Source organism: Carassius auratus, chromosome 12 (assembly GCF_003368295.1).
Source record: "Carassius auratus strain Wakin chromosome 12, ASM336829v1, whole genome shotgun sequence".
NCBI classification, from domain to species: domain Eukaryota; kingdom Metazoa; phylum Chordata; class Actinopteri; order Cypriniformes; family Cyprinidae; genus Carassius; species Carassius auratus.
In genome coordinates, this window is record NC_039254.1 from 8,238,841 (window position 1) to 8,372,323 (window position 133,483).

At 36.0% G+C, this 133,483-nt stretch overlaps 3 protein-coding genes and 1 long non-coding RNA gene across 8 annotated transcripts; 2 read left to right on the forward strand and 2 right to left on the reverse strand.

Moving 5' to 3' along the window:
- The first annotated feature begins 30,684 nt into the window (after positions 1-30,684).
- Positions 30,685-35,757, forward strand: LOC113111697 (uncharacterized). The gene is made up of 3 exons (XR_003293349.1): positions 30,685-30,710; positions 31,575-31,622; positions 33,848-35,757. It is a non-coding gene; the product is annotated as an uncharacterized LOC113111697 (long non-coding RNA).
- socs3b (suppressor of cytokine signaling 3b) lies at positions 35,483-39,057 on the reverse strand. Its single transcript, XM_026276704.1, has 2 exons — positions 38,853-39,057; positions 35,483-37,570 (listed from the first exon to the last, which is right to left on the reverse strand). Exon 2 carries the CDS (start codon positions 37,394-37,396, stop codon positions 36,737-36,739), a length of 660 nt encoding a protein of 219 aa, XP_026132489.1. The 5' UTR covers positions 37,397-37,570; positions 38,853-39,057; the 3' UTR covers positions 35,483-36,736.
- A 1,396-nt stretch (positions 39,058-40,453) lies between these two features.
- LOC113111698 (CDP-diacylglycerol--glycerol-3-phosphate 3-phosphatidyltransferase, mitochondrial-like) lies at positions 40,454-63,774 on the forward strand. The gene is made up of 11 exons (XM_026276705.1): positions 40,454-40,595; positions 43,217-43,418; positions 44,104-44,181; positions 44,677-44,773; positions 46,569-46,758; positions 47,013-47,191; positions 52,232-52,647; positions 55,217-55,292; positions 57,374-57,522; positions 59,782-59,946; positions 62,906-63,774. The coding sequence occupies exons 1-10, from the start codon at positions 40,480-40,482 to the stop codon at positions 59,899-59,901; spliced, it is 1,623 nt and encodes a 540-aa protein (XP_026132490.1). The 5' UTR covers positions 40,454-40,479; the 3' UTR covers positions 59,902-59,946; positions 62,906-63,774.
- A 558-nt stretch (positions 63,775-64,332) lies between these two features.
- Positions 64,333-121,694, reverse strand: LOC113111699 (cytohesin-1). 5 transcript variants are annotated; one of them, XM_026276708.1, is made up of 13 exons: positions 121,566-121,694; positions 81,396-81,478; positions 76,132-76,196; positions 74,964-75,030; positions 74,498-74,616; positions 71,817-71,897; positions 71,581-71,693; positions 70,616-70,764; positions 70,189-70,301; positions 68,043-68,121; positions 67,851-67,922; positions 66,323-66,477; positions 64,333-65,403 (listed from the first exon to the last, which is right to left on the reverse strand). In XM_026276708.1, the coding sequence occupies exons 1-13, from the start codon at positions 121,582-121,584 to the stop codon at positions 65,325-65,327; spliced, it is 1,194 nt and encodes a 397-aa protein (XP_026132493.1). In that variant the 5' UTR covers positions 121,585-121,694; the 3' UTR covers positions 64,333-65,324. The 5 variants fall into 5 exon arrangements, with proteins under 5 accessions (XP_026132493.1, XP_026132491.1, XP_026132492.1 ...); XM_026276706.1 differs by lacking the exon at positions 121,566-121,694 and adding an exon at positions 111,255-111,677 and having other exon boundaries at positions 68,043-68,119; positions 70,190-70,301; XM_026276707.1 differs by lacking the exon at positions 121,566-121,694 and adding an exon at positions 93,861-94,101.
- Between the last annotated feature and the right edge of the window lie 11,789 nt (positions 121,695-133,483).

Consider the following 133,483-nt stretch of genomic DNA (forward strand, 5'->3'; position numbering starts at 1 on the left):
TAGAATATGACATTTTCAGTTGTTTCACAGTTTTTTTTTAAATAATGTACACTTGTAATGTAATGTGGTGGTGAAAATACCAGCATTAAAACACGTTATTAAGGTGAACAGACTGCTGATGTGTTATTTCCAGTTTTCCATCAATTATGATCATTTGTAGTCAGCTGCAAATTACTGCATTCACTGTAATTTTTTAATTAAAATTACGTTTACGTGTTCATGTTTATATTTGTATTTATGTATATTTGTATATTTATATATATGTTAATATGAATATAGAAATGAAAGGTAGGGGTTTTTTTAGCAACTGGGATGCTGCCTCCTGGGAGTTGGTGCCCTACGCAAACTGCGTTCTCTTCCTATAGTGAGCGGCGGTACTGTCAGGAGAGATTGTGAAAGTGAGTCGAGCAGCTGTCTGTGTTTCCAGTAAGAGGCAGGAGGGTGGGGGCAGGTGAGGGCTGGGGTATGCCAGATGGCACCCGATTCTTACATTATATTCAAATGAGAGCATTTTACATCCATCTCATGCAATACATACTCTGGCTGTAGGGCATGACTTGGGGTGCAGCGGAGAGATCAGTGTGTGGCGAGAAAACTCCCATCATGATTTCTTGTGCATTGCCTGAGTTTTAATTAGTAAAAGTATTTTTGACGTGTGAGGAGATTGTTTGGAGAGTTCAAACCCTGTTATGCTCCACGGGCTGATAGGTTGTTGTTTGATGGCGGTATAAATGGATGCATCATATATCAGTGTCCACTTAAAAGTGCTAAATAAACATGCAAAGTAGAACTGTTTTTAGGCACAGCACGTTGTACCTTAATGTTTCAGCATGTGTCTTTTACTGCAGCTGCTGGATTAGTGCCCGTAAATGAGCTGCATATGATTTTTTTTTCTAGTGTCTCTGAAGAAACAGCTCCCTGTTGTGAGAGAAACCGTTGCAGTAAGAGGAGGGTTTACTGGAAGTCAGTTTGAAAGAGTTCCCTTCATTCTTCTATTTTTTTTTACCACACTAAGATTCTCCTGCTGATTGCATTGCATATTTCCCCGACCAAAACTATGCACGCACAGACTGTATGTTATTGTAAATGCTGCATATTTACTCTAGTGGGGTGGGTTGGAAAGATGTTTCTCAGAAAAACTCAAGCAAGTGTTTAGATCAGCAATCTGTGTATTTCATGCTTTTTATATTATGTACATGTTCTGGGGTTTCGTAGGCCATTTTCAGTTCAGTGCTGATAAGCCCTGTGCATGCTGGCATTAGCTTTGTGTAAATATTGAAATGGTTTCCTTTCAGGAGTAGAGGCCAGCTTATCTGAGTTCCTTCATAAGTGTCTGTCAGGGATAAAATGTGTTTTCAAATTAATTTTAATACTATTTTCAAATATTTTTAGGTTTTTCTCGCTTTTTTCATGTGACAAAAGTTTTTATAAATCAGTTGTTTTTTGTCATGTTATTTTTTTTTTAGCTAGTTTTTAGCTAGCAGATTTTATGAAAAGGTTTTTTATATGAATAATTCAATTGCAAGTTTTCTGTATAGCTTAGTTTTTTGTTTACTTCAGATCCTTTCTTTTCAGGTTATGAAATTGTTTTATATGTTACATTTCATCATATTTTTTTTTTTTTAATTTATAACAAGTGTTTTTGTATGAATGGTTTCATGGTTTCATTTTTTTGTGTACTATGAACATTTTATGAAAATATGTATGTGAATAGTTTCATTGTAGTTTTTTTCTGTGTAGTGTTGTTTGTTTGTTTCCGTTTACTTTGGATCTTTTATTTCAGGTTAAGAAAATGTTTTCATATGAATAATTTCTACTTAGTTTGATTTTAATAAGTTAATTTCTTTGTTTACTTTGCATATTTTCTTTCAGTTTACAACAAATGTTTTCATGTTAATTGTTTCATTGTAGTTTTTTGTTTATTTGGCCTATTTTCTTTTTTTTTCAGTTAAAAAAATGTTTTTGAATCAGTTTTCATATTATTTTTTAAAATTACAATAATAGCCCTCTTCTCCATTAATTATTTTAAATGCAGCTTATATTAAGTTGTTTAGGTTGTTCAAGCATACAGTCAGTTTGACAGTTTGACATGCATCTGTTATCATACATCACTAAAGCTAAAAAGGACAAAGCCAGATACTGTATAAAGCTCATAATTTACCACTTTGAATCTTAAATGAAGGTACTAGCCAAACATAGAGTGCAGGATTTAGCACAATCATCACAGTACTGTGACATCACAGGCCCTGGGATCTGTAGCTCTATTCTGGTGGTGTTTACAGCAACAGTACAGACAAAACACAAGCAGGACATGCTGGTCAAGAAGAAAACAAAAACCAGAAGATCTAATTCAGATTCCCCTTTGATTCAAAACCATTGTCCCTGCTCTTTTGTTTAGAGCTATTATGTCCTTAAGCGCTATGTATACACATTGTTTATATTTTTACTGGCCATGAAACTTTATTTTGTATATTTTTTTATTTAATAAATATATATATATATATATATATATATATATATATATATATATATATATATATATATATTTCTAAACTTATGCTGTAGGATATTTTGGGTGTTTTTTGTTCACTCTCTGTAAAGCACCTGTAAAAAGGCCCATTATAATAAAATAAGGAATTCCTACACTGTAAAAAATAAATTAAGAAAAAAAAAGTATATTTCATTAAATGAAACAAAATAAATATACCAAATTACTCAAATCAATTTTTAATCTTAACAATATACTTAAAGAGAAAAAGGACAAACAGAAAGCCACATGCTGAATCAAAGTACACAGCTGACTCCAAAATAAAGCAATCAAACATTTAACATAAACCCCAATGTACATAAATGATCACAGATATTTCAGGGAATGCCAGCTAAATTATAAAATTACATCTTTTTACCTTCCAAAAATTGAACATTTTATTGTAAAATTATTGGAAATGTCCAGTTAAATCTAATATAATTTTTCACCATACGTAGTGTAATGGATATTATTAACAGGTTTTTACAGTAGCATTTTATCATTTAAAATGACCACATTACACTAAATACTAAATACATACTAAATACATAGTGTATGTATTTTATTTTTATTATTTTCTACAAGTGATTAAAGGGAATATAGAACACTTTCTGATCATTTGTCAGATGTTTTTAATATATAATCCAAATGACTAAATGAATAGTGTCGCAAACTAGTCCAGGATTAACAATACACATAAGACTATATACCTTTCATGATGACATGCTTAAGCTTCCCACTTTACCAGTTCTACTCGTATTCACCCTGTATCATGTTACTACCAGTAACAGCAATGCAGCCACATACTGATTTTATAACGTTCACTACTTCTGTTCCTTCAAACTGTTCTTTTATTGTTTGTGTGTGTGTGTGTGTGTGTGTGTGTGTGTGTGTTTAAAATACCATTGCTTTCTTCCTGGTAGAATGTGAAATTCTACGGCAAGTTTTCCAGTAAAAGCTGGAAGGATCACATGTCACAGGCTGTTTTGATGAAACTGCATTGAAAGTCTCATGAGTACAGGTGACTCTAATTCAGAGCCATGCTTTAATTCATTATTGTTAATCTCGCTTTTATTGGCAGAACAATCAGAAGGGAAATGCTGTTCTTTGTAATTTTACTGGAATTGCGATTTGTATGTGTGTGTGTGTGTGTTTATGTGCAGGTGTGTTTGTTTGTACAGACTGAGAGAGAGATAAAGAGAGTGAAAGTGAGCCTGTCATTTGATCTGGTGTGGTACCGTACGTGATAAGGAAGCCTGACGTTACCACTGGAAATGAGTTTTCCATTTCCTCCCAGATCCTTCAGTCTCATCTGCATAATACTGATACGCCGATGTGATGTGACCGTAACAAAAACAGCTGCTGCATCCTGCTTCTGAGTGCAGGAACTCAGGATAACAAAACTGCAGCGACAGACAATAGGAGCGACATTCAAGAAGAATTGCCTGTCAGTCTGCTTTTGCTCTCAGCTGAGGTGGCACAGCTGCTGTGTGCGTCTGTGTGTGTGTGTGTGTGTGTGTGTGTATATGCAGTCCTATATGTCTTATAAATATGCCATTCCACTCTCAGCTGGACCGTTTTTCTGACATTAAATTGGATTAGCTGTGAATGGAGGGAGAGACAGAGAAATATTGACTCCTTCTCGGAAAGGAGAGAGAGGGCAACGCCTTTCCAATAACCATAAACCCTGGGGCTGAAAATAGACCATACAAATGTGTATATCACAAATGAGCTGCTGTTGTTTGCGGACGGTGGGTGGTGTACTTCCACTTTCTCTTTCAAGGGTGCAGTCTGTCTCTCTTAAGTCAACACACTCTTAGTAATGACCTCAATCAAAATAGAATGCGGTAAATGAGGTGTTGCTCTCATTGCTTGGCACCAGGGCAATGTTTGCAATGTGCACCTCCAATAAAGTTCACTCTTATCTTTGGGTTAGGGTCCATGTGGCCTGATGTCTTTTGTGATCTGTGGATGGTGTTATAGATTTCCTAATGAGTCAGATGTTGCATAGGCATGTGGTCAGAGGTCAGCCCTTCTTGTTAAACTCAACCATATGCAAGCACAAGCACAGTTATATGATAATATAATATGCACTATTACTCAAAAGTGTAATTTTTTTATGGATGGAATGAATAATTGTACACATTATGTTGATCAAAAGTGATAGTAAAGATGTTAATAATGTCATATTTCAGATAAATGCTGTTTATTTGAACTTTCTATGAATCAAATAAAAAAACAAACTTTTTTTTTAGGGGGGGGGGGTACTTTTCCACAAAAATATTAAGCAGCACAATCGTTTTCAACACTAATAATATAAATGTTTCTTGAGTGCCAAATCAGCATATTACAATGATTTCTAAAGGATCATGTGGCAAAAAAGACATAATAATTGCTGAAAATTCAACTTGAGCCATCACAGGAATAAATTACAATATAAAATATAACAGTGATTTTACATTCTAATAATATTTCACAATATTATTATTTTTTTAGGATGACTTGTTTAAAGATATCTACCTAAAACTTTTAAATGTTTATTATTATTATTATTATTATTATTATTATTATTATTATTATTATTATTATTATTATTATTATTAGATGTTTCTTGTTCTTTATTTATGTGCATACCTGCAGGGCAAATGGTTAAAATGAATTTGTTACATTATTCAGTGTTTTTCATATTAAAGCTGAAGTGTGTCATTTCTGTTTAACTAGTGCAACCAGTGAACAAACAATATGTGTAAACTCGCACAAATAATGCCTGTGTATTTTGGGAAGTTACACTAAAAATGGTGTATTTATAATTGACTTTTAATATTACATTTAAAAGGGTTATTTTTGTGATGATAAATATAACAAAACTTTTTTTCAGTGTCCTTCATAGTGTAGGTGTTTATGGGAATTCGTAAGTCTTTTAATATATTATGCTTAAAAAAATCCAAATGAAATCCTAAATCTAATTGCTGTTTGGGTAGTTTGACGCGCAAAGACTCTACTGTTTTTGGATATTTGCATTCAATAAAACTAAACACCTACATTAGTCTATAAACATTAAAGGCGTACCACCTCCCCTGTAAGTGACCAAGGATCAACTTTGTGACCTAACGTCCATCACAAACATCCTGAGTCTTGTGGTACCTTTGTTTTCAATTCCGTAGAGGAAGTCAAATCTCAAGAATTTTGGTAATGTTTAAAAAATGCCTTTGTTTTGCTCACTCTTTTACGGTTAGGACATTCTGTCGAGAAACTACGATAGTGGCCCGCCTACAGTCACGTGACTTCTTGGCTAATGTATCTTTGTTGCACATGAGTGCAGTTTTTTTTGCAACAAACCAGAGATTGTGGTGTAAAGCTGCTTCATATCCCAAAAGTGACTGTAATATTTTGAATTCCAAATGAAACTGCTTACGAATAATCTACATGGCATTTCGATTCCTGTCAAAAAGGCTTTGTAGTGTGTGCCAATGTGCCACATTTGCTGGCTAATTTTAACCTAAAAGGGACAATGTGATGGGATTATGATATTTCCTTAGTTTTCGCAAGCATGGCTTCTCAAGGCTGTGCCACAAAGTACATTTTACTTCCCCAGAGCTGGTCTGAAACTTAAGGCCGGCAATACAATGTTTGGCGCCTTTGAAACTCTCTCGAGTCTGAACAGCACTGCTAAAACAGGTTTTATGTATGGATGGATTACATAAACATTGACAATCCAGTAAAATTGGCAAAAGTATCTCTGACTTGGCATAATTTTTATTGCCTTATAAAGTTTGCAGACTACAATTTGCTAAGTGAGCCACATAGATTTTCCAGTTGCATGTTTTCTCGCAAAATAGCTTCCAGTGAATAAACATCCTCATCTTCCTCTTTTTTTTTTTTTTTGGTTCTATACATTTCATAATCAGGCTCTTTCTTATGAATTGGGAAGTGGATGAAGCATGCTTCTTTGAACTCTTGTATCTGCCTGTCCAAATTCTTTTCTCAATGCTTTCCATTCTACAAACCACAAACTTGCAAAATCCAAACATATTAAATGAAAAACAGGTGATTGTGCAAAATAGGTAGATTGCTTCAGTTGGTACAGGATGCACCACTATAAAAAAAATGTGGCGTAGATTGGTATTTATTCATATTAAAGTATAATAAAGTAATCTTGCGTGTCAAGTGTTTATGGTTCAACCACTATTGCACCATTATATTCGTCAGCTCGAGTACTGGATTTTTAAGAATCAGCTATGCGTGATTGATATTTAATGACAGAGAAATCACAAATGATATCTAGTCACTGCATAACTGATGTTTGATTTTTAAATTGCACAACAACTTAGTGGGTCTTCATGTTTGTGCAAGATGTGTTTTTCTAACTTTTATTCAGTGAGTTTGGTAACTCTGGATCAAGTATATATATATATATATATATATATATATATATATATATATATATATATATATATATATATATATATATATATATATATAAATTTAACAATATTTAAATATATATATTTTAAAAATAAACTCTTTATTCAGTGTGATATCTAATCATGCAGATCTCTTATTCAGGGGCTCTCTGCCCTATATTGCTCAGACTTTTAAAGAACTCTCCTTTATTCTCATTTTTCTCCGCTCGTGTGTTCTTTTACCAAGAAATCCATCTTTAAATATCCCTTTCTGACCCTATTCCTCTTGACCCTCCCCACTGTCTTTCTCCTTCTCCCTTCCCCCTTTTCTCTTTCTCCCCCTCTCTGGAAAGTCACATGGTTTCCCTGAAGTGGAGCACCATAAAGCGTGGAGCGCAGGGGGCTCACGGCCCTCATTTATTTTCATGCTCTGCTTGAGCAGTCCCCTCCTTGGTTGAGACAGTGTCATGAGACATTTTGTGTCTGCCTGAGGTAAAGTTGCCAGGTGCATTTATGCAGCACGTACCAAAACTTTCAGGGTACGTTCTGTATTGCACTGCATTCGGCATTTTTTGGAGGGTACTATTTTCTGAGGTGTGTGTGGCATGTAACTTATGCATCTGTGATATGCTGATAAGGAAGAGGGGTGTTAGTATTCAAATAGCATGCCGTTTTAGTGCCCTGTTTGTCCACAATTTGTCCACAACCGCAAGCAGCCTGTATGCTAGGAATCAAAATATGCTTTACAAAGGCAAATAAATGGAACATTCCAGGAATCTGCAGCAATCCTGCCATAGAATAGAGATTAAAACCAGTTTGTCTATTGTTCAGCCTATAAAGACTGTCATTATGCTATTTGCCATTTTACTCCTGCGAATTGCTTCTCAGAAAAATAGTTCTAGTTTCTCATGCTATTACAATGGAATCAAAGAATTGTGCCATTAAAATAATTATCTTTCCTTTGAACGCTGGAAACCTCAGAAACGTCATTTAAAGGAAGTATAAATGAACTGGAAAAATTCTGCGAAGGGAGAGTTGTGAAGGAAGGTTTCTGTGGCCCTCAGTATATCCTGCTGATAAGTATTGACAGGCCATAGGCTGTGGTTTTGTGATGAGGTATCATTTTACAAACACGGAAGTTGGGTTTTGGTTCAGCCGTTTACGAATCTTCTGTCCATATGCTCCTCAGATGCATTGAAACTAGCAAACCAACATGCTTGAGTGGCTCTTATAGGAATCCTTAAATATTCTGTATTGGGTGATGTTGTTATTCTATATTTATTTCTGTGTGACACTAATGGCTTTATCATATCATTTGGAAAGTACCAGACATATTAAGCATTATATTACAGACCCCCAAGCTGCAGATATTATGATAAGTCACAGGTGATTGTCTGGTATGTGTACAAGTACAGCTAAATCCTTCAAGCTCTTAAATTCCTGTTATTCTCCTAAGGGATTCAAGCCCTAGGCCAGGGGATTCCTGAGACGACTGATACAAAGTATCAGTCTAAACCAGTTCTGCAGAAACTTTGTTTAATAGATGATGGACCAAGAAGAATCTGTGACCAAAACAAATGTTAAAAAACAAGTCAGACAACTTTTGAAATCAAATGAGGCTGCTGCTGGGAAGCTGATTGCATTTGTTTGTTGAATGATACCATTGACTAGTTCAATGATTCACTAACAGGTTTGACTATTTCTAAAGTTAATGGCGATGCATGCTGTAATGGTAAAGCCGAGTATTAGACTGACAGTTATTTACTTTCCTGACAATTAAAAATTAGATAAATGTATCTTAAAAATTGCACATTTTTACTGATAATTAAGTAGTAATCGACCAATCATGATGTGCAAAAAGGCAGGTTCTATAGAGAGCAGACACAGCACTGCAACTGTATATAATTTCTGGAGACTGTAGAGAGAGAATATCAATAGAAGAACAAAGCCAAAACCTGAAAAAGGCAGTTATTAGCAGAAAGTTCAAGCTGCACTTTTTCAAACAGTGAAAGTCAATGGTGATCATGACTGTCAAACAAGATTTTAAGGGCAAGATTTTAAATGTAAACCTAAATATCAGTCTGTTCCTCTCTGTTTTTATGGCTTCTAAAGATTTAAAGAAATATAGTTCATCTAAAAGGTTTTGTGATTCTAGTTGCTGGTCCCTCTATCCACTTTCATTGCAGCATAAACATTCTTCATAACATCGCATTGGGGTTGCACAGAAGAAAGTTGGTTATGCAGGTTTGCAGTGACATGAAGCATGAAGGGGAGTACAGTAAATTATGACAATTCATTTAATATAAGCCTCAAGTATTTGCTTATATGAAGGCATGTATGCCCTAAAGCTGTAGTAGAAAATGCTTGAACCGGCAGACACTGTGCTTCTTTTAAAGTAATTCATAGTCTACTGTAATTGAATTCTGAAGAAAACAACATGTGGAGCTGTACAGTGACACTTTATTATGCAGTTACACTGCATTCCCCCTTTCCCCCTACCTTGGATTCCTTTAAACACATCCTCTCCAGCTCATAGTTGCACAAGCCAGTCAGATAACCCATCATTCATGTTACGACATGAGGCAACATTCACAATGCCATGTAATATCTGATGCTCTTGTACGAGAATTGCGGGATATCTGAAAGGACTTGTTGTTTTGGAGTTCTCCAGTTCTTTTGATTTGAAGCATGTTGCAAAGAGGCAGTCAGTCAGATGCAGATGCTCAGAGGAGGAATGTGGCTGAAAAGCCTCTGGTTCCTGGAATGCCCCTGGCTTTATCAGGCCATAATGGAATTACCTCAGATCGGGCCCACAAAGAGGGGTTACTGGAACTGCTGAGGGCCCTTTGTTTTGACAGCACTCACACGATTATGATATTCATGCTTGTGGTGGTTCGACATGTGTATACACAGTGCGTGTTGTTTTTTTCACATAGTTTGCATGTCACTAGCTCATTGCTTTGCTGTGAGCATCTGTTGTCTTTTGTGAAATTGATAGAACAATGGATTGGAGCCATTTACATATTTTTTTTTCTTCAAAATGAGATTTATAATTTGGACACAAAAACAGAAGCCGATTTCTAATTTGTTATTCACGGCCTGTTAATGCCAAAACTATTTGCAGAAACAATGCGTGCAACCTAGGAATCATCATTAGCAAGAGGATGTGAAAAGCTTCAAGATGGAACTGTCGTTTGTGTGCAAATGCTCACTTACTGGAAATATCACAGTGACCCAGTTGAAGGTGATGAGTGTAATTTTATTTTTCAGTGTTAAAATACTTTTTTTTTCTCCCGGTTGATTATGCAGTCAACTATAAATAAGCCATTTGTAGGCTGATTTCCCTGAAAACTGTAAACACTGTGGCTCTGTGGTGCTATTAAAACATTGCTCTGTTTGTTTGAGTGGCCCCACACAGCAACATCGGCTCAACCAATAGCATGAGTTTGAGATGGAAGTGGGGCCCTGAGAAACTTGTAACAAAAGGTTTGGAGGATCTTCATATTTTTTTTAATGTATACATATGCAATTCGTAATATTTTAGGAATTATACCTTCAGGTATGTATACAGTAGGTTTCTGCAGGCACTGCAGGACAGGGTTCAGTAAGTCAATATATATTTTTACCTGACACCAAATGGGCGCTAATGAACAAGTTGTGTTTTCCAAAAGAGGTAAACATAATAACAGTGTTGCTCAAACGCAGTCTGTTTTGTGCTGTAGAACTGTCATTATGAATCACAATATAGTTTTCCATATCACTAAATCTTTAGTTACTTTTTTAACAAATAAGTGTTTAAATAGCTGTGTTGGCAAACAGCAATTTGACTAATTTAATAAAAAAAAATGTAAAACCCTTTTGTCTTCTGAATATTACCTTTACATTTACATGAATTAATTTATTCGTTTTTTATCATTCCTTAAAAAAGCCAGAATTTCTTTAAAATAGTTGTGATGCATAATTCATCTACTAGGTGGGCTATTATATATATATATTTATATATATATATATATATATATATATATATATATATATATATATATATATATATATATATATATATATATATTTGCAGACAATTTCTTATTCAGTTATTTATGTAAGCAATTCACACTGAATAAGAAATCGTCTGCAAATTAACTTTAAATTAACTTTATTCTTTCAGCTTATGTTTTCACAAACCCTGTAAAATGTAAGATTTTACTTTACAAATACAGTATATATTTCATATATATATATATTTGAGCAATTCACTGTGGACTGCCATTCGGAAAGTTTTCCTAACTTTTACATTTGATGCTTTCAGGGAACTTCAAATATTTGGCTGTTATAAAACAGAGTGAGGAGAGATGTGCTCTTATCCACTGAAGTATTTGTAATGAGAAAAGTGTTTGCTAAAGTATACAGTGCAGGGAAGTCATGATTCTTGGCCAATTGTTTGGCATGATCCAGAATGGAGGCTTCCCTCGACCATCTCTCATTCTGAAAAGATCTTCACACACCTCAGTCAATGTGAGAGCAATGAGGATTGTATTTATATTGATTGCCTCTATTTCAAACTATGAACATCTTTGTTTAAGTCTGAAAAATGACCGAATAAACACTGACTATCAAGAATGTGTCATAGTAAACGCAGGGGGAAGTGGGAAATATTGCCATTGCTCACACAAGAGCTCGAGCCCAGATTCCACTGTTAGTCATCAGACAATAAAAAAAGAGACTCTTTCATACACTGAAGCTCTTCTGGTACTGCTCACGGCGCAACACGCTGAACTCTTTATTTACCAATATGTTGCCATGTGCTCTTTGCTTGGAAACAAAGAGAATGACAAAGAATACATTTCTATATTAGTTTAACATTGTGTCTGTCTAGTGTTACAGATTTCGTAAAAGCAGACATTATTCACCCACTCAACAATTCCCATATTTTAATGATGGCAGCATCTTTCATTTCCTCTTCAGAGCTTTGTTCCAGCTTGTGTTTATCAGCTCAGTAGCTGGTGTAACTTCTTAGACCACCTGAAACCAAAAATGGGGAAATATTATTAAAAAACATTCTTAGTCATGCTTCCATTAACATGAATTATGAGAGATATGGAAGATATGTGAAGGACTGGGAGAGATTTTGACAGTTCCTCTTTGCGATGATGAATTGATGATTTGTATACGAACATGTTTTGTTTCGGGCACATTTTGTGGTTGGAGGAAGGAGATCTAACTAATGGGGTGTATGCGTCTTTTCTCTCACTGACGGAAAATCATTTCTTCAATGAGCTTAACTTGTTTTGACATCTCCCAACATCACCCCTTTGTGGTAACTTCCACTCACGCACACACTACTACTTGATGTAACCACATATACTGAGAAAACTCACACCCCAGAGACCACCAACCATCAAACGACGGCTGATGGTTGAGGACAGCCACAAAATACCACAGATAAACAGTTCCTCAATCTCACTATGTTAAAGCCTTGTCTTTAGACTAAACAATAGAAAGTTTGGAGACAGCTTTGTTATATTCTTGGTCTGGTTTAATTTGTGGCTTTTAAGTGAAGAAAGTAAGCCTTCATAATCGAGAGACTTTTATTTTGTGCATTCTTAAAAATAAAGTTTCCAATTTCAAACCAAAAAGGGTTTTACAGACTTATGCCATTATGGAGAACCTTTGAAGTCCTATGAAGACTTTTAATTCTCTAGTATTTTGGAAAACCATTTATGTACTGGTAATTTAAAGCAGTGTTTTTAAACTGGTTTCTTTTTTACATGTATTAAAATGACCAGTAATTGCATAGGCCCAGCAGTATGTAAAACTTATTAATAAGACATTGGCTGAATAGAAAATTTACTGTTTTTCCTTAACGTCTCTTGAATTTCAATGGTTTAATGCTCTTGGCAGCCAATAATACACAATATTAAACACATTGTGGTTGACACAAACCATGTTTATCCTTAGAGAAAGTGAATACATATTTCATTTAGTCATGGTCATATTTTCAGTTTTTGTGTGTGTATGTGTGTGTTTGTGGTTTTTCAAGATGAGGGTGTGTGAACATGGTCACCTGTCTATATTGACATTTGTCCAATTCAACTAGCTGTCCACTAAGTGACTGATGAATTTGCACCAAAATATTGTAGAGTTTTATTAGAAGTGATATACATTTTTTTATATAAAATAATAATATTAATAAATTGCTGTCCTAATTGTACATGTTGTTTGTTGCATTGTGTATTTGCATTTAATATTTTACTTTTTTTTTACTTCTTTATTAATTAAGATTTTTTTATTCCAACAGAACCATATGGCCAGATCAAAATCCCTTTACGGAAAATAAATAAATAAAATAAAATAAAGGGTTATTCACCAAAGCTAAACCATTGAGGCAAAAAATTTTAAAGTTCAGGAACTGCATTCTCCTCTCATTTTGATCTAAAATATTGACACAGAACAATGTAACTGTCTTCACTGAAATATAAAATTTTCAACTGCTTCATTTCCTTTAAAAAAATCATTGAGTAATTTATTTCCAAATTTTTAACAATCCACAGGAAATGCATATAGCTTAGTCACTGAATCTTGCAACTGATTTTAGTAGTCAGTATCAGTCAGAATGAGATTCGGTTGCTGATATCTGCTTTTGAGGGACATTGATGGGGAAAACTGTGTGTGTGTTTGTGTCTGTGTGTGTCTGTGTGTGGGGGTGTGTTTTCAAAGGCTTTCCTGGATGTAACTGCTGTGTGATTAAAAAACAAAGCATATTTTGCCAGCTGAACCAACCCTTCACCCCCTGAGTAAACATGGAGTCTCATTCCGGACAGCAGTGAGCCAATCGTGCGGGTAGCCTTGACCCCAGACTCCATTTCAGCAGATTGCAGATGAAGCAATCACCACACATGACTGATGGCCAGTAATACAAATGACCACAGGAACAATTGTGTGTGTTACTGGACTGGAAATTGTGTGAATGAACAGTTGTTACGGTCTGCTCATGGCCGCAACAAATAAAGAAACCATCCACCAAAATAACAATCAAAGTGTATTACATAATTCTAGGGGGTTCACGTAATATACGTACAATAATAATAAATGGCAATTAAAAAGTCAGAGAACATGGCAAAATGAGGCAAACCAACACCAGATGGGGATGATGTCACTTCTCCACATGCCCCCTCATGCTGGTAACCGGAATACTTATATCTCCTGCTTCCTGCTTGAATCAGGGATTCTCATTTCTCCAGATACCTACAAGAGAACAAAAGAGATAGGAACAAACAAACAAATTAAAAATATATGAACACCCTTACACCATAACACAGTCCAGAAAGGACAAATTCAGAATCTTTTTCTTTAACATCACTTGAAAGCGTTAACGTCAAGAACATCTGAGCATCTGTACAAAGAGTAAACATGATCACACATTTACAGTTGCGAGAAAAAGTTTGTAAGCCCTATTGAATTAATTGCATATCTTCACTTAATACTCATAAAATGTGGCCTGGTCTAATACATAATTGTAGACAAACACAATCTGCTTGAACTAATAAAACACAGACGATTCAGATTTGTTTTATGATATTGACTAATTATTCACAGTGCAGGTTGTAAAAAGTAAGTAATGATGTCTCCGAAGGATCATTTGACTCAGGTGGTCTAAGTCAAAACCACATCTTAGTTTTCATTTGTTTTTAAAGCTTTAATTTTGTTTATTTCCAGATTTAAATAAAAACAATCCACAGCTATTATACGGCTTCTGAGTTGCAGACTTTATTTGCCATTAGGCTTTATGTACAATAGCAGTATCTCGTAACTTGACTGGGCTCTGGCCTGTTTACAGACCTTTGTCCCATAGCCGTATTGTATTTTAACTTGCTTTGCTTTATCTTTTTAAAAATGCTTCCTGTATAGTACAAATGACATATAATTAGTTTTCCTGTTTGCAGATTTAAATAGCATGGAGATGTGAATGTACTTTTTGACTAGTTTACCCATTTATGCACACAAACATGTTAGAAGTTGCAAGTTTTTATTCTTTAATCTCATGATTACGAGGGTTTTATTTCTATAGTTTACAGTGGTGGCCATTATAACACTAGTCCCTGGTTTCACAGACAAGGCTAGACTAAATGCATATATGAGCTGTCTCGTGTGAAAATATCTTGCATATCTTTTAAGATATGTCAGTGTCGTAGATCTGTCTCAAGATGCACACCTGTAAAGTTTTCTTCTAAGACATTTTCATAAAAGCTGCTTAATTATCTTAATTTAACTAGTCCTGGCTTAAGCTAAGCCCCATGTGAAACCGGGCCTAGTATTTTCACCAGTTAAAAAATGGTTTTAAGTCAGTTATGTGTATATTTTGCTGTAGTGTGTCAGTAGGAAATATCAGTTTACATTTCCAAACATTCATTTTGCCATCAACTGTAATATTCCAGTGAGACTTTTGTTTGCACAAGGAGTCTGACTGCTGCCAGACAGTACAGATCTACCTAAATGATTCTGAGTTTGTCTGTCATAGTGACTTTTTTTGAATTTGCATCTCAAAATTTAGTTTTTTACTCAGTATTGTGAGAGTTCAGTTTTTCTTGCATTTGTGGGTTGATATCTCACAATAAAAAAAAAGTCAGAATTGTGAGATAACTCCAAACTTAAAGAAAAATCTGCCTAAATTATTCCATGTTGGAAATAAGCTTCCAGAGGGTAAAGCTTGAGACAGAATGAGCGCTGATGATGGAAACGGGTGGCGTGAGAGGCCACATCTGTTCCTGAGGGTGACTCACTCTCGCTCGTCTGTCTCATGGCCTGTGTGAGCTGTCCTGGAAATCAAAAGTTCCTAAATCCATTAGAACTTAAGGAAGACGCCGGCATCCCCGACGTATTTCGTCCATTCTGGGTTCCTTCTTTATTTTGTTTTGCCTGTGTGTGCGTATTTATACTTACTGTAACTGTCAAAGGTTTAACATCTATTCTGTGAGTCTCAGTGGGTGGTCTGCTAAAATCTCCCACATTTACAGTAAGTTTCTGAGGTTTCTTTCTTTCTGGTGGTTTAGATATGATCTCCACAAACTAGCGTCTCTCAATGAAGCTTCAGTGAAGTCCAAAACTCCGTTTGGGACTTCTGGACCACATGTGTGAGAATGAGTCAGAGAAAACCTTTGCATTTGCCATTGTTAACATCATTACATTGCTAAAACCCCTCCTTCTCCCCCTTCTCTTTTTTCTCTTCAGTTAATCATTCAAAATCTCTCCTTTCCTGTACTTGTTGTGAGTCCTCAGCTCCACTCTGAACTGGGGTCAAAAAACTTGAAGCCAATCATCAAAAAAATGACGTACCATATTCTCCCCTGACTTACCGTTACTAATTTTAAAAACGCCTTGGAGGACCGAAGAGTGTACACTTAGTAACAATGGGCTGCCTTGATTTTTACTTAGAAACTTTATCATTTATGACTGAACATTCTATAATAATCTGTATTATTTCTTAATGTACTTGAACATGTATCCATTGTATCTCAGCATAAATTGCTGAAAAACAAGCGGAGTCCAAAAGTCTGACATCTCACTGGAAATACATTACGTTCACTTACAACTTTTCATTATAATGGAAATGACTGCATTTAGCTTTATTGCTAAATAAAATGAAAACTATCAATAATTTAAGACCTTTGGACTATAATATGTGCTTTGATATAATTGAAAGCTTTTGCCAAGCATTTTGATCTAACAGATTATTTTTATCGCCATTTGCTTGTGTTTTTGTGCCATCATCTCCATTAATTCTAACGACCTAAAGAGGAATTTAGAGTTTTGCTCTCAAAAATCTGATTTGAGCTTCTTAGAGCTCATAAATGTTGCAACATACATCTCAACATGCTGTAACACAGTAATTTTCCAGCAACTCGTTTTTCGGGGAAAAGTTGTGCCATGTGTGCTTTTGAAAGAAAATGTTAAGTAAACAAAGCGATTTGCTTGCTCATTTTTTTTGTACTGTGTGTTAAGAAATCTCAGCCTACATGAAATAGAACTCATTTGTCCGTGTGGCCCCAGCCCTGCCGTTGCCATGGAAACAGCTGTGTTGTTTTGGAGCGTTTGCATATGTTCCCGGATAAATGGACTCAGTGCTGTAAGATCAATGTTTTTAAAAGAATGGAGCAGCTGTTATTGGCTGCCCCCGCCGTGGCGTCACAGAGAAAATGCAGCTCTTCAGACCTACAGGCCTGTTACAGTCATCACTGCTCCTTGTGGAATTTGGCCTGTATTTTTATGCGGAGAGCATTATGCTTCATTTGCACGGTTTAGTGTCTCTAAACTTATGTGTGAGGAAAGCATAGAGAGTGCTGGCTTTCTGTGAAGGTGCTGAGATGTTTGACCTTCAAAGTCTCATTAAAATGGCGTGATTGTGGTGATGTGTTGGTGACTATTTTTGAGTATTGCAGCTACACCCTTTACTAACAGGTGCATAAAATCAAGCATGCAGCCATGCAATCTCCTTAGACAAACATTTAGAGTAGAATGAAGCCCTTTTTGTTCCAATGTGACAGCCTCATGCACAAAGTCCAGAAAGAAATGGTTTACCGAGTGTGGAGTGGAAAAATTGTACAGGCTTACATTGGCAAGCCAAAGTGCCTGCCCTGCTGAGTGTTTTCTGGAAATTATTATTATTGTTTGTATTATTAGGAAGAGGAATAATAATAATAATAATAATAATTGTTTTTATTTTTATGTAATAATAATAATAATAATAATAATAATAATTGTTGTTGTTATTATTTTTATGTAGCAATAATAATAATAGTATTAATAATACGTATTGTTGTTGTTGTTGTTATTATTGGTGTTTTTTTTACAGTGATGATATGTTTTTCAAAAGAAATATATTTTAACTGACTGTGTCATTATTAATAAACATCAAACATCAATTATTACTTCAAATGACAATAACAATAATTATTCTTTATTTTTATAGATTTAATATATATAATATGTTGTATATTTTTTTTATTAATTATGGTTATTTTATTATAATATTTTGATTATATTTGATCATCATAAGAATACATTTTATTAAATACATTTTAATTGACTGCATCAGCATTATTAAATATCTAGTGATGATGTTATTTATTATAGCAGTGATTGTTATGCATTTTCTTTATTTGATTTATTAAGCATTTGAGAATATTTTGGAGAATGTACTTAAGAAAGCAAACCACAGGGTAGTCACTTTGGATTTGTGCAACATAGCTGTTTAACTGACCTTCTGTTGTCACTTCAGGAGAAAAAGGAGTGTTCGAGTAAGTGTGCCACGGGTCTCCCTGGGGCCAGGATTTCACCATATTTCTGGTAATTCAGACCAGTCAGATGTTTCTTGTTGCCAGTGCACACACGCTCACAAAAGCACACAACTGCAGGATTTGCGGGATTCTGTTTGTCCCAACATGACACATCAGCATGAGGTTCACGTAGTGCTTTCCATGCTTTGGAAAACTGGCCCAGTTTACCAGATCAAGTCATTCACAATGAATTTAAGTCCCAGCTGATCTCATCCTGACCTCACACCCCACGGGGAATGATCAAAAACAGTTGTTACTTCATTAAATCAGCTCTAAAATACCTGGGGAAACGACCAGATGCAGAATACCAGGTCAATTTGGAGATCAGGGCTTCCAAGAACACATGACAAGAGTTTTATTTTGGTCTTGTTTATTGTGATTCAGTAGAATAAAATGGGAGGAAGGATGTGAAGCAAAACACAGATCGTGATGACAGCCAAGTGGGGAAGACAAGAATGATGGTAAACATTTAAAAGAGAGAGAGCTAATAAAAAATAAGTTTTCAGGATTTTTTTTTAGGATATTATTTACTAACTTTATGTGGAAAACAGAGGGTGTTAAAGATTAGATTAGTTAAATGTTTCTTAATTGTAAAGCTAAAGTAAAAATTGCGAGAATTTCTTAGACACTCACGCTAATGGTTCTGCAAATGTTGCTGTCTTAGACTACTCTGGATGCTTTAAAAAATCGAGTTCCAAAGCACAACAGAGTGATGTTGTTTGCACCTTACAGGGAAATATGTATGTTGATTAAAAAAGGAAGCCACTTAAAAGCACTTCTACTGTACATAGTAAACTGGGATTGAAGAAAGTATTTCAACATAAAAAAATTTTTTTTAACACATTTTAGCTTTAAATGTTTAGGGTAAATTAAAAATTGCTACAGAAGTTAGTGTTATCTCTGCCGGGGATGACTGACTGTGACTGACTAACATGAGAAACCAGATTTCCCTTGATCTTTTGTAAAAACCCTCAGAAAACAACTTGTTTGGTTCCGAGGTGCAAGTGAAGTCATCTGGATGCAGTGTTTGACTAAACACCGCCTACAGAGCAACACCTGGACATCCAGTAAGCCCCGCCCACTGGCATTTGACACTTGATTACACTGAATGCAAGAGTCACATCCTGTCAAAAGCAAATAGAAATTACAATTGTTTGCCGCTATCGATACCCCCTATTGAGGGGACATTGATACTTTCCTAAGCAAAAATGTTAGATAATCATAACAGTGGCTGATTACTGAGAAACCTTAAAGGACCTACCCTTAAAAACAGGCCGTTTTTGACAGAGGCATTTATTTATCAATCAGTGTTTTTGTAAACCTCTTAATGATTCGAATCATTAGTGATCATGTGATTTAGAGAGGTGGAACTACTATGGGGAAATTCTTGCATTCTTTTTTGCCAGACAATGACAATTCCATTTTTCTAGACTGTGATATCACGTAACTCTTCTATGTTATTGTTTTACATTTCCATTCTTTTTTTTGTGTTTTCTGTATCTTTCAAATATATTTACAATAAGTAGGTTTTCTGTTTTTGTGGCTGTGGTATTTTGGAATATTTTCAGGAAGGAAGATACTTTGTATAATGGCTGTTCCGTTTGCGTCAGTGTTACAGACGACGCACTAGCAGTGACTTTTCCAGGGGCGGCACACAAAAGGAGTGGAAATTGGGAAACTAGTAAGAGGACACACACTTCCTTGGTCCATTTGCTTTGATGTTGATTTCCTGAAAGGTTTCAACAGGATTGGTTTCACTTTGACATTTGTATAATGTATTATTTCATGAATATAGTCACAATTCAGTGGTGTTCAAAGATTCTGTCACACCCAGGTTAGATTCTGGTAAGTAAGCCATTCAAGTCTGAGTGAAATTACATGCTTGAATGCCCTATTATTAGTCTGATGCATCATAAACAGGCTGTGACTGCTCATTAATGAATTTCAGAAGACTACTAATGCGTTTTTGAAACGTCAGAATGTTCATTGAGGCTTAAGCTCAGTTTTATACTGCATATTATAGCAGTACAGTGCAGTGCAGCCTATTTCTGTTTTGCACAGTATACTAAACTCAGCAGAAAATACTGCTTTAATAGGCTTTTATGAACCAACATAAAATAATGGAGTAAATTTTTCTTCTTGTGGTTTGAAAAAGAATAAACATTTGTCAGGCTAGATGCTAGTTGCACAAGCAGTGACAAGCACACAAACACATTCTATTCAGTAAATCTGACTGAATCAAAATGATTTTAAGAGTTCATAGCTACATTTTGGAGTCTGAGTTCTGTTTCGCATAGATTTGTTTGTAAATACGATGCCCCTTCTTGTGGAAGTCAGATTTCACAATAATGAAGTTTGTAGTATTTCACAATGGCGAGCTGTAAACAGGCTGAAGGCTTCTACAGAAAAATCTGGATAATGTTTTTGGCCTTGAAGACTACCCAAACGTGACTTAGTGACCAAACCACTATGTTATTTTTCCAGAGAAATCAATCGAAGCTGAAAACAGAGCAGTAACTCATAAATAATGAAATGTGCTTTTTTTGTGGAATGAATGAGAAATTATTTAAATGAGTAAACTGCTTTTCCAGGCATCAAAATAGGAACAGAGTGTGCGTGTGTGTAACCAATAATGATGAACATTTGACAAAATATAATTTATGCTGACAGCATGGGAAGTTAAAGGGATAGTTCACCCAAAAATGAAAATTTGATGTTTATCTGCTTACCCCCCAGGGCATCCAAGATGGAGGTGACTTAGTTTCTTCAGTAGAATACAAATTAAGAACTTTAACACAACCCATTGCAGTCTGTCAGTCTTATGATGTAAGTGGATGGGAATCACGGCTAAAACATAAAATAAAAAATAAAAAAACATACACAAATAAAACCAAATTAAACCCTGCAGCTTGTGATGATACATTGATGTGTAAAGACACAAAAAGATGAATATATGCAAGAAACTGAACAGTATTTATATCGTTTTTTCCCTTTGATTCACACAATGTCCGAACTGTTAGAAGTCTCCTGAGCATGTTCTCAGCAGCCGGCGCTTGAGGCGTCTTCTTCTTCTTTTTGCTTTATGATGGATTGCAGACTTATAAGTGCATTTCCACCACCTATCTCTCAAATGAACCATTGACACTCAATCTCAATTAGGAGTGTCAATACATACCATACAGGTTAATTTACTCTAACCTGTTTTTACTATTCATTATAATAAGTTAGAGGGGATGAGTATGTTCTTGTATGGAATTGCTTGCACATGTATGTGAGAGATCAGCTTTATGCTTGTACTGTTAGTAATCTGGCAATGGAACTACATGTATTGATTTGACTGGATCGAATGAGGCACAGAGACTCTCCTACCATTAATGGGTCAGTGAAGCTGTTGTTTATGATGGCTGAAACAGATTATATTATTCTAAAATACTAACATGTCAATTTTTCTTAATTTAAGTTAATTTCCCATAAATCTGCAAGCACTTAAGTGTCCTGTTGCTGTATGTATGTGATTGTTATTAAACATGTTGTATGAAGTGTCATACAATTATTTAAAATGTCTTCAGTAACTAATGCTAAAAGTATTTACAATTTGTGTATTAATTTAAGCTATAATTGAAATTATATTAAATATATTATATTAAATGCATTATTCATTCAACTTATTTAGTTGATTCAACTGAATTACATTTAATTGGCAAATATTGCCCAAGAATGAAAAAATAATAATTCTTGTAGACCAATTTTATGTTGTTGTGTTGTTATGTTATGTTGTTTTCCCCCCTTTATTTATCACGACAAAATCTGTGCAAAAAAAATAATAAAAAAAAATGAGCATATGCTTTTGTTTTTTTATGTAGTACTGTACCAATGCCATATATATATATATATATATATATATATATATATATATATATATATATATATATATATATATATATATATATATATATATATATATATATATATGGCAAAAAATATATGTTATGTTTTGTTTTCCATGGAACTCTATTAAATTATTTGTAGAATTATTTTTAACAACAGTTAAAAATGACAATGCTGGTTAAAACACTATATCAATACTCCATTTGACTATATGATCAAGTATCTAAATGACTTAAAACTACTTGGAATATAGTGCATGAATCATACAAACAATATGTTTACTACTGTGTTTTGCTTTGAACTGACAGCCCATGGTTAATGGCTTTTTTGTTTTCATAGAAAAACATTATATGGGTTTGGAATGACATGAGTATGAGTAAATAATGACACAATTATAATTTTGGTGTAAACTCTCCCTTTAAGAACAGGTTAGTCAGGGACCAGTACAGCTTCCATAAAAACACATGATTGTTTGTGTATTAGCTTATTTAAAAAAACTACTTACCTTTGACAAGGATTAGGATTAAGTTTTACACATTTATTCCACATTTCTGAAATTTAGTGATTCTGTTTTAATATTTATTTTTTATTACCTTGAGTGAAAAAATAGACAACATTTTTGAACAATATTAGCCGCTAGAGCTGTCAAACACATTGTGATCGCATTTTCAGGAAATATGAGGATTAAAACAGGGTTGAAACCAAGTTTTTCTTTAAAACTTTAAATGTGGGCTGTGGTCACGAATGGTTTTGGTAAAGAGAAAGGAGAAACACCATATCAGGTATCAGTTCAAATCGAAAAGATCTACGCTGCCCTTGGAAAGGCACTGCGTGTGTTCCAGTAAGCTGACAGTCCATCACCGCAGGTCAAAAGGTGAGATGAAAGTGAAAACACAGCAGGGCAAACAGCCAAGTGATCTGACTGGCTCGGAATGAATGCTTTATTTTTGCACCTTTGTTTCTAACATTTCTCTCCCCATTCACATGAGTTTAATTCTTGTAAAAGTTAAATTTATTGTAACCTGTTCTCTGTGCAAAAACATTGCTCTTGGTACAATTGTGTGTGTGTCTGTGGAGCAGTTTATTTAAGTCAGCCTTAAGGTGTTACCTTCTCTTTCTCCAACACAGCAGACAGGAAACCTCTCTCATCTCTCTGGTTTCCTGTGCTTAGATCTTTCAAATGCTCTGCAATCTCTCTTCTCTCTCTATCTCTCTTGCTGTATATTGTCATTTTGATTGCTTGGCTTTGTTTGGCTGATTATTTTTTATTGTTCATGTTTACGATCCAAAACTCGTATTGTCATCCTTATGAAACAAAAATTTATTGCAGTATATTGGAAAATATCATGTAATATATTAGGCATATATTCTTATATATATTTATTTTTTCCAATATATTGCAATATATTAGAAAGCGGCAATCATTTGTATATTTTGCAATATATTATATAATATATGTATCATCAATATATTAATAAATGTATTCAAATATATAAAATATTAGAAAATAATATATTAGAATATATCACAATATATTTTAAGAAATATATTGGTAAATATATTTTCCTTTTGTAAGGGCAGTTAGGTTAGTTGTTCACCTCTTTGTTTGGATGATGATCACATCCTCTCACGTCTCTGGGGAGTCACCTCCTCACTCAAGATGAGTGTGAATATATATTTTATTTATGAAATATAATGGTTTATTTTTAAAGAAAAACGAGTTTTCAAATGAATGTGCTTTCTAGCATTAATATAATGCTACTATAGCAACAATTTAGTACAGTCCATTTCACAAAGTCGCATTTTAATTTTTACATCTGACACAAACTTTCCACGCAAGCAGTTCAACTAAGAATGCATCACTACTGAGTAAGCTAAAGATATGATGAAATAATTCTTTAAGTTTTAATAGAGGAGTAGATGGTCGTAGTAAGTTGATTATTTCACTGTTTTGTTATTGTTTGTTGCTGTTCAAGTTGTTCTAACTTAAAATAATGCATCTGTAAAATGGGTCGCAATGTCAGGGAATGGGTTGCAATAAGCTTGTGTTTCATTGTAAAGCAGACACGATTGTGTATTTTTGCTGGTTGTGGTAGTATCACTTGTCTGTATTTGTAGTAAAACTGTTGCATAAGACATATTATTTCCTAAATGTCAGATTTTCGAATTTGTTGCCTATAGGTTTTTGTTTAATTCAGTAGCTAATCTGCTATCTGTATTTGCTAAGTATCTTTTAATAGGGTCATTCACTCAGAACGCATTTCTCATTCCACTGCTGTACTTTTCCATTGTATTTCAAACTTGCTGTGGCCATCTTTGAATTTGTGTTTGAATGATGCACTCTCTTCTTAGGTCTTTATAGCAGCTAGTCACACATAACACATCATTCTAAAACACGGCGCTCAGTTTTAAAGAAATTCAGCTCCTAAAAACATGTCTCTAGACCTTGCGATAAAAAATAAAACAACCACCTGTCTCGCGACCAAAACAGTATCTGTATGAACCAAGTATTCTAATATTAGTGGGCAGGTTTGTTTGCGGTATGACAAACACGTGTATAGACCACTTTTACTTTGTGCAACGCCATCGGCCCCTTTCGTTACCTCAGCTACCCTCTCATCAGTGCTGTGCTGGTGCCGGCTCTGGTACAGTATAAATAGGCTACATCTATGGCTCAACCTGGCAGAGATGAGGGACGCCAACAAAGTTCACTTTCTTGACACCCCCATCTCGGCGACACTATCGAGGACTTTGCCCAGCAGTTCTTGGCAGTGCAGTGACAGATTGAAGCGATCCAGCACATCTTGCCCCGGGGTGATCCTCCAGCTGTCACCACTCTGCCGTAGGCCATGCCTCAACCTGCCAGTCACAGAGGGTGCCTTCCTGCAGCCTCTAGAGGTCCCATGCTGAGACCACATCAGCACAACTTGGCACCATTGCAGATACATTGATTGTTCTTTATGTGCCACTTGCACGGAGCTTGGGAGCGTGGCTTGGGCTGCCCAACCCGTACAGCTGGCTCATTCAGACAATCCAACTCAGCTACATGATTCAGTTGGCCAGATGACCCCCAAGGTTCAGCAGTGTCCACGAAACTTCAGTGGCAGACAAAGATGCTGCTGTCCTGCTCGAGGAGATTGCTGTCCTACTGGCAAAGGATGCAGATGAGCCTGCCCCTTCAGCTGAGATGGAGTCGGGGTTTTACAGCCCTTATTTCATCATGACCAAGAATGGCAGTGGTAACCTTCGGGCCCTTCACAAGTTACGATTCAAGATGCTAATGCAGAAGTGCATCATCAGATGCATCCAGCCCCAGGATTTTTTGCAGGGATTGACATGAAGGACGCTTACTTTCATGTCTTGATCCTTCCTCAACATAGGCTGTCCAGGCCCATTCATGAAAGCAGTTGTGTGATCACAGGGACCTGGTGCTTCGGCACTTCAGCCAGTTGGGACTTTGGGTCAACTGGGAAAAGAGCAAACTCTCCCCAGTGCAGAGAATCTCTTTCTCTGTGTGGAGTTAGACTTGTTGAGAATGTTGGTGCGTCTCACCAACAAGCATGCCCAGTCAGTGATGAACTGCCTGAGTTCCTTCAGAGGCAGGACAGTGGTAAGACTGACACACTTTCAGAGGCTCCTGTGGCATATGCCATCAACAGTCACACCACTCGGATTGCTTCATATGAGACCACTTTAGAACTGGTTACACTCCCAAAATCACGAGATGAACAATTTGCATGCCATGTCCTCCTCTGGAGTCAGATGCAGCACAAATCACTGCGCACCCTCCACATTCGGGGAGAGCTCAGTAGTGCAGCTGACACATTCTCATGACAGGTCACATTGACCAAAGAATGGCAACTCTATGCCCAGACAGCTGATTTAGAGTCGATTCGGGAAAGCCCATGTAGAACTGTTTGCTTTCCACGAGTCCTTCCATTGCCAGGTGCATTAGCTGGCCTCAGGCTCTACACAAGTATGCTTTTCCCCCAGTGAGCCTTTTCACACAAACACTGTGTAAGGTCAGGGAGCACAAAGAACAGTTCTTGCTGGTTGCACTTTACTGGCACACCCAGGTTTTCGGAACTCGGGCTCCTTGCGACAGCTCCTCCCTAGCACATTCCCCTGAGGAAGGACTTTCTTTCTCAGGAGCATGGCATGCAGCCATGCCTGGATTTTGGAACCTCCACGTGTGGCTCCTGAATGGGACGCAGCAGACTTAAGTAGTCTGCCACCGGCAGTAGTAGACACCATCACTAAGGCTAGAGCTCCCTCTATGAGGAAAGCCTATGCACTGAAGTGGAGTCTTATTGTGAACTGGTGTCCTTCTCACCGAGAAGAACTGGTGAGAAGTTCTTCTCGGTGAGAAGACCCCTGAAGATACACGGTTGGAGTAGTGCCTCACCGAGAAGACCCCTGAAGATACACGGTTGGAGTAGTGCCTTCTTTCCTGCAAGAAAGATTGGAGCATAGGCTGTCACCCTCCACCTTAAAAGTATATGTGGTTGCTATTGCAGCACATCATGATGCAGTGGATGGCCAGTCCATTGGAAAGAACAATCTCATAGTCAGGTGGTTGAGGGGTGCCAGAAGGTTGAATCTGCCTAAGCACCCTTGGTGCCCTCCTGGGATCTCTCTACCATCCTGGCTGGCCTTCAGAGGAATCCCTTTGAGCCGTTGGGTTTAGTTAAGCTTAAATTCCTGTTTGCTAAGATCTCACTTCCATCAAGAGGGGTCAGGGACCACCAAACATTTTGGTGAGTGAAGAGTGCCTTGTGTTTGGGCCAGTTCACTCTCATTCAGTGTTAATGCAGTGTTATAATTTTTTTTTAAACTTTACCCCTTCAGTTGCTGAGTGCATTATTTCAGATTGCTAGTTCGCATTTTGGTAGTCTATCCATCCACTGCAGCTGACATACTGAAACTAGATATGCGAACGTCCCTTATCTGATTGCAATCCAATGACAGGGATGCACATTTTGAAGGACAAGACAGTAGCCTATAGGATGTATTTTGAATGTCCGGTACTCCACAAATAACATTATAGTCCCGTCTCACCTTATTATAGAAGACGCAGCATAAATGTTCGTGTCTTCGACACAGATTTTTTTATTAATTAGTATTTTTCGTCCTCATCTTTGTTGACAAAATTAACACTGCTCTCACCTTGTCCTGAGACCCCGGCCTATATACATGCCCAAGGTTCCCGCCATGCCTTTCCGTGATCAGGTGGTGAACTTGAAAGCACTGACCAGAGGATGGCCTACTGGATAGTTGATGTCATTGCATTGGCGCACCAGTCCCAAAGCGAGGCCTGCCCCCTAGGGATAAGGGCTGGAGTGTCACTTCCTCCTATGCATTGGCGCATGGAGCATCTCTGGTAGACATCTTTAGAGCTGCGGGCTGGGCGACACTGAACACCTTCATAAGATTCTAAAGCCTCCATACTGAGCCGGTTTCTTCCAGTGTGTTGGGTAATAGGTAATTGGCAGGAAGGACCAGCCGGTGTCACGGTTGCTGCACCATTCCCCCTCACAAGCTCCTTTCTCTCTCAGTTGAGTTCCCTGGACGCCAAACCCTGGCTTAGCATCCTCCAGTCAGTCTCAGCGAAGCAGTCTGATGCCAGGCCCAGTATTGGTGTTAGCTTGCCCAGGTCTTCGGTCAGCCCCTATACTGGGCTAGGTGTCCATATGGCTTGATCCCCTGCAGGCGATCTCATATGTGTATGCTTCCCTCTAGGTGAACCCGTGTTTTCCTTTTGACTCCCATTCTGTCAGGCTCTGCTGGCAGTGGTTCCTCCCTACTCTCAGATAGGACCTTCCTCATAGTCCTATTCCATATGTAGTACTGCCCCGGTCAGTCCATATTAGTGTCTCCACATGATACCTCCCTACGGGTAGAATTAGCCTCTGTAGCACCCTTTCTCTGAGGGGCAGCTGTGGCCTACACAGACAGCAAGCAGATTCGGCACAGATCCACGCAGGCCAGATGTTAGCCGGTTCTGGGCCGAAACTACTTGCTGTCTAGGTAATGGTTAGAGAGTTGGATTTGTAAACCGAAGGTCGAAGGTTCGAGTATCGGTGCTGGCAGAAGTTGTAGGTGGGGGAGGGAGTTAATGAACAGTGCTCTCTTCCACCCTCAATACCCATGGCACTGAATGCCCAGTTGCTGGGTACTGGATATATAGCTGCCCACTTCTCTTGGTGTGTGTTCGCTTCTCACTGCTGTGTGTGTGCACTTGGATGGGTTAAATGCAGAGCACCAATTCCGAGTATGAATTACCATACTTGGCAAATGTCACGACTTTCACTTTCACTGAAAGGCTAGCTTCCCCATTGTTGCTGCCAAGCTGTAAACAACAAACAGGAAAGGCATGAAACACCTTCCATTAAGGTCGAAAATCCCTTCTCTTAAATTATTTGCTATGATAAGAACATGCTGATGCTTTTATCCAAAGCGACTTACAATTGCTATATATGTCAGAGGTCGCACACCTCTGGAGCAACTAGGGGTTAAGTGTCTTGATCATGGACACATTGGTGACTACATGTATATATATATATATATATATATATATATATATATATATATATATATATATATATATATATTTATAATGCGCATCCAAATTATTTCCAATCTTTAAAGTGTAAGTTGCATGCATTGTGCAGTGGTAAAATCCATGGACATTCTTCCATTTTCCATAAGAATGTGGTGACAGATTTTGTTTCTTTATGAACTACACTGATGGTCAATCAAACATGCACTAATATTGCATGACAATGAGATAATGCATTTTAAATATGAACGTTCAACAAGCAAAATTGTGTGGACGTTGACACAAACAAAGCAAAAATTGAGGGGATACAGAAGGAGAGGGTGTCGAAAGAAAGCAAGCAGTGAGGAGGGGTTGAAATGAGTTCTTACAGTAAAGGAACGTGTAAGTTTGTGCATGAGCTCCCGCTCTGCGCCTCCCCTTCCTGTCTAAATGTGTCCTCTCTCTCTCACTCACATTGCAAGAGCAGTAAAGAGTCAACTCAATTAAAGAGCCTCTTTCCTGGAAACTGGGCTCTGATGGCACAGGGAGGTATGAAGGGAATGGGAACCATGTGTGTTAGATGGGGAGGGGGATAGTTGGACTTTGTGTGCATGCGTGCATACAAGGAAGACAGCATTAAGAATAGCATTAAGAACAGGAGACAAATAGATGGAAATTAGGACATGGAAGGAGTGGGAATGACAAAACAAAAACACAACCTTACGGCCCTAGTGTCAGTTTGAAGTCAGGACAAAGGGAATCTCTGCCCTTTCTCTTGCTCACTGCACGGCGGCCCCTTCTCTTCCTCTCTCTCTTTCTCTCAGACATACTCAAGCAATTCCTCAAACCATTAGCTGTTTGACCACAAAGTCACTGTTGTAAATCTGTCCCACGAGGCCTCTTTTCATCCCATCCTGCATTCTGTGACCCCTCTCCCCCAGGGAACACAGGTCCAACCAACAGCCCACTTACTCAAGCATGCAGAGCAAACAGGGCCAACCAGTAGCACTTGCACAAAGTGGACTGTTCATGTTAAAGACACCTAATCTGGTTCAGTATCTTCTCTCAGACAGGAGAGAAAGTAATTTAGAAATTCAGCATCTGACTTTAATATACTGAATGTTTTATACAAGACACATTAATGTTTTCCTTCATCTTCTATGCCTGCCCAGTGGTATCACAATGCAAAAAATTTGTGCCTTGTGCCTCTGAAGAAAAACTATGTAATTTCTGCACCACTAGCAGCTCAAATAATAATTGCAAATAAATGCTTCCACAAAGTTTGATCCAAAGCCATGATCAAAAGCTAGAATCCGAGAAGTGATAAAATACATTTTTCAAGGCTGGTAAGAAATATTTATGGCCAGCTTTATAAAAATATATACGTCATAAAAATTAACATAAAATATTTTTTTGGGGAAAAATGTAGACTATAAAAAAATTTGAAGGTAAAAAAATAATAGTAAGTAAGAAATGGTTATTGCTATATATATATATATATATATATATATATATATATATATATATATATATATATATATATATATATATAGCACTAAATAGTAAGTAATAAAATGAAAATTAAATAATGTGTTTGGAATAACGGCGTTTAAAAAACGGCGTTAGGTAACGACGTTATTTTTTCAGTAACGGGGTAATCTAACTAATTACTTTTCCCGTCGTTACAACGCCGTTGATATTACTGGACGTTAAATGCGGTGCATTACTATGCACTGATTTAATAAACTATGCAATCCGAACGCACCCCTGGCTCACAGCGAGTGAGCAGGTGGGTTAATAACGAGATAAGCGATTTTGATTGGCTAAGGCAGAGTCATGTGTTTCATGGTAGCCAATCAGAGACAGTTTTTTTACACAGATGCCAGCACACGTGCCAGCGGCGCCAAACACACACACACACACACACACACACACACCTGCGACGCAACAGCTAAACAGAGATTCGCAGCTGCAGCAGAGATGGCGAGCCAGGAGCAATCCGATGAAAAGTTGGCATTTTCAAGGTGGAGATATAAGCAGTACTTCAAATTCATTGTGGTCAAAGGCAAGAACGTGCATGTAATGTGTGACACACGCATATACAAAGCTAGTGGCCAAAAACACTTTTCTTACAAAGATAATACTAGAAGTGCAGGATAAAGCTCTTGCTGTCTGTTGACGTGCAGTAAATACCTAAAGTTATGTACGAACACCTGTCTGTTCTATTTCAACTGACTTGTGAAAACTGCTAAAAAAAATAAATAAATAAAAATTATTATTTGACATATAGCAATTTTTTTTACAGTAACGCAAATAGTAACTTTCCCTGGTGACGAGTTACTTTTATTATAGAGTAATTCAGTTACTAACTCGGTTACTTTTTTGAACGAGTAGTGAGTAACTATAACTAATTACTTTTTTAAAGTAACGTTCCCAACAGTGTCACATTTTCAAAGCTAGTGAGAATTTTTATGGATGACATTATAAAAATATATCTGATTCAAATTTAGATATAAGAAGTGAATAAAGTATAATTTAAAATAAATAAAAACAATACAAATAAAATAATTTTAAGACTTTTAAGATCATCTTATACTGTTTACAGTTCCTAGCTTTTAACTTCACTCCATTTCAAATGCAAAATCTCAGCAGTCATTAATGAGCACTATTCTTTTATAGCACTCCTTTAAGCTAAGCTTTTAAAAACTCACTGTGTACACTTCAGTCTGTAGGCTCATGGCCTCCCAGACAACATTGTTTTAATGGTTCTTAAAAGTTCAATCACTGTCTGGACAACTAAGATTTTGGTATGGAGATTAAGGTTAGGTTCCTAATTTTTCTGTAGTATTTCTGCAGTGTATTCTAGCACAATATGTATTTTACTCTAGGGATGTAATAAAGTGCTTGGACTCCGAAACGATGAGGTTGCAGAAAGGGTGAGCAAATGTTTTTTTATTTTATTTTTTTACAATGTAAAATACTTGTCTCTACAAGTGTATCTTGAATATGTGTGTGCAAGTTTTAATTTTTTTAGTTTACATTGTGTGAAAAATATAAAAATGTATAATTTCTAGCATAGTAGACTACCATTCAGAAGTTTAAATGTTAGTTGTCTAGAATTCATCATAACTAGAAAGAATGCCAAAAGAAAAATAAAGCCAAATCCAGACATCTTAGGCAAATTAGACACCCAGGCAGGACATGTCTGGGAAAAGTGGATGTATAATCAACCTAACAGAGTTTTTGGAGAAAATACAGAAAGTAAATCACTAATAGATTTGCACTGACCCTGAACTGACTGCTCCAGCAATTATTGAGTTATTGTGTTGAGTTTTGAACTGTGCAGTATGTTTTTACCATAGTGTAACTTCTTATTTGTGTAAAGATCAAGAGCATTTTGATTCTCCATTTCATCACCTCTGTAAGTGATTTTGCCTCTTAAGTGTATTTAATTTTTAAAGATTTTATGATATATTTTTGTTTTATGAAAAAAATGTTGATTAAGAATATAATATGATGCAGTGTACAATCAGCTACTGTATACCATGCAATGAAGAAAATTTCACTGTGCACAGTTTAGTTTAATGTGCATGTATGAGAGAACATACTATATAAAAGTACTGTACATGCCAAGATCACCTATTGCCGATATTCAATGCTGATATTGTCATAGCAACCGGCCCACATCTGGCCCGCATCAAATCCATGCGGGCCAAATGTGGGCCAGATCTGGCCCGAAACTGCTTGCTGTCTGGGAAGTTAAGCATGCAAGTGCTAATTATACGGCAACAACAGAAGTACTTGAACACTTGACAATATTTTCTTAAGCGAAAAAAGGGAAAAAGGAGCAACAGATCAAGAAAAAAGGTCCACCTTATTTGTTTTTAGAAATTACCAGCAGTGTTTTGATGACAGCCAGAGCTTGTTAGTTTGCCATTTTGCTTTCAATAGGACAATTTCAGTGACATGTTAACATTATGTTTTCATTCTGCGTGATTATAGGCAGACATGATTACAGACTTTATAAAGATGTTGTGTTAAAGTGCGTTTCACAACATACATAGGCCTAGCCTATATGAACGCGCGGACACATTTGCAGAGTCTTCCCTGAGTCCCTGCCTCCCTGCAGCAGGCCAGGATGTATAAAAAATGGCCTCACATTCCTTTCCTGTTAAGTCAACCACAATATGGGACTGACACACGAGAGGATTGGACTATTTCCCAGCACACACAACCCCTCAGGAGTCCCATTACTTTCAGTCATTTAGTCAGACGCACACACAAACACACACATAATATGTCCGCGCTGCCTGGTTCACTGCATGGCTCATAACTTATCTGTTAATCGTAGTCATCAGCGTCCTCAGCAGGAGTATCAACATAGCCAGGCTTACCGTAAGTTCAGGGAAGTCGAAACATAAGCATATCTAGACACGCAGCAGGCGGTTCAGCGGAATATTGCTTCCCCAGGGTTACAGTAAGCGAAATCAGAAGTGAGCAGATAGAAGATCACAGAGATGACCTCAAATGAAGCTGGTACTGACAGCAGTCTTGAGTGTCAATTTTTTGCAATCAAGATTTATAAATCATCTTAAATGTGAATGTGTAAATAAGCTTTCCATTGGTATATGGTTTATTAAGATCGGACAATATTTGGTCGAGATACAACCATTTGAAAATCTGGATTCTGAGGGTGAAAAAATACGGAGAAAATCACCTTTAAATCTGTCCAAATGAATTCTTAGCAATGCATATTACTAATCAAAAATAAAAATTGTATGTATTTACTGTAGGAAATTTTAAAAACATCTACATGAAACATGATCTTTGCTTAATATCCTAATGATTTTTGGCATAAAAGAAAAATCTGTAATTTTGACTGATTCAATGTTTGTTTTTGTTTTTTTGATTTTTTGGGGGGATATTGCTGAAAATATACCCCAGCGACTTAAGACTGGTGTTGTGGTACAGGGTCACAAATATATTCACAAAGGCTGTGGAGAGCGCATGTTTAATGCTTAATATGCATAAAAAAATCTTGTTTTGGGAAGAGGTTGGTCAGGAACTTTGTGAACCGGGGGGCTTTGTGTTTTTCACGGGCGTTGGCTTTGACCAAATGGGGCATGGACTCACTGACTGCTGCTTTGTTTTGAAAACACAGGGGAGGGAGGAAGAGAAGGAGGAAGGCCTGAACGAGTGTGAAGAAAAGGCGGAGACTTCCCAAATACCGACCATAAAAATAACATAGCGGGAGATACCACTCAGAGTGGAGTTGTGAGAAGATCAGTAGTTCCTCGTGCGTGCATGTACATGTATTATAAATATTAACACATTTCTTGGAATCTAAACAGTCTGTGGGGTAAATCTATCTTTCTCTGGCCCTTTTGCAAAAACACACACATCATTGCTTATGCTTGGCTGTTTGGTATGAATGTGAGTGGAATTTACCCATAATGCTGAAGCAGGAACTAGTATAAACAAACAGACACATATATTATTAGGAAACTCTGATAAGAAGGGAAGTGTTTATCTCTGATAAAATACATTTTACTGTCAAAAATGAATACTCTGATTCTGTTCCAAACCTGTGTGAACTGTTTTTTGTCCACAGATTACTATTAAATTCAATAGGGTTCAGTCTTGTTTGGATGCCACTGACTTTATCGTTTGTGTTCTGCAGAAGAAAGTCACAGGTTTTGTTGTGACACGAGGGTGAATAATGCAAAAGCACAGATAAGTAATCCGAGTATGGTTATAAACATGCATTTATTTTCCATTCTGCAAGGAACTGATATTCTATTTGAATTTTAATGTGTAACTATTCAAATGAAAAATTAAGGAAGCTAAAGAGACTGGTCATTGAAAACTTTCCAGGATCTTCTTTAATACTAGTATATAGTCTGGATTTATTTTATAGTTCAGTTAACTTTCATTGTAATAGTTCTTCAAAATATCAGATAGGAATCCACTGATATAACCACACCTTTTCACATCAGCACTAATGATTTAAAAAATACTTTGATTGTCAAATAAAAACGTGGTTATCTTTTAATTGCACAAGCACTTTTGTACTTTTATGATTAAAAGTCTGCACTGTAAGTCAGAAATCTTATCGTGTCAAGCTCTATTGGGTACACTCAGGACGTTTATCAAGGCCTATTGATTTTTTTTCCACTTAGGCATTTAATGGTTTGTGAGTTACAACTTTTACTATGTGTTAATTACCCTCTAATATGAGGACGGAGATCTGATAAAAGCCTTTAGTTAAATAGAGAGAAAATTAATTAAGAGAGTGGCTAATCAATTAAATAAGTGGAAGCATACAAGAAATGCACAATCTGCAAAAAAAATTGTATTGTAACCTTAAACAGAGGGGCAATATTAATTAAAAAGAATATATTTAAAAAATAAAATGTAAATATAAGAGTTGAACATATGTGTTGTGTGCATTTTACTCCCTGATTTTTCCAGTGAGGAATGACCAGGATTAATCCATAAAGATTATGAAAAAGACTTTGATGAGGCAGATGTTTTAACTGATCAAAAGAGAAAGCATAGAGTGACATCCTGTACACATTACACACACCTCAAGATAAGCCTCAGACCTGTTTTTCTGAAAACAAGAGCAGTTGTGGCATCTTCATCTGTGTATGTGATTATATATATGACTGGAGGAAAATCTTGTCTGCAGTAAAGGCCACATTAAAAACCATGCATATTTGAATTACATGCAGCCTGAGGCCAGAGAGAATACCAATGGCTTTATACACACAAGAATGCGAGGCACATGTCTGGGTCCATTTTGTAAAAATAGTGCTCTTTAATATAAATTATGGAAATATCTTATAAATATAAATATGTGCAAAGTTTCTTGCTGCATTTTCTATGTTAATGCCTTTGTTTTCTGATCTTCAAGCTTGCACTGCGGTCATCAGACCAGACCTTAAGGTGAGACATCTTTATAAAAGACAGAGTAAAAAACATGCTGTCCTGTTGGTGGCCACACATGTAAACACCTTGATTTGACAAAATATGAACAACAAAAAAAAATGAAAAGAGTAAAAGAATCTACAAGTGAAACCATAAGCCCTTCCATAGACTCATAATACATTCATTGAATAGCAGACGTCAAGTCCTGCTAGTGAAACAAACACTGTGTCGTTGTTATTGAATGAGGATTTGAAGCACACAAAGTACGAATGCTTCTCCGTGTGATCAGAGAAGCACGGTCCTTCATGTCGAACACCACAGTAAATAAGTTACTAAAGATTTTTCATACTGTGCTTGTATTTGCTTCACAGTATATGAATGACAATTCATATATACGCTCATATCATTAACAATGTTCAGCCTGCCTTATCCTAGCACAAATGAAACCACTGTTTGCTTTGGCTCCGGTCACGAACAAAGTAACAACAGTCCACTGAGGGGCCGTCTTCTCCAGAGAGGGCTAAGAGAGGTCAAAGGCCTGCGGTAACAGATAGGATCAATACGTTCGCTCTAGTCCTTTTCCTTGACCCCGCACACAGTCACCGTAGCAGACAGTGTCGGTCGTGAGCGGTAAGTAGCCACCCCGTTTGCGCCCCCACGCCCACTTATGAGGCAATTACACTTGGCAAGAAGCAGTGGAAATGTGTACGTCATCGCAAATACCCAGCTCTTGCTCCTTCCTTCCAGGAGAAAGTCAAAAAAAATGTTGAGCTGGAGAAAACAGACATGAGAGAGTGTCTCCCGATCGATGATGAAGGCCTGGACCGTGGCCATAGCAGCACACTTAACTCCTGTACTGATCAACTAACGCTCATGTTTATCTTCAGCAGTCCAACTGGCCACAAAAAAAACGCGGAAGTCCTTTCGTGTCGACAGCTGCCGAGATGTCAGATCCACTCGAGTGGGAGAATGTATCTCGTGCTGTCCTTCAAAAGTTCACAATCCAGAGGTCGAAGGCACAGCTGGCCCGCAATACTGACAGACGCCGAGGTCAGGGGAGCGATAAACTCCACTTAAGCGCCTTATTCTTCTCTTCCCATCTGAAACCCAACAAGATTAGCTAGATAGGAGCGTCGTACTCCTGGAGGAACTCTTGGAGTGGATGAGGCAGCTGGTCCTGTTTGGTGGACATGTCTATATGACCGTTTAAAGTCTTTCGACATAGGTGCTGCAAGCTGGACATGCTAGATGCCAGTGGACGCAGTAGCTCCAAAGGGATCTTCTCACCACCAGAGTAGATGTAGTAGGCGCTTCCGTCGGCCGCACTTCCACCTTCTCCCACGGCTTGGACTTTCGATGAGGTCCCCGTCTCGGTCGATGGCATATAATGATGGATGAGTTTGAGGACACAATCGAAGCGTGGCACGGCCTGCTCGCTCCGGGGGTCAGTCTGCAGGAAGAAGGAGACGGAGTCGCACTGGATGCGCAGGTTTTTGGTGCCTGTGCTCGTTTTGACGCTGAGTGTGAAGAAGTGGTGGTGGTCAGAGCTATCACGCACCAAGAAGGTGCCCGGGGGTTCGGTGCTCAGCAGCGCACTGGCCTCTTTCCCGCTCACGGTGCTCCAGTAGAAGCCGCTCTCTTGCAATTTGCGCAAAGCCGCGATCACCATCTGATACTGTGCCCGAGAACTGAACGTTTTGTACCGGTGGGGGGGCAGGCGCACGCCGCCTTCAAAGGGGCTGCTGCTCATGGCGCTGTCAAACCTACTGTGCGTTACCATGGCTCTCTGCCCGCCCCCTGTACTGCCCGGCAACCACTGGTGCTCGGGGTCCAGGGCCGAAGGGCCGTCCCAGCCAGGGTGCTCATGCACCGGAGAGCACCAACACAACGCCCAGAGCTCTGGCACCTCTTCCACATCCAGACGAAATGACGCCTCGGTGGGTATGGAAGGCAGCTAAAAGAAAAGCCAAATAAAAAATGTCAGCATCAATCAAACAGTGAGAAGAACAGAAGCCAGTGCCAGCAGACTTACATCTGCTATGACATCACTTTTATTAGAGCCATTCATAGTTCTAATAACAGGATTGGTTGTTTCTCACATGTGCTCCTTATCATTAAAGCCCAACCCTTCCTCTCCAAAGAAACATCACATTATCGCATCAGTGATATAATCGTCCCATTTGGAGATAAACAAACTTCTACTTATTTAATTAGTGTCTGTTTTTTTTACTATGATTATTTTTCAAGTAATTCAGTAGTAGTGAAATCCTACTTTTCTACTAGTCACCGTTCCAATGCATCTGGTGTTTGCCAATGCTGATGGTACATTTCCCAGCTTTACTAGTACTATTGCTACTAGTCAACCTCCCAAAAATCCTGATAATGTTTTTTTTTTTTTTTTTTTTTTTTTAATTTAATGATATACACAGGAATCTGTAGTTTATATCAACTACTCCCATTTCACTAGTCTAGTACATAAGTCTATGTTGCTGGTACCTATTCCAGTTTTACTAATACTATAGCATCTAGTAAGACTATTGATAACACATGATTCAAGTTAGTGGATTCTATAGGAATCTGTGATTTAAATATCAACTTCCCACTAGCATGTTGTTCCATATTCTAGTTCTTAGTACTAATGGTAGATAAGCAAGCAATCCAATATCTTTTAGTTTTACAAGTCACTATTAGATTAGAAATGTGTATAAGTAAGATAGATGCGAAATAAAGTTAAAACTGCTTGCAGTGGATAAATTAACTAGTTGCTAATCGAAGCTTTATTTTTAGTCCAAGCTCAACCGTGTAAACCCGATATTGACTTCGATCGCTCTCTTGGGCTATTAGAAAACAGATTATGAATGAGGTCCTCCAGTTCGTTGTGAATAACCCAATTTCTCATTCATGACACACTGTCTCGGTCTCGTATTACACTGTAAATACCCCTTAACTCTCCTATCCTAACTGGAATAGAAATTCACCGATTTATTCTGGTTACTGAGGTCGTTAAATCCGACTCGATCGCATATATAACTAAAGCAGACTTCAAACTATTAAACTGTGCATTATCTCGCATTACAAAGCTGAACAACACAGTTTAATAGATATGGATACGATGTAGCACAGTAGGCTACATACGAGGCATGCATAACAGTCCGATATAATAATATATGCATACATTTCTAATAGATTCTTAATAATTCCAGTGCGTTAGAATAAAGCGCAAAACGTCGTTTTACCTTCAAAGCTTTATCCGACTCAATCTTGGGAGTTTTCTTAGAACATTGCTCCTTTTGTGATTTCCTTACAAGCGCTTATGCAAAATAGACCTTCTTTTAAAAGAATAAAGATCGGTTTCATGACAGTTTTTTAACAGTTGATCAGAGATCAGCTGTGTGAAAGTCTATCAGAGGTAGAGGTTCGTGCCATCGAGTTGAAGTACCGATATTTCTAAAGGCTCCACCCCTTGTGTTCCAGTAAAGCAACCACACACACACACACACACACACGCACGCACGTGGCGGATTGCCAATAAATAATCAACGTGACCCTTTTTTACGGGATTTCTTCCCCCTCCCTTCCCTGATCACACAAGGTGAAACGTTGCATTGCCCTTGCGGATATAAATGCGGTCGGTGTGTTATGACTGATGATTTCTGACCACACACATGTTGCATATTATTCAGTTTTATTGGTCTATTTTATTTATTCATTTATCGGTTCTGCAGAGTCCCGTGTGAGTGTCGTTTACAGTCAGACTCGTGAAGGGACGTTTTGCCAATTAAACGAATGTCATATTATTGGGACTTATCTTACATAGGGTTATTCGAAATAGAATGCAAGTCTATATGCTAAAGTTACGCAACAATTTTCTATGTAATAGTATAGTATAGTATAATATAGTATAGTATAGTATAGTCGCATTTATAAGGCTGACTCTGGGTTACTGGCTGGATTTGTTCCATACGCCATCTATAGGATAACAGCAGTAAACCACCTATATAAAAAAAGACAACTAGACATTAGGGATATTCTTGCATTAATAAATTAACCGATCAGAAGTGTATTGTATATATAATATAATGATGTAACATATAATATTAAAATCACACTGTCATAGTGCAGAGTGCATTAAATGAATACAGTTAGCTTCCAGCCATAAATATAAATATGATGTAATACATTATTGTACTGATTTAAATTATATAAGGGTGCAAGTGAGTATTTAACTGGAGGTTCGGAGGAAATATCCCAGATACTTAAAATGCATGCTAAAATTACTCATGTTATATAGTTCATAATATTAGGCCTATATCTACTTATGCATTTATTTCCTCTTACAGTCTAGCTGTCAGATAATAGCCTTCACTGTCGCGGAGATTGAAATGTGACTATCTGCAGCTAATATAATACTGAAATAAAATAAAGCTAAAAAATTATGAAAGTTTTAGGAAACACTGAATGTTAAAAAAAGCATTCCTAAAAACAATTAGAATGCATTCTAGTGGAAATGCAACATATTGTGCATTATTTTATGTTTTATAAAAAAAAAAAAAAATCAGTTCCAGGGATAAAAATAGATTTCTGACTCTGGTTTGTATGTACTAAGTTAGAATATAAATAGGAAAGGTGCAGTGTATAAGAGACAATGTGGTATTTTTATCACTGATGAAAACGTATAGAGAGATGAGAGACCAGCAAAAGCAGAATTATACCCTGTCATCGCTGCAGGCCCTCTTATTATACGTGTTTACACCATAGACTGTACAGGTTTAGACTAGAACAAGGGTCTGTGTCGCGTCGCGTGCAAGCCAAGGTAACGTTATGTGTTTAGATAAAGTTTTGACATTCAAAATGCAGTAAAACATGGCGGCGCCCATGACATGGAAAAGACTTGTGTTCTCTGGGTATACTCCTGCTCTCTCCTGGGTTTTTACGAGGACAACCTATCGCTTTTTCAGGACACATGAGCGGAGGAGAGGGTAAATGACAGCGGTCGTTTGCATTACACAAAGACAGTCGATAGAAATCGCGTAATATCAAAGTCAAGCGTGTTTGGCTAATGTTACCTTGTGGTTGTGTAAAGGAGAGATCATGAATTAAATTGTGGAGTTAGAAATGTCAGAGTGAGCTTGAGAATACGATTCGTAAACATTTGACCAGTAAAGTTGGTTGCTGCTTTTACTCTACTAACGTTACTATCCATTAGCGTATTTCCAGTAAACACCGTTATGTCTTTTCTCTTAAAGATATAGTTCACCCCAAAATGTTTTGAAAGTAAATGGTTACTTTTTATTATATTATTTTGTGTTCCACGGGGAAATTCAAGTCCTGCAAGTCTGAAACTGGATAAGGGTGATTAAATATAACATTGATATTGAAATAACCTTTGTTTTTGGGTTATCTAACCCTTCAATGAGCGCTTAAACTGCACGCTTGTTATTTGGATAGTAAGTCAACGAAATAAACCGAGACTACAGGCAGATTATCAGATATGGTTTGTCAGCACCTCATTTTATTAAAATAATCTTATTCAGGCATATATGATCTGACAGCTCAGCTGTACACCAAATTCTTGGACATTTGTTCCTGTTAACCATCATGTAACCAATATTGCATTCTTTTTCTTAAGGAAAAATGTGGCCCAAGTTGGCCTTTAGTTGATCAGATTTTCTTTCTGTTATCAGATGTGCATTGCAATGAAAGAGGTTCATTCAAGAAGACTTTAAAGCACTGGTTTACAAAGCAGCCATTCACTGCTTGCATTCTTCTGAAAATGTGGATTTAATCAAATCAATCTGATATAAGTGGAGGCCTTTTCCTGAAATTTCTACACTTGTATTGGTCGATATGATATCTGTAAAGGGCATGAAACATGGGTCTTGTTTTGATACATCTGAGAGACACAGATAGATAACTTGAATAGATTCGTAAACTCACCCACGACTGACCTTCGCATTGTTTTATGCTCAGTCTCCGCAGGGTCATGGCGCTCTCAGAGGCGCCTCTTTTCATTTTGTTTTCTCAGGAGTTATGTGAGATCTACTGTAGTGTTCGGCGAGACTCTGGGTTCTGTGAAGAAAAGCACTGTCTGGGCTGTAGAGAACTCAGTGTGACCTTGGTGTTTGGCAGTAGATCTGAGTGAAGGGTTGCCGTTTGAGACTTCATGCTGTGTCATACAGACCATATTACTGCCTTTGTCTTCAGAACACTGTTGCATTTGGAGCTGGACTTAGGGCCCTGTTCTGAATAGTTAGAAATCAAGTTTTGAGAATAAGAGTTGTTAAATCTTTTTTTTTTTTTCAGAATCAACTTTCAAATGTACTGGTTTATATTGCACTATATATATTATATTATATTGCGACTCTCTAACATTAGTTTTTGGTGTAATTACATGTGCTAATGAAATGCTGAAAAGTATTCATGTGTTAGTTATTATTCTGAAAACCAGGAAGCAACAATAAATATTTTGTTTTCCGATTTCACATCAGATTTTCACAAAAATAATTACCATTATACAATTTGTTTTTAAAAATGTAAGTGTTATAAGTGTTTTTTATTTCAAATTTTTTTTTTGGTCCAAACATTAAAGCAAAAAAGAGCACTAACAGAAATATTAGACTTTTAATTTGCAAAAATAATTGAAAGTACCCTGCTGTGCACCATTTGGGGTCTTTTAAAGAAAGATACATTCTGCAAAGTGACAAAGTTATAATGTTAAAAAAAAACCTGTCAATATCAAATCAAATGAGATTGTTTTGATCGTTCTACTTATCCAAAAAATCCTTAAATCATAAATTAAAAATCTTAAATCTTACATTACTTACATCTCACAAAATCTTACATTTGTAATAGTAAGAGAGATTTCTTGAATGCCAAATCAGCATACTGGAATGATTTCTGAAGGATCATGTGACACTGATGACTGGAATAATAGCTGCTGACAAATTCAGCTTTGTTATCACTGGAATAAACTGCTTTTTTAAAATATATTTAAATAGAAAACAGGGTAACACTTTAGAATAGGTAACACTTGTTAACTATTAACTACAACATTTCTCTCAATAAATTCTTAATTTGCTGCTTATTAATAGTTAGTAAGGTACGGTAGTTGTTAGGTTTAGGTATTGGGCAAGATTAGGGATGTAGAATAAGGTCAAGTAGAATAAGCCATTAATATTTTCTTAATTAGCACTAATACATGGCTAATATTCTGGTAATATGCATGCTAATAAGCAACTAATAGGTGTTGCCTTTTCTAAAGTGTTACCGAAAACAGTAATTTTAATAATATTTTACAATATAACTGCTTTTTTCTTTTTTGATTAAACAAATGCAGCCTTTCACACACAAAAAAAGACATAAAAAAACTAAAATAGTGTATATTATGTTTATTATATTATGTTGTTTTAGATCCAACTGGAAACAAATACCAAGCATCAGTTCAGTATTTTTTCAGCTACAAGATTTGACAATATTTACTAATACCTTAAAACAGAAACAATAGTTCATTGTGTACAGTGGAAGAGGTTTGCCAGTCTTGGATTCAGATTAAAGGTTTTCTCCGCCCATTAATTCTCTTTCACTTCCTGTCATAATGTAGGTCCGCTGTGCTGCTCTTGGCCCCTCTCCTGGCAGAGGCGGACTCAGCCCCCCTGGCCTCCTCCAGACCCCCAGGCTTCACCGGTGTCCAGGGCCTCCACTCTCGATTCCACTGGATGGCTGATCATGTACCTGCTTTCAGGGTCCCTGGGGGCCGCATACGCATCCTTCACTCGCCTAATGAGTTTTATCAGGCTATGAAGGTATGTGAGTGTGTGTGTGTGTGCATTTATCGGGTGAAAGCCAAGTGATTGCACCTTCAGAGAACTGAATTGCCAGTAAATATGACTATACGGTTGTAAAAAAGAAATCTCTGAAATCTTATTACTAACAGATATTGTCTAACACCAATTAGTGCATTTCTATTTATAGTCATATTTATATATACATATGTCATTATGTAAATATATTACATTGGTTGATACTTACGAGAAGAGGATGTTTTGTTTAATAAAACAGGTGGATCTGTGCCAAATGTCCATTCTAAACATCATAATTCATCTATTGTTGTTAGTTTTATGATTTTTATGAGTTTTTCCTGTAGTTAGATATTTAATAGGTTTATTGTATTGTGGTAAAAAATGATAAAATAATATTTGTCTCTTCTTTTTATTTAAAGTAGTTTAATCTTGCCATGAGAACAGCTTTAAATTTTCATGTTGCTTCTAAAAAAAATAATAATGTAAGACTAAAAATTTAATTTTGGTCAAATGCTTTTTTTTTTCTCTCTCAATTTCAGAAGGTTGTCTAGCTGTGTTTATGTAGAAAATTGTTTTATTGTCTTTTTTATCAGTTTGTTTTGTCATAATATAGCTTGTATAAAAAAATAAAAAAAAAGCTTTTCTCAGTGTTTCTCATTCAGTTTTTCTGTTCTTCTTGTTTGCCAAGGTTCGTATCAAGACAGCCAAGAGTCGTGTGGTGATGGCATCACTGTATCTGGGCACAGGACCACTAGAGCAAGACCTCGTATGTAACCTGTCTGCACACGTTTACTGTCGCTGACCAGCAAATAACACATAGCCCAAGAAGAAAAGGCTGTTTTTGTGCAGTAGACTGTGGCCTGATTAAGAATTTTACATAAGAGGAAGCTGCTCAGGGAAGTTTAACATATCTCATCTTCAATGTTTTTCCACTGTAAGATTAAGACATATTAACAGTAAGTAGCTCATGTCACAACCAAAGTCAGATATGCAAGCATATTCTGAAAAATGAACTCAGCAGAATTTAATTTTATCAACAGAATTTGATCTGGTGGTGTTGCTAAATCTCAATCTAAAAGCTGAATCACCATCTCAGTGTATCTACAGTGCATTTCCTTGTTCAAATCAACATGCAAAACCAGCCAGACAAGCCATAAGGTTCCTGCAGCAGAAATACATCAAAATGTAAAAAAAAAAATGGTGCAGAAACTTAGTTATTCATAGTATAGTGTATTTAGTGACTTTCTAATTTCTTTTGAAGGTGGATTGCATGGAAAAGGCATTAGAGTGCTCACAGGAAGATCATGCACCTGATCTCAAAGTGTCTTTTCTGCTGGATTATACCAGAGGCTCGAGAGGTCTGTTTTAGTCTTTTTTTTTTTTTTTTTTTTTTTTTTACACATTTCAAACACACATGCTCAGGCTTTGTTTGGACACCCAGCAGTGGGGATGTCCAACCCAAATCCTTGGAGTTTTTGTAGTTTGAACTATGAAAACATTTGATTTCATACACAGACATCTAAATCACAATAAGTGGTTTTCACTAGTTTGTTTATTTATGGTCGCACTGAAAAGAATGACTTAACTGATCAATTTCAGGCACACCATTTGTGTGTAAAATACAGTGATGCATCTCATGAATTATGAAGTCATTGCTACATGTATCAGATGGATCTGATTTCATTAATTAAAAGACAGTATAGACCATCAGTCCCAAAAATCTGATTTCAAAACCAGATTAGATTGTGTACTGTGTGAACAAGGCCTTCCATTATTACTTATACTTAAACCTACCTCTGTATTATTCTTTTACTTCCTTTGAACTGCATTTTGCACATAGCTTGATCTTTTCGATCACTTGCCTATGAAGCCATCAGAAGAAAATAATCCCTGCAGGAAATCCCCTGCTAATGTGTTTTTCCCTTTACGAACACTGACTAACATATGTACGCCATGTCTTTTGATATAATTGCATGGGTGTAATTTTGCAGGATTTCCAGTTTTAGTAATTGTAGGTTGGAGTTCAGACCTCCTCCCTGTTTTTTCCCCCCTTTTCTTTTACCTTGCAAACTACTTGACAGGAACTGTTAGTCATTCTGTTGCTGTACAACTCACACAGTGATGTTGTAAGAATTCATAATCTAATATTTCATGGTAACTGAAGCATCATATTGCAGCATAGATCTTCATTTTATTTGTTTAGGTTCTGCTTGATCTCCTTTTGACAAGGCGTTCAGAAAGAGAGAGGTGGTTTTTTGCACTGTAACTGTAACTGTTAGCAATGCGCACAATATCATCTTCTATGCAAATGAGCGGTGACGTTATGTGACGCCTACCAATATGAGTGCACCAAGGGGTCAAGATTTGGTTAGTGTTTGGTTGGTTAGCAGTGTCCCATTCTCAAAGCATATTTCTCCTTTGAAAGCCATAACAGTAGCTGTGTATTATTTTAAAATGTTTTTTAAAAGAATTATTTTAGGCTTTAATTTTGTTTTCAATGTAATAGATTTTAAAATGTAATTTATTCCTGTGACGGCAAAGCTAAACGTTCATCAGCCATTGCTCCAGTCTTCAGTGTCACATGATCCTTCAGGAATCCAAATATCCAAATTCTAATATTTTGATTTGCTGCTCAAGAAACATTTCTTATTATTGTTTGTGTTGAAAAAAAGTTGTGCTGCTTATTATTTTTAATGAATCAATGCTAATATTTTGGATTATTTGATTAGTAGGAAGTTAAAATTTATAATTTTTTATTTAATTTATAATTTTCATTAATCATTACACAAGTTTTGAGTGTCCAAATAGTAAAAAGTAATTGAAAAGTAATTGAAAAGTAATTGAAAAGGACTATTTTTACATCTTTTGTTTTTGGTATCAAAGCTATATAGCTTGCTATTGTTGCTTGTGAAGGAATTGGAAGGAAATATTTGTTCCAATTTTTTTAAATTTGTTTTACATATTTACTTCAATAAAGAAAATACAAAACTAAACCTTGCTATAACATGATATAATCTTATATAATATAATACTGCATTGTCATGACAGCAGCCTCCATTAACTTTTAGTGTGAATTTCCCTTTAACGCTTAATTAAGTGTATGCACTGACTCATTGCTTCTCATTTCCCCCTTTGTTGTGTTTGAATCTAAAGGTACGCACAATTCCCGCACAATGTTAATGTCACTGCTCCAGCGTTTTCCCGAGCAGATGAGAGTATCCCTGTACCACACACCTGACCTGCGGGGGCTGCTGCGTCTTCTGGTTCCCGAACGCTTCAATGAAACTATCGGGGTGCAGCACATCAAGGCATACATTTTTGACAACAGTCTCATCATTAGCGGGTGTGTACGAGTACATATGTCACAGCAAAAGCAGATACAACACGCTTGCAAACACATGTTATGGCTGCGTAACTAAAATATACTTGCTATGTGAATACCATAAATTCTCTCAAAATATTCCCATAGCTATTGCTCTTCATGGTTCTAGGTTGTTTTTAGACCATATGGAGCTCATGCAAACAGCCTCTGCTCAGTGGAGGAGGTGAATATTTGTTCGCCCACTCTTGAGTGTGATATGATCATATCTCATACAGGGCCAATCTGAGTGACTCCTACTTCACCAATCGTCAGGATCGCTATGTACTTCTGGAGGACTGCGGGGAGGTGGCTGATTTCTTTGCTGAACTCGTGGGAGCCGTGGGCGACGTGTCACTGCAGCTGCAGCCTGACAACAGTGTGCACATGATAGAGGGAATGGTGCATCCCTACAAAGGTAAGTGTTTTTTAAAGAGAGGGATCTGTTTAAACAGATGCCGCTTCCTTAAATATAAAAAGTGATGTAAGACAATGAGAGGGGATTTTAATAATAATTCATTATAGCATTCATTTGTATATGCTTTCTAAAGGAATTAAAGTTATGTGAGTTAAAAGCCCAAACACATTCATAAGATGCTAAACACAACTTCTGTAGCTTGGAGGCTGATTGTGAGTGATAGATTGTGGAGGATGCAGCTAACTACCATAATCTGGCCTACTTTAGTGAAACTTTATATCATTGTTCCACCACTACAAACCAAGAACTCAATTTGGCTTTAAAATCCTGAAAGTGCACTCAAACACAATGTCTAAAAATGTATCTATTAATTGTTTTATATATATATAACCTGATTCCAAAAAAGTTGGGACACTGTACAAATTATGAATAAAACAATGCAATGATGTGGAAGTTTCAAATTTCAATATTTTATTCAGAATACAACATAGATGACATATCAAATGTTTAACCTGAGAAAATTTATAATTTTAAGGGAAAAATAAGTTGATTTTAAATTTCATGGCATCAACACATCTCAAAAAAGTTAGGACAAGGCCATGTTTACCACTGTGTGGCATCCCCTCTTCAGTCTGTAAACGCCTGGGCACTGAGGAGACAAGTCGCTGATGTTTAGGAATAGGAATGTTGTCCCATTCTTGTCTAATACAGGCTTCTAGTTGCTCAACTTTCTTAGGTCTTCTTTGTCGCATGATCCTCTTTATGATGCGTCAAATGTTTTCTATGGGTGAGAGATCTCTATTCCAGTCTGGCCATTTCAGTACCCGGATCCTTCTTCTACACAGCCATGATGTTGTAATTGATGCAGTATGTGGTCTGGCATTGTCATGTTGGAAAATGCAAGGTCTTTCCTGAAAGAGACGACGTCTGGATGGGAGCATATGTTGTTCTAGAACTTGGATATACCTTTCAGCATTGATGGTGCCTTTCAAGCTACCGATGCCTCACACACTCATCCAATCCCATACCTTCAGAGATGCAGGCTTCTGAAATGAGCGCTGATAACAACTTGGGTTGTCTTTGTCCTCTTTAGTCTGGATGACATGGCGTCCCAGTTTCCCAAAAAGAACTTCAAATTTAGATTTGTCTGACCACAGAACAGTTTTCCACTTTGCCACAGTCCATTTTAAATGAGCCTTGGTCCAGAGAAAATGCCTGCGCTTCTGGATCATGTTTAGATATGGCTTCTTCTTTGACCTATAGAGTTTTAAACAGCAACGGCGAATGGCACGGTGGATTGTGTTCACCAACAATGTTTTCTGGAAGTATTCTTGAGCCCATGTTGTGATTTCCATTACAGTAGCATTACTGTTTGTGATGCAGTGCCATCTAAGGGCCGAAGATTACGGGCATCCAGAATGGTTTTCCGGCCTTGACCCTTACGCACAGAGATTGTTCCAGATTCTCTGAATCTTTGGATGATATTATGCACTGTAGATAATGATGATAACTTCAAACTCTTTGCAGTTTTTCTCTGAGAAAATCCTTTCTGATATTGCTCCACTATTTTTCGCCGCAGCATTGGGGGAATTGGTGAACCTCTGCCCATCTTGACTTCTGAGAAACACTGCCACTCTGAGAGGCTCTTTTTAAACCCAATCATTTTGCCAATTGACCTAATAAGTTGCAAATTGGTCCTCCAGCTGTTCCTTATATGTACATTTAACTTTTCCATCCTCCCATTGCTACCTGTCCCAACTTTTTTAGAATGTGTAGCACTCATGAAATCCAAAATGAGCCAATATTTGGCAAGACATTTAAAAATGTCTCACTTTCAACATTTGATATGTTATCTATATTCTATTGTGAATAATATATAAGTTTAGGAGATTTGTAAATTATTCCATTACTTTTTTACTCACAATTTATACAGTGTCCCAACTTTTTTGGAATCTATTTTATATATATATATATTTTAAGACAAACATCTTGTTATGTTATATATATATATATATATATATATATATATATATATATATATAAAATAAAAGAGGTAAATGCAAAAATGGCCCTGGCCCTGTTAACCAAATATGAAAAAAAAAAAGGTAATAATAAATAAATAAATTTTAAAATAGTTGCTGTGGACATGCACTGAAGATATAACAGTTTTTGTAATTAATGAAGGAATATTCATAGTATAAAATAGTTTCTGTTTTAATTTTTATTCATGCAAAGTGGCTCATTGCTACACTGTCACGTGTATCAGTTGGTTAAAATGGGCCATGTGGAATGAATATCTATTATTTATTCAGAGCAGCCACTGTCTTAAGTGCAAGTGATCAAACAACTTCATCAGCATTTTTTGGCCATAACGTATTCCTGATAAGAGAGATGATTGACACTTGTGGTTTCTACCCGCTCTGACAGACATGAATCAGAGGTAATGATGGTAAGTCACTCGTTTTCTTGTAACACCAGAATTGTGGTAACACATTGAGTAACAGGAAGCTCGGAGCCTACTTGCTAGCCTCAGGTCTCTGTGATGCTGAGCTTCAGCCATGACTCTGTGTGTCTTACACTCCCCAGGCTCAGCGAGTGAATGAGTGATTATGCTCATTCAGCTTCACTCCATATCCGTAACCCAGCGCCGTTTGATGACATAATTGTGGTAGAGCGGGGCCACAGTTTGTCACAGATCCCAGAAATAGTGCAATGATGTCACCTTACTGGTGGTAAGTGATCTGTGCTGAGAGGGTAGGAAAGGAGAGATGCAGGAGTATGATAGGTTCGGGAAGGAGCTATTTGGACCTTGATACAGTCTGTCAAGACAATGAGGTCGACGGGAAATGATGGACTGATAGCCAACAGTGAGAATAGTCATGTATGACGGTAAAAGGAGGACAATATCAGACGAAAAGCACATGCACTCGAGTCAGGGTGACATTTCTTTATGCAGCTCATCTGCGAATGTATATGTTCAAAGAAAAAACCTCATCTTCCAGTAAGAGTTACTAGAACGCTGGTCCATTGAGAAGCTTTTCCGCTGAGTCTGCAGTTCGGTCCTGCCCCTGTATCTCCAGTAATTGGATCCTACAGTTTGTCGGAAAGAGCCGCTAAACTTCGTGGCCCTGTTAACTGGATGTGTTTGGACCTGGAGGCTTGGGGTGGCTGGCTTTGCATCTGTGGGGAAAGCCCCTATCCTGCTTTAAAGGGCCGTTTATTTGTTCTCCGCTGTCCACGCATATTTGCAGAGGCTTTCACATTTTCTTGTTCTCTGCATTTAACAAACTGAATATTCCTGGTGGCCCTTGCTGCACATTTTCCGTGTTAACCAAATAAGCTAAGACACCATGGAGCAGCAGTCTTCTGTCATACATTACCAACATGCAGTGTTCTGCCCTGAAGCTAATTAATTATTTACAGATTATCTCTCTTGCTATGACTCACCGTGGCACATTATGTCTAGCAGAGGCGCCAGGGTTTGACAGAGCACCTTTCCAGACGGTCAGCAGTTATTGACCTGTGTCTCTGAGGTTTTGATCATGCATTTTCAGGATCTCGCATGAGAAAATACCTGATAGAATGGATTGGATTGGAGGGGAATGGATGGCATGTCATTTCGCTTGCTTACCTGTTCAAACAAGTGTAAACAACCTGTTTAGATCAGTTCTGTTTATCATTACTGTCAGGTATTTTACCTTGATTGACGCACAGCACCTTTTCAAAACCTAATAAGTTATGCTGCTATGCTAACTAAAATAGAACCTCTTAAAGGAATAGTTCACCCAAAAATGAAAATTGTCATCGTTTACTCACCCTCATGTCGTTCCAATCCTGTATACATTTCTTATGTTGAACACAAAAGAAGATATTTCGAAGAACCAAACTGTTTGCTGGTCCCCATTGACTTCTATAGTAAGGAAATAAATACTGTGATGTGAAGACCATAAAACCAGTAATTAGGGTCAGTTCTTTGAAATTGTGATTTATACATCATCTGAAAGCTGAATAAATAAGCAGATTTGATAGGATAGGACAATATTTGGCCGAGATACAACTAGTTGTATTTTAGTGCAAAAAAAAATCTAAATATTGAGAAAATGGCCTTTAAAGTTGTCCAAATGAAGTTCTTAGCAATGCATATTACTAATCAAAAATAAAGTTTTGATATATTCACGGTAGGAAATTGACAAAATATCTTCATCAAACATGACCTTTACTTAACATAATAATACTTTTTGGCATGAAAAAAATCAGTAATTTCGACCCCTATCATGTATTGTTGGCTATTGTTACAAATATACCTGTGCTACTAATGACTGGTTTTGTGGTCCAGGGTCACATTTGTAATTTTTATTTTAAATAATGTTTTGAATGTTCTGGTCATCAAACAAAAAATCCTGAAAAAATGTATCTGTTTCCACAGAAATATTAAATAGCTCGTCTGTTTTTAACATTGATAATAATAAATGTTTCCTGAGCACCAACTTGACGAATTAAAATAATTTCTAAAGGATCATGTGACAATGAGGTCTGGATTAAGGAGTATTGATTATTCAGCGTTGCCATCATTGGGATAAATTACGTCCTAAAATAGATAGTAATAGAAATGTTTATTTTAACTTCAACTAATGTTTCACAATATTACAGTTTTTACTGTATTTTTGATCAAATAAATGCAGCCTTTGTGAGCATAAAAAAACATTCAAATCTAACCTACCCCAAACTACGATAAGCTAAAATATGTACTGAGTTCACAGAAATGTCAGATAAAATAGTCCAATTTAACTTTATCAATCTATTTGTATCTGTATTTGTTTTAAGTGAAGGAAATATATTTATAATCATAATTTAGCTTTTAATGCTGTTTTGTATGCTTTTAGTCACTGATCTCAACACAGTGCATTATTGTGATCTGTGCAACTGAGCTTGAAATGCTGCCTATGTTGGCAGCTGAATAGTTTTTGGAACACAGTCTAAATGTGTCCAACATTTAAGCATTTCAAGTGTTCAAGATGTGCTCTTTCTGTGGTCTAACAGGTAACAGAGCCGACTTTTCTGTACTGGCACAGAGACGGATCAAGGAGGTGGTGAACACGGCCCGTGTGAGGCAGACCATGCTGGAGGCAGAATGCTCAGAGGTCCCAGACTCGGAGGGAACGGTGCCAAATGACACCTGGATCTTTCCACTTGTGCAAATGAAGCCCCTTGGCATTCATCTGGATGAACAAGTAACCAAACGACTGCTCACAGAGGCAGGTGGAGACTCAGTCGTCTATCTGACATCGGGTTATTTCAACCTGACGCTCACTTACATGCAGCTGGTGCTAGGTGCGGCTGCAGACTACCGTATCCTCATGGCCTCCCCAGAGGTAAATGGGTTTTTTGGAGCCAAAGGAGTAGCAGGAGCAATTCCTGAGGCCTACGTTCACCTCGCCCAACAGTTCTACAATAAGGTGTGCATTTTTTCTACAGTTTAACACAGGGCTGGGCAGTATGATGTGTAAATACCTGTGTTGACAGAGATGAACACTTAAGTGGAGACAACTCTGTCATTTATAAAAGAAGCAATTATTTTTGTCATGCCACCCACGTCTAGTATAGACATAATGTAACAATAGGTTTTTTTTATGGTTGCCCGGCACTATTACAAATTGCCACGTTAACATATAATTCAACTGATTTGTGAGCTTACTGTTGCATATAGTATATTGGCTATTTTATAACCACCAAAATATTTAAAATGTTTTTTTTTTTTTTTTTTTTTTTTGTACTCGGGCCAAACTTCTCATAATTTAAAAAAATAAATTATAATCATTTGATTTGTGTCTAAAAAGTGTTTCATTCTAGATGATCAATTTAAGAATATTGCAGTAAATCGTGATATACACTAGAGTTCAAAAGTTTACAATTTGGGTTTATAATGTTTTTGAAAGCTACCTTCATTTGGTCCAAATTTTTTTTGCCATTTTTAAAACTTTTTTTGTTAACTATCATTTAAAGCGTAATTTATTCCTGTAATGGCAAATCTGAAATTTCAGCAGCCATTATTCAAGTGTTCAGTGTCCCTTTTACCTTTCAACATACACATGGTTAATTTCACCTCATCTAGTTTCCGGATTTATTATCACAAACACACTCTCTGCATTATGAAAACTGGTAAAACTCAAAAGATAAAACAGTGGCAATTTCATTCTATTAAAACAACAACAATAAAAAGACTTTGTATTGTGGCACAGAGGTTGCATAAATGCATTTATTTGGCAACCTCAATCACCTGAGATCCATGTTTGGATTTATTACAGTTAGTCGGTGTGAAGGTTTGATGGCAGATTTAGTTGCAGCCAACAGTGCAAACGACCATTTTGAACGAACACAGACACCGTTTTACACTTTCATTTGAGAAGAATGTCTCGGTGTAGATCAGAGGTGTTCAAACTCGGTCCTGGAGGCCTGGGGCCTGTACCATGAAACTAGATTAGCTGGCTAGTCAGGTAAGTTTCAGGTTAGTTTGCACCAATCCTGGGTTTTAGGTACCACGTAAGTGGCTTGGCTTTTAGCATTGGCATTCATTGCTGTAGTAACTTACACTCCAAGGCTAACCTGCTCCGGGGCAGGTTATGTTCTGGGTTATCAGATGTGAGAGAAGTGACACATTTCTGACACAAAGTCACTCCAGTTTATCTTGCTCCAAATTAAAGGTCAATAATGCTTAAAAAATATATAATTTTTTAATGATAATTACAGAGTCATTTTATGACTCATGTAATTATTGTGAGTCATATTATTATTATTATTATTATTATTATTTATATTTATATTTTACACACAAGCAATTTTAGTTTAACAGTTATTATAAATCATTTATTTTAAATATTAATGTATACAGATCATGTAATATTAATAAGCTGTAGTATCAAAATATTGCACTATTTAAAAAAAATAAATAAAAAATCTGACCTTACACATTCAATTCTCTATCACTATATATTTTCAAATGTATAAACTAAGTTAACAAGTTTCACTTGTCACTGCACTGATAGAGCAAGATTATTTATTTTATTTGTCCTCCTTTTTTTATTCTTCAATCTCTTAACCTTTAGCAAAACCTTTAACCTTTAGTTTTGAATCTCGCTGGGTCTCTCGCAAGAAGTAAAACAAACTTGCTTTGTGTTGCAAGGCTCGTGATTGGCTGTTCGCCAGTGATGTCACACATTCATGTGCACGCACTCAGCAAGACTCAGAATCAAAGCCTGAGTTGACAAAGAAAGTTGATGAATAGCATCATGGTACCAACAAAACCGGATTGGAGAGGTTTGGTTTTGTCAACTGAAAACTAATTCTGTAAATCTGAATTTGTTCAGCTACCATCATGGTACAGGCCCCAGGTGTCCTGCAGAGTTTAGCTCCAACCCTAATTAAACACACTTGAACCAGCTAAACAAGCTCTCACTAAGCATACTAGAAACTTCCAGGTAGGTTTGTTAAGACAAGTTGGAGCTAAACTCTACGGGACACCGGCCCTCCAAGACGTCCTCCTGCTGTAGATTAATATACTCTAACCTACATGTTTGTTGCTGTTTTTAGCTGTTTCAACATTTTTTCCATAGTAAGAATGGGTGCATGTGAATAGTTGCCAGGTTTGTTAAAAATCAAACTGAAAAGTGTCCTTTTAAGAGAGAAGCGCTTATAGAGGGGTTTCAGCTCTTGACATCTGGCAAACCCAAGTATGAAAACTTTTTTTTATATAGGAAAATTTTGGGTTAAATAGTATTATTAGTGTTTTAGATAGTGATAAATGACAGTGTTGTCTCTGCCATCTTTCCGTCATACTGTAGTTTTCTTTTAACGAAATTATCACTATTTTGCAGTTTATAATTGTTTGTTCTGTGGATTGTGTTGCAGAGACAAATGCACTGAATTAGCAGGGTTTAAGTCCTGCTGTTTTATAACCATCAGAATATTTATTTTTTTAACGTTTGTTCTTGTGTTGTTGGTTTTTCTTAATCATCGTGCTCGTTTCAGGTGTGTCAGCTGGGTCAGCAGAGTCGTGTCCTCTTGCATGAATACCATCGCCCAGATTGGACATTTCATGCTAAAGGTACGTGTTTATCTTCTGCACTGTTTTCTTTTAAGCACTGAAGTGGATCAGCCCAGTTCCCAAAAATTGGGTGTAACAGGAAAGCTCATAATTTAATGCGCAGCGCAGGTTTCCCAGCACCTCTGATTGAATAGCCTCAAGAGCGCTTCCTGGACAGCTCCAGGACACAGAGGCTGCCAGACACATGTGATGTTTTCCCTGTAAACCAGAGGTATGCTTTGGCCACGTTTTCTGGCTGTTGTTGGATGTTAAGCTATTTCAGCTTTACTGTTTCAGTATGTTATTTATCAAATGCACTACTGAGCCAAAAGCAACTCGATCACCACTGTGTTATTTCTCAAACTGCTGTGTGTTTGAACTGTGAGTGATTTTTAGTTTGCTTTAAAAATGCATGAATTCATTATAAATTTGACGTGGTTGTTCATATGGCTTTAACTGAGTTTCCTCATACACTTTAATAAAGCCCCTGACATGAAGGGACAGAATAAAATAGTGTCGTCTGGAGAAATATAGAGGCTGGACAAAACCTGAGCAGCGTCAGTGGAATTCAATTTCAAGCTCCTGTTGAGAAGTCTGGCTTATTAGATAAAGACTTGTCATGCCGTCATTTCTTGTAAACAGTGGAGCTGAAGTGGGAACAGACAGGGTGCAGAGGTCCCCGCAGCTGAGCTACAGAGAGAATAAATGATCATTAGCATGCCGTTCTGACGCTGGCCTTCAACCTACACGAGGCCCACGTGGCACCTCAGGATAGAGACAGTGAGGTGGATTTAATTTAAGACTTTTGCACTGTGTCATGCCGTAACTATACCTTTCTGTCACCAAAAAGCGTGTTTTTCTTTTGGCAGCCGTTCAAATTTGGCAGTAAGTAGGTTGTTTACTTCAAGTGGAGTCACATGTCAAAACCATTGAGATAAATGTTCAAGTGTACAGCGCGAAGAACTTGTCAAATGCCAGGAGGCAGAAGATTTTGGACCAATTGCACTTTCTTTTCAAAAGAATGCTTTTGGGAAAAGTCTCTTATGCTCAAGCATCATGCATTTTACTTGATTGAATTAAAAATAGAGATTTTATGAAAATTATTATTATTGTTACAATTTAAAAAATGACAGTTTTGTACTTTTACTATGTTTTAAAATGTACTTTATACCTGTGATGGTATAGCTAAATTTCAGCAGTCATTTTTCACGTCTTCCATGTCACATGATCCTTCAGGAATCATTCTACAGTAATGATTGCTATCACTATCAGTTGTTCTGCTTAATATTTTTTAGAAGCCATGATAAAAAAAAAAATATATGATTTTTTTGATGAAATGAAAGTTGAAAAGAATACCTTTTTATATAAAATTGTTTTTGTAAAAATTGATTGATTTAATGCATCCTTTTCTAAGCAAATGTATACATTTATTGAAGTTACAAATTCACCCTAACCACTAGTTTATGATCAACAACGTGGTCTATAATAAAATTACCCAATGCCATGACAATGAAAAAACAGTTCATGGATTGTGTTGTGAACTTGAATTTAATCTGATTAAGCATAAAGGCATTTATAATCATGTATGAAGGTTAATTCCTGGATTTGTGTGCGTAAGGAAGTCCTCCGGAATTAATTTTGAAGTATTGATGAGTGTCACACGATGAGTGTCACACGATGATGAGTGTTTCAGCACCTCAGGCCAGGGTGGTTATGTTTGGCAAGTGTTTGAAGAGGCAAGTAATTCCTGCTGCCTATTAATAGAACATCTGTTTAGTTTATGTACATGATTGGACTGACATTTTGGTTTTGTTTTTTTCCTCTAGTGTGTAGTCATGCATTGTTGACTGTGAAAATGAAATGTTTTCTGTTGTATGGACACCACTCCTTTTAAACCCACATGACCAGGAAACATAGATACTGACACTATCAGCTGCTCTGAAGCATCTGCCTTATCTGCATATTTGTCAGTTTGAAGGCACCAAGGATATTTTTAGAGTGGTTTGAGTCATAATAAACAATTGTACAGTAATATGAAGCAATTATCACTATTACTGGTCTGAAAAGTTACATATCAGGGTATTTTTCTCTACTCTTCACAGGTCTGTGGTATTATGTGGGAGGAAGAGAACGCCCCTGCCTCACTCTCATTGGCTCCCCAAATTTCGGCTATCGCTCTGTGCACAGGGATCTGGAGGCTCAGATTGCCATAGTAACAGAGAATGAGGAACTCCAGATGCAACTGCGACAGGTTGGACTTCCTCTGCACTTCCACTGTTTCCTACAGGACCCCATAAATCTTGGGTTGTGATGTGTTTTAATAGTTGTTAGTACTAACTGTGAAGTTAATGGCTGGTCACTGTTGGGGCTTACGGGAAACACAGCTGTGCTCCACACATTGTTTCAAGTGATTTGTTTTATTGCAGTTTAAATGAATGTAGACCAATTTATGTTATCACCCTGCTCTATAAATCTTTAAAGGGATAGTTCAACCAAAAATTAATTACCGTGTTTTCCGAGTATAAGTCACACTTTTTTTCATAGTTTGGCTGGTCCTGCGACTTATGGTCAGGTGCGACTTATTTATCAAAATTAATTTGACATGAACTAAGACAAATGAACCAAGAGAAAACATTACCATCTACAGCCTCGAGAGGGCGCTCTATTAGAGGTCTTCACAGTGCACCCGAGACCCGTCGACCCCGGACCCGACCCGGGACCCGTACGGGTTCGGGTCTATATTTTAAATCATCAGCCGGGTCCGGGTCGGGTCCGAATCTATTACCTCGGGTCCCGGGTCTGTTTAACATTGTGTGTAATACCCGTGCGATCGCCGATCGGAGTCATCGGACTCGAAGAACACCCGGCCGTGATCAAAGACTGCTTGTGTTTTTTGTAACTTGCAACTTCTAAAATCGCTTTCTCGCTCGCACACATTTAATATATTTCAAATCAGCAACACAATCTGAGGTGAACTGTCACATTAATGTTTTCTATTACGCTCAAATTGCGTTAAAGCATTTTAGGTTGATACAGCTAGCACGCATGTGCAGTCTCGAGCGCATTTCATGTTTCTATGGCAATCAGTGAGGGACACTTCGACTGCCAAACCGCGTTTTACATTTTCTCCCATTTATAATATTATAAATGAACCGTTTAATCTTAAAGTTTTAGTAGTTCAGATTCAGACTCGATGCAGAGCAGAGAGCACAGAGATCAGATGAATAAATAATCAAGTAAATAAATAACGTCCGCGGCCATGGCATTGCACGAGCGATCGTTATTATAGTTCAAAAGGCAAACAGTCTAAGTTATTATGCGAATTAACTCGAGTCAGAATGTACATGTGCACAGTAGCATTTGTCATCCGTCACCGTGACATCAAGTGGACTTCTGAAGCTGAAATAATGAGTGGATTCAGCTTGGACATGGAATAACGAGAGGAATAACATGAATAACTTTCTTGTCGGAGGATTGTAGCATCACAGGCAGTCAGGTACAAGGAAGAGAGACTACGGCTCTGTAAATTAGGTAAGACAAAAAGCTGTATTCTTCGCAACAGGTTTATTTACTTGTAATAGCAATTTAAGGTGGAATATGTGAACGTCGGGTCCAGTCGGGTCTGTGTCGTCCCGGCGGGTTCGAGTCCATATTTCAAATAATATACGGGTCCGGGTCGGGTCCGGGTAGACATTTCCCGGATCTACACGGGTCCGGGTCCAGCTTTTGAAATATTAGACGGGTCCGGGTCGGTTCGGTGTAGTACATTACGGGTCTCTGTCGGGTTCGGGCAAGAATTTTTGGACCCGTGAAGACCTCTACGCTCTATACTGCTCAGTTGTCCTGTAGTCTACACTGAGAACATAGAGCGCCCGCTCGCGGCTGGAGACGGTAATGTTTTCTATTGTTTTTTGGTTCTAAATAAATGCGACTTATAGTCCAGTGCAACTTATATATGTTTTTTTCCTCATCATGGTGTATTTTTGGACTGATGCGACTTATACTCAGGTGCGACTTATAGTCAGAAAAAATACGGTATTCAACCTAATAATATCTTATTAAATATCTTAATTTGTGTTCCGAAGATGAATGAAGGCCTTACGGGTTTGGAACGACATGAGGGCGACTCATTAATGACAGAATGTTCATTTTTGGGTGAACTATCACTTTAATGGTAGTGTCTTTAACATCGTAGCTTTTATTTTACTAGAAAGCAATGGGGGTCCATTTATCTTTCTTATCTCAAACAGCATTGCATATAAAGGATGTTCCATAAACATTAATCTTTATTGGTCGTTCTGGGAACAGAGGCTACTATAAAGTCTAACTGTCATCAGTTTTTATAGTTTGTGAAATGTCAGGTACCTGTAATCTTCACTTATCAGCTGATAACAGATCAATTAAAATCAGTTCTGTAGTAATCTTGGTCTGAGATGACACAGCACTTAAGATAGCAAGGTTTAAAAAATCTAGATAGTTTAAGTCAAATCTTGTGTTCTGTCTTATCCAGGAGCAGGAGATGTTGTACCAGAGTTCAACGCAAGTGTCAAACTCCACGTTTAATCAGCCAGACCGCCGTGTAAAGCTGTGGGTGAAACTGGTTACTCCACTCATCAAGAACTTCTTCTAAAGTTCAGCAGGCCTGAGGTGATGGATATCTCCCTGTCTGAAACAGGTTGGTTGCTGACGGTCATTTGAAGCATGTTTTAAACCTATCAGGCGTATTTAGTGTTAGTTTCAGACATGAGCAATTCCTCCTGGAGCGGCTCAGGCCAAACTGGTTTTTATTGTGTAAAAGCTGGTTATTAGCTGCTCGACCTTGTTCCAAAGACCATCTTGACCACCTTAAAGTCAACATGAACCTTATCTTAATATTTGTTCTTGGTCGTATTGTTAATGATTCACCGATGGCGGTAATTCCAAAGAAAACATTTTCATCCTAATCTTTCATCAAATGTAATAACTTGCACATTCTATGCCTTTTCCAGCGACGTCACTTAAGCTGAGAGGGCTATTGGACAATGTTAACCAACAGCACCAAACATGCTATTTAGGTTCTGTTTTGGTGGTAACACTATAATAAGGATGCATTTGTCGACAGGAAATTAAATTTGAACTTATCTCCTAAATTCATGTTATAGATCGTATTGTGAGCAATTCATCTGTGCATGTTTTTTAAAACAACAAAAAATAAAAAAAGAAGACCCTGTAATGTTTCTTTAAAATAACATAACTGGATCTATGGGTGAAAATGACAGACTTCTATATCTTGTCGTATGATAATTAACACAAAGTATTGTTCATTGTTAGCTCATCATAACTAATGATTGATCTCAGTGTTAATGTAGTTAACAAATAACTATTAATCGTTTTAGCAAACAGTCAGTTTTTCACGATCCAATCGATTCCCAGTGGATAAAATCATGTCTCACCTATTTCTTTTTAGTTGATTGTCCTGTTTAATATGCTAATGTCACATAACTGAAATAAAATGGCTTACAAATTGCAATTCACGTTGACTTTAAGCTGCTGTGTGTAATAACCCGCTACCATCTTAAGCCGGATTTTCCAGCAGGGATGGTTCGGTGGTATCGGGTGTTATGTGCATTTCATTATGTTGAAGCATAAACGAGGCATTCGCATGAAATGCTCAGAAGGTTCTAGCCTAAAGCAAACAAAAGCAGCATTCAGCATTTTATTCCACTTCCAAACAAATGACTTGGCTCTCTTGTACTCGGTATAGTCAGACTTTCCCCGAACATGGATATACAAAACCCCAGCTTGCCAGACAGCGGGTTCTGAAGAATTTACATTGTCACTCCAGTGGTTCCTTCAACCCAAATCCCCGTCACACAGCCCATCTAGAGCTAGCATGGTCAGACCACAGCATGAATCTGGCCATTCCAGTGCTGTCAGGCCCAGACTTCAGCTGCACTGGCAGTGACCTCCGCGAGCCCTCCGTCGCTCACATCTGGAGTCTGTTACAGCTGCTCTTTCTACGTGCTGCACGATTCCTTCCCTCGCCTCCATTTGATTACTAACATTCTGTCTCGCTTGCGAAATGTCAGGATTTAAGATTATGTTTAACTTTGAGCCAAAGCCATTGGTATTAACAAAATGAGGCCCTTTGTACATTAATATGAAAAATTGAACTTAGCTGAAAGGTCACTACCTCTTTTCCTCGCATTTAGCAGCATGTGCGGTACACACAAAATCAGCTGAAAGCATAGCTATGTTTTAAATATTTTAATCTTTTCAGCTATTAATATGAGTGTAACGCAACCCAAAATGCTTCAAAATGTATAAAAATAAATAAATAAAAAAGTGACCAAATACCAAGTTGCTTCTTTTAAAAAAATAAAGTGTTTTCTCAGAACTAGTCTTCCATTTTTTTCTGGCTGACTGGCCTTACTAGACAGTGAGTGTAATGATAGCTGTAATGTTTTAATAACCGTTTTATGGGAATAGGGAAGCCCACAGCTATAATGATAACAATAACGAAGCAGTTGGTTGGTATTACTTTGACAGCCAATCAGAATCCACCCGATTTAAAGAGCTTGAGCATTTAAAGCGACATCATCCGCTGGTGTAGACGTATGAAAGTGTGACTCGAGTGTCCACTGCGGTATTGGTGGATTCCTGGCCGTGTTGAAATCCATTCTGAAGAATTTTAGAAATACTTTCCCAAAATCAGTGCAGAACAGTGGAGGTGTCACTTACTGGGAAGAATTCCTTTACTATCACTTTGTCAGTGAATCACATTTATGGAAAAAACCATTACAAAAATTCCAGGCATTGCTTGAAAAAGCGTATTGAATTTGGAAAGTTATCAAAATATAAAAAACGTTATGTAATAATGATATAAAGTTGCTCATTATGACTCGAAGCAGGGTTGTCTGTAAGTCAAGAAAGTTTAATTTTATTCACTTTGCTAAGTACTCCCTCTGCCCTCTAGTGATTATTCAATTGCATTACAATGAAACCAGATGTTTTTTTTTTTAATAGTGCTGTTTTTCAAGGGAAGCATCAGTTAGTGAGTGTTGAACTTGTGCTGAAAATGTAGAAATCTAGGTTTCATTTGCTATGTGTTTTCATGCACACTATGGTTCAGTTGTTTTGGGTCTGTACATCTGTGTAATTTTGTGTGTGAAAAAGAAATTACTTTTATTCAGCAAGGACACATTCATTTGCTCAGAAGTGACAGTAAAGACATTTATAATAATAATAAAAATTTATTATTAGTATTATTATTATTATTAAATTAATTTTCTATTAATCCAAATAATATTAGTTTCCACAACTGCTTTCAACACTGATAATAATACGAAATGTATAAATCAGCATAAGTATCAGAATGACTTCTTAAGGAAAACACTGAATAATGGCCGATTTGCTTTCAGATTAATAAATGACATTTAAAAATTAAATTTGAAAAAGTTTAAGAAATATTTAGAAATAATTTCCAATTTTACTGTTTTTACTGTATTTTTGTAACCTTGAGGACCATAAGTGCCTTTCAAAAGCTCAAAACGGCTGAACTGTAGTGTATTTTGCTAAGTGTGTTCTGTGTTGATAAATAAGTAGTATTAGAGTATCACCTTTAAGATCACGTGTTTTTCTTTTTCTTTTTTCAGGTGAAAACTGGGACTACACGTGTGATTTGTAAAAGAAGCATTTGCAAATATTGCTGGACGCAGATGGCTATGATAAAGATCTCCAGTGATGTTAGAAAGCACTCTGTGCGGTTCGATTCAGTAACATTCATTCTGCTTCACACAACCTCAAGGTTAGAGGAGAATGCATGCAAATCCAGTTTACAGTATTTACTGCCAGTGTGACAAAAACACATTTGTAAGCAGTGTGGCACATCTGGACATTTGGCCATCAGTTCGATGTGCAGTGCACATGTGACACTGACATGTGTTCATATTTGAATTAATGTAAGTTTTTTTCTGTAAATATTGGTTGTTTTTTCACTTCAATAAGATGACCCTTACCATTTCTACTTTATTTCCATTGTACTTTTTAATGGCATTATTTTTGTTTGAAATTAGATTGATCTCGCACGTTGATTTCAGAAACCCTTAGTTCCCTCAGCCATGTGTAAAATTTCCATATTTCACATCCACTGCGTGAAACTCATGGAGGCTGGTTTCCGCCACAAGATTTTTATTTATTTAATGAATTAACAATTAAAACTTTTTTTTCCTCAGCGTTCATACAACTTGAATTTCCTGAAACATCTGCAATGTAAGAAATAAACGTAGGAACAAAAGTCAACATTTTGATGCAATTACCTTTTTATTGCACGGCAGAAACAAAATGAGTACTGAAAATGAGCATATGTCTTTCATCAGATATTACAGAAGAGCTTCAAATCCTGACTCTGATGGATTTGAGTTTCGTGTTTGAGTGAGTAATCACTTATTTATAGGGACTTCTGTAGTATTAGTTCAACATCAGTTTAAGCTGCTTTGCAGAAGTTAAAAACCATGTTGGTTTTGTAATAAAAACTGCAGTACTACCCTTCTTCTGCAGAATGTTTTAATTTTGGTGCCAGTGTGCATGGATCAAGAGAGTTCGCTTACAAGGTTTATTAACATATTGAGACCAGATGACTCTTTTGTTGTTTTTCTTTTGTGACACATTTAATTGGATTGAAATGTCACGAATGAAAGTGTTTGGAAGAGACTTTTGAATAATACGGTTTCCTGCTCTTTGAGATGAGGCCTTAAAGCCACGTCGTCTAACGCACAAGCAGCCAAAAATGTACTTTATAAAAACGTCTCTTTTTTTGGTCAATGTTTAAGTGGGTTTTAAGAATAAAAAGGCTTAAACAGTTATGGTTGAGAGTTATTTGATGTGAAATACAGATGTGCGACCTTTATTTTTAGTCACATCCACTGTAAAAAAAAAGTTGAATAATAATTTACTGATTATTTTCAGTAAATGTCGATATACTGAGAAACTTTCAAGTAACCACTAATTAAAAAGGGCACTGAGAAGTGTGTGTGTGTGTGGGGGGGGGGGGTAGTCTGTCTTCTCTATAAGAAAAATTTAATTGTACTTGTAAAGCGCAATCATTTCAGATTTATTTTATACACAAGATTACAGAGCAATGGTGAAATGAATGAACAGGTCAAAACCTTTTTTTTCCACCCCATTACTTTTGCACAAAGTATATTTTGACGACAAAAAATAAAACAACTTACATGTTTAAATATGTACAGCATTGATAAATTAGTATTTAAGAGTTTCTCTCAACTATCAGTGCATTTAAAGCAGAAAATGTGGGGGGGCGTTAATTTAACCAGTACATTTAAGGTGGTAAAACACAAAACAGTAAAAACAAACTTAAATCAGTAGTTTCATTTGTTTTTTGTTTTCATGTGAACCAAACTTACTGAAATGTCTTTCAAGGCCACCTATGAGATCAGTGAATAATGTCCTGATATTTTAAATAAAACACTGTTTAAGCCAAATAAACAGCATCAAAATAAGATTTAAAAAATATATAAATTTCATGCACCCAAGCACTCAACTTCTGTTTTTAGGGCAGTATAAAATGGAAAGACAAACTTTGGTGAAAAATGTGAAAAATGACAACAAAAACATAAATATGACAGCAGATCAGAAACAACAGAAACAAAGCTAGATAGTCTCAAAACAAGGCCAAAACTCTCCCAGATATTTACAGTACATAGCAGTGTAAAAATAGGTGCACAATTAGCATTTAATATGTATAAAGCACAGAGAGGAACGCTCATGTCTGCAGCAAGCTTACAAAAGCCGAATGAGATCCACATTCAGTCAGACCTGCTGATTTGAGATGATGATGATGATGATGTATGAGAGTACTCAACGTCCTTTCAATATGAACTAAACAAACATAAATGTCAGACAACTCAGAAAGCCAACTGCACGATAACCTTCAAAACTCAAGGTCATTCCTGAGATTAAAATCGCTCCAATCCAGCGTTATGGCTTCCGTTTATCATTCGCCTGTTTTCCAGGTCCATGTACAAACTCCTTTTTGCATGTCTCCATGTTGCCCTACTGTCTCTTCAGAGAGGAGGCTTTCTTCTTCCTGGCAGCAAGCATCTCATAGAAAGGATCTCTGCTTATGGCAGCCCTGGAGAGAATGGCAAACGGATAACTTTTTTTTTTTTTTTTTTACTTTCATAAATGATGCATTTTTAGTTTATTTTTTCACAATTTACAAGCTGTTTTTGCTATTATATCAGTGTGAGTATTAATGTATTGTATTGTATCAATATTAGATCCCCCTGTGGATCAGACAGAGCTGAGTATATTAAGGATGTCTGTATGAGTATTTGGTAGAGAATAACTGAATTACAAACTATTTTTTGCTATCATATCAATGTGAGGAAAAAACTATTTATAAATTTTTTTTTTTTAAAGTATACATTATTTTAAATTATTGCTAGGATGAAAAACCTGAAGTGCAAAAAATAAAATACACAAAAAAGTAATATTTACTTTTTCAATTAAATAAAATTACCCTTAGAAAGAGTCCCTGCTCAAAATTGACTGAGTTTTGCTTTTATATCACACATGATATGAATAATGAGAATTACAACCAAACTTCCAGTGTGATTTTATATTACTTGTATATCCCGGAAGTATTAATTCATATTTTGAAAGAGCTTTTATTTCATTATTTTCATTTTGGCTTTATTATAAACTCATATCTTACATTTATATTTTATTTCAAATAACACAATATTAATAGTTTTAATTTCAGTTTTACGTTTAAGTTTAGACGATGCATCTTCTGTATTTTATATCAAATATATTAACTATTAATATTAATAATCAATAGATTCAACTGGAGAATTTTAGAAATCGATGGCAATGTGTTTTAAATCATCAAAAATAAATAAAAATACAACAAATATATTATAAACATGCCACTACAGATTTTTTTGTGAGCAAAAAAGTTTTGGGGCTTGTGATTCTGGGTTCAAGTCCAATCGGTGTCAAATTGCATAAGAAAACTTGTGTCAGGGCAAGATGAGAGGAAGACTTACTTGATGCTTTTGATCCACTCATCTTTCTCCTCTGTTGTTGGTGCTGAGATGCGGTAGAACGTGTGGTTTCCTTCCACAACCCGTCCATCTGCTTCAGTCTTACAGGCTTTGATGACCTGATCCTTGTTGTCTGGGATGAAGAGTTCAAAGCAGTTCTGTGTAAAGAGAGCTACTTTAATCACAAGGATACTTCACTGGAGGTTACCAGAACAATGATGCCAGTGTATGAGAGAGATTTGAGCACACCCATAACATGCGTGTTTTCAAACAAACATTTTCAAAGTCTTCTAAAAAAATATTATCATCATTATTAAAAAACTAAAAAAAAAAAAGAAAATAAACTAAAAAGATACAATAATATAGAAAATATAATATAAAAGATTATATGTAGCAATATTTATTAACTAATAATAACTATTAATCCCCCAAAAATATATATAAATTTAAAAATAATAAGACATAACACTAATCAAACACTATTGCTAAAATATATAAAATAATACATAAATACAATTATTAATAATCATAAAACTTAAAAGGGAGGATAAAACAAAAATGCACAAATACAAAATACAGAAAATAAAATGAAAAAAATTTAAAAGCATGCAAACGAAACCATAGTTGCTAAAAACAAATATTTAAATAATAAATTAATAATAATAAAGTGAGGATAAAACCAAATATATATATTAGGGGTTGCACGACTACTGATTTCTACTAGTCGATTTTCTATTTAAAAAAAAAACTCGAGTTACTCGACTACTTGTGGTTCATGCTACTGTAAATAAAAAAAAAACATCAAAATATATATTTTTTTTTATCAATAGACGTTAATTTGGCTGTTTGATTGGTGAGCGCGCTGTGCTTATTCCATTCATTCATATCATATCGTAACTTAAGGTTTAAATCATTGCCTTTTAAACATATACAAATAATAGGTGTATGATGTATTATTATAGGTGATATTACTGTTGCAAAGCTCTGATTTCTGAGAGATGCACGGGGAGACAACAGCAATGCTGTTTGATTTGCGCTCTTTTCATTCATAAAGTTTATATGCATTCACTTCACACTCGTGACTTTAGAGGTCTGTTGTATAATATTGCGTTGATCCCCTGACTCAACTGTTATCTAGCAAACTCCTGACTGTGCCAGCTTCAGCCCAGTATTCAGGCAGACTTATTCTGAATTTATTTGTCTGTTACTCCTTTTTGAAGCCATTATCCGTGCAATTCCGAAGAATGAATTATTGAATTATTACATATTTAAATTTTGCATGCAACATATATAAGGTCATAGAAAGTAACAGCTACACGCAATATTGTAATCCTAAAATTCATGTCGTACTTGCAAACTCTTTAATGCATGCTCGACTAGTCGATTGTTTCTGACAGCGCCGACTAGTGGTTGAAATATATATCCATCTATCTATACATATATATATATATCTATCTATCTATAGGACTCCCTTTCTACAAAGTAATTTAAATGTGACAATAAAATGATGGAAAAGTGAGAGAAAGCTTACTGGCTTCTTGGAGTCATCGACTTCCCTAATACTGAGATTTTCCAGAGGAATGATCCCTCTCGGCTCTTTATCCTGGAAACAGATGCAGTAAAGGAAGCATGTGTGACCGCAGTAAAACACAACGGATGACTTGTATTTACATTGGATTATTCAATCAATTCAATTGCACTGCAATAAAACAGATTCACGTACAGTGGTGTATTCAAAATAATACAAACAGTTGTCAGTCAATATGAACCATCTCCTCTTCCACGTCTTGACCCGTCCACCTGTGGATCAGACAGAGGTCAGTTTATTAAGGATGCCTGTTTGAGGATGTGGTAGAGGATATCTGTGGTGAGCAGCGGAGACATGAGGCACAGCAGCAGCAGACAGACAGACACGTGTATGAAACTCACATTAGCAGAGGGCTCAAAGCCAGTTCCCCAAAAAACACTGAACCAGGCACAAGTTTAATGTGTTAGTGTGCAAATTAGTAAGAGAATGTGTTATTAAATGAGCCTGATGTACAGAATGCAGGAATGAATGCAAAGCTCTCTCTTCAGTAAATTATCTAAATGAGACCAGAGAACTACAATATAGTCATTGAAGAGACAGAACACCCCAAAACACTAAGTTATGATTAATTAAATAAATAATAATACTATATAATAATTAAATACTTTTTAAAACTTTTTTTGAGAAAACTATTCTTTTAGAACAGCATGAAAACTAGTCGGAAAGCTAAAGCACAGCATGCTTATCAAATCTCTGTTCCTACTGTGTGTGTGTGTATGTATGTATGTATATGTATATATATATATATATATATATATATATATATATATATATATATATGTATATATATATATATATATATATATATATATATATATATAAACTTAAACGTGAGTATAAAGCAAAAAATAGAAAAGTACAAACAGAAAATAAAAACTTACAGAATGCTAAACCACTATTGCTAAAATATTAAATAAATGATAAATTAAGAAAATTGACACATCCTTAACAGAAATATATATATATAAAAAATACAGAAATGTAACAAAGTACAGACACTAGTGAAAAGTAATACATAATAAAAAAGTCAAATAAATATACAAATAAATAAAAAATATAATTTTTTTAAATAAACAATCACTCAAATGAACATTTCATTGCAAACTGCATGAATTGTGTAACATTATATCTGCTGTGCTTGATCTAAATCATCTGTATTAATTCTTGTGCTATATCTCAAACAAGCACACATTTTTACTAGTGCTGTCAAACAATTAATCATGATTAAGCGCATCCAAAATAAAAGTTTTTGTTTACATAATATTTCTACTGTGTAAATGTATGTGTGTGTGTGAGATAGATATATATATATATATATATATATATATATATATATATATATATATATATATATATATATATATATATACACATACACACACACACACACATATACAAGTACATATTTATGTAATTTATATTATATATACACATTACACACACACATATTTTGTAAACAAAAACTTTTATTTTGGATGTGATTAATAGTTTTTTTTTTACACACAAACGTGCACACACACACACACACATCTGTTTCCTATGTGTAAGCATCATGTAGCGTTTGCAGAACTGCATGTAAAGACTGCAGAGCGGGCAGTACTTCAACTGACCACATGGCTGCAGTAGAGACCAACACTAACACTAACAGACAGGATGATCTCCAAGAAGATGGAGAAAGCTGGCTGAGAGTCATCACAAGCACAGCAACATCACACCAGTTAAAACTCAAGTGAGGCAAACAGACTCAGACACTTTCATTTTGATCAAATTCAAATATGTGTTAAATTAAACAGGAAAAAAAGACAAATGGAGTAAATGAAAGCGCAAAGCACCTGGAAGCAAAAGCTTAATGAGCTTGCTAAAGGAAAACCAGTGTACATACCTCCTGGAGAAAGACAACATCAAACCAAAAACAAATGTGGAAGAAAGAAAACAATGAAGTTAACTACCAAAATAAGCAAAATATTGTAACAAAAGACTGTAATAAAACACTTGTGTGTGTCAGCCTGGTGTAAAATCCAAGCTGAGCTGAAATATGAGCGGCATGCGGATAAACAAGGAGGTTGTATCAGCTATTTTAGATGAGCTTTGGAATATAAAGCATTTGGCCTCATGCTTCTTGACTATTACTTTTACACAATGCAAGACATTCAATTCACAGCTCTGATTAAATAAGATATTTCATCTAATTTTGGCATTAATGAGACACTTTATGTTTAGGCTTGGACATGTGTCATCCAGTCCCATTTCTTTATCTTCCGAACAGAGAAACTCTCACTCACCCAGTTTGAGCAGCCAGCCCTCGCGGTCGGGGTTAAAGAAGGTGTGCGTGAGGTCATTGCCGTCATCTTCAGGTATCTTGAAGGGCTCGTTCTTAATGCTCTCATAAAGGTTCTGCAGGAGTGTTTTAAATTGAGTGGTACTTCAAAATTAACAATTCTATTTAGATCTTAAAATTATTTGGGAAATGAAAAATGTAATTACTACTAGCGCAACTAAAAAAATAAAATTGTCCATGTTTGGCCAATAGTCTGACTAAAATAAAAACAAAAAATAAAATAAAAAATAAATAAAATAAACATTCTAGTAATTAACAACACACATATACATACATATATACATGATAAAAATATTATTAATAATAAAAAAACAATAACAACAACAAAAAATTATTATAAATGACAAAAAGACTGTTGATGGACACTGACCCTGAGCAGGTCTTCAGGCAGATCTCCTCCATCATTGATGCCTCTGTTCATGCCTATGAACCGCTCTGCAGATGGCTTGTCCTTCACATTAGGGTTGTGCAGACTTGTGTTCAACATGATGATTGCGAATGAAAGCACATAACATGTATCTGCAAAGAGATATATTTAGCATTTACAGGAGATTACATGTACAAACTGGCCCAAATGCAATGAATTAACTGACGTCTAAACGCATGAGTTTAAACACTACGGAGTCATGCTCATTTTACTTACACAGATGTCATGCTAAGAACCAATTAGCGTCCAAATAGTGCTTAAGCCAAAGTTTCTTGCATTGTTAATCCTCTCTGTATTCATAATTTTATAAATATATTCATAACACCCTCAACACCTCTCAAATGTATATTCATTACATGAAATGATTGAAGAATCTATTGTTGCTAGAACTTCGTAGCAGCCAAGGAGAATATTTACGTTTCTCATTATTTTCTCTTGATTAAATGCAGCTAAGTGCTCATAACAGGCCATGTGTAGCCACTCTGCAGAGCAACATGTGGGCAGCATGGAAGTGCTCTACATCAGCGGGACTCTTTACATGCATATTAGCATGACTAAGAGCATGGAAAATTTATGAAGAGAGCCCAAGATGTGTATGAGTGGGTGTGGGGAAATTGCAGAGGGACTGGGTCAATCCCTCAGTGTCATTTTATGCACTTTGTTAAAATATATATATATATATATTTTTTTTTTATTAAGTAAAATAACATTTAAAACCCAAATAAATTAAAAAATACATATATTAATAAAAATAAAAAAATTCATACAAATTTTTACTATTTAAAAGCAATGGAGTGCATTCAACATAATATTTGTTTCTGCATAAATAGTTCAATTGTATTAACTAGTGATTTTTTGCTGTTGTCACAACCCATTATAAAAACAGATTATTATACATACATACATACCTGTGGACTGAAAGACACCGGGATTGCATTGACAGTAACGCTGGGCAAAAGCCTCCATCATTCGATCGATCTTCTGAGCTTCACCCGGTAACCGGAAACTCCATAAAAACTGTCTGCATGGAGCATGGGGAGAAATTAGCTGTATTAATGAGATCATAATGGCATAATGAGACTATCAAATCAGTTTGCTGAATTTTTTAAAGGAGATCATAATCTACACATCTGTATTTTGTCACCTGAGTGCCTGAACCAGGTTGAGGTCTGTGAACTCATGAAGCTCCACAAAGGCATGAAGAACCTGAATATTGGACTCATCCCTGGAAAGGAGATACATTTGAACAGGAGATCCAATCTTCGATCAACAGCAATGATTTTACAGTGACATCTGATGAAAAATGGTACAACTAGATATGTTTTTCCTTCAGGGAATAGTGTCACTATGTTTTATGAACTCAATTAAATACATAAATTTGTAAAGACGAGACTTCCACTAAAACATATGCCTCTGAAAACCTTGTCTGTAGTTATAGAACTTGTAGCGTTTACACTGTGAATTGAATTATGGCTGTGATCCTCCTCTCAGACGTCTCCAATGAGCATTAAATCTCACGAGGGGGATTACGTCTGGGATTTACCGTCCGTGTGTAACTAGCTCTTTCTTCAGTGAGGAAATGGGGCATGTCGATCATATCAATGAGCTGCGAATGCATTAACCCACTTCGGGGGTCCATCCATTAAGCTCTACACTCCTTCATCCAGCTCTGCATTGCTGTGACCTCACTTCAGCAATGATCTTGGGATTAACGATTGATTTTCCTCAGGTGACAGAAAATAATGCATTTGCATTTATGCAGGTGTTCATTTAAAGAAAAAGCATTATTGACTCATTAAAAGTTATTGGAATGAGAGCTAAAGTAACTTACAATAGAGATGATTAGTTGTGTATTAATAAAAAAAGTTATTTTTTTTTGTGACCGTTAATAGAAAATATACTTTTGTACTTTTTAATATACCATCCACTTTTACCTCAAGTTATTATTCATAAAATAAGGATAAGTAAATAATTGTACAATGTTCATTTTTCAGCTGGACTGTCCATTTAATTTTAGAGCAGCCATGCACGTCTATAATTACACTGAGTGCGGAAAATAAATCCTCCACACATATTATATACCTTTCCTTCCTGCTCTGACAGGTCCCTGATGACCTGGCACTGACACTGAATTTCAGTCCATCAATAAATGTGTAAGCTGACCCTTAACGCAAAACACAGCACTTTCACGCGGGCACAGGCCATCTTGATGCAGTAGATAATGGCTTTTGACAGACTGAAGTACTGGACCAGCATATGATCGGTGAGGTCATCCTCCCTTGAGCTCTGATTCTAGATATAGCAAATTCAGATCTTTAAAAAAAGCCTAAATCTGTTTAACTTCCATTAACCTAGTTTTGATCATTAGTAAATTGTTAGAAAGAACATGTAGCCATGTAGGACAAGTAGCCTTTGCATAGCTTGCAATAAATGTCTGGTCCATAATGCAGCTCATTCTTTCGGTGGCCCAGTAGTGCACAACACTACAAAATCGCCACAACACAAAGAAAATGACTAATTTCGTTATGCTGTGCTAATTGTGTTGTGTTGTGGCTAGTTTTCATTTTGTTGTGACTTGTTTCCATTGTGTTGTGCTAATTGCATTGTGTTGTGCTAATTTTGTTGTTATGGCTTCTTTCCGTTGTGTTGTGCTAATTGGTTGAGTTGTGCCGATTAGGTACTCTGTATCCTTATCGGCTCTGATACAGTCATTTTCTGCATTTTCTGCTGTCAACACACTGAGGTACAGAAATTATACTCTGATTATAAAAAACAAAACAAAAATAATTCAGTATCGGTATCGCCCGATACTCAATTTTTTTTTATCTCGGATCGGAAAGAAATGGTATCGGTGCATCCCTAGTTATGCTAACTGCGTTATGTTGTGCTCATTTTGTTGTGTTGCGGCTTGTTTTCTGTTGGGTTGTGCTAATTTCGTGGTCTCACTTTATATTATGTGGCCTTAACTACTATGTACTTACATTTAAATTATTTGTTACAATGCACTTATTGTGTACATGTTTTTACATTGTACTTATATTAGAAAAATATACATATAAATACATCATAATACATTTCTGTAATTACATTTATAAGTACACTTTTGACCTATCCCTTACATTTAAACCCACCCTTATTCCTACCCATACCAACAAACCTGTCCCTAACCTTACCCATATCCCACCTCAATAGCAGCAAAAGTGTTTTGCAATTCAATATGAACACAATAAGTACATTGTACTTATTTTTTACATAGTAGTTAAGGCCACTTGATATAAAGTGGGACCAATTTGGTTGTGTTGCGGCTTGTTTCCATTGACCAACATCTGACCATTATGCAAAGCAATTAAAAGACTTGTAGCCTAAAACTCTAGTTTTATTGCTACAGAGACCTTAGAAATGAAATACTGTACATACTAAAAGATATCACCAACCACATTATTTAGAACCGTTTTTGAATGAAGTCTCTTAAGCAAACCAAAGCTATGTTTATTAAATAAAAAATATAGTAGAAATAGTAATACAATGTAATGTAATAATAATGTGAATAATATTACAATTTCAAATAACTTTTTCTCGTTTAATATTTTTCAAATGTAATGTATTCCTCTGATGATGGCAAAGCTGAATTTCAGAATCCATTACTCTTTATTGTCACATGATCTTAAAACAAAATCATTCTAAGATGCTGATTTTAATGCACTTTTTTTATTATTATTTTTACCAATTACAAAAACTGTTCTTTCGATATTCTTGTCAAAAATATTTGTAAAGACTTCAGAAGCTCTGTCTTTCTCGACCATCAGCAGAAAGATTCATTCTTACCTTTCACCCAGATAATCTCCGATGGCGGTCTTGTTGAGGCCCTCACCCTTGTAGAGAAATTGAGCAATATCTTCACAAGTGTTCTTCAGCAGTTCATTCTCTATGAGGAACTGAATACCCTGAGAAAAACACATCACTCAGCATAAAGAAATTCCAAAGCAGCCCTACATGCATTCAGTGTAATTCTACAGTTTCCTGTTGGCAAAAAAAAAAAAAAAAAAACTGTATACAGTATATGAGTTTGGATTCTGGTAAATATATGGAAATTTGCGATTGCGCAATGCTTAACATGTGCTTATGAGAATATGTGCACCCACACAAGTTCAAAAGGTTTAAAATGCTAAATGGCAATGCATTTGATGTAATGGGGGACCATTTTCTTTACCAATCCATATCTTCTTTACCAATCCATATCATCCAAAAATAGATGCTTTTTGTATTACACTCCAGTGCTACTGTAGTTTACCTTTTTGGGATCCATGTTAAATTTCTTGCGTCCCATAGCCACCTGTTTACTCCGCTGCATGTTTATTCTGTAAACACAGAGAGATGAAGGCTTTATTAATGCTGGGTAAGTTTCTGACAGATGCAATATCAAGCTAAAACTCAGGGAATTCAGTCGTAAAACACCTACGCCTGTCAGGCCCTCATAATGACATCATTAATAACCACTCCAAATGCACTTTTGGATGGTGGGGTGACATGTTAAAAGCCACAGCCTGTAAAAGGGGCCACACACTACTGTACAGTACCTTCCATTGTGGCCACATGACATCACTCAAGGTGGAGGAGGAACAGAGCACGACAAAAGAATTTCATGAAAGGAAGGTTAACGGCATGGAACACTTTCGGAAAATGGATTTCTTCCATCCAAATGGCCCTCATGTGAATCAAAGTGGGCATTCCTGTGAAGTGTTCAGTGGTCCCAGGGGGATCATGCATCATGTATAATAAATGGGCCTGATTCAGTCTGATGTATATTCTTTGATGTGGTTCTGTTTGGTTTGGGAATATGGGTCACTGCAGTCATGCAGTATCAGGGGCCATTCACACAGAAGAAGCTTTCGCACTAAAAAACGCAAGACGCAGGCGGTGAAATTAAGTTTTAAATTATTTTGAAATTGTAAACATATGCTAGACAAATGGAAAACAATGGAAAAGCAGTGCAGTGGATTACATAAACGTGTTCTGCATGAACAGCCCCTCAGACTGCATTAACACAGTATTAAACATCCTGTTTAAAAGGATTCCTTTGAAATTATTCCTTTATAAAATGTAAAGTAAATAGACCAAACTGTGATGATACATACTGCATGATGTTAATACACATTCCTGCACAATCCTAAACACATCTCAGCCAATTTACACAAATTACACCCTCTCTTACCAAAACAGGTGGATATAATTCACCAGCCCCCCCTCCCGCAGGTGGCACTGTCATTAAATATTCAAAAAGGGAACGGGAAAGACTGAGTGTGTGTGTTTGTGTAACTCCTCTGTAGTTGCTTATGAGTAAATGGAGATTGTGCATGTGTGTGCAAATATGGCAGAATCAGATAGCGAACACAGAGTTGAAGGCGGACAAATTTGATTGGACTGTGGTAAAGAATGAAAAATAGACTCACACATCTTACCTTTCTTGAGTGGAGCCAAGACTTTCGATCTCATTCGTCACCTTTGCTATCTCATCCTTGAGCCGCTATAAAAAAAAAGAAAGAGAGAGAGAGAGAAAAGGAAAACAAGGCTGAGTTAATCGAAAGGAGAAATGAAGGTGGAGCTGTCCCTTTCAAAGTCAGCCTGCCACGGGGAGTGATGGAGAGCTGTGAATCTAATAAAATGAACACACAGAGGATCATAAATATCTAACATGATTATCAAGAATATGAGACATTCAATCATGGTGCAGTGTGGCATTTAGCTTAGATATCTGCATTAGATATCAAGATGAAGTAGCATTTGTAAGGGGGAAGGGAAAGGGGGACAGAGGTGAAAAATGAGGAGTAATAAAGAGATCAAGAGGGTAAATGAGAATGAGCATGTTGAGAGTGTGTGTGTGTGTGTGTGTGTGTGTGTGCGTGTGTGTGTGTGTGTGTGTGTGTGTGTGTGTGTGAGCGCATGAAAAAAATAAAATACATTCCAAATGATTCCAGAAATGCCTTTATCTTAACAATGACAGGTTACTTTCACAGAAGCGGAGTAGAAGTGGAATTTCATAAACTATTACGTGTGTGTGTGTGTGTGTGAATCCCAAGTAGCAGTGTGATATGGCCGTATATCAGCATGGCTGTAATTCGGCTGTAGACCTGAGGCCGCTGATGCCCTGGAGCTCACAACTTTATTAACAAACCACATATATGAACTCTTCAAACTACATTCTGTGACACAAAAACAGTATTATTTATAAAATTATAATGGATTTGGATGACCACAATGACACTCACTGTGAGAAACACTGCAAGTGTGTGATATAACGGACGGAGTTCTGTTATCACTAGAATTTGACACGAAATAGGACCAGAAATTCTACTACAACTCTAATTCTATAACTTATATAGAAGTTCTATTGCTTGCAATTTGTTTCTATAGGATTTGTTTACATTACTTAATAAATAATAATAAAAATATTGTCAATTGTTTAACTGAAAAATATATGGACTCCTGTCAGTGTTATAATTTAGTTTGTTAATAATTAAATTAATATGTATCTACTTAGAAAAAAACAACAACAACATTTCATTAAACATTCCTTTTTGTGATATTAAAATTTGTTGTGAGAATCGTGATTTTTGCTGGTGTCAACCAAAGACATTTTGCTATCTTGTCACAGAAAGAGTGTATAAGTAAGTAAGGTACGATCCACATGTGAGTGTGTTCTGTTTGCGTGTAGTCAGTGTGTGTGCCATAACACACTCAGCAATCCATCTTCCTGATCAATAAGACTCATATTACCAATCCACCATGGATACACACACACCCACACGCACACATCTTTGCCCTTTTGATGCATTCTGCATTAACCCCACATCCCTCTCAAGCTATAGTCTCTGGAAAGGTCAAATAAGTAGCCTTTTAACATCTAACCTTCCTCAGCTATACATTTTCGGAGTGTGTGAATGACCCTGAAACCTCATGACAGGAGTGCAGCTGGAACAACTGACACAGACAAGTGCTTTTGGTCCTCTATGAAGAAATGTGTTAAAGAAATCAATGAGTTCTGAAGAGAACAAGAATCTGGGAATGAAGAGACCACACAGTTAATAAGGTACACTTCTTAGGACTTAAATATAACCAGTTTGAGTCTAAAATCGTCTCTAGAAGGCATGGAAAGTCACTACAAATAGTCCAGTGAATCAGACTGGAAGTTCTTCTCTCCTCACGGCTGCGGGCACAAAGATGGAATAAAGTGGTCATGATAATGATGTTCTATCTGACTGTTGCTATGCGACAGCTGCCATATAAAGGTAACATGTAAACAAACACTACAAGTTTCCAGCCCACACTTTCCCATTCGTTTTATCCTTATGCAGTGCATTTAATGTATTTTTTTATTTGTCTCTTGGCAACAGCCAGAATGTTCCAGCTGGACCAGGAAGGAACCGGGACTGTCCAGCAGGGCTCTATGGAGACAGAGAGGTTGAGCTTGGCAGTTCAGTCACTTTAATCAGGCACTTCATCTCCATTAGACAAATATTACATGAGCAATTTACTAATCGTCCTGCTGGTATCAAGGAGGAGATCTGGAACCATTTGGTTAATCACTACGTTTTATTTAGTACATGACATTTATACCCACCATCACTTCCCATTTTTTAGACACAAAGTTATACACACCCATTCGTTAGTAAAATATTTTGGCCAATGCTTCTATTAGCTCTATAAAAAATACAAAATAAAATAAACATGCAATATAGACTAGTATCTGTGAATATTAAGAAACAAAAGTACAATTTAAATAATAATTCTGCATGTTTTGGGTCTCTGTGCAAATGAGAGAGAAATGCAATATATGAGTACATAAACATAATCTCTAGAACTGCTCTGAGCCACTTCATGAGCATTTTACCATTTCTTTTACAAAAAGAAACCTAAAGATCTTAACAGCAACCTGGCAAAATAAATGTTTGGTTTAACTTGTAGAAACTGTGACAGAAATATTACTTAATGTAATGATAGTTACTACTTAGAATAAAATTATTATTGAAATTGTATTAAAATGTATTATTAAAATTTTAATTAATTTTTTAATTTTAATATTTCAATAAAATTTACCAGAAAATAAATTTATCAGAATTTATTTAGCAGAAAAAAAATATAAATACACAACACAGTTTTTCTGGAAATAAATAATAAAAAAAACATATATATTTTTTTTATTATTATTATTATTATATCAATTACTTAAATATGCTTCTGATTATTAATATTTGATGAAACCATTAAAAAATTAATGAAACAGAATAAAAAAAACACTGAATTTGAATTAAAAAATTTTACTGTTTGATATTGTACATTTCATGGTTTAAATTAATTACATGTTTTTTGATTAATATAATTAATTTTAACCATTAAAACAGATTCTAGAAAAAATTAAAGCTGGAAAAAAAAGCTAAAATAAAATATAATGGATTTCATAGGGCCCTATATTAGGAAAAAAAAAAAAATAATAATTCTTTAAGTAAATGCAAATGTCATGAATAGATGAACCGAAAAGCACAAAATGTTTCAAACCACTACTTTTATCCTTTTCCTCAGCAATCAATTTTTCTCCAAACTTTAAATGTCAGACCACCTAAAAATCCAGAGTCGTGCTATCGCACACACTGCATCGATCGCTGATGGGCTAACCCTAACTGGACTGACAGAGATGACGGTATCATCGATAACCACGCAAGGCCTTCAGGGGCTGCGTCACGTAGCGCCGGATACAAAAGACAGAGCCAGATTGGATCTGCCGAATGTCTGAACACACTGCCGGTTCAGTGAGCACAAACAAAAACCATTTAGCTCAGACAGCCGAGCATCGATTTTCAAAATAACTGCTTATTGTGATGAAAATCAGAAGCACTCTGGGAAATGACAGATGTTAACTTCTACATGAGAGCTAAAGTTGTCTAGTCTCTTTCACTTGAGAGGACTAATAATACAGCAGAGCTGACCTAAATCAGATCAGACCATGACTAGGGAGAGAAAATGTGTATACTGATCAAAAAAGCACTATTACGCTGCTGAAAACAAATTTCTCCAAATGTCCTCAACAGCATATTAAAGTTTGTTTAGGTATCAAAAGTGTAAAATTTCATTTGTTTTCACCAATAAAACCTTGCTATGTAACCCATTATGAATTCTGTATAGCCCCACTGTACAGTCATGTGTCTTCAGGTCAGAGGGATCAGTTTTCTCTGATCATGAGCCATCACAAGCTCCACTCATGTGAAGGAGAGACTGGGGTCTTATAATGCTCCAGTTAACCCAGCTTCTACGGTTAATCGGCGAGACACAAATTCTTTTACTGTTTGTAGCCACATTTATAGAGAGCAAGGCAAAAAAAAAAATCCTCTGCTACAGGCTTATCATGACAATCCCAGGAATCTTACTTAGCCAGACAGACATTTTTCAACAACTAAATAAAAAATTCATAAAGCTGAGCTTTTACTGACTTTGTTATTGCACTTCAAATGCTTTGCACAGATTGCAATGTTATAACGAGCTTTAAAGAATAATAATTTTAAAAAATTAAGTTTTAAACTATTTCTGACAAATATTTTGACATGCACTTAAAGTTTACTTTTTAATTTTTTTTGTTTTGTTTTTAAAAGAAATGAATACATTTAGTCAGCAAGGATGCAATAAATTTATCAGAAAGGCGAGTTATAATGTTACAAAAGGTTTCTACTTCAAATAAATGCCATTCTTTCGATTTTTCTATTCATCAAGGAATCATAACATTTTTATATATATAATATTAAGCTATGTTTTCAACATTGATAATAATAAGAAGTGCTTCTAAATCAACATTGGAGACTGGAGTAATAGTTGCTCAAAATTCAGGAATAAATTACAAGTAATACGTTTTTAATAAATTACAAAATATATTACAATAGAAAACATACATTTTAAACTGTAATAATTTTAATACATTTATTTTTGATGTGTACAAAAAAAAAAAAAAAAAAGATTTCAATATCAAGAATGCTACTGGATTACAAATTTCTATATTAAAAATACAATCAATAGAGAACAAATTCCTAACTTAAAAAATATATTAAAACCTAATTTCAAAAATGACAACTACCTAAATACATATATGTCTAATTTAGTGAGAGTAAAGATGACTATTCTAATAGAGAGGGGAATCCTCTGCTGTTCAAGGGAAATCAAGAAATAGATGGAGATCTGCAATGAAACTGGTAGATGAATGCCAAAGATATGCCACAAAACTTCATTTGGAAGTTTACAAGATTGATTAAGTCGTTTAAGAGACGAAAGGGACAGTGTTTGGCAGGAGGGTCATTAATGGCTGACATTCCAGTTGCGTAATAGAATCAGCATAATTGAATCTGCTGGACTTGGCTTGCACCATCTGTTCCCCCTTCAAGAGCCAGCTGTTACAGTCTATACCCCAGGGTGGGACATCCCATCAATCCTGTACACTAAAACTGTACAGCCGGGGTCATGAAGCCCCTCCCTTGATCCAATTCCTATTCTCTACAGGTCCACCTCACTCCAGCTGCCGTGACCAGGGCCAAGAGAAGGGGGATAGAAGGGCATAACGTTGATTTGGTGATATTAATTAGCATTATAATACATCCATCATTTCAAAGAGCAAACACACTAAAACTAGCAACACTGGCTATGGATTCAAATGATTTTTGGGGAAGAAAGGTTTTGAAGATATTACCTGTATGTCCTCCAGCAGCTCCAGTTTTCGTCTCCTAATGTTCTCCAGCTCCTGCTTCTCCTCTGGCGTCAGGTCGTCCGGTACTTTGTTTGGAAACAAACAAAAGCAGACAATGAGCGATCAGATGTACAAACACAGATAGGCAAACGTGGCCAAGCTGCGGCCTCTTGACCCAAACGTTTTTGTACATTTCTAAGAGGTTGCATGGACAATCAAAAGATTTTCAGAGGAAACAGAACGGATGTAAAATGAGGGGGATGTGCAACAGAATGAAGGGAGATTGTGGACAGGAGAAACTGCCTGAGGCAAAGCACTGCCTTTGAGACACAAACCAAGTCAGCAATCAATAGCTTGAAAAACACAGCAGTGTTGTTGTTTATATGGGCCTCTGGTCCAGAACATCAGGAAGTTCTCAGAGCAAAGCGGATAGTTGTTCTTTTCATTAAACGCTTTTCCTTTAAGCTAAAAGCCATTTCGAAGAATTTGCAGTGTCCAATTACTCAGGAAAACATCACACAAACTAGCTCAAACATTTTCCGTTGTTATTTGCCAAATGGGTTAGGAGAAAAACAAAACTGAAACGATTATCTCACAAAATACAGACTCTCAAACCAATAATTAATATTTTATTTACATTAATATATTATTTCATGTATCACATATAATACAATATATACACTACAGGTCACAAGTTTGGAATAATTCATATTATTTCATGTTTTTGCTCTCAAAGGTTGTATTTAATTGATTGAAATACAATATAAACAGTAATATAATTGCAAAAGTAATTTCTTTCTGGGAATATGACACTGAAGATTGAAATAATGATGCTGAAAATTCAACTTTACTATCACAGGCATGCATTACATTTTACAATATATTAAAATAGAAAAATGTTCTTTTAAATTGTAATAATTTTACAATATTACTGTATTTTTAATCAAGTAAATAGAGGCTTCTTTTAAAAACTAAATCTAATGAACTGAAACATGTCGGTACAAGATAGTAATGTATTGGTTTCCAATAAATAAACACACACACAAAAAAATGCAACACTACCATAACATGAACCAGATATCAATATAATATATTACAAGGTTCCTGCTGATCCACAACCTTGGCAAACCAGCCCGAGTCGATCAGAGAAAGCATTAAGCTCAGCAGATCTGTTGTGCTCTGGAGAGCCCTGATGTTGGAATTTGCAGAACACAAATAATTTATACAAACCTTGCATCTACAAACCCAAAGATTTCTCTGAAGTAATTCCGTTTAAGTGCTTTGTTCAAGAGCACTAAAGTCAGTTCAGTTGGCTGAGGGCCAACATCCCCACCATACTGCTTGGTCTGGCTTTTCGATCTTTGTGTGTTACATTAATAATTTAATACAGCATATATGAACTTAAGAGTTTTTAAACGGAGCATTTCTCAAAAGTGAAGACTCGCTTTGATACTTGCAAATAAAAACATCTAAAGAATTTTCTGTATTAAAAAAAGAAAACAAGAAATGCTTGTAACTCTACTGATTAAAAAAAAGATGCAAAAAAAAAATACTATAGTCACTACTGTAAAATATGCTACCATAATATATGGTGAAAATTAGAAATGTAGATTACGTGTTTATTTAACATGGTTATTAATTTTGTTGTAGTAAGCATTTATAATCGGTATCCAAATAATTATTCAAATTAAATTATAACTATTTTTTTATTTATTTAAAATTATTATATTACAGAAGATTCTGTTAAATCATTATTATTACTACTACTTACTGTAACAACATGACAGATGTCTGTTATCAGTTATGTCTGAAAAATGATTGGCAGTGGAGATTAATGTTTTTTTTTTTTGTCATTTTGAGCCAGAGGTCATGTCTTGATCCAGCCGTCTCTTTAATGGATTGGGGGTCTAAAAACAACACTGGGGCATTTGAGGACATCAGACCTTTTAAAAACAAATATAAAAAAAACGGGCACATTCCCTTTATTCTTAAAAACTTGTTAAAAGATAAAGATAAAGGCATTTAAACTTAACCCTGATCTAACCTAGTCACATGATCAGCTGACTGTTAATACAAATAAAAACAAAGGCACTCGGTCATATGATATGACGACCCTCACCTTTCATGTGACCTCATTAAATCCCTTCCTGGTGGCCTGTATGGCAGCCTGACCCTGAAGGGGACCTACAGAGACCCTACTAAAGGCCCATAGACTAACGGATTCCTTGTTCCAATTACACCTTCTCAAACAGATCACAAACCATCATGCTCCGACATTAGCTCATGAACGTCACCTTCATGATAAAGACAAAGCCTACAGCCTGCCCACATGATCGTCCTCACTAATCACATGGATAACCATGTTTCTGAGCGACTGCTTGTCACTGTGGCAACGCACTGCATGCGTTTTCCTGCTGAACTCCAGCTGGGATGTTTGACAGGCAGTCTGTGAGCTGAAATCCAGTCCAAAAAGCAGCCCATCCCCCCTGATTTTGCAGAAATTGGTATTGCAACCTGCAGCGGAAATCCATTAGTCTCGCCTGAAGCTGGAGTTAACAAGCAGGACACATGTTCCTGGAGCCCATAACAAACAAGAAGAAAAGGTCACTCAGGTAGGAGTGAGTTCAGGTGGCTATAAATGTACATCCATCGCTGAGGATCATTTCAGAGGAACTGGGATAAGATGTCATAGTCACAAACATTATGGAGTTTGAACAAAAAACCAACTGCACTACAAGCTAGATTTGCATTACAAGCATTTTTCCACAAATACAGGGCAGGCATCACTTGTTTGGATATGGATTTACATGTATGGAAAAGGCAGCTTAGAGCACAGCTGGAGGATATCTTACAGTCTTAAAGAGACAGCTCACTCAGAAATCTTCTGTTGGAAGACACAAGGGTGAGGGAATTATTTAAAAGTTTATACTGTTGTATAAATTGTAAGGCATTTCTTTCAAATATTTTTTTTTGTAACATCATCTAAATGCCCTTAATTTGATGCATCCATACTGAATAAAAGTATTAAATTATTGTAAAAAAAAAAAAAAAACGGACCCCAAATTACATATATTGCATTACATTTATATTATCCACCATATTATAATTGGGCCTTAGGGCCAAAGACAACTCCTATCTGCACAGGAAAAGGTTAACTGTGATTTTCTAGCTGGAATTCAACATGTTGAATCATATGAAAAGAATTTAATGAAGGATTCTTGGTATTTAAGGCATCCAAACCCAGGCAAACTGAACAGACAACACTCGACAGCACAATTTAATCACCAACCAAACACAAAATATAATTTCTAAATCATAGATGCTCAAATTGCGTCACTCAGGGGCCACTTTTAGAAAATGAGGGGTAAATAAAAAACTAAAAATGACCAAGTTAATGACACTTCATTTTCATTTGGGATTTAAATGCACAGTAACCAATGACAACAGCAATATTAGACCAGGCCTATCTCATGTTTTCAATCACCTCATTTATTAAAACAAGTAAAAGTGCTAGCCATCTTAGAGGAACCCTTGGCATTTGCTTTATAGCAGCATGATTAATCGTTAAAAGATCGCAATCTCAATTTATACACCCATGCGATCACATTTTTGAATGACAACGATTCGCCCATTCAGATATTTCCCATGTTTGGCTAAGAAACAGCTTCACAAAAAATATTTTCAACTACACAGTATTATTTCTGGCTTACAGTCATTCATATTATAATAGGAAAACTTTGATGAAAGTTTATAGTTCATATATAAACATTGATGTCTATGGTAGCAATCGAAACGGAGTCCTCTTTTGAAAGTAACTGGCACTTTAAATAACGTGTGTCATTCATTCAAGAGATTTGTTCCATCTGTTGTTCATTTGTGTGTGTGTGTGTATTTGTGTGTGTGTATATATGTGTGTATATATATATATATATATATATATATATATATATATATATATATATATATATATATATATATATATGTGTGTATATATATATGTGTATACATATACACACACACACACACACACAATTTCTCTATTTGAGACAAAAAAAAAAAGTGATTCTCATTTTATCCAGAATCATGCAGCTCTAAGTAGAATGTGCACAGTACAGTATTTGGTATTTGGATATTTTGCACTACGATTATTGAAAAGAAATATGAAAATAATTTTCAAAACGATTTCTCAATTACTCCGATAAATACCAATTATGTATATTAAACATGTTTACACCCTTTCTGCAATGTGGCGTGCTGTGACAAAACTGGAGTGCAACCATTATAATCAACAAATCTGTTTACACTGCATTACAATCAGCACAGTTGCTTGCAGAGTAGATAGCATTATTAACGGGAGCTTTCAAATAAGTCGCCACAATATATAGTCAAATAAAGTGTGGCCAGAGGGCCAGCGATAAACATGGATAAACTCACAGCAGGGTGACGTTTGAGTATCGTCATACATATACATGACACTACAAATGGTACACATTGGAGGCCCATTATGCGTCTGCACACATCCAGGCAGTTAGGAGCCTAATGCTTCCTCATGCGCTTGCCATTGAAAACACAACACAAACACAGCGTTTATGCTAAAGCTGCATTAGCATTTCATTAGCACATTCCTAATGAATCATTAGAAGCCAAAGTCCTGGTTTAATATTCATGTGTGCTGAGAGAACAAGCTAAGATGGAGCCAATTAAAAGACTCAAGGTAAGGCTTTTGAGAACAAAATGTAAAAAAATAAAAATAAAGACAGACTTCATCTCTTTAAAAAGCAAATATCAAATTCCTTTTTTTAATATATATACCAATAGGCTTTAGTTAGACTCACATTCTATAATTTGCAACTTACAAGTCGTTGATGTTGGTATTTGGGGTGGGATATTGTCATGCAAGGGAGTATCTGACTGGTCAAAAATCTACAAGGATGAGTGATTAATATGTTTGATCAACTAACCAAGAACAGAAAGACATCATTACAGTACATGTGCAATTTTATGTTGACTTTTAGGAGAATAAGCATTAATGACTAGACATAAACTAAATTCTGATTTCATAGGGTCTTTAGCCTCAATCGCAAGATGAATAACGCTGTCAAAAAGAGCAAAATCATTTGATGAATGTAAATTAAGAGTGCGAATAAAAGCAAGCCATTCAAATATCACACCAGTTGCCAGTAGCCGGTTTGATACAAACATGTTTATTCATGAACTCAATACTGCAGCTTCAATTCTGGCTTGAGATGTCCAAATTCATAAGCTGAAGCTGGGTATCCCTGGTTCCATGTTGGGCCGTGGCAAGGTTTTTATCCAAGCTGGAATCCTCTCAACCCCGTGAAAGCTACCATTAATTTCCAAGTCAAATATTGGTCCGAACTCGCAGGCAGGTGCCACTGCCGCAGAGACACGCGTCTTCCTTTGACATTGATCTGAGCATATAAATCTTCAGGGAGAAGCCGTTCTAAATTTATGTCGAAGAGTTCGCAAGCCACGTGGCTGCAGTTTTATGGGAGGTGGGGTGTCTCTTGTGGGCTTTTATGTTTTGGGTATTGCCTCAGACCTCTGTTCAGCATTACAGCTTAATTGAAGGGTACTATGAAATGGTTTCTTCTTCATTTATGGCATTTAAGTCTTGGTTTGTTATGCCTTATGGTGTTGTGTATGGCAACATACTGTATGACTACTGGTTAGAGAGAAGCTTGTGAACAGACATAAAAGAGAACACATATGCATTATCTTTTTTATATATATATATAAAAAGGTTGTCTTTGCAACTAACTGAAATAAGTATGTTTGTTAGTAACTGAAATACTCAAATGAAAAAAAAAGGTGCATGATAGAAGTCAAAGGCTAGTAGGCTAATTACAGTGTTAAAAGATGGATTCTTAGTGGAATCGCTGTATCATCACAGCCTCTAAGTGCCAGATACATTTCTAAAACAAGATATCAAACTAGGGCAAGCACTCCTGGATAATGTGATCCAGCTCTGGCTCAATGTCACTAGCGGTGGCACCTCTTGGCACATTCACAGCAGTGCATCACCCTGCAGATCTCTCCCAGCACAGCCATGTGACTGTCAGAGCAGGCCGTAATCACGCGAACCACTGCTCATGTGCACGTAGCCACCAAATGACTACACTGCAAAGTATATGCTACTTTTTAATACCATTATTTATGGAAAAACAGGCAGAAGAAAGTTATAAATGAAACTTTCTACATTCAGACAAACCAATTATACAACAACATTTGCCCATTTTATCTCATTTTATTTTAAGAATTCTGCCACATCGACCCAAGGCATGAGCTAAGACACCATGGGTAACATACTGTCTCTGCTGACCAGGTCAATTCAACACACTCACTAAATACCAGACGTGTCACCCCTGCAAACACACACCGCAGGGGCAGAGGAATGTTCCATCATTAATCAAGACACTGGCTACATGCTGTCAGTTGGACATTGTAAAGGACCAAAGAAAATATGTGGAACACAGAGGTTGTTTTCCAAAGAAAAAAGCTAGCCAAACATCTCTTATTAACCATGTCTGCTCCGAATTATCCTGAATCCAGGAGAACCCCAGTTTTGGTTTCAAACTTAGTGAGCAGAAAGCCTGTCAAGAAATCACACAATCCCATTATCCACTGCAACAAAATTGAAATTTTAAAAAGTTGACTAAAAACATGATTCTAAAAGTAGTATTAATCTAAATCTATTAATCTATAAATCAGGTGTTATGAGAGCCCAGGTTGCTCTGATAGTGGCCTTCAGCTGTTCTGCATTGTTGGGTCTGACATATCACATCTTCCTCTTCACAATACCCCATAGATTTTCTATGGGGTTAAGATCAGGCGAGTTTGCTGGCCAATTAAGAACAGGGATACCATGGTCCTAAAACCAGGTACTGGTAGCTTTGGCACTGTGTGCAGGTGCCAAGTCCTGTTGGAAAATGAAACCTGCATCTCCATAAAATTGGTCAGCAGCAGGAAGCATGAAGTGCTCTAAAACATCCTGGTATACGCTGCACAGTGGACCAACACCAGCAGATGACATGGCAACCCAAACCATCACTGACTGTGGAAACTTCACACTGGACCTCAAACAACGTGGATTGTGTGCCTCTCCTCTCTTCCTCTAGACTCTGGGACCCTGATTTCCAAAGGAAATGCAAAATTTACTTTCATCAGAGAACATAACTTTGGACCGTTCAGCAGCAGTCCTTTTTGAAGCAAGACGCTTCTGACACTGTCTGTTGTTCAAGAGTGGCTTGACACAAGCAATGCGACAGCTGAAATCTATGTCTTGCATATGTCTGTGTGTAGTGGTTCTTGAAGCACTGACTCCAGCTGCAGTCCACTCTTTGTGAATCTCCCCCACATGGTTTAATGGGTTTTGTTTCACAATCCTCTACAGGGTGTGGTTATCCTTATTTCTTGTACACTTTTTTTCTACCACATCTTTTCCTTCCCTTCTCCTCTCTATTAATGTGCTTGGACACAGAGCTCTGTGAACAGGCAGCCTCTTTTGCAATGACCTTTTGTGTCTTGCCCTCCTTGTGCAACGTGTCAATGGTCATCTTTTGGACAACTGTCAAGTCAGCAGTGCTCCCAATGATTGTGTAGCCTACAGAACTAGACTGAGAGACCATTTAAAGGCCTTTGCAGGTGTTTCGATTTAATTAGCTGGTTAGAGTGTGGCACCAGGTGTCTTCAATATTAAACCTTTTCACAATATTCAAATTTTCTGAGATACTGAATTTGGGATTTTCCTTAGTTGTCAGTTATAATCATCAAGATTAAAAGAAATAAACATTTGAAATATATCAGTCTGTGTGTAATGAATGAATATAATATACAAGTTTCAGTTTTTGAATGGAATTGGTGAAATAAATCAAATAAATAACTTTTTGATGATATTCTAATTATATGACCAGCACCTATAAATCTCTGTTATAAACGGCGCTGACATACGTCAGGAATCCAGAAGTGGTGACGCTAACTGTAACTATGGTGTTCTGATAGAAACAGTACAATACATTGTATCATTCATTTCAGATTTTGTACAACTTTTTGAGAGAGAAATTCAAGCACTTTTTTAATGACTTTCAAGCATTTCACACAACTATTTCCAGCACTTTAAAGCTCTATGATGATCCAGTTTGAATGTTATTTTTAATAGGACGAACAAAATATAGCCTACTTTGTGATAAACAAACACTTATGTAAAATAATTAATCAAATCACAATTATAACCAGTAGACAGCAGCAGAGGAGCATTTATTGGCTTATAAGTCATTAATTTCTACCTTTTCTCTATATTTTGACATTATAAAATCACTATTATAAAATATCAAATCATCAAGAAATCAGATTTTGTCCGAATTTTACACTTTTTGTGTGTATAAAGTAAGAAAAGTCAAACTTTTCTTCAATTTGTTACTAAATCACACAATCACTGAAGTTGGTCAGTTCCATATGCTCGAAAAATAACGGTACATTTAATAAGAGGGAAAGATATATATTTTCTGTATATAAAGTAAATTTTGCACCTGTTACGGTTGTTAAAAGTAAATTTTGTATGCATCTTAACTCAAGCTTATTGCTTTACTGTCCTGTATAAACAAACAAAAGAAATATAAACAAATGAATGTGAAATATTATTAATAACTGCACTTATTAATGAAAAACAATAGTAATTTTATGATTAAATGACCTAAATGATCTTTATTTTGAATACGTCACATACCAACCCAGCAGCGCTACCAAATCTGCCCCTGAAGCCACCATCGGTAGAACTTAGGGGCACTAGTGCCACTGCCCCCAAATGATAGTCTGGAGCCTTGTGTCTCGACCGTGGTAGGACCCTTTCTGTATCGAGGGTCTGAGAGCTCTCAAATTTCATCAAAAAAAATATTAATTTGTGTTCCCAAGATGAAAGAATGTCTTATGGGTTTGGCTTTGTTGAATAAACATGAGCACTGCATGTTTAAAAATCAAAAACCGGCACAGGAGGTTTTTATATCACTGTATTTCAGAAGGAAACAGAAACATTTTCAATGTCATTTTCATTTCATCTTGCCTGTAATGCCTGATAAAGCAGCATTTGTGAACAGAGCGCTGCTTTGTGTACAGCATTACTGGAGAAACCTCTATCTCTTCTGCTATAAAAGCGCCTCCTGCTGGCAGAAAGTTAATTTGCAGGACAAGAATTGGAAACCACTGGTTTAAGGCCTTAGAAGGCAGCTTAGTATGTTATGCCACAGAACCAATATATACCACAAAAGCACAACTATCAAGTATCTTGGTTCAAACATCAGTTAATACAAGAACACCCACCACTTGCTCAGTCTAAGTACTGTCTCTGCAAAAACACTGATAAGAAAGACAGCTGAAGAACACAAGCCACAGATCAGAATAACAGCGTATCAACTCATCCCAGAAGCTCATACAAAGCCTCCATCTAAACAGGCTACAAGTCCTGTGGCTGCCACGAGTTTCCTGATGACACACTGACTCTCAATCTATGATGACTACTGAACTAGTGAGGAGAAAAGCCATCCACAGGCCTGCAACAGAAACTGCCATTGGTTTTTTCAAGTGTGCATTCGATTTATAAGATGTGGCACATGCACTGCTACATTTAAGAAATTAGTCAAATTATGAATGTCGACAAATGACTGAAAATGCCCAAAAATATAAATAGCAATGTACCTGTGAGAAGTAATCCTGTAGTGCTGAATGACAGTTCTATGCCTTCACAATTCCAGCTTCCCAGTACTTTTTTTTTAATCCATTAAGCTGAATAAATGCACCTTCATGTGTTATTGTCACCCAGAAATACCAGCAAAAGCCTAGCTCACATGATCTTCCAGTGATCTCCAGCGCTCCATGTGTGAGTGGAAGTGATGCTACTGGAAGATGAGCTGGCCAGTTTGAGATCTCGATTGTTCTGCTCTCGGCACAAACTCTGCTGTTTCTGAAAATGACCCCCTCCTCTCCTCCTCATGTTCTTTCTCTTTATCGCTCTCTGTAACCCTCTCCTCTTGTCTCCTCCCCCAGCACACACACTCATTTCAGCACACTCAAGAGCTCCACACTGTGGCTGTACAGAATTTTGCCCCATGTGTTATTTCAATGTACTCTATATTTAAGAAGTTGGATTAAGTTATATATATATATATATATATATATATATATATATATATATATATATATATATATATATATATATATATATATATATATTTAAAGAAATTAACACTTCTATTCAGCAAGGTTACCTTACATTTATCAAAACTGACAGTAAAGGCATTTAGTGTCACAAAAGGTTTCTAGAGGCCATTTCATTTATCACAATTTTCACTAAATTATATTACACAATTATTCATTACACATACATACATACATACATACATACATATATATATATATATATATATATATATGTAAAACATTGCTAATAATAATAAACAATTATTCTTGAGCACCAATGATTTCTATAAGATAATGTGATACTGCAATGGCTTCTGAAAGTTCAGCTTTGCCATCACAGAAATAAATTACATTTTAAAATATAAAACAGTACTTTTAAATGGTATTATTTCACAGTATTACTGTTTAACCACATTTTAGATCAAATGACTTGGTGAGCATTAAATATTTGTTTAAATCTTATGGACCCAAAGTAAAAAAAACATTGTATAAAATTAATATGTTTAAAAAATAATATGTAACATTTTTACATAGGTGAATATGAAATTTTCAATGGTTAAAACTGTCAATATTTAGAATGCAAAGCAGGGTTGTTGATGGCCGATATAATTATAGAAAGGTGTAGAAATTAAATTTTTGACAAATTATGATAAACTTTAAACTGAGAATGTTTAATCAATATTCAATCAAAATGTACACAAATATATTAAATCTGTTTAAAATCTATTTTAAACAGAACAGGTGCATTATATTTGGCAAAACTGTCAGCAAGTTTTACAACTTACAGGTCAATAAAAAGTTTAACTACAGAAAAACAACATGGGAAGCATTAAAAAAAATACTGAAAGACATGTTTAGAGGAAAAAAGGAACAGAAAGAAGAAGCGACTTTATTGTTGTGCTCCGCTTTAGTCTTATTCTTATTCCAACCTCAATAAAAAAGGCAAAGAGCAAACATGCCTCTCCTTCATGGACGTGTTTGCATTCAGCCATGTTGTGGTTTCTGTTTTATACGGTCCAGTTTTCCCTAAAAGTAGTTGCTCACAATATAAATGCAAACTGAGCACAATCACGTCTGGCCAGTTTTCTACCATCAGCAACCTGTTTTCATAGCTCAAAAGCTCAGCAAGACAACCTTTGGTTTCCTTACCGAAAAAAAAGCCTACATCCACATTAATTAAAGTTGCTCAAAATTTCTCTGCATTTTGCAATCAAATAAAAAACATTTCCACAAGAAAAAATTAAAATTCAGTTAATATGTGATTACTATTGCGCGATCCAGGCATCTACATACAAATAAGGTTGTGTAAAACTGTTGCTTTAACTGCAGCTGAAATGAAGGCTTAATCCAGTTTTATCCAAAAAATATTGTAGAATAAAACCTAAATCAAGATAATAAAGCTGAAAATAAGCATTATTTAACAAACTGATATGCAACATCAGGGCATTGTTATTTCTCTCTCATCGGTTCATTATGTCTGTCAGCAGTGAGACCATGCTATTTCTGAACAGAGCATCCTGTTTGTCTCATATGAGACTGAGGGGCTCTGTGTCCGCACATACATAACTCACATCTGAATGGACAAAAGGGAGAGAAGCAAAGAGTAATAAAAAGATTGTCCAATCAAACATTAAAAACCACATCTACTTTACTATTTTTTTTTTTTTTTATAAAAAATGAGCAACTCTTTCTTTGATTGCATCACTGTTGTGCATTTTTAGCAATTGTTCATTTCAAACAGTAGTTAAAAAAAATGTGCTGAATCAGTTACGTTTATTTACAATAAAAACATTTCCTGTAACTTTTATTTGTAAGTACGTTATTCATGCAATACAATAACTTTTCACCAAGCGAGTCAAATTGTCTCTCGTTATCAGCTCAAGCATTGGTTCTCGGTTCACAAATCGAACATGTTCGAAAGACACTATTCATTGTGATGTTGACTCGAAAAAATAAAAAACAGCGTGAAATAATATTTCAGTGGAGTGTTTCCCAAAAGTTCCAGTGAACACTAACGACGGAACGCTGCTGTTGGAAAACGCAGCACAACGGATGACTCGATTCACAAATATGTTCCGAATCGAACGAATGATTCATTCATAAACATTGTTACACGTTTCCCTTCAGAAAGAATGGACCTGTTGCATATCAATAGACTCCGTTTCCATTAACAGCCCAAATGACAGGAGACACAATATGTAAACTATATCTCACCATTGGCCACTGCAAATATGAAAACTTATGAGATCCACTCACCGATTCCATCCTCAGATTTCAGCACCATGATCACAGCGAGCTCATGCGCTACACTTGAGTCCGGAGCAATTACCTGCTGGAGGTGTAACAGACCTTTTACACTTTAACCTGAGGACTACTGCTTTGAACTGAACCGAAAACCAAGTCTAAAAAAACCTGAGATGAAAAGGCTGTTAAAAAGTATTCGCAGTAACAGCAGAGACCGGATATCACTGTCTGAAACCCTCATGCTCCGCAGACGGGGCGTGTCCTGGCGACGACGAACCAATCAGCGTCAAGCTATGTTTTTTTTTTTTTTTTTTTTTGCGCGTGCACATACACATACACACACACACACACTTAAACATTTCACGAAAAGCAATTTATAAAAGCTTAAAAATGATAGGAGATTTCAGGGAGTATGGCAATATAACAACCCACACATGTGGCTTTTTTCTTGATCTTTCTAAAAGCAGTTCATTCAGGGTGGCAGGCAATTCTGAAACTTGTGGGAGGAAAGGTTTATGCATTGGAAAAAAGGACTGTACAAACTCCTTAAGTCTGTCGTTTGTAAGTAAGACACATTGCTATTCTATATATACTGTATAACAAAACATAATGGTATGACTTTTTATTGCTTGGTTTCAGCTCTATACTCAATTTGGGTCTTTAACAAGCAACTAGTAAAACTGTCAAAATTCAGTCTGTGCACTTTGCTTTGATGGTGTTTTGTTCACACACACACACACACACACACACACACACACACACACACACACACACACACATATATATATATAAAGTTATAAATACACCACCATTCAAATTCAGCAAGGGCACATTAAATTGATCAAGAGTAAAGACAAGCAAAGATTTTTATGCGGTTACAAAAAAATATATTTAAAGAAAATGTTGTTGTTTTGGACTTTTTATTCACAAAAATATCTTGAAAAATATGCATCATAGAGTCCACAAAAATATTAAAAACTGTTTTACATTTACATTTATGTTTAGTCATTTGGAGGACTGCATATAAATCTTTGGTCTGTTTATAATTGCAGCCTTAAAAAATCTGAAAGATAGAAAGAGAGCCGACGGAAGAGACTCAAGATGTTTGAGGGATGTTCAAGCCTTCCAGGTACTTTTACACACAGAGGCTTGTTTTCTCTTCTCGGCCCTAGGAGGATATTGGTCACATCTTAACCGTGACCGATGGCTGATTATCCTCAACACAGGATGACCGAGCACTACGTGAACAAGCCCTTTGTTTGGGTGTTTACTGACCCTTTAAGACTGCTGAAGAACAAATGTGGAACTAATTTGAGACCTTAAAGAGCCAACAAAAGTACATCAAAGTTTTTAATAAGTGTGAATTTAAGTTGAACATCAGCACCTGGAGTTGCAAACTTTACTTTCCTTACTGGAAAAAGCATGCATCTTTTACGTCATCTCATATTCATAAATCTGATGCAGCTATTGCCGGTGTCTACAGTATTAGATGCACAAGGAATACATCGTTCTCATGTATTTTTGTTTGTGTGTGTTACATCAGAGAAGAGAGTGTGGATGACAAACGCCAGCTGCTCTCTATTGAGCGCAGCCTGGTGTTTACCAGTAAAATGAATGCGGAGTTATTAACACGTGGGCTGAGAAAAGACTAAAAAATATAAATCAAACAGGGAATCTTCCTCAAAGATAATCAGCCAAAAAGTAGTTTAGTAATGAAACGAATTGTGTTTTCATGGGGAAAACACTGAGGTTGCAGTCACAATCTTTGTCAGCTGGATATGATAGACATTTCATGATTATTTCCAATGTTTAAAAGGGAGTGACTTGCTGGCTTAATACTAAAGAAAAGAAAGCTTGTATGTCAAAGCAAATCTACTAGTGCTATAAGTGCTCCTCTTGTCTTCCACCTCACGGACTAAAGCAGAAACTGCAGAGAGGCCCACCGTGATAAACCCACCTGTATGCTTTTGCTGTTTTTGAGTTTTAGAAAAATGTACCTGACACTTTCTTTTACAAATCAAGACATATTCACAAGCTAGCACTTGAGGAAAATTCATGCTGTTCTCAAGTAGCAGACTGCCATAATGACACACTCTTGCTTTTACTTCTCCCAGACACATAATTCAACACGTTACCACTTACACGCCAGCCTACTGTTGATTAAATGCATCAATTCTGGGTCATTTTGGTTCTATTCTTCATGGTAATATAAAGTTTCAGGATTTTAAAAAATAATAATTATTATTTTATTTAATATATGAATACATAAAATAAATGAACTCCCGTATTTTCCAGACTATAAGTTGCACTTTTCTTCATAGTTTGGCTGGTCCTGCGACTTACAGTCAGGTGCGACTTATTTATCAAAATTAATTTGACATGAACCAAGAGAAATGAACCAAGAGAAAAACATTACTGTCTACAGCCGCCAGAGGGCGCTATATGCTGCTTATTGCTCCTTAGTCTACCACTGAGCAGCATAGAGCGCCCTCTGGCGGCTGTAGACAGTAATGTTTTCTCTTGGTTCTTGGTTCTAAATAAATGCAATTTATAGTCCAGTGCGACTTATATATGTTTTTTTTCTCTCGTCATGACGTATTTTTGGACTGATGCGACTTATACTCAGGTAAATATATATGTATGTATATATATATATATATATATATATATATATATATATATATATATATATGCACTATATTGCACTACAGGAATATTAGAATATATCAAAAAGCAGAAAACTGTTATTTTAAATGACAATAAAAATGAACAATATTAAAATAAATGTTGCCTTAATGAAAATTAGTGACTTGTTTAGTGATCGAAAAAAATGTGAGAATTACAGGACTGAAAAATGTCTGACAATACTGAGATGCTTGGATACTTGTTAACTTTCAGTTGTCATGGCAACAAGTGCTTACTAAGTTTCTAATTCTAAGCAAAATCATTTAAATGTGTGGGTAGATTCATAACAATACCACGATCATGTACACACACACAGAGAGAGAAATACAAAGACAATAAAATCCTTTGAATAAAACAATATTAAAATAGAAGCAAAATACCCCCAAGCATATCGAATAGAAGTCAAAGTGTTTACAGTTTAAATTTAACTCTGTTTCCATGGCACTCACTGCGTAGTGAGAAGATGATTTCAAGATTTGAAGCATTTCCTAATATTATGTTTCACAACAAAATTCTCTTCAATGGAATTGCTATTACACTTTTGGCAGCACAAGCTTTTCTCATCTAACCTGGGAAAATGTTCATAATTAATTATTTGATGTGTATTATAATAATGCACCATAGCTTGTCACAGTTTCAATATTTATTGATGGTGACACTGAAATGGCCCTTGCCAGCAATGTAGTCTAGCACTAACAGCTGCACAAGATCTGCCCCTTAGCATCCTCTCACCTCCCCTTCCACAGCAATAAAGTGTCTCAGAATGTTTCCCTGCAGCGACTCCTCTACTGTCACCTTCATATGCACTGTGAGAGGAAGTTGTCAAAAACAAATCACGTCCTCTACTCCTAATGAGCACACACATTCACTGTGCCACAAAACTGACACACACAGTAACATGAGTCACATGATCATAAGGCACAAAAGTCCATTACACTTTCTTTAACCTCAAATAAAGGCAAACCCAACCAGAAAACAAACCAAACAAGTACGGTTCTCAAGATGAAACAAGACGCAAGACATTGAAACACCTTGAAATTATTATAATGTATATTATATACCATGCAAGGCTATTCGAGTCACAAATAAGATTTGAATTCTACATTAGAGAGAATATTCCACTAAAATTTGATCCTAGCTTCACTAATACAGCTGTGTGAACAAACAGTTTCATATTGAACCATATTTTATGATTTGTTAAGGCTTTGCAATCTCCGAGCATTCAGTGCAGCATGAATAAATTATGTTTACTGTTACACGATTATTGCTTTGCTGTTTGTTGATTATGCTTACGTTGGTTGTTTCCATTGTTATTAGTTAGTCATCTTTTTACTGCAGATGACAGTTTGTTGACTGTCACTATTATTAAGGTCCACGTGCATCAGTATAAGGCTATTGCATATTTTATCACTGCACTGCAAGATGTTTTCTTCTTCAGAAGCAGAGATTGCAGAATCCGCATTGCATTATCTATGTGTGAATGAAAATTTGACAATGTACTGAACAATAAACTTTAGCTGCCCAGAATTGATTAGCTGAGAGAAAGACATTTGTGCATTTACTGAATGATGAATTCCAAATTGGCTAAACAAAGAATCATTTAATTTTAACTGAATGCATCATGTTGCTTTCATATTTTTTTTCTTTTCTTTTTTCAACATTTATACAGAGTTTAACAAAACTGTATAAAACATTGTATAACGCAATAAGTTAAGCAGTATCATATTTATTCCACCAGAAGGCGCTACAATTAAACTTAACATCGTTAGCAAACATCTAATGTGGTTCTAATCTTAACCCAAAGAGTAGAATGGCTGCATACAAGACCTAAATTGCATCTGTTTACCACAGTTAAAAGCACTGAAATATAAAAGTACACACAGTAAATCTGGTGCTGGAATAGAAAATAATGAACATATAATTTTTGTAACAGCTAAATTCTTTATAATAATCTCTATCAAGGCTCGATTATCTTTTATTAAAGCTATTTTGGTAGAAAAGCATTGGAGTGATAAAGTCGGAAGAGAGAGCTGTTCATTCAAAACCTAATCCAGAATAGAAATGTAATGTTCTTCCCTCCCTCTCTGCACTGCATGAGCAGGAAAACAGGGCAAGAAAACATTGCCAAACAAAAATAACACAATAACTGACCCTGAGGTAATATTAGTGCTCGTGCTATGTAATTTTTCAAAGGCCTCACATTTCCAGCAAATTCGGTACATTCTCTTTTTCTCTGTAATTTTCTGTCACCTCATGTACTTTCCTGGGCTCTCCTCCTTCATGCCTCACAGAAATGGCACATGGCTGCTACTGAAAGTCACTGCAGAAGGAGACGGGTAAAACACATGAAAACATGTCCAGGTTATATTTCATCCCAAAGTCTGAGAGAAATAATGAAACATAGGAACATACTAGTTACAATTGTGAATAATGAATTAGCATGGAATTCTTAAGTTATAAAGGATAACATATAAGCGAGGATAAAAACCATCTTGTGCATAGAAAAAATATTTTAAGAATGTGGATGATGTTTAAACAGCGAATTTATTTTAATAAAAAAATAAATATTTTATTTTTTATTTTAAAGCAAGAGAATACATATATATACACATACATATATATATATATATATACACATACATACATATATACACATACATACATTATATATATATATATATATATATATATATATATATATATATATATATATATATATATATATATATATATATTAGTATGTTATTATGCATAATATAATAATTTGTAATACTACTAAATGTTACAATAATCCCATTTTAAGGAATGGGAATCTTCTTACAATTGTTAATTTCTATCCATGTTTTTTTTTATATATATATATATAGTATACATAATATAACACTTTTTTATAAATGTATAACTATTTGACCCTATTGTGACCCTATTTTTTAATACTTAAAAGTAGAAGCATTCTTAAACTATTTTTTATTTATTATGTTGAATTCATTTATACATTTTACATGTAAATCAGCCCCAAAACAAAACAAATTCTGAAACATTCTCCTTGCCTCCTATTGGTCAATCAAACAGCTAGCCCCGCCCCAAATCCACACCATTGGCTGAGTCTATGTTGTTGTGTGGCCTGGTTCAGTCAGACTAACATACCAATATTCTGATTGTGCCACAGTGTTCATACTTTTAGGGGCAATCATGGCTTCTTCAAAGATGTTTCTGCATTATGGAAAAGGAGAAAAAATTATAAAGAAAACCACAGCTTTCAGGTCTTTATATAAATGATAGAAAAAATGACTAAAGAGAAAACCCAGAAAAGACATGGGAGAGTTTAGTACGACAGGTGCACTGAAAAGATAAAAAGTGTAGATGGTTTGATGCATATATATATATATATAAGTTAAAAATGTGTTTGTTGTTTGATCTGTGTACATGAGCAAAAAAAAAAAAAAAAAAAGAACGCTGCCTTTGAAGAGAAAGTATGTGTTATCTGAACTCTGATGTAGGACCCCTGCTCTCTGAAACTGCAGGAAACACATCTGAGCAGGAGAACAGACTAGAGAAGTGAAATGAGGTGAGACTCCTTGGGGAGATGCAGTGCCTTTACTTGACGCTGCTTTACCCAGCAGACACAGCTAAAACACGGACAAGACTCCTCCGATTCACTATGCTGATTCTGTATTCCGATTTGGTGTGTGTGTGTGTGTGTGTGTGTGTGCAGCAGAAGCCAGTTCTAGCACACAGAGTCTTCTGTTTAACGCGAAGCAGATGCGAGACTTCATCACAATCCGTGAATACATTTAAATATCATTTCCACCTTACAACCTTAACACTAAACTCACCCCGGCTAACTCTGAAGTCCCGTTACTTAATGCCAAACAGATCTCAGTGCTGTATATTAATGAATATATAAGTTGACAACATCTGCAAAATTGAAATAGGATATGACAATATTATCAGCCAAAGCAGGACTGAAACACTGAATAGCTCTTGAACAATAACCAGTTATAAAAATTGATTGATCACAACGTTCTAGTAATTAGAAAATACATATAGTAATAGATATGACATAAATCTACTGACATTATTGCCTAAATAAACAATATTTATAATTATTCTAGTCTGTCTATTAATAACGGGGAATTTCTTTTAATGATTATTTATTCTGGTTTACAAAGTTTCGCCAGTAGGTGGCGACAAATGATGTGAATTTACGAATGAGTCAACGAATCCTTCATTGAAGCATTTCATTTATGATTCATTCGGGAACAAAACAAGTGAACTTGGCTTCATCAGGGAGTCAGTGAATCACTAAAAACACACTTTGACCTTCAAAATAAACTCCAATGCTTCTCAACCCAACAGAACCACTAAATTCGGCAATTAATTAATTAATTAATCCATTTAAAGAAAGAAAAATCCTCTCCAAATACATAATAATTAACCATGATTTAGAAATAGACAGAAGAAGACAGTCAAAATGCCCTTCATACTTGGAGATGACGACAATACAACTGCAATTTTGTGTTAGCCATTCACAATGTTAGGTGTTGAACATGGTTAATTCTGAACTGACTCACTTTATCTTTTCATCTAGATTTGATTTATTATCTATGTTGTTGTTTTTTTCTATTGTTTCTTATTATATATACACATTAATGCTTTGGCAACATTGTGTTACACAGTCTAATGCTAATAAAGCTTAAATGAATTTGAAACTTGAATCTTTCACAGAACTGATTCATTCCAAAACACTGATTTATTCAATAGTTTGGGGTCTGTAAGATTTTTTTTTTTATGTTGTGTGTATCTGTGTGTAGGGCAAACATACATATATAACAGAATTATATAACATATTTAAAAATGCATTTCATTTTAACATCCATTATGCTGCGTCCTTTCTCAGACGGCTGCCTTTAAATTACTAAGCACCAGGTTCGAGCAAATAACTTAAGCTTTTATCTTTTAAAGGCTCGATTTAAATGCCAAATGAGACAGCCGTCTAAGTATCTTATTAAAGCTGAACAGCATTTAAACTTTTGTGGTCAGTTCACATATTTGCAGCTCAAGGCATCAAGATGCCATAGCTACTCATAAAATCAGATCTGCCCTTCATTGCAGATGTTACTACACAGTTACTACAAGTATACTACAAGTGTTGCTAAGGCTGTTGTTGTAGAAAAAAGGTCATTCCACCCACTATGGAGGGGTCAGGAGATATTTATATTGTGAGTGATACAGAAGTGGATTTTAAAATTCATTCACACAGTACTGTTTCAATGATGTTTGCCATTAGCATGCCACCAAGCTAATGGTGTGTTCCTTTAAAAAGCATAAAAATACATATTCTACAGTAAGATTCAACTATTTTATGGATCATTTTTCATACGGTTGTCTTTTTTTTTAAGTCACAATGAAACCGAAGCAGTGCCAGATATGGTCGGAAAAATCTGATATACATCAGCAGAGAGAATCTGTCATTTCCCCAGGAGATCTATAGTAGGTATGACATTTTAAACTAAACAAATGTTAAAAAATGTGAAAACAAATGTTAAAAAATGAAGGACTGAGCCAATCACAATCAGATCAATGACATGTATTTAGAAATTTTCATTTCACACTGACTTTAAGAATGAAATTAATATAATTTCTCTTGCTTCATCTTCCATTTTGGATGGGTTTTCACTTGGCTTGTTGCAATGCATTAAAGGATTGCATTCTCAGAGAAGGATATGCAACTTGAAATGCAAACTAAATGCTATAAAGAAGATATCATAATGCCTATAACGCCTTTAACACTGTCTAAATTAGCAGCTGACTATGTTTTGGAACAGCAGGATTTTTCCTCCACTCAGAAAGCTAAGGTTAAAGTTTCTGTACCTAACTAACTACAATCAAGAATAGATTACAGGGCTGAAAGGATTGGTATATATTTTAAGAATGAATTAGCAGTGTTGTCGCCAAGTGGATGGAGTTCAAGGCATTTGAAGACCTGGTGGAGACCCAAAATAAACAGTTAACATGCAATCTCACCACTCACTCTCTCTCTCACTCTCTCTGCATGTCTCTCTGATTCCCTCAATCTTTCTCTCACTTTTATTTCCCAGAACACACTGTGCTGTGTAAAAGACACTCGTTAGCACTGCACACCTGTTCCAAAGCCGTCAGAAAAAGAGAACAGGTGAGGTGGTGTGGCAGAGGGCAAGGCAATGATAATTTGCATCAAAAGATAATATGTGGTGTTTAAAAAGATAGACATGATCCTAATCTCTGTATATAATGATTTATACAGATACATCTAATAATAATGTTCTTCAATCATCACACAGAGCATAGCAGAAGCATCAGATCTCTCACTCTTAACCATTTAAACACTATCATTCTGCGACACAAGCAACTGAGAACAAACTTAATCATGGGTAGTATCTAAGCTGTCCGTATGTGTGGAGTCATGTGACGACGGAGGTCAGTGCGGACATTTGCATCACAAGGGCCTGGTGGGGTGTTCTGTTTTCAGCACACAATTAAAAGTCAGAGCAAACACAACAGCTGCACGATTAAATAAGAAACCTGTTGAAATAGCCCTCTCAAAGACGGCAGCTGAATTATGCTAATGCTCTCCATGTCATGGTGAACGATTCAGAGCAAAACCATTTCCATGGACACAGTAAAGAAATAACAGAAGAATACATTTTGCTGAACAATTAGAGCCATGCTGAGTGTGCCAAGAGTATGAAACTGAAGGAAGAGAATCAAATATAATATCACAGAAAGACAGGTATTATTATTAATATTATTCAAATTTAAAAGATCCCTTTTCCTTTTTAAATATAACGTTCAAAAGTTCACAGTTCAAAAGATAACATTCATTTGAAATAGACATCTTTTGATAAGTCTTATAAATGTTTTTAATGTCACTTTTGATCAATGTGACATTTTCTTTAAATGTTCCGATTATGAGTCATTACAGTTAGAGATGACATTTTATATAAAAGAAAAACTATCTGGGGGTTTTAAACAAAAGTGCATAAGGGCAAAATCAAGAGCAAAGGAACAAAATTAATTTAACATAAGGACAGTGACACACTAGATGCACACATACGGATCAACAGAAGTGGGCAGGTTAAATGAACATTAGTCTCAGTCTCAGACGTCACGCCCATGGACCGTTGACTAAACGTCTGATGCATATGGGACACAAAAGTGGAAACACTTTAGGAGTGTCGAAGTCGTCATCAGATTGGTTGAATTCTACATGATTTCCACGAGTTCTTTAATGCTCCACCTGGAAACAAAGATACTCGGGCGACAAACCCCCTCACGAAAGAAGAAAGCCGCCATGTTTACAACTGTGACGACAAGCGTTTATCAGGATCAAGTAAAAACGCTGGCTTTTCTAAAGTATGTGAAATATTTTAAATTTGCAGCATAGAATCTTTCAAATATTCCTGAGAGTTTTACACACCGGTCTGTTATTGTGGTGACATTTCCATGCCTCGAAACGTGATGAGGAACAAAACGAACTGTGATTGGTTGTTTGACATGTCGGTCAAACAGCCTTATGGGCGGGACTTGGCCAATGAAAGCTGCCATTAATTCCCGAAGGTGAATGAACATTAACCTGCCCATCTGTAAAGAACTGAGATTTTGATTTAAGAAGTTACAGCACTTGTGATACTATGCCAATAAATCCTCCTGATCCTCCGCGGGAGTCTGAGGTGACAGCAGGAGTAATACATCTGTGACAGGATGATCTCCCATATCTAATAAAACAGTCATTCTGAATAGTTTGTGTCAAGATTTTGCTACATTTATACTGTATATAAAATGTAAGAGGAGGTATTCTTCCTCATTTCAAACATACTGTAGAACCAGTCATGGCAGCGCTCGGTATGTTGATGGCCTGTTCCAATAAAGTCCAAATCTGGAGCAGAGCAGAGCAAAGCGTCAGACAGTAGCAGAAAGCCCAGAGGCTGCCTCTGTGTTTATGATGTCATTACTCACTGCTTTGACAGCTGCAGCTCCAGAACCCAACAAGTCCACATATTAAAATGCACCATGGTCCTAGGGCCTATATGGCAGGGGTGCTCCATAAGGTCAAAGAGAGACTTGGCTTAAACAAATAATTCACCCAAAAATGAAAACGATGTCATTATTTACTCACCTGTGAGTACGAGTTTCTTTATTCTGTGAAACACAACAGGTGAAGTTGGGAGGGTCAAGCTCCAAAAATGGTGTTATCATACAAGTGGTCCATATGAACCGTGCAATTTTAGTTTTCTGAAGCAATAAGATAAAGTAGCTTGCTTTTGTATTAAAACCAAAACAAAAGTGTGTTCACGTCAACCACGAAATGAATATTTGACGGTTGAGTTTATTTGTGGGATCATTTTTGCATCAATGGCACAAATAAAAACATGAAAAACAATTAAAAAAATAACACTTTCTGATACAACCAGATATGTCAAACCGGACATGTCTTTAATGTATTTCGCCGATTGCCTTGCGAGAAATTTGCAGCTTGCTCGGAAGATGCAATTGGGGCGAATATCGCGATTTCGCAGCAAATTTGTGTGTTTGCATTGACTTCGTAGGTAGGCTAATGTACTTGCGGTTGAATAATTAATTTCACTTTTGGTGTGCAAACACCATTAGTCTTATTTCTTGAATTGGTCGAGTGATTTTTTTATTTTTTATTTAAATTACAGTTAAAATCCATGATTCTAAGCTTATTGAAATGGAAGATTATTTGATTATTAAAAATAAAATACATTTCAGTCCATTCCTCACAGAAAGCTATTAAGGGATATAATGACATGATGGTGAGTGAATAATGATATACGTTTTATTTTTAGAACTACTCCTTTAAAACTCTGACAGAGAAGGAAATTCGTATTAGATGAAATTACCTTGTGTAGGTTTACTCTCTTCACCGCTCATCCCGGATGGAGATCAGAGATGATAAGGTTTAAGAATGAGGGTCTGACTTTAGGGACAGGAGTTAAATATTAACTTGTCAAGAAGATGCAATAAAGGAGAGAGCCCAAGAATAATAGATTTTGTGGCTGGTCATTCTCTTTGGCAGAGTTCAGCAAGAGGTTCTGGAGGACTAGTTAGAAAATGAAATTTAAGGATTTATAGATAAAAGCTCGGTTACAAAACCTCGCAACACTAAATCCTGTTCCAAAATGTATCCCTTAAAAATATACCTTTTCACATGTACAGCTCATATGTAAAATGTTTTTCAATGAGTTCAAAAAGCTCCAAAATTTAATTAAAGATTTGTGCCACTCCTAACATGATGACTATATATTGAAAACAATTACTGAGTTGATGAATCACCCAAGAGCTACAAATACAAACTGCTATTTGTATGAATTGTTGAAAAGTGTTGAAAATCACTCAACTCAAGTCCAATTCCAGTCTGCTGTCATATAAAGCAGCTGCTTGTGTAGGCTGTAGGCAGCGAAGCAGCTCATTAGGTTTTGGAAAAGAGCTAGAAAGAGAGATGAGATTTGAGATTTAAATAAGATTTGTTTTGTCCTTCACTGTTTATCATCATCACAGACGGTGACTCCCTCAGAAGAACTGGTGGGCCACCACACCGCCATCATGGGAGATCCATGAGTGGGCAGCACTGACTTGCCTCCAGCATAATAATATGGGCTCACAGTCCAAAAATGAGTCACTTCACTCATATCACACCTCTCTCCGCTCACACACTCATTCTCCTCTTCATAACCCCTTTACGCTATAGTCACTTTTTCTCTCTTTTCTTTTTTTTTTAACAAGCATACATATTCTCATTCCAACTTTCTAGAACTATCTAACAGAGATGCGCCTGGAAGGTTATTTCAAGAGGTCATTTCATACTTTTTTCCCTTTTTTAGTGTTAGTCACACAATTTCAGTCACATTTTCCATGACTATTCTTCATGACCAAAGGATTTTTTTTCTGTTGTTGATTATAAGTGGCAGCTACAATAAGTTTAAAAAAACCTTTCAGATCAAATAATTCAACTCTGTCCCGTGTGTGTGCGTGTCTGAAAAAAAAAAAAAGGTTTTACAAATATGCATGAATAGGATGCATTACGCAAACCAGCAGGTTAACTAAGAAAAAGTATTTTTGTTTGTGTACAGGAAATCAGCTCTTCTAAGGTATACTTCATTAAGAAACTAAAATTGTACAGCACAAACATTAAATCTCTAAACCTCTTTAAAACTCCTTAGTTAGCCACATATGAATTTGGATGTGGTGATAAAACACTGCTCATTCAGAGAACGATTGATTAACTTACTGACTCATCAAGATTAGAATTTGAAATGAGTGAGTCGCCCATGACGTCTGAATCACAGTGTGCGTGGATAAAAGTATATGAGCGATGAAACTCTCATTAATACACTCTATTGTACACAAGAACAGTGGTTAACAAAATCCTACTCCATTCTCGCATTTCCACGTTCACACTTCCTGAGCCACAGCCTTCTTCCCATCCTTCTTTCTGACTTGGCTTTTCCTGAACTTTAAGTAAAGGTACACTCACTAAAGCTTTTTTTAAGAGCCTGATTTCTCAGTATACACACAGATAGACTCTCACACCAGCACTTTCACAGTAAAAAGCTTTGGGTACATTTAATGGGCCTGTCAATTGCACCTTGCTCCTGTGGAAGAAAAAAATACAGATGTGTTCCAAGAATCAGCTAGTCAGTTTAGTCACATTAGTTCAGTTTTTTAACTAATGATAAAACACAATAGTAGTTTAAATTATGTTAAGCTTTTCGTTAAGATAATGATCAGCCAAGAGTGAAATGTCTAGTGAAATAGGTCCTTCTATTATTATTATTGTGATCACAAGCTATAGTCGAACTTATTCATTATGTCTGCTTCTCTGTATAATCTTACTCTGACACTCCTCTCGGAGCAGTTTACAAAATGTTTCATGGAAAACACAATTTTTGTACATGTTATGAATTCTAAAAGGCTACATAAATAAAATCGAACTGAACTGAGTGACAGCCTGTGCTGAACAGGAGAGAAGCTTGACACACATATTTGTCTTTTTGATTCTCAAGTGTCACTGTGGGAACAGCCCTTAATATACTCAAAGTAAATGACTTCCTTTTTCACTGGATTGAAAAACACTGGAGTTGGCCAAATTCTGGAGAAATTAAAGAGCATGCAAAAGGATGCATTGCATTTTCTGTCCATTTTTGAACAAAAAAACGTTATTTGACAATGACAAATGACTTGCTTAAATGGAATCACATCATGCATATGTTTTTTTTTTCAAAGAAAACAAAGTCATGGTTTCTCTATGACATACTCTTAATTATTGTGCCTTACCCAAATTAATCAAGTACATTCTTTCAAATGTAGAACAAAGAAACGAGGGCATAGCTTCAGTGAATATATATTATATTTAGCACATTTCAATATGCAATATATAAGAAGTTAACACTGAGTAATTTAGATTTTATGAACAATATTGGTCAAATACAGCTTGGTAAGGCAAATAACAACCAATGTGTATGAACAGCACAGAGTAACAATATTTTGTTGCTGAATGAATCAGTGTTTTTGAATGATTTGGTTGAGTGAATGATTCATTGGCTCACTTAAAAAAAACACTTACTTGCATAACTATGTAATCTGCAGAAAGTAGCTGAAAAATCAAACCACTAATACACAGACTGACAGACTGTCTGGATGATGCAAACTTGGCCATGCGGACTGATATGAACAGTAAAAAATCTCAATGCTCAAATCACTCTTGGAACACTACTGCAGTCACATCATAGTTTCAGTGTAAATAATAAAATAAATACCTTACAAGTGATGTTCAGTTGATATTATTCTGATGAGAGTGATCTAAAATCAGGACAAGTGTCTTTATAGTGTCCAACATCTGCTATGTTGTGTGTATGTGTCTGTGCATAGAGTTTCAACAAAGATCTGAACAATTTCTTAATCTAAACCTAAACATTTTCAACATGAACATTTACCAGAACTTTTCAAAAGATGCAAAACGACCAACAAATCTGAGCTACATCTAGAAGTTATTTTACAGCTGTATATTCTGTTCGCATCAGTGATAACTGTAACTATAAATATAATTCTTTGCGAACAGAGAAGTAAGTCTACACCATAACTAATAATACTGACACGGCGGAACAATATTGTTTGAAATCACTTTTACAACAGTTTCAGCTGATGTATGATAAAAACATTGAGCCAATCAGAATCCATCTGACAAGCATTTAAAGTGACAACATTACAATAAACATGTTATCATATATTAGTGCGGACACTAATAGTTATATTGTTGTTGGTGTGCCTTGGGGTACACCAGCCTATCCAAACAGACATTTTCTTGTCTATCCTATTCTTGAAAAAAAAAAAACCTTGCTACGGGTTCTGTGCTAGACCAACTGAGACTTGTCATGGCACTTGTATACTGTTGTTGTTCTCTTGTTGGTCTGATTGCTTCTATTGTTCTCATTTGTAAGTTGCTTTGGATAAAAGCGTCTGCTAAATGGTTAAATGTAATTTGAATGTTTACTTTATGGCACCAATAGCCTCATTTGTAACTATCTATCGTAGGAGAAACATATGAGACAAAGTTGATACTTGCAGGAAACATAAGTGAGAACTCTATTAAGCATCTTGAGCAATGAACCACTACCAATTAAGTCTATCCAAACAGGCATTTGTGTTTTCAAATCTGCATCTTTTGAAGGCCATTAGGGGATTTTGTCATTGAATTCTGACAGATGGCAAGAAGAAAACGGAGAAAATCCATCCAACATAAAAAGTCACTGATCTACACCCCTCACTGATTTTTTCTTACGATGTCAAAAACAAAATTAACCCAGAATAGGATCTTCACCAGTCCCAGCCCTTCATCTGCCTCTCTCTCACAGTTCCTCCTCTCCTCTAGTGACTGTCTCAGCAGCTCTAACACTTAATTCACACAAAACCTCACTGATGAGCAACAAACACACATAAACCCACAGAGCGCGCTAAAACCAACAAATAAACAGAAGCATGCAAGACTCAGCACATAAAGAACAGTGCAGGCGAAGTCCACAGTGAAACCTGATCTTATTACTATAGATATACAGTATATATATTTAGAGAGAGAGAGAGAGAGAGAGGACATGACTGAAGGTCAGTTGGCAACAGGTGGACATATGGTGACACTATTATTAGTGTTCCAACAGTAATTATATCAAAACCTTCTTTCTAACAGCCCAGCAACTTTCTATCAACAAAACAAATGATTTGTCTCACATTGCATGACCATGACGGCAGCTCCGTTTCTCATCCATCACTTCTATGATCCAGCCAGGAACACTGTTTATCACCACGGCAACAACACTAGATTGATAACATGCAGCTGCACGTGACTTTACTCCGATCTCAAATGATTCCAGTATTATGGGCGCATCAAAGGGGTCATGAAATGGAAATAAAAACGTTTTGTGAGATTCAACTCCTCCCAAGGTTATAATATGATTTTTTATTATTTCAAATCATGACGATTTTCCTCTACACACCCTTTAAACATTCATATGTACTGTAAATCGAGTAGGTGTGCTCTTAAAAACTCATCTCTATTGTTCAATCACAAGACTGATCCTACTGTGCACACTTATTTGAAACATCAAATTGTTGGATAAACATGGCTGAAGTTTATCTTTGGAATGTTTTCTTAAGTATGCGCAAACTGGCTGCTGGTTATTTCAACTCTCTTGAAATCTAAGGCAGTGCCTTGGAGGGAATGCCAGAAAATACATGTATTTATAATCTTTAATTGTGTTTGGAATAAACATCAAGCCAGCATTTACTGCTATTAAGATGTCAAATGTATCAATTAGTGTTTTAATGAGAATGTTAATATATTGTTTGAAGAGTGGATACGTAGTGGTGAAGTTCACCAGTCGCAGCAGTGGGTTTCTGAAAGACTTTATGTCCCTCAAAACGGAGTTTGTTTGTTTTGTTTCGTTTTTTTTGCCATTTTTGCCTTTATTACAATAGGAGAGACGACAACTGACAGGAAGTGAAGTGGGAGGGAGAGGGGCGGGATCAGGAGATGTCCTTGAGTCAGGGTTCGAATTCGGGATGCCCGTAGCATAACGCCACTGTTATGATGGCACTCTGCATGAAGGCTATCAGCAAGTGTGTTTGACAAAGAATGAAAAGTTATAAAATATTTGATGAGTTCAAATGCAAAAGTACCATTTCAAATTTTCTGTCTGTGTTCGGTTATTTCACTTTACATGGCAATGAAAATAATCTATTCATTGCTATTAAAGTGAAATTACTAAACCTAAACATAGGAGCCTAATAAAGATGCTAATTTCAAATTTCAAACGGCGCTTAGAGGCTTTTGCATGTAAACTCTTCATTTTAACTTTTTGGTGAAGAAAACTTTATAAGCTAACCTCCTAACCTTAATAATATAAATATCTGAAAATGCATTTCATAATAACTTTAAACAGTCTGAAAAAGTCTCAGATTTCACTGTACAATGACTCTTTAAAGTTGTAAATAAAGCAAAGATTATTGGAATAAATACCATTTCAGTCATTCTAATTCAAAACGTCACATTTAATTCAGTGCGTTACTTGCTGTGAAATTCACTAGCAATTTTTGAATGAAAATTGCTTCAAAGGATATCCTACACCAGTTTTTTTTTTCAGCACATGCACATAATGACAGACCCACCTGCTGGAGGAGCCGGGCAAACTGTGGGACACAAGAACGCCTGGAAGCTCGACGCACAGAGTTCGCTCACCGTCCCCATAATCTCAACCGTCCCCGTCTCACTTGGAATATGAAAGTGCGATTGGGAGAAGTAAGTCCCTGTGAGCGACGAGAGAGAAAACACCAGCTACTTCCCCTTTTGTGCAAAAGTAGAACTTGTTAAAAATGTTGATACTTTATGTAACACTTGTCTTTATCATATATCATTTCGCTGTCTGACAGATTCCAAAGCAAAGAGCTCTGACAGCAGCGCAGGTCCACAACGCTGCTCTCCGCTCCAATGTGCGCTGGTCTAGCAATCACACTCACTGACTTCTCTCCTTGTATTGTCTCTCCTCCTTCTCTCTCTCTCTTCGTACTCACTGCCACTTTACCATCCAGAGCTTTCTGTGTCTGTGACACTGATTTCTATTGGAAAGTCTCTGCTGTGGTGCTGAAATAGCTGAATGATTTACAAAGACATAAGCACAAGCTCATCAACACCTCCCATGAACACCTCCCCACTCACTCCCACAAGCACAGAGGGCAGTTTAGTCAGAGCTCAACCATCTCGGGCATCTGAGCCATGCGTGGTTTTGAAGGGCATGTATATGTTTACTCATGGAGAATCACGAGATCATAATCATCTATAAATGTACGCCTGCAGACACGTGTGCATTGTGCTAGGTTGAGACCCTCTGAAACCCACATGCTCCCAGATTGATGCCTTTGCATCAGTGCATTTTGTATTTGTGTGGTTGTTTAATGGTAATTGCTTGTTCATTGAGGCATTTTAAATACTTTACATAGCAAGAAATGCCTTTCATGATCAAAAATGCAACACAATATCTTGGAAATCTGTAAAAATGTTCTGGCAGGATGCTTTAATTCAATCTGCTTACAGCCCAGTGACGGTTATGTTGAGGGACGGGGTTGACATTCATTCTCAAAAATAAAGGTTCTTTATAATCAATAGTTGCATGAAGAAACTTTAAAGGTTCTTTATAACGGAAAAGGTGTGTGAGGACAAACGGATCTTTTAAGTTTTCCCTTGAAAGGTTATGTTGGGAACCCAAATTGGTTCATCTATGGAATCACTGTGAAAACTCCCATTTGGAAGCATTACAAACTACCATTTGAACTACAATACAAAAAAATAATAAAAAATACAATATAAATCACCACTTTACGCAATTTATATTTTCATGTGAGTTTTGGTTGAAAATCCCTATATTCTGTAGATAAACATATTCATGCTGAACTTGCAACCTCAACAGAAATGTGGTTGCATGTGCTATGTTTCTAAGAAGTATGTGTGACTTGTGGGTGTAATACTGTTGAACTGAAAGACGGCTGATATCGCTGACTTGTTTCTGGTCATGTATCATGAAACGGGAACAGAACACTACCCTCAAATAATCTCAGCTTGTAAAAAAACAAGAAATGTTTAACTTTTTATGACTGGAGACTACCGTGATTATATGAATGCTGCAGGTCATTTACGAGCTAGGATCTTTTATTTAATCACTAATTTAAAAGGACAGGTCACCGAAAATTTTTTTTTTTAATGAAACACAAAATAATGACAAAATATTCCTTTTAGATGAACTATTCTTCTTGTATATAACAACATTTTGATCTTCAAAGCAAATGTATTACAATTATAAGATCTGACAATGTTTTGCAGCCATTAAACCATCTGGGAACATCCCCAAAACTGTGGTCTCAGAGGAGAACCATTTGGGAGATCCTGCTGGAAAGTCCACACAGTACTTTCCAACTTACTTTCCTCATTTAATCTTCTTTCCCTCTATTGTGGGTTGACACCCTTCCTCTCCTTCCATTCACACCCATGTGTTTAATCACACAATTCCTGTCAGACTTATCCCAAATATAAAATAATCAATTTACTACATTAGTTTAGAATTTTACAATGCCTATTAAAAAATTAAATAAAATCTGACCTGTTTCTCTGGTTAAGATGCATTCCTGAAGGTGTAAGGTAACATGTGACCCTGGACCTCAAAAGCAGTCTTAAGTATAGCAGGGATATTTGTAGCAATAGAAGTAAGTTTAGTATACACGTATACACTCAAAGTAAGTTTCATAGTAATATGCATTGCTAAGAACATCATTTGGACAACTTTAACGACTCTTTTCACCTTCAGATTCCAGATTTTCAAATAGTTGTATCTCGGAAAAATATTGTCCTATCCTAACACACATATATCAATGGAAAGATTATTTATATGTGTTTTACTAAATCAGTTCTTAGCAATTAACTAGTGGTTCCTGACACCATGCAATAATGAAGCATGATCAAAAACTTCATCACGCTCAGAATATAGACAACAAATCAAATTGAAATGATTAATTTGACATTTAGCTGAAGCTATTATTCACAGTGATTCTCAGTACACGTTTTACAGAGAGTCCCTTTAGATTTAGAACAACCTGGGCTTACAGTGGAGATTCATTCATAAACTAACAACTGTTTGGTCTTTAACCAACATGATCTTTAACCAACAAGCTAAACCACTAAGCAAATGAGCGGATTTTAGTTGTCCTTTTGTAGTCTCCTTTCCTCTAAAAATACTTTTACAAAATGTAATTTTAAAAGACATTTAAAAGAATATAAGCATTATACACAAATTATAATACACACACACACACACACACACACATATACATATACATATACACATATATACATATACTGTGCATATACATATATACATATACATATATATACATATATATAATTACATATAAAGTACAGTAAAACAGCAATATTGTGAAATATTATTTCAATTCAAATTAACAATTTGTTCTATAATTGAATATTTAAAAATTTGATTTATTCCTTTGATGCCAAAGCTGATTTTTTTTCATGTTTCTTTGAATAATAGAAAGTTCAAATAAGCAACACTTATTTGAAATAGAAATATTTTTTAGCAACCTAAAAGTCACTTGTTGATCGTTGAATAAAAGTTTTAATTAAAAAAGCATAGCTGAAGATAATTTCATCGCCACAGCTTCAACAACAAACATTAACATTCACATTCTTTTGCATTGACTCAGGACTACAGAGAAATTAAAAGCCTTTTTCTTTCGCTCTTTTCAGTCTTTTCTAAATGAACGTTTGAGACTGGGAGGGCACCCCGCAGCTAGAGGAAAAAAGAACAGGGGAAAATGGCATGCGAGTTGTATTTGAAAGGTTAGACAGCAGGACTTTTATAAACACAGTTTTTCCCTGGTGAGTTGAGTGCCCAAACATCAGGACCAAGACATTTCACAACACTTCTGTTCCAAAGCCCTTTAACAAGACATATGACTGTTAATATCTGCAGCTGTGCTAAACAATAAACGATTCTTTGCACTGACACGCTCAAAATTAACCCCTAAGACCCTGTGTTTATTCAGCACACCAAAATCAGTCAAAATCAATAAATTTTAAGCATTAGAAAACACACCAACATAAACGGTCAATGTTTTTTGCTTCTGAAAAATGGCATGACGGCAGAGGAACAGTACTGTAGGTGAAGACTCAGGACTTTGCCAAGAATTCTCTGTGTCTGCACAGCTGAAGAGCTAGAGGCCCAATAAACGCCTGCCCGGCGTCAGCAGAGTCCACTAAGCGTTGATGTCGCTCATTGGCCCCTTTGTTTCAAAGGCCCTAAGAAATGCAAAACTGAAACAATGGATTCTGAACCATAATGGTCAGAAGCTTGGGTTTCCCATCAAATATTTATTCCAAGAACTTTTCTGCTCCATCATTCTAAAAACGAACACTTTTTTGGCCATATGTTCCACTCATATGTGCCCCAAATACGTCCAGTTGTACTGTTAATTAACTGAGACTACAGATGCACAAGAATTAAAAATGAAAATGAGGATAAATCAAGACAAAAGTGCAAAAGAAAAAGAGTTTCTGCTAAAGAAAACCGCATACGCACTCATATATTTAAATATTGTTTTTTAAAAGATAGATCGGTATTATATTAGCATAAGTGTGCGTGTGTGTGTATATAAAACATAATATGGGATTATTCAACTGTTTCAATATGCGACAACAACCCGATACTTGGTACTAATCACTGATGACAAAATTAGCATATTCTGGTGCTTTGCTTCGTAAAAAAGTAAATTGGTAGACATTTTGTGATATCCTTTAAATACAAGTTTTACACTGTCTACTCTGCACACAAACAACAAAACAAGAAGACAATTATAATCAGTAAGGCTGTCTACACTGCATTATAATGGACACGCTGGCTTGCAGTTTAGACAGATTTGTTCATTATAATAGCTGGCTTCCTGTTTTCTGGTGTTGTGATGCTCAGTTGAAGTGCAGAAATGGAAACGCAAATAAATTGCCCCAAAAATCCAGACTGTTGTGATGAGCCAGACTTTGAGTATCCTTGTATTATGGTCATTTCGGTTCCCCAGTGGATACGTTGTACATTAGGGGACAGGTGAAATTACCGATGATACTTATCAGGTAAAACGATACAATGTATAAGCACAGACAATAAAAATATGGTTCAAAGGAAGATCAGTGTAAAGAGCTATTCAGAAGTAATGAAAGGCCATTTCCAAGCCAGCCAGCAGTAAAAGCTTTCATTTAAAATCTGTGATATCTGTGGGTTTGTTTTTCCCTATAGGGACGAACCAGCTCACAGAATTAATAAGCAAACACACACACACACACACAACCTCATGTGACTCTTAAAGAAACATTACCCAGAATATGAACATATTGCTGTAATCACCGTAATCGATCTGAAATCATTTACTCGCCCTTATGTTGTACCAAACCTGTATTACCGTAATACAGGTTTGGAACAACATGAGGGTGAGTAAATGAATTTGAATCTTGTGTTTCAACTGAATCTAGAAATTCTGATGAATATGATCGATTCAGTTTTTGATTCAGAAACCTCCAGTCTCCATTTATTGTAATAGCATAGAAAAATGATCAGTGCATTGCTTAGAATTCCTTAATAGATCTTCTGTAGAACAAAGAAAGTATTCCAGGTTTGAAATAGCATTAAGTTGAATAAATGATGACAATCTTTATCTACAGATAAACTAAACTCCTTTAAATGTACTGACAAAGGAGAAATCTATACTTGAGGCTCAATAATCAAAGCATAACCTTCAGAAAGGAGAAGTACAGTAAAAGCAACGATGTTAAAACCTTGTGAATAACAGTTCAAGTTGTTTATCTTTAAGAGATGATCTATTTCAGTAGTTCATTATGGTACATTATATCGAACCGATTTCAATAACAGGACAAATGGGAAGTGGTCATGGCTGCTGGTTGCTGCTGACCTAACACTCGTATCTCTGAGTCCCAGTCGTCCCGTGCAGGGAGACTGCCGTTTCATCTCAGTTGATCTTAAAACAGATCAGTCTTTTGAAGATTTCTCCTTCTCTGGAGCTTAAGATTAATGAGCGAGTGCTAGAGAGACTTTAGAAGGGGAAAAACAGCACTATAAATTAGATGAAATCAAAGGTTGCATAGGGAAGGAAGGGTGAATGATGTAAAATGAAACATGCGCATAATTCAAAGTTAAAAATGTAACAAAATCACTGCAATATAACCGAACTTAACTTCTGTATTTTTCCACTAATACAGCAGGCACTTTTATGTCCCAGTGGGTTGATTTTTATTAAGACAGCTCTTGTTCCAGACAAAAAGACTCTAATTATAATGTGCAAAGGTCTATGAAAATGTACACAACTGTCCAAAGGTTTGGGGTCATTATTTTCTTTTCTTTTCTTTGTAAGAAAAAATTCTGTAAGGACTGGATTTGATCAAAAATTACAGTAAAGATGTTTAAAATTGTAGAAAAAAAATCATCAACGGATCCTGAAGAAAATTATATATATATCATAGTTTCAAAAAATTTATATTATAATTTTTTTATATATATTTGATCAAATATATGCAGCTTTGTTGAGCATCGGAAACATTAAATATTACAGTATCTTACCAACTCCAAACTTTTGAACAGTAGTGTATAAAATATAACTGCATTTTAAAACTATGATAATTAATAAAATAAAGAAATACACACATGTATAGACAAAACAAATTCTGCTGAACAAAGGAGATATTTTGTCCAATGTTACTTTGGTCCAAACTTTCTTTAAAATATATTTTTTATTATTTTTCAAAGGAAAACGTCTTCTTCAGTGTTCCACAAACAAAAAAGTCAGCCATACATGTTTGAGACAACATAAAGGTGAGTAAATGGTGACAGAATTTAATATTTTGTTAAACTACCCCTTCAAACACTAGGGAAGCATGTCACCCGAGGACACATGCAGCAGCGTTCAACATCTGTTTACATCTCACTTCCTCAGTGAAACAGCAACCTTATCTATTCTCTCGGCAGGAAATGATAACAGACAGAGAATACACAAAAAGAACAGATGACAATGACATAACCTAAACCTATGCTGTAAAATATACATTGTCTCTTATTCCACAAAATGTATGCAGATTTTTTTTATATATATATCATGACACAAAAACCATAATGTTTGATGGACCTTGTTTTGGTGACAACTGAGATTCAATCTCAAACCTACACACAGGAGGTGGGTAAGCCGACAGGCAGGGCCTTTAGTTTAATGGCTAGAATCCCAGATTATAGTCAGTGAACAGCCTACGTACCAGAAGCCCAAACTCTGCAGCCTCGGTCTCTCTAGGAGAGCTGAGAGCTCACAGCGCTGTAACACTTGAGCATGAGAGGTCCTTAGGAGTTAAAAGCACACTCAGTGACCAACAAACCCCAAGCATCATGAGCGGTCACTATGCCAACCACAAATAAACTAAAAGCATATACGTTAGCACTACAATCCACTACATTTCTATGCAAATTTATATAAAAAAAAAAAAAAAAGTACAAAACTGTCACTGGGACAAATACCCTTTCAAAAGGTACAAATATGTGCACTTTAGAAACTAAAATGAATTTTTAAGTACATTTAATAATACTATTATGTACCATTTAGCTGTAAACAAGGTACAAAGAAGCTAAGATTTACCTTTTAGCTCTGGTACTTAGATAGGATAACGCTCCATTGACAACTTTTTACCTTTTTGTTCTGAGAGCGCATTCATGCGTCAATCCACCAGAGTGTTAGAATGATATTAAACTTATTACAGTTTAACAGCCTTGGACGAGGTAGACAACAGATTTTATGCTTTTCTAAGATAAATCATTACTGTTTATTATTATTAATCCTATATATCTGCCAAGTCCTCATTCATCTCAATTACATTTTGAATGAATTATACAGAATAAAGAAAATCTAATTCTTTCATGGTTTCAGAGTTTGATTCTATTTATTTTATGCATTTTCTTCTTAAATTGTTTATGCATTTTTTAGGGGGGGGTTGGTGTCCACACATTTAATTTTTATTCGTACATTTTTTATTTTATATTATTTAACTTATATATTATCTTATGACATGCTTGAATTCTGTGATTATTTCTTGTCCACATCAAATCTCTAAATTTTGGAGCTGGATATTTTGTGGAAATATATGCCATCTACTGGCCATTTCTTGTTAATGCACAATTTGTGACACCAAACCTATCCACCTAGGCATTCTGCATCTGAAGAAAACATTTACTACATCAGTTGGTTTAGTATCCATTTTCTTTTCTTTTCTAGTAAATAATAAACCATATAATTTTACGGACATGGATGTCTACGTAGGGAACAAATTTAAAGTGAATCTGTTTTGTTAATGTAAGCCTGCTCAAGTGGTGGTCAGAAAAGTAGGACACCGATAGTTTCAACTTCAGATGAAGCTTAAAATGGATCTTAATATGTGCGGTCATCACTGTAAACAGTCCTCTTGATTTGCAGTTCTCAAGTAAACCACGAAATGCATAGACAGCAGAAGGTTTGGCAGGGAGAGTACATTAAAAACAAACCTCCCTTCAGACTCTTGCTATATCTATCTGGAGCGACAGAATGCTTGGGTGGAGTTAACATCATTGAGTGACTGCTGAAGGAGGTAAGTTGAGGACAAACGCAGAGGTTTCCTGTGCAGCTTTGCTCTTTCCTGGATGTGACACTTTGCCACGTATGCAGCTGTAACTGTTGAAACGAGAGACATATCCCAGTCCCACATACCTGTCCACATACACAGGGCTAGTTAAAATGATCATTTTAGAAGCTGACCTTGCATTTGGTCTTTCTTAAGTGACAGGGAGATGTAAAACTGATACACAATTAAAATTCTATACTGCTGTAAATCTGTGCGGTATAAAACCTCCTCTTCTGATGTTAGGATCCTCTGGCATTAACATGCAGTCAGTCTAAATCATACTCCAGACACTCCTTTGCATTCAGAAATATGAATATTATTCTGTAGTTTTGTTAGTAATCAAATATCAGGCTTAATAAACTGAAGACAGGAATATAAAGGTCCACAAAGTTTGGTTTTCAAAACATGCTTTTACAAACAAAAAAAAAAATGCTAGAAATGTTAAGGTCATTTCTAAAGGTCAAGGGTTTATCAGTGTTTTGTTTTCAATGCGCCAAGGCTGTTTTATAGTCTAGCACTGTTTGTTTGGTCCTCCAACACTATCATCATGTGCGAAAACCATTTGTTTTCTGTGGCCACTAGTGTTATGCATTCCCTATTTGTTATGGTTGGTCTGTGTTTATATCTTAAAGTGACAGTTCACCCAAAAGTGAAAATTTTGTCATCATTTACTCACGCTCAGATCGGAAACCTGTGCAATTTTCTCAGATGTAACAAATATATACTGAATGTCAGTGAATACCAATGGGCTCTAATGTTGATTTGGACCTGACTTTCATTTCATGGACGAAAAATGGTTGGAAATTTTTTTTTTGTTGATAAGTAAATGTAAATGGTGACAGAACTATCATTTCTGTACAATCCCTTTAATATACACCTTTTTTTATTTATTCACGTTTTCTAAGTATTTGTAGAATTTAATGTTGCTTTTGTTCGCTATGCTAGGCATAATAGACTTGTAGCAAGTGAGATTAACACAAACCTGATGAAATGAAAAGTCAAAATGTTACTAATTAAATCAAATTCTTCTTATATCCCTATTTGTCAAAGGTTGTCAGTTGTAAACCTCTGCCAATTAAGACATATTTATCAACTAATGTTAATCTCAGTTTTAAAATTTGTATATGTCACATACATGGTTATATGGAGAGCATATCACCAGCAGTGAAATGTAAGATGTCAGATGGTTATAATATGGACCAATTTATCAGCATGGCCGATATATGACGGTTTAACACTATATTATGGTCTGTCTGACTTTTTGAGTGGCACTCACCACCATAAAGACCACAAAACACGCTCTAATCAAAAGAGGTGCAAAGACAAAGCTCACAGTTGTGCAGTTTAACGGACTAACGAACAGTCTTTTCTAAAATGACTCAAGTTGTTATCAAAATGACGCAAAGTACAACCGTAAGAGTGTGAATTTAAGGTGGGTGTAGTGCATTAAGTTCCAGCTGCTCATGAAATCATTTCATTGTTTTCTAGAGTTTAAACTTTAGGAAATCTGTTTGGCATAGCCTAAATGTCAAGAGCTTAGACATTCACTGCTCTTAAACAGGTGTCACTTTACCCAGTTTATGTTTCGCTCTTGTACAAAAACAGACATTTAACCACTCTCCGCAAGCTGTGGTGTGTCTGTTGTTTTCACACAGGATATCCTGTAACATCATTTCTGCTACTCTGACATTCTACAAAAAAAAGCAATGAAAGGTGGAAAAATGTCACACTGTGCACCACATAGAAATAAAGTAAAATTCTAAAAAAAAAATCCACCTCAAAACTAATTCAAACCAAATCATTTTGGATATATAAATACAGCATCTAAGTGAATGAGATCAACTGTGCAGGTCTTTACTTACATTTCTGAATTTATGATGTCCAAGACTAAATATTACTTTTAAAACACATACACAAATCTAACTTCAGCTTCGAAAAAGATGTGTGTACACAAAGCAAATGTTTGAGTCAGTAATAACTTGTCAATATCGTGTCAACATGGAGCCCTACTAAAAAAAAAAAACTTTGTAGGGTAAACATTGTTGTACTGTCACTGCCATCATGTAAGTGTTTGAAGTGTGAACTTGTTATTTAGTATCGAGCTGCAAGTTTATCTCATTTAGACTAAAACAACATTATATTAAGCTGCCAGTTTTTCACTATAATGCACTTTGACACGCCGGTGTCAGTCTAAAAACGCTTTATAAGACAAAACTTACCATAATCGTCCGCCTCCATTCTGCAGCGGTGTTTCACACAGCTCTAGTCTTCCTCCACTACACAGTACACACTCAACATCACTTGTCTGTTTTGTTGCGCGCGCGTGTTTGTGTGTGTGTGTGTGTGTGTGTGTGTGTGTGTGTTTCCTCTTCCAGGTTACATCTGTTCCTCTCACGGTGAACTGTACGCACATACTTAGGCCAGGTCTGAAAACCTACTGTGCCGCCTAGATATACCGCATTTCTGGGCATCGTGAGCTCGCAGAAATGCCCCACAAGACCTCCTATTTAGGACGCTCACTAGGTTTTAGACACAGCCAGTCTCTTTTGCGCTATGAACACATATATGTCTACTTAATATTACTGCCGTTAAAGTTTTACCGTTTTTATCTAGATTTTGCATACTGTATATACACATAGAGAGTATGTCTGCACCCCCACTCTCTCTATAGGTACTGTACTATATATACAAACAAACAGACACACAGAGATTTACTGTGTGTGTGTGTGTGTGTGTGTGTGTGTGTGTATACATACATACATACATATATACAGGCAATAATATAGTATAGTAAATTATATAATTTATAGGCAGTTTGATAGTTTGATTTTCTAGTCAGTTCTTTCCTGTCTTTTTCCCGCCATGTTTTATTCTGTCCAGCAGGAGTCTCCCCAACCTCTTGAGAGATTGAAGAGAGGCCTTTTAAATGACACAAAAGGTTAAAATAAGACTCGGTGCACTTTCACCAAAAATAACATAAAATAAAATAATTATGCATTTGGAACGTGACTGCTAAAAATGCTGTTGTCACCCACCAGCAACCATAAATACAATAAGATTTTTTGCTATCCTTTACAAACGTAAAATTATGTAGGTGTAGTTAATGTAATTTCTCCTACACATTATATATATATATATAATATATATATATATATATATATATATATATATATATATATATATATATATATATATATATATATATATATATATTATTTATTTATTTATTTTTTGTTAAGCATATAATTTTACTTCCTAGATGGTATCTACCTGTTGCCCATAAAATATTGTCTATTTTCAGGATGCTACATCTAAATACAGGATTGATGCTTAATATAAATTACAGAGTGGGTCTTCATTATAAGAGAATAAATGTTTTGCTCTTCTGCTTTCATTTTCATCCAGTATGTCTGCACCCTCACTTTATATTCACTAGTGGAAATTGTTTAAATGATTGACAGCAGCAGTAATTGTTATTCCAAACTGCAAACGCACAAACCCAGACAATAATCTTGCTACATTCCTAAAAGGAAAACTTTTGTTAGAAAAATGCAACTCTGTAATGGGAAAAGCCAGACTGTAAACTGTAAATCACTGTGTAAATATTCCATATAGATGTGCAGATTAGTTCACTGCTGCCACTGTTTACTAATTGGCCATTACAAGAAAGTTTAGTTGCATTGTATAGCTCTATCGGTGCATATTTTTAAGGGGGAAAAAATAACAAAAACACTCTTTCTGGGCAACCAATACACATTTTTGACATAGTTTCCTGGTTAAGTATTACCACAGACACTAAATTGCTTTTGTCTGTGCCGCACACCATCAAACACGCAAAAGCAGACCAAGTCGCAAAGTTTCTTTCCTTCACAAAAGGCATTACCAAGCTTTTTGCTAGAACTCATTCAGCTCAGTCAACTAGTACAGCATATTTGACTAGTCTTAGGCATGAGAATTTGTGCCTTGTGTTTGTATCAAAGATAAAACAAGACTCTTTTAAACTAAGGTTTTTTTCTTTTTTTTTCTTAATACGTACATTTTTTTCTAAAAACAAGGTACTGTGACATTTGAATCCATGAATCCACAGGGGTCTGCTCTGCCACGGCCAGAGAGGTGATGTCACCAAAATGACGGAGTCACTGCCAACAAACTTGTCATGAGATTTTCCAACCATTGCATTAATTTATTTATTTTACTTCTCTCTCTCAGAGCAGCACATTGTGGATTTTTGCTTTTTCCTCTAGTCAGAGTGGAAACAATGAGAATGTGCCAGCTGCAGACATAGCTTCATGGCAGACGAAGGAGCAAAGAGAGCCTTTTACTGCTGTTCTGAGTGGGAAGAGAGACAATAAAGAGACTTCAGCAGGTTTATGACTACAAGAGCGAATTCCTTATAGATGTGATAGCAGCTAAAGTTCCTGAGTCAGCGTCTCTGGTGTGCTTTTGTGTATTAATATGAGAAGGAAATTAGTTTTTTTTATTGAGGGATTGTAGTTCGGTAAGGGTAAAAGACATTTTAACAAAAGAGTGTGGATTAAACATCAACAGGAAAGCGGAAAGAAAAATAAACTTTAATTCTGCTTTATATATTGTATTCTGTTATACTGACAGACTGGGAGTAGCACTACGGTCGGTATACCATCCATCAATGTGCTTTATAATGATTTCAAGCTTCCAAAAGGATGAAATATCAGCATAAATCATAAACGTGGCCCATCCAATATGGAGCTAATTTTGTGCCTACATTCAGCAAACAAATGCAGTGTTTTGCAAATAAATACTATCTGCACTGCAGAGAAAAACTAGACATTTTCAAATAAATGCAAAGTTATTTGCAAATACAAAATTCTATTTGAGAGAAAATGCAGATGTATGGACAAATATAAGTATTGTGTGTTATAACTATGAGACTCATTTGCCTTTTTGGAAAGTTGACTTGATTTTCTCACAAATGCATGCAGGCAGATATTCTAACAAATCCATTCTCATCCATCCTCTGTACCTCTTATCCTCCCTTGGATTGTGGGATGTAGAATCTATACATATGTTGAGAATGGATAAGTTTTTAAAGTGAAAGACTGACTAGTTAAATGTTTAGCCATGTCACTATTATTTATTTATTTTGGAACTAATCAATCATGCTAATAACTTTATAGCAATTATTGTGAATTGTACTGACATTGTAGAAGGGTCGCTTTGTGAAAACATCTAAATGGTTTATTATAGATATAGTAAGACAGAAACTCACCTGTACCCCACTCATGCTGGTCTGCTGTATTCCCTGAAAATGTAAACAGGTGTTTTGGGTCTTGGAAAACTAGCATAAATTGACCGACAACACCATCTGTTGCACCATTGCATTCGTGAGAAAATCTGCCTGCACCATTTGTGAGAAAATCAAGCCAATTTTCTCATAAAAGGCAAACGGATCACACTGAATGACTGAATCAATGAATATAGGCACAAAATTCACTCCATAATCTAGCTCTATTTTCCAAGTCTACTGAATTTATACAATAGTTTTTAGTAAGAAATAGACTGCAGTTTAAATCACTGAATGAATGAAATCATTTACACAGGTTTTGTGAAATGAATGGACGATTCGTTGAAAAGGTTTGACTATTAGTCAACGAGGAGCTCGAGGCGAATGTCAAGAATGTTTTAGAGAATAAAAAACTTCATGAATTTATTTCAAACACAAAACTATCACGTGGCTTTAGAAGAATCATTCTTACTCTTCATTTTTGAGTGAACTACCCCTTTAATGTTTTGGTTGCAGTGATGGCAGTTTGTAGCCTACACAACGTAATATATACAGTATGCTACATTACCATAATAACACGATGCATAAATATAAGCACGTGTCTTGCTTATTTTATGCTATAAAATCATTTAGGATAGGTTTTATTTCATGTGCGTGTTTGTATAAAACTCTGTCTGGATGAAAGAGTGAAATAAATCTTTTGAAGACCTTCATGAAGCGCCCACCTCTGGTTGAATCTGGTTTAAAGGGAGGAGTCCACGCGCAGTATTAAGGCATGAACCTGGTCTCTCCATGAGAACACACCCATAGAAGGCAGTAGAAAAGAAAGAAGCCTGGAAAGCCCATTAAAGATAGAGCAGCAGTTCACTTCTTTTATTACCAACAAGCCCGTTCGTCTCTGAGGAATTTAACAGCAGTAGTCGTACTAATACTCTACTTTAAAGCATCTCGCACGGCGGTGGACATTGTACTTTTCGGCTGTGTGAGGGGCTGGACCATTGTTGACATTGCAGAAGATCGTCTACCTGCTTCTAATTTTGCTGTCAGATATTAAAGTGAAGCAATGAAGAGTATCAGGAGCTGTATTGGCACACTTGTGGTGCTGGTACTGTTTCGGGTGGGAGATATCGCTGAAGCGTGCAGTTGTTCCCCTGTTCATCCTCAACAGGCGTTCTGCAATGCTGATGTTGGTAAGTGCGTGTCAACAATCTCAACGATGCTACGTCACAATGCAAAATTGTTACTATAGCGAGTTTATTGCAAATGCATTTAGACCACAAAGGCTGCACACATTTTGTCTAATGCTGCACAAATGTAAAGTAATTTTATTAGAACCTGAAACTACATAAATATCCTCTGTCATGACAACAACAAAGTTCAAGGCTGCTCTGATGGTGCTTTGTAGATGAATCGCAGCATCACAACCACTGGGGCTGAGGTGGATATTTTATTACTCCTTTAGAAACAAAAATGCTCCATAAAAGCAGTGCAAAAACATGCAAACCCTGACCCTCCTTACTATTAAAGGCTGCTCTAATGCTTCTTTACTTTTTTGAATGAAATGCAGCATCAGAGCAGCCTTAATATTTGCAGTATATTATTATTTTGTATTGTATTACATATCTGTTTTTTAAATTATTTATATTATTAATATTTTTTTACAATATTCATATTTTTAATTATGTTATTATTTATACTTCTTTGTAATTAATTACTCTGATCTTTACTTATATTATTCATAAATTCAAAATGTCATAACATTTATTCTGCTTTAATTTATTTTGAACTTTAATTCCTGTGTAAATGCATTTATGCTGTCTGAGAAACTGAACAGCACTGAATCAGCCAATGACAGTCCAGATCTTGGAGATTCTGGATTTTGAAAATTGAAAACTTTTATTACCCTTTTATTGGTTGTACCTGAATGTGTTATCTCGCCTATTCTACTTATGCATCTGTGCACAGTGCCCAGTGTGGATAACATCAGATAGTGTTCTGTCTGTCGGTCTGTTATCTTCAGCACACAAGTACCGCTTTTCCACCGGAGATGGTGGCGGGCTGGTGCTGGAGCTGGAGCTGGAGCCGGTGCCGGTGCTCGGGCAAGAGCTCACCCTGTTTCCACCGACAGGGGTGCAGAACCCTCCAGAATTGCTTTTTCTCTCTTGCAGAAGCAGCATAACAGACATGGTGCCATACTGTAAACTACAGTCATGACATACATACAGACAACATGTCATTGCCCCCGCTATCTCCTCATTAACGTTATTTTTTTCTCACGCTACTTTAGTTTGTCTTGGATTTCCTTCATTGACCAGATAGCGAGGAGAGCATAGGTCTCTTCTGCGGATCACTCAACTGACATTTACTCTTTGTAGTTTACTTGCCTGATCTCCGTTAACTTTTTAAAGATGAAGCTTTTTAAATGGCAGTCTGTAAGTGGGTTTCAGGGCCAGTAAAGAACCAAGATGTGGGCACCGGCCTAGGATTTTTTTGAGTGTTAAAGCGCAACCCGGTTCCCATTTGGGCTACAGCACCAACACCAGCCCTGGTGGAAAAGTGGTATACAGTCTTCCTGCTTGAGCTGTTTGACATTTTGAGGCCTGTTTATATCTATTTATATCTGGCTTCTCTATTTCATTCCTCAGAAACAAATGTCTGGTTTCCACCGAAAGCTTTCAACTGCTCTGAATACACAGAGCCAAAACAGTATATTAAGAGTATACAATCCAAGATTAGACCAAATCATTTTGGCTCAGTAATTGTTGAAAGCAGATTGCCAGTTGCATGGGAAAATCACAGTGAGATGCACAACAAATGTGGATGTGACACTCTTGTCTAGTGGTAAAAGACTGAAACCCAAACATGATGATGATGCATTCACACTATTCTTATTGGCTTGTAGAATCACTGTCAAGCTGCAAGACTCAAAATCATCCACAACGCAATACAGTGTGACTAGAAGGCCTTAATAATAAGTGTTTTTTTTACTACTGACTTGTTCATATAAGTATTTCAGATCAGATTCAACTATATCTGGCTGCTATATATATATAATTTTTTATACTGACTGCTAACTAAGGCCTTGGTTTCCTGTGCAAATGGTCTCTCTATTTAATATTTTTCTCAGATGGATAGAGCTGAGGCATAAAAAATTGCAAGAATGTTTTGCATCCCACTGGGGCTTTTCCTCCCAGTTCATGGTTAATTCAAACAGCGTTCAGAGATGATTAGCTAGGTGCGCCCACCTTTGGAACAGAGCCCGAGCCCCATCTTGAGCTGCTAATAGAAGATAAGACAAATACACACAGGCCAGTGGCCTCTTAAAGTGCTTTAGAGGGCTTATAGTTTGATTAGAACCCTCCAGCTCCGGCAGAAACCATCGGAGAGCATCCGACATCTGGCCGACAGCTCTGGATGTGCCAGAGAGGAAAAAGCAATGAAAGTCAAGGACCTTTCAGAAGTATGCATGGCATTTTTCAAACAGTGAGAAAAGCGCACTCTTTGGCTGCACCGCCAACCCTTGCCTCAGCTCACTGGCTTTTCCACCAGTCTTTTTGGATCAAGGAAGGTTTTTCCACCTATTTGTGAAAAGTTAACTTTAGTGGGTGTTTTGAGAGGTTTGCTTCTTTCCTGACTTGCAGTCGAAATGAACAAGCTGTAAGCCGGAAATTAATTTAGCGTTCGTATTTCATGACAGAGCTGGATCTCTGCATATTAATAAAGTAACCACCCAAAATGCGGTCATTTGCCCTTTGCGGTCTGTCTGTGTTTTTGCCAGTATTCTTTTTGAATCTGTACTTGCCATTAGTAAGGTTTCTACGTGTCATCTCAGTCATGTGGATCCAGTCTGCCGTTCCCTATGGGAAAGACACAGCCCCATTATTTACCTGGCAGTTCACTGTTATTGAGTCATAGATGAGCACAACATGCTCTTAGAGAGTCTGAACAGTGACATGATTGTCTCAAGATTGAAAACTTTAACATGAGCTGTGCCAATAGAATTTCTCCTCCTTGAGCTTTTAAAGTCTGTTGTTCTAAATGCATTCCAAAGCTCAGAATTGTTATTTGTCTGCAAAACCAAAATAAATAAATAAAATAATTAATTCATCATACAATAAAATAGGACTGCTAGGAAATATATTTTGATCAAAATTAATCTAATTTAATTTTTGAAACAGGCAGTGGAAACCATGGGAGCTTGTTTTCTGCCACAAAAAAAGGTTACTGTGACTATTTATCTCACAATTATTACTTTTTTCTTGCAATTGCAAGAACTGAAGTCAGAATTGCGAAACATAAACTCATAATTGTGAGAAAAAATCAGAATCACAATTTAGAGTTTATATCCTGCAATTCTGACATTATTTCTTATAATTGTGAGATTATATCTTGCAATTCTGAGAAAAAAAAGTCTGAATTGTTAGATGAAAAGTCACAGTTATCGCTTCATTTTTTTATTCTATAGTCAGAAGTTGATTCTATTAAACTTATTAAATTCTTAATGCACGTTTTTGATCTTACTGTTAATAACTCTCTTGTGCATGTAATTCCAAAGAAAAATGTTTTCATAATCTTAAATCAATTCCTGTTTGATAAAGTCAAGTCTCGTCGAGTCCTACACTAAATATTAGGGATGCATCAATATTAAAAATATAAATACAGAAAAGTTAAAAAGTCATTTTCATGTTTTGTTCAAGAGCTGATAATCTATTTAGTCTAAATAAAAAAAATAATAAAACACTAAAAACTCAAATAAATTTAAATACTAAGTGAATACAGCAATCCTAACATCATAATGTACAGTATTAAGAATCAGTCTTCATTCTGAGATTGAGTTTACAGAGTAGAGTAAAAAATAGAGTACACAAAAAAAAATCTCCTGTATTAGCTGATGGCTAAATGGGACAGAGATACTGGATATCCTGTGTTGCATGGAAATATGACAAACTGTGCAAATAAAATGGGTTAAAATTCATGCTGACTACAGGATTACCTTTGGCCTTGAGGATTTAAACGGCCTCATTTTCTTTGGTGTACCCAGGGTTGTTTACACTGTATAAACCGCCCAACTAAAGGCCCAGTTATACTGGTCATCTGTTCAAAATATTTATCTGTTCAAATGTACTGGAATCGTAGTGTGTCCTGATCCCTTTTGGCAAACTGTCTAGTGACAAGCCTGGTTTCTTGTCAGAGATTTATAGACAGTAAGTAAGGGTCACAAGGGTCAGAGAGCGGGCTGGGGTGTAGGGCTGAACATTCCTGAATACAGAAGTGATGAGGATTCCTTTGGTGGAGGTTGAGGAAGTTATAAACTGAAAAAAAAGAGGAATTACCAGTGGAGGATGCCAAATGTACAAACATTTCTCACAGGTAGCCCTTTGAAAAGGTTTAGTGTACCCAAAAGCCTTGTAGCAGGACCAGAGATTTTTTGACTGCAGTACTTGGACGCACTAAAACAGTCCTGGTCATTTGTGTAGAGTAACAAGGGAACAATAATGTAAAGAAGCAGAAATACTGTAAAAGTTTAACATTTGTGTGTTGTGTCTAGTCATGCTATGCTGTTCGGACAACCTTAATTGTTTGCCCACACACTTTTTAGTGAGTAATACATTTAGTGGGTGGTTTGGGTGTTGTAACATTAACTAAATAACATAAATAGTAACATACCTGTAAAACACCCTAAAATACATAACTGCAAAGTATTTTTTTTTACGTAAACAGTATTATTTAATAATTTACTGTAAAAGTAATATACATAAACTAAATATTATATTAATTTAAAGTGTAAATACAATTCATACTTCCATAAACCATGCAATTTACAGTAATGTCATTCATTTATTTATATTTTTGTTAATAACTTCAGTTAACGTTTTATTTTTATTTATTTTTTTTGCAAGTGGTGCTATACCATAACCTTTGCAGTTATGCCACAGAAAAAAATATTGTGGGTTTCCGTGTTTAAAACAGCCATTTAAAAAAAGCAAGAAACATTTTTAGTGTGAAGAAAATGTTCAGAATCTAAAGAAACATTTTTATTTTTGTGCAATGAAAAAGGTTTCATGGATGTTCAAGTTTCTTCATAGATGCAAATAAACAACCTTTATTTTTAAGAGTGAGCATTTTTACACTCTTTTGATGTAAAAATTCCAAGCAGTATTTCCAGTGTACCATTTGTTGCTTTACTATTATAAACATACAATGTTTGTGTGACCTAATTCAATGATGTGTCCCAAGAAAACAGGCTTATTTTGGTTATTCAATTCAAACATACCTAACTAGAAAACTGCTGCTTTGATGTCATAATCAAAGCAATCAGTTCCACCTGTTTCACTGTATAAAGATCTCCTCTGGAAACTGTTATTTTCACCGGCTCAGTGACACATGACAGAGCTCATTGCCACATTTAATAGCCCCAGACAGTAGCAATAAACACCGGAGAAGAACTCACACTGCTTTTCTTCGAGTCTGCTGAAGGTGAAACCACGTTTGAGCATTGTTTGCAGGTCCAAGCCAAGCACTTGGTTTCTCTTGGTTATAAAGAAAGAGAAAAGCAGTTATCAAGAACAGATTGTTAGCTGGAAAGTTCTAAAAATACTTAAATATGCAAGTCCGTTCCAGGAAATCTTCAACCTCCCACAGGCATGATATGCTCATTGCAAACACCTTGTGCATCACATGATTCGTTTTCAGTGATGTCTGTTCACCTCATCTTTTGGATCGCACACACAGAAGGCTGCCGTTTACGTCAGATTGACGTAAGGATGAAAGCTTTTGAAAGCTGCCAGACGATTTGTTTGGTTTCTATCTCACAGGAAATGCTAGACATTTCTGAAAAAAACAAAACAAAATTAAACATCCAAATGTGAAATCTTTCTCCACATGTATTTTGATAAAATGCGGAAAAATGGCAATATATAAATATAATATATATATAAAATTATAAATAATTTATTTAATAAATAAATAAATGGCAGTCAGCAAACCTCAGACAAACAAATCTTTTTTAACAAAAACATTTGCCAGGGTGTTAAATGACTACACTTTACACACGTCTTTTAATTACATTGCTATGCTCTATATATGCTATTATAAAGAATAATACCTAATATAGCCTTAGTCTACATTGGCATTTTCCATACTGATATAGTTCATCCATATGGGTTTGATAAGAAAGTAATTAAATAATATTTATTTGGGGTCAACTACCCAATTAAAAGCCCTTTTAATAATCCACACGTTTTTTTCCCGTTTATTTTATTTCAGTTTCTCAGTACCTCTAAAGTCAACCAGCACTAAGATGCATGTAAACTAGGGTGGTATATCAGATTTTTCACTACATGATTATCGAGGTCTCAAAAATTCATGAAAACAATATATTGTGATATCTTTAGAATTTAACTCTTTGAAATAAGTTACATTTATGAGATGATTATTATTTTATAGTATTCTATACAGTGATAAAGGCTATTTCGATTAGCATTGGAATATATATACGTACACATCCATATAAAAATACCTGAGATGGCTTGAAGAACGCAAAAACAGACACATACTGTTGTTATCATGCTGATTCTCATCTTTGGCAGCATCCTACTCCACATTTAGACATGCACTCACAAACTTTCTTAAGCACTTCTGACAGTAGTGGGCACTAATTCAACGTTATCAATGACATACATCCACGTAAACTGGGAAGGGCATAAAAAATATACTGGAACGCAGCCTTTGTCCATATAAGGGATTTCCTAAAAAAAGACATTTGTTTCATTAATCCTGTGAGTCTTATTTGTGGACTTTCTGATGCCCTCTGGTGTCGAGTATGAATGAAACTGTTATCAATAGTGTACTATTAGTTTTTAAATATAAACAAAACTGGTATATTGCAACACAAAATTAACATGATAATGATATTTCATTATTTGAATATCACCACCTCAATACCGACACCACTAATCTGAACATTAAATTTTTTTTCAGTGTTTTTAAATTATAGTCATTTATTTTAAAAGTATACAAACAATATTTCTTGAGAAAAAATACACATTTAAAGAAAATAGACAATAAAAAAAAAAAGGCGAAACTTTCTAGAGAAGAGTATGTTGTTGCTTAACCTCCTGGAACGTTCATAATTTATTGTTAAAAAACAGTTCATCTATGGAGAAAACAAATGGGATTTTTACTTCCGTAACCTGGCTGTTGTGCTCAATTACAGTGATGAATTGTGTCAGGAGTTCAGAAAGAAAAAAAATTAGTTCAAAGAAACCGCAGGCAAAGTATCCAGAGTGGAAGCAAAACCGCTCCATTCTCCTGTTCAGTTTTACTCCTGTGGTGGGAGAACCACTTTACAAAATTACTTGCCATGTGGTTGTTCCATGTTTATTTATATTAAATGTCCATACATTTTCCTTCTTAAATTGATATTTTGTTCATTAAATTAATGCTTGGTAAGCATCTTGGTTATCTCTATCAAATTATTGAAATTTCTTTCATGTGCATAGAAAAACTTTAACATACAAGAAAAATAAACAGTGCAGCTTTATGAGATGATTGCAACATGCTATGTTGAACCATTTGGTTCCTTCATTTTAATTATTTTAAAAAGTCAAATTTTTCTATTTTAAAGAACCTTTGAGGTATGTCCTTATGTTTTTTTTTTTTAAATGGTAAGGACAACTAAATGGCCTTTGAAATACTATTTAATAAATACTATTTTTATTTTATACCTGTGAGGTGGAATATATTTTGGTTGTGGTGGCCCTCAGTGAAGTCAGTGAGTGTGTCTATGAAGGTAGGAGTGGAAGACGGAGTTCGGGGACTTTTGTGCAGTGGTTCTGCCTGGGCTCCGCACTGGTCATGATTGCTAAAAGCTGT

What these genes read in the sequence shown, in the direction of transcription:
- socs3b (XM_026276704.1), bottom strand. Translation starts at nt 37,396, where the DNA reads ATGGTAACGCACAGTAGGTTTGACAGCGCCATGAGCAGCAGCCCCTTT.
- LOC113111698 (XM_026276705.1), top strand. Translation starts at nt 40,480, where the DNA reads ATGGCGGCGCCCATGACATGGAAAAGACTTGTGTTCTCTGGGTATACT. An exon ending in TTATACCAGAGGCTCGAGAG is followed by an intron (nt 44,774 to 46,568) that starts GTCTGTTTTAGT and finishes TTGAATCTAAAG; the next exon opens with GTACGCACAATTCCCGCACA. An exon ending in TCCAGATGCAACTGCGACAG is followed by an intron (nt 57,523 to 59,781) that starts GTTGGACTTCCT and finishes TGTCTTATCCAG; the next exon opens with GAGCAGGAGATGTTGTACCA.
- LOC113111699 (XM_026276706.1), bottom strand. Translation starts at nt 111,333, where the DNA reads ATGGGGACGGTGAGCGAACTCTGTGCGTCGAGCTTCCAGGCGTTCTTG. An exon ending in TTGCCCGGCTCCTCCAGCAG is followed by an intron (nt 81,479 to 111,254) that starts GTGGGTCTGTCA and finishes TTCCAAACAAAG; the next exon opens with TACCGGACGACCTGACGCCA. An exon ending in AGCTGCTGGAGGACATACAG is followed by an intron (nt 76,197 to 81,395) that starts GTAATATCTTCA and finishes TTTTTTTTATAG; the next exon opens with CGGCTCAAGGATGAGATAGC.